At 37.8% G+C, this 142,919-nt stretch overlaps 8 protein-coding genes across 8 annotated transcripts; 5 read left to right on the top strand and 3 right to left on the bottom strand.

Moving 5' to 3' along the window:
- The first annotated feature begins 11,666 nt into the window (after positions 1-11,666).
- LOC139709685 (ileal sodium/bile acid cotransporter-like) lies at positions 11,667-13,313 on the top strand. Its single transcript, XM_071621641.1, has one exon. It carries the CDS (start codon positions 11,667-11,669, stop codon positions 13,311-13,313), a length of 1,647 nt encoding a protein of 548 aa, XP_071477742.1.
- A 6,118-nt stretch (positions 13,314-19,431) lies between these two features.
- On the top strand, positions 19,432-23,051 carry LOC139709684 (sodium-dependent organic anion transporter-like). Its single transcript, XM_071621640.1, has 5 exons — positions 19,432-20,014; positions 20,281-20,572; positions 21,289-21,403; positions 22,007-22,266; positions 22,862-23,051. Exons 1-5 carry the CDS (start codon positions 19,432-19,434, stop codon positions 23,049-23,051), a joined length of 1,440 nt encoding a protein of 479 aa, XP_071477741.1.
- A 4,718-nt stretch (positions 23,052-27,769) lies between these two features.
- LOC139709683 (ileal sodium/bile acid cotransporter-like) lies at positions 27,770-29,086 on the top strand. Its single transcript, XM_071621639.1, has one exon. The coding sequence runs from the start codon at positions 27,770-27,772 to the stop codon at positions 29,084-29,086; it is 1,317 nt and encodes a 438-aa protein (XP_071477740.1).
- Positions 29,087-39,473: 10,387 nt separating this feature from the next.
- LOC139709681 (ileal sodium/bile acid cotransporter-like) lies at positions 39,474-44,963 on the bottom strand. The gene is made up of 5 exons (XM_071621638.1): positions 44,363-44,963; positions 43,269-43,563; positions 41,736-41,850; positions 40,421-40,680; positions 39,474-39,621 (listed from the first exon to the last, which is right to left on the bottom strand). The coding sequence occupies exons 1-5, from the start codon at positions 44,961-44,963 to the stop codon at positions 39,474-39,476; spliced, it is 1,419 nt and encodes a 472-aa protein (XP_071477739.1).
- Positions 44,964-50,902: 5,939 nt separating this feature from the next.
- On the top strand, positions 50,903-57,312 carry LOC139709680 (ileal sodium/bile acid cotransporter-like). Its single transcript, XM_071621637.1, has 4 exons — positions 50,903-51,509; positions 52,228-52,522; positions 55,417-55,531; positions 56,836-57,312. Exons 1-4 carry the CDS (start codon positions 50,903-50,905, stop codon positions 57,310-57,312), a joined length of 1,494 nt encoding a protein of 497 aa, XP_071477738.1.
- A 5,352-nt stretch (positions 57,313-62,664) lies between these two features.
- On the bottom strand, positions 62,665-73,286 carry LOC139709679 (2,4-dienoyl-CoA reductase [(3E)-enoyl-CoA-producing], mitochondrial-like). The gene is made up of 7 exons (XM_071621636.1): positions 73,176-73,286; positions 71,818-72,026; positions 70,687-70,982; positions 69,945-70,044; positions 68,610-68,682; positions 65,649-65,858; positions 62,665-62,767 (listed from the first exon to the last, which is right to left on the bottom strand). Exons 1-7 carry the CDS (start codon positions 73,284-73,286, stop codon positions 62,708-62,710), a joined length of 1,059 nt encoding a protein of 352 aa, XP_071477737.1. The 3' UTR covers positions 62,665-62,707.
- A 547-nt stretch (positions 73,287-73,833) lies between these two features.
- LOC139709704 (dolichol-phosphate mannosyltransferase subunit 1-like) lies at positions 73,834-86,705 on the top strand. Its single transcript, XM_071621660.1, has 8 exons — positions 73,834-73,940; positions 78,212-78,311; positions 79,051-79,084; positions 80,394-80,470; positions 81,481-81,506; positions 83,120-83,215; positions 85,736-85,919; positions 86,599-86,705. Exons 1-8 carry the CDS (start codon positions 73,834-73,836, stop codon positions 86,701-86,703), a joined length of 729 nt encoding a protein of 242 aa, XP_071477761.1. The 3' UTR covers positions 86,704-86,705.
- An 11,889-nt stretch (positions 86,706-98,594) lies between these two features.
- Positions 98,595-129,364, bottom strand: LOC139709678 (uncharacterized). Its single transcript, XM_071621635.1, has 5 exons — positions 127,656-129,364; positions 114,214-114,425; positions 102,694-102,792; positions 99,761-99,858; positions 98,595-98,918 (listed from the first exon to the last, which is right to left on the bottom strand). The coding sequence occupies exons 1-5, from the start codon at positions 129,104-129,106 to the stop codon at positions 98,595-98,597; spliced, it is 2,184 nt and encodes a 727-aa protein (XP_071477736.1). The 5' UTR covers positions 129,107-129,364.
- Positions 129,365-142,919: the final 13,555 nt, after the last annotated feature.

The raw sequence follows: 142,919 nt of genomic DNA, 5'->3' as shown, positions 1-142,919 counted from the left end.
GAAAGTGCACAAGGGCAGATAGGCTGGAATTTAGAATGATAGAATTGGTTTGGGTGTCTTTTATTTAGCCGCAGGGTCTGCAAAATTAATGTCAGTGTTGTGAATATATGGAATGCTGGCATGCACTGATGTGTATGAATGGGTTTAGTAGAAGTGCAGGAAGGAAAGAAAAATCATTGCAGCTACAAAGCAAAGCCCCTGGATGTTTTGGTTGGGCGCTCTGTAAGGCTCTATTGTGGTTGATCAAATCGCTCTTTCATTGCTGGCTTCATGTTTGCGCGTTTTGAATACCGTAAGCAGATGCTGCCATCACATGCATTGCATCATTCATCGCAACATTTGTTGTTGTTGTTTTGTTTGACAAAACTTATCAGTCAGGCAAGATACAACATACTTAAAGGACAAGTTCACCTTCATAAACATAAGGATTGAGAAAATGTAGCAATATTAGTAGAACACATCATTGAAAGTTTGAGGAAAATCGGACAATCCGTTCAAAAGTTATGAATTTTTGAAGTTTTTGTGCAGTAACCGCTGGATGAGAAGACTACTGCAGTGTACGATGTCACATGCGTACAACAATATAAGGAAAATATAAAGAGAATTTCACAAAATTTCATCTTTTGAAAAAAGTGCACATTCCCTTGACTCGTTACTGACATATATGTCATGGATAATATTATTCCCCCTACCTTTAGAAAGAGGCAAGTCAAATACTCTTTTATTATGCGAAAAAAATGAAAATATGTTGAATTTTCTTTACATTTTCTTTATACTGTTGTACGCATATGACTCACAAGCTGTAGTAGTCTCCTCATCCAGCGGTTCCAACACAAAAATTTTAAAAATTCATAACTTTTGCATCGATTGTCCAATTTTCCTCAAACTTTCACTGATGTGTTCTACTAATATTGTTGCATTCTCTCAATCCTTATGTTTATGAAGGTGAACTTGTCCTTTAAATGACTGAAATTGGTCACAGTCAGATATGCGAATGTGATGAGATAACATATTGCATTCAAATCTTGCAAATCTGAATTTCCTTCTTAATAAATAATATTGTAAACTGAATCAATAAATGATCACATGTAGTAATATTATTACCTGAAATGTTATGGACATATTATCACATGAATTTGTATGATACATGACCATGTATTATATAAAAATTTGGTGTCATCCAATACTCCAAAGCATTCTTATTTTGTGTTTGACTGTGATGTAACTTTCACTGATCTATTTGCTTGACCTAAACACAGCTCTTTAGCACTGGGCCGATGGCCCGGGTCCACTAAAGATTGAAGTCGAGCTACCAAATTTCCAAAAAGAGTATTTTTTGGTAGCCTGATCAGGCAGCTAAAATATTGAAATGAAGTTTTATGTTTCCTTCTGTTTTTTGCCACTCTTTATTCTTTCAGGTCACCAAACTTTCATATTCAGTGATGTGTTGTCAGCACCAGCACCAGAGTGAGAGAAAAAGAATTAACATACATTGGGAAAAGTGTTAGTGGCGAGCTCTGATATTTATTTTTCTTTGATGTGTGTGTGTGTGTGTGTGTGTGTGTGTGTGTGTGTGTGTGTGTGTGTGTGTGTGTGTGTGTGTGTGTGTGTGTGTGTGTGTGTTTGTGTGTGTTTGTTTGTTTGCTTGCTTGCTTGTTTAACGTATTCAGAAGCGGCGTTTGGTCAACCTTATGCGATAGCCCGCAGAGCCATTCCATCAAAGTCGGCACATTTTTTTTTTTTTTCTCCATGAGGGGACTGCATTCTACAAGCTCTGCTTTTTAGCAGTTCCCTTCATTTCCAGCAGTATTGTTTATGCATTTACCACAGTGACGTAACAGTTATTTGTATCTCTGTTGATAATTTACCTGTATCTCTTCTACAACGTTACCCTTTTCATCGCATTGTGGTACTGATTTCCTGACGTCTGTGTATACGAGCGTTTCATTGTATTTCTGTAATTATTTGTTTGTTGGAAGTGAAATAAATCAACTTGAACTTGAACATGCCGAGTTTTCTGAAGTGTCGTTGTGCATGATGTATTGAGTGGCAACAGAGACTGTGTATAGTATAGCCATGATGAAACGGTAAACAAGCATAACAATTTGTGGTGCAAGCGTGATAACATCGAAATGTTAAAGCTTTTCAAATTAACTGGCGTCCTGTTGGTTTCGAGGTATTGACCAATGATGTGCAGAGCGGTCTTTGGGAGGGCGGTGGAAAGTGTGATCCTCACTACACTCACGAGGCAATAACAGTACACTGGCGGGGGTAAAGTTCACCCAGGGATATTCCTAGCTATTAAACGTATGATGTCGTTAAGCCAAGAATCGGAAGGGTGTGAACCTATGGCACAAAGTCTAAAAAGCTAACGTTCGACCAATCCTCACCCCCAGTGGATTCTCAATAACTGGCACCGAGCCAAAACTGGCAAAACTTGTTTATTTGTGTGTTTTTTGTCCTTTGTTAGCGCACTGGTCGCTTGTGTGCCTCCGATAGCGATATGTTGAAAAGAATGAATGGTTTTCTGTAAATATTTAAGAGGGCCCTGATTCAGCAATTAAATTCTCCCGCATCTCTGCGCGAATTCATGGTATCTTATGCCCCTATACCAATCTTCGGGGTGAAGCGTTTTGTGTAAGATACCTCCCAAGAATGTCAACTCAGGGTCACGTCAGAAAGGAATTCAAGATTGAATGATCGCACAATGCATTCAGCCAACCTGTAAAAAGAGAATACATATAAGAAATATATATATATATATATATATATATATATATATATATATATATGGTAACTGTAATATTGTGAACCTCCAATGAATCGCCATTCACTCTCTTAGCTATATGCAGCACGACACTGAACACGGCAATAATCAATGTTAAATAATTTCTTCAAGCATAATCAGACCATTTACCTGTGGCTTGCTGTCGTGCTGATTTTGTGTTTGTGTGTGTTTGTGTGTGTGTGTGTGTGTGTGTGTGTGTGTGTGTGTGTGTGTAAAAAGGCAAAAAGGATTTTGGCTTGATAAGGTTAATCAAGATAGCTTTTTCTGAGAGATATGCAGAATTTCATGTCATTTTTCTTACATAAACATGGTATGATCTGTGAAAAAAATATATTGTACTGTATGCTGGAAAAATTATTTACTCATTTCATTTTATTTATTTTCATATTTCTCAATGAATTATAAAAAATACATCAAATGTAACAACATTGAATAATACATGATACCCAGCTAGGAGACACTGTAAACATATAACACATAATGGTCGATCCATAAAAGTTAGAATATGGGAATGAATACTAAAGAAATATAAGGAACCCACTAAAAAACAAGCTTGTGGAGCGTAGGTCCCAATTCTTAAATTCGCGCTACAGATTGAGATGAGGAGCACGGGTACAACAGATGACCGAAACATAGAGAAAGAAATGAAAAAAATACCAACAAATATACAGGGAAATTGCAAGTTCTTCTTTTTTAGCAGCACAAGAGAGAAGAATACAGCTGCTTGTTTTGTTTTTGTTCATATTAATTTTGTTGTTAACATGGACCTGATATTGAATGAAATTCAAATAAAGAATATCATTAGAAACGTGTGTGTGTGTGTGTGTGTGTGTGTGTGTGTTCAATAAAGATGGTGCAGACTTTCAATCCACAAGAGATGGCATGATAATCTACATACCTTATCATTTTGAGTAATTGCCTCAACTAAGAACTCCCGTCCAAATTTTCGTGGATTTTCTTGGAGTTTAACTCTCCCTCTCTTTTCATTAAGAAATTTCTTTACTCCAGACCTTAATTTTTTTTCGCATGCATGCTGCTGACAAAAACAATTTTGCTAGTAAAACATTCTCCTGGCAAAGGTCGTCTTCCCTGAATGAAATCACACACACACACACACACACACACACACACACATACACACAAATGAACGTAATATGATATGTCACATGTATTTAATCAATAAGGACTGTCTACTCAATTTTCTGGAAACGATTCTAAAATTCAAAAGGTAATTCATTTCTTTTTGTTTTACTTTCCAATGTGCTTATATACATGAACGATTGTCTTGTTGAAGGTCGTGTGAGGAGGAACCCAGCAGCGCACTGTTGGTAGCGTTAGCATGGAAAGACAAAGGTATACATGGTATATCAACCACGATAATGTATCAAATTTTTGTGTTTTATTCCTCACAAGAACGCTCGTTTGAATGCATACGTATAGACATATATACAAAGACAAGTCCTATGCTGGAAAATAAAGACGCAAATGTACTCACACAAAAAGAAAAAGAAAAAGAAATGTTCTGTCGCATTGTCACCATTGATAGTTGAAGAGCTCACAACGACTGAAATCCCTAGATCAATTCTTTGGGTTTCATTCCTCATAAGAGGGTTCGTTTGAATGTATACGTAGACAATTATACAAAGACATATTTATGTCGTCTGCTGGAAAATACACACGCAAATGTACTCACAAAAAAAGGAAAAAACATGTTCTATCGCATTTTTACCGTTGATGGTTGAAGAGTTCACAGACACTCAAATACTTCGGGATCAAATCTTTGGGTTTCATTCCTCAAAAGAGGGTTCGTTTGAATGTATAGGTAGACAATTATACTAAGACATGTTTATGTCGTCTGCTGGAAAATACAGACGCAAATGTACTCACAAAAACGAAAAAAAAAATGTTCTATCTCATTTTTCACCATTGATAGTTGAAGAGTTCACAAAGACACATGTTTACCTCCTTTCTTCACCCATTCTCTCCCTCTGCCCTTCTTTCTATCCATCCCTCCATTCCTCTCCATCTCTCATTCCCAGCCTGTGGCTCTCTGTGCCATCTCGTCACTTTCTTGACACTCTTAGCAAACATCGCGGGGCTTTCAAACGCAAACTGTGATCTTCCTTTCTCATCCTCCATTGTTGTGCCATGTTTATTCACAGAATACAGCGCACACCTCTAAATAGTATTACGTGTGCAGCCTTCGATTGCAAGTGCTATTTATTACAGGGACACCCACGGTGCGTGGTGTATAAGGTGTGTATAGAATGGGAAGTTCGTTTTATAGCTTTCAACCAGCCAATAACTTCTCATCTCATTAACTGGCCCGCTTTTTTCTTTCTGTTTCATATTATTTAAAGTGGTTGCGCGCTCGATGATTCAAGGCGGATGTTTCCACATGAGCACCTCCGTAAGTGGTGCGCAGACCAGTTTAAAGTTTAAAAAGCCCGATGCCACAGGGCTATCGAGAGACACATTCTATCCTCAGGTGTGCACAGGCGGGATCTGAGAGTTAGGACCTCGACCTCCAGGTTGGAAGAAATAGAGGAACAGAGGACAAACTAGTCAAAGTGGGTGAGTTTGTCGTGAATCAATATCTTCCCTTTTTTCCATTGTTATACACATGATGTATATATGCATTGATCAGCCGGTATGTTTGTCTTTCACAATCATACATTTCAACATTTCGAATATTCTCCTCCATATCTACTGGCATAATAGCTTTCTGCCTTTCAAACATGAGCCTCCCCCCCACCCTCCCCCCCCCCCCCTAACAAAAAGAGGAAAAAAAGGAACAACAAAAATGGAAGTCTTTAACTGATGCGTCAACTGTTGGTTTGTTTTGGTTTTGTTCACATAATAATCCTCACACATTTCCCTTATACTTTTCGTAATGTCTGACAACGACCCGTCGTAAAAAGAATCTCTCACAATTTGAAAACAAAGAATGCCGGGTAAAAATAATGTATTGCAGTACAAAATGTAATTGTTACCACGATGTTTATGATAACGATTTTAGTTCAAATTTATATAGCGTCTAAATGCGTACCAGATCTGAGATAGAAACATGGCCCTCGATCCTATTCATATCTCTTAAATTTGCGAGCAAAATTTGAACGGTGTGGACAATTATTAAGTGAACAAAGTCTTTCAATAATTGAGGTGAAAAATAACTTTGTTCACGGCTGACGAAATGAATTCACGTCTGTTTATCGTACAAGATATAGCTCTAAAGATCTTGATCTATCAAAGTTCCTTGCGCGGCAGCAGAAGAATTCAAGAAATATAATACTTTATGTAACTGCATTATGGGCGTTTTCAATAGCGTAATTAACGATTCTTGCCGATGAATTTCATCGAAATGGCCCTCGCCGTTGAGTCGTCACATTCAACATTAAATCTGATTTTTTTTTTTTTTTTGCACGCAGTGTCCTTCCGAATGTAATTTAAGCTGTACGATATTTTTGAAGGCAATGATTATAGACAGGTCATAGAACATAATAGTTGCTCTTGGTCATTTATCAAGGCCGACATCATTAACATCAGGAGTGTATAAAGAAAATATTTAACATCAAGTATGCCTTCATTTTTGTTGTTGGTTTAGGAGTTTATCTTGGTCTGATGTGACGCTTCTGTAGACATTTTTGGGAGCAAAAAACTGCGAGGTGAATAACACATGCCATGAATAGAAAGCCATTCTCTGTATACGTTTTCGGCTCCTGACAAAGGTTCCAAAGTTCATGAGAACTTCAAAAGACATGGCAGAAGTAGAGTCGCATAATATGGCATAGAGTGCATTCGCAGTCACCTCTTATAGTAATGTATTGTATATGAGCAATTTTACACATAATAACAAACAGCGCATCAAGCGAACATAATTGTCTTAAGGGAAAAACACTTAAGATCTCCAGTCTTCAGTCTTTGTTTATTTACGGCCCTTCTTTCTCTTATCTTATTTCAAAAGTCTAATTCATGACGAATCGATTTTATGCTCTGAACTGCTTGGTTTGAGAGTTTTGTTTGCGCGTTTACCAGAGTTTTGAAACCCTCTTTTCAACAACAACAACAATAATAATAATAACAATGAATACAACACTTGCAATGCACCATCAATCTAATGACCTATGCGGCGCAGAGGGATGAAAATTGAGAATATTGAGAATTGCATACCGTTAAGGGAGAGATATATCTATAGATATATCCAACAAAATATATTCAATCAAAACATGATGCAAACATCTTGCAGAAAGAATTCAAGATTCATTCATTCACTTATTTTTTCCCCGGTGAGCAGGTAAATAAGATAAACAGGTATGTCGGGCACAATGATATATTTACGTCCGAGTACCCTGCCAATTTATCTCAGAACGGCAACGACCAACATACATTCGTGTAAAACAGTGATACATGTCATCTGTGCAGTAATAAATATGAAGCACACCCAGTATCAATTATGTATTACTCTTTACGAAAGATACCCTATCTGACCCGTCTTGTTCTTGTTCCTCGACCGTCCGACGCCATTAGAAATACATGTACGAGACTCCATGTGTTATAGTCGCTAGTGTCATGCATTCTAGGAACAACAGTTCTTCAAAATATCATGTTATTGCGTACCTTAATCCTATTCAGTGGGTAACGACTGATAAGCTGAAAAAACTACGCACGCGCATATAGGCCTACATCCACACAAGCGCGCACACACGAAAAGGGTTCCACTCAAATCAATCGTCACATGGATTCACATTTGACTTCTTTACAAAATGCTTTAAATTGTATTACTGTAGGTGGTCCAGTGTAGAACTTTTAGCTGAAGTGCGCTCGCATGAAATGTCGTTCATTCTATTGGTGATTCATTAATTGCCTCTCATTCTATGCCATCTTCACGTAGTAGCTACCACACGCAAATTCCAGGATGGCGTAGGTAGCATCTGAACGCAGCTTTTAAGATCAATTGAAAACTTTAAATTGAGATTCCTACTGAAATCATTCGATTTGGTTGCTGCATTAGATAAAGATTTGTAAAATTAAAGGTTTCAGTCAACAGAATCAATACAAACAGCTAATGATCAGTGATACAAATTCATAAACATGAACTGTCAATTAAGGTTCCTCGGCAGAGACTTTGAGCTTGTCTATCATCAAGCTGTACCGTATACCTATCTTAAAAATGAAAGACTGAAAAATGTGGGGTTTTTTTCTGACGGCAACCAACACCCATGCATGATGAAAAAGAGTTAATGAAATATATCATCTTACATATCATTTTCGTCACTAAGGTTTGATATAAAAGTTTTGTTCTTGGCTCAACATGCTCATTGCACACAGCATGTATAACAGTGAAATTTGGAAAGTTCAGTAGGGCACTTTGATTTCCTCGTGTTTGTCCTCACAAAAACCTACTTATTTTGCGTCCAATTGGCAATCGTGAATCATTTCACCATTTCTTAACATAAAAGAGTAATAAAATCGCATAGAGAGAGGGGGCTGTATAACTATAACGACTTCGCGAGAAAGCGTCAAATTCAGTCTCGGCGAAGCCGCGAATAACTAAAAAGAAGAGCGAGCGCTTTCAAAGATGTAAACAATGGACAACCAAACTCGGTAAGTTGATAAAAACTAGTTGTGGTTATATACTTTAACGCCCTCTCAATCTTCTTTCTTTCTTTTCATCATCATTTGAATGAATTCTGAGCTTGTTTTATTCCAAGTGGTCCCTCATGGATTAGGGTAGAGCGCATCAACCCATATGACACATTTCAGTATTTCCAACGGATTTCAGACTAACCGCTTTTGTCCAACTCGTGTGGGTTGCCATTCATCAGTGACGATTGTTCACCTTCATTCTCTCCCCTGTACGCGTTCTAATAGGTCACAATGAAGGAAAAAGGCACAATAGAGCTGTACTGATGACGTAATAATACAGAAGCCATTGTGCCCTTGTGAATGCCTGAATTACCTTGCACAAGTAATACTTTCTTGTACTCAACTCTGTACGCCTCCTCAAGGTCTGCTGTAACGTAATGTCCCCTTGATTGACTGATTTTGCCAGTGCTATATTCATTTCTGCTTGTCTATACTTTCTCTTTTTACACTTTATTTCCATTCCACTACCAAATTGTAACATATCCTTTCCATCGGTGTATGCGTATAATTATAACAACAGTTCAAGAACTGTACTGGCTGCATAATTTCAGATACACCACTGTTCCAATCTCCTGTAGGCTTAGTCGACTGTTTTCATGGCATTTGCATTCTCTGTTGTTTGTTTTTTCGCCCACTGGGATCTATTTTCCTCTATGCCATATATACAATATTCATCAACACAAATACATAACTGTAATATTTCAACAAAGAAGCACTTTGTAACATTGAATCTTAATGAACTGTCATGTGCATTCAATGAACTGAGGTGTCAAGAAACAATCATAACAAAGTAACATTTCAAAAAACAAGTGTCTGAGCAAAACCCACTTTCTCTGATACACGCTTGCAGATTACAATTATTTCTTGCAATAAACTTTTCCATCGTTTTGATACTCCCTATAATAATATCCTCGAAGGAAAGACAGCGTGGAACTATCATCCTTCGTTTACAGTCATGAATTCCTTTCGAAGAATCATAGTATAGGAACAGATTTTAATGCCGAATCAAATGACACAAAAACGCTCGATATAGATTCTTGGTTTTCCGCCGTGAATACAATTCCTTATATCCACATATTGGCACTCGATCACTATTGATGCTAGTAATTACATCGTCGTTTAAATTATCTTTCTTTTCTTTCTATTAATCGATCTAATGCTATTCAACTTCTTTATTATATTTGAATATGAATTCAAAGAATTTCTATTCAATGATTTATCCTAAAACCACCTTGAATCGATTCTGATGTATACTCTTATGCTGGTCCACGGAAATGACCCCTTTCCTTTCCTCGAGTTGTATTAATTAAGATGCCTTTTAAGTAAACCTTCAAGTATAAATCTATTTTTTTCCGTGTATATTCAGGTGTGTATGTGTGTGCGTATGTGCATGGGAGGGGTCCGCTGAAAATGCTGAAAGGTTTATCATAAGGTTTGCCTCCTGTCCTGTGAAGGTTTGTTTTTATGTGTATATAACATGTGCGTCTGTGTGCGTGTGTTTGTTTATTTATGTGTAAGCATGTTTTTTAGTGTTTATTAATTTCTCTTTCAATTCCCTTAAAAAAGGAAAGAATATGTTTCACCACCTGCAACGTACCGCGTACTACTGGAACGAGCCAATCACGGTGTAACAGATCTCAACTAATTTTGCTACGAATGAGAAATTGGCGTATTTTGATACATTCAACACAATTGACGGTGGGCTGAACCTTTTATTTCTCTTTTTAATACACGATGAATACTCATGATATCCCTTCCCATTCATTGAATGTCATTGTGAAATTCTTTCTTTACTCTGTTCGTGTCGGAATTTGCGAATCATCAGGAATGTTTGTTCTTCCGCAATGAAACTTGGAAAACTGAAAAAATAGCCCCAATTGACACTTTTTGATTATATTGATGAATTTTAACAAAAAAGTGAATAAGATGCAAAATGCGACTTTCGTTCTTATGAGTGCCTTATATTTCCCAGAAGTTATGCATGGGTAATATAAATTCTGGGGGACGACGCTAACTCTATATCATATAGTTACTGACAATTTGTCCGTTTAAGAATGATATGCGGTCTGCGATATAGTGCCTTGGTAAGATGCCAGCCTTGATGCTACAATCTTCCCGGCGAGCCCAGAAAACAACAACAAACAAAAACAGTAAGAGTCCGAGACACGGTTCGAGGATTTCAGAGAAAAAAAAATCGTCAGCCCCTTTTGAACAAAACATCAAGAGGCATGTATTATTGCTTCTATTTCCTTCTCCCTTTCTACGGCAAGCACATTTTCACAATAGCATTCCGTGGGGCTAAGCCGCCAATGGAACAGCCCAAATACCTACATCCCACCGCACTATGAGCGTAGCATATCCTGCTTCTGAACGGTGGTTAAGAGTTCGTTTGGAGGGATTCACCCGATGAAAACTGCCTCTTTCACTGGCTCTAAAACCTACGAGTTTCAGCAGTTATCGATCCGAGATACTTCAGTGAGGATTTGCACCGTGTGTAACCATCCTCAGCCTTGCGTTTTGTGTGGTACATTTTCAGTCATCGTCGTATAGGACTAAAATATACACGTGCACGAAGCAGACACTGGATAAATACATGCTATACGACGAATATAATGACCTATAGGTGGCAAACAGGTGTGCAACGTACTCGACTGTGGGTTAGTTGTTATACTTTTTCTGATTACCAGAGTTTTTCGCACGCGTGGATATAGAATTTATTGTGACCTGGTAAATGTTATCCTGGATATCACGCAAAGGAACAGTTAACACTCTTTCATTCATTTCCAGTCCACAAGGATGTGTGTGAAATTTGTGTACGTTTCCCATTGGCACAGGAAGAGTTAATAAAACTGTAGACTATCTTCGCATCGTAGCTTCTCACAGGCGCTTAAATGAGTATTGCTCGACAGGATTCAGAGGACCTGCGCATGGTAGATGTTACTGATTGATGCATGGAGAAAGATTGAAGCACAATTTGATTCATCGAAAAAATAACAACTGTGTACTTATATTGTCTTCTACTTGGAGATTACTGGACCGAACGAAGGAGAGCTACAGCAGTGAAGCATGAATGACAGGACTTTGTCTGCGTCATAATCAATCATTCATTTGATAGGAAACGACTTTTTTAGTATTGTCGGACGAGACAAGTCTTTGATGTCGTCTGTTTCCTATTTTAATGACAATCTACCTAGCTGTTGATGGACGCAATCATCCAAACATCATGAATTCGATGCAGGTAAATCTTGGTACGATAATGCTTCTTGTGCTAGCGGGGGTCAGTTCTGCCGAATTTAACTACACAACTCTGCCAAAAGACTTCTTGTTGATTTCAAATGGAAAAGTCGACACATTGCAGGTGAATCTGACAGGAGTGACGCAGCCGCTAACTGTTGAAGTTTCCAGCAGTAATACACGTATATTTACCTTGGATCAGGATGTTTTCGAACTAGATGTGGTGGCTTTGCAGACTATAGCGATTCCCGTTCGGGGAATTTCCCTTGGTATCGATGCCATTCAATTTACAGTACGTGGGAGCACTGGCTTGATCGATCCAAGATTCGATATTCAGCCCTTCGTCGTGAAAGTGAAGCGAAATGCCGGCCCCATAAACACCATCTTTACATACGTGCTGTTGATCTGGCTTATGGTAAGCTATGTTACCATGGGCGTGAAGCTGGAATGGAACCTGATACGGGGAAAGCTAAAAAGACCATTTGGCGTCGCTATCGGAGCCCTTTGCCAGTTCATCATCATGCCCGGCTGTGCGGCTCTCTTGGCCAGGGCCTTAAGACTCGACGCCCCTACGGCTGTGGCATTGATTATCGTGGGTTCATGTCCCGGAGGATGGTTAAGTAATGTCTTCACGCTCCTTCTCGACTGCGATCTCATATTGAGTCTGACGATGACTTTTTGCTCCACCGTGATCGCCCTAGGACTCATGCCACTAAATCTTTTCATCTACGCCAGACCTTACACCAGCGGTAATAGCAGCATCCGTATACCTTTCCTCCAGATTTTCCTTCAGCTCATCACCCTGGTCGTTCCACTCTCAATCGGCACTTACGTCGCCCATCGTTACCCTAAGGCTGCAAAGTGGTTCCGTCGCCTGCTCAAACCCTTGGCTTTCATTCTCATCGTTCTTGGTTTTGCTGCAGGTTTGTGGGCAAACTACTACGCATTCGCATCTCCGGTCGAAGTCTATCTTTGCGCCATCCTTCTGCCAGTAATCGGAGCTGTCCTCGGTCTGCTTGTTTCAAAAATGACTTGTCTCTCAAACCACTCCGCCATCACAATCTGCATAGAAACAGGTGCTCAGAACGCCCTCCTGGCAACCTCTGTCATTGCTCTGTCGCTTCCGCAACCCGAAGCCGACCTTATGACTAGGGTCCCGGTATTATTCGTCGTTATGACATTTGTTTTTCTACTCACCATGACCGGCATCTACGTCATCATGAAGCGATATCCTGGTCGATACGAATTGCCCGAACACGAAGAAAACGGCAAAGACGTAGCCGTCAATGGAGTCGAGGCTACTACTAAATCTTCAGGAGGCGCCATCACCAGTTTGTCGGCCAGGATCCAGGGAATAGGTCCGGCGAAACTTCAGACTAAATCTCAGAGAAAAAAAGGAGCTCCGCCGAAGGGAATGTTTTCGAAGTCTACGCAGGTCGATTTCGAAGAGGTGCGACGGTCTAACCGGGATGTTTCGTTGGTCAATTACGGTTTCGTTGCCGACTCGGGTAGATCCAACATACGACGATCTGACATTGTAAGACAGATGCGATCAAGTCAGTCGTCTATTGGTACTTTTGACTCCTTGGGAAGACCAGACGGTGTCGATGTTAGAAACCCAGCTGCGAGGCAGGTTTATTTATGAGGACGTATACATGAGCATGACAGTGTGGAGCTTACGCCTTTACACTAATGACTCTTTGAACCAACATAATTGAGAAACTCCAATCTCATTTGCAGCTGATATCATCAATATAGCCGTGTTTCTGCAGATGATGCGCGTTTAGTGTGCATGTCTTTTTCATTGTCTCATCTCGTCATTCGTTTGTAGCAGGTTTAAAGCAAGATAAATCCATTTAAATGTGAGATCTATGCCATGCTTTCGGAAGATAAAACTTTTAGACAAAGAAATGAGTCTGATGTCATTTGGTTCATGTACATCTGATATTTAGTACAACCTGCGTGCTTTGTATACTCTCACCATTCGCTTGCTCACGAGTTTTGAAAAAGTAACATGTATAACTTAACCATTTTTTCTTTTTCCTTTCACCTAAGTACTGTGAATATATCTCTGATAATTTTTTATATGATTACTCATCAAGTAATTTTGTTTTGTCACGATATATTTCAAATCTATAACTGGATAATTAGGTGTGAAGTTCATATGGCTCTATTGATATTTTGTACATGCCCTCACGTGAAATGTGTAGATTACCGCGTACGTTTTACTAAAGAAGCAGTTCACTGTCACTGGTGTTGGTATTTATGCTGATACTTCTACTTCGCAAACAGTGACTTACATTATTTTTTTTTTTCAGGACGAATACTCAACAAATATTTCTTGTATACTGAGTCTACGAGACAGTAATAGGCAGTCTCAGTCAGAGAATACAGCTGTACTTCTTTATGGGTTATGATAACAAAGTCGTGATTGGTTGTCAAGTCACAGTGAGCTGTGTGACAATGAGTTGGACGGTCAGCATATCCGAATCAAAGAGAATTAAATATTTTACATAACGTTTGGTTTCGCTTAACTAAATAGAATAGCATATGGTATCTTTACGCAGCGTGAGGCTTCATCTAAACCAGACTTGCGATAAGAAAGGTATATGGAATTGTACAAGTTTACATGAATGCACATCTCATTCGAATGATATTATTTGTCTCAAGCACAACCATTCTTTTGGATTTTTGGCAAATGATGATAAAGCAGCTGTGTTTCATTTCATTTCATTTCACTTCATTTGTTTTCAATGCCAACAAAGAAACGTGTACAAAACATACCATGCCCCCCCCCACAAAAACAAAACAAAACATATCAAAACAAAACAAAACAAAACGAAGCAATGTACGGATTCTACATTGCTCGAAACAATGATATAAATGCATAACAATGCATGATATTTATTAAAAAACTGTTGAAAATGTTGAAAATGGAGGGGAAGCTAAAAAGTTCCATTTCTCCCTAACATGAAATTTTTGCGAGATCATCACCAGCCTACAATAATTCAATCCAAAAGCTGCAATTTATTCTTATTATTGTAAGTAAAAATAAAGGAAATTTTATCATCAAACTCTGTGTACAGGTTAACAGGTCAATGGTAGACAAGTGAGATGATGATTTTTATGTAATCTGTTAATTCTGACTATTCTTCATAAGACCATAAATAATTTGTCTATCAGAGGATGGAACTAAGTGAGCATACTATCACTGAAAGTAACTGATCTGTCAGACATCCTTTATTGTCAACCATAATTCTCATCTTTAACTCTCTAATTCAACGCAGCTTCGCCAACAGATACTGTACATATAAAACTTGGAAATATAGTACCTAGCAATGTATATATAAATCTTTCCTTTTGTGACCATTAAAGGTTTAACTTATGAATATAATTCTATTCTGTCGTACAAATTTTTGTGCACTACTACTTTATCAGAATGTTTAAGATTGTCGCTCATTCTCAAACATGATGACCGGCACATTACAAGCATATTCCAGCTACGCCGATGATTTAGAATACGAATTACTGATGCAATCTCAATAAATAATAGAACCATGTCAATAGATAACATAAAATCAAGAAAAGGTAATATTTTTATTACTTTTTCAATTTTATGAACTTTTTATGTTTTAATGAAACATTATCATTTGTCGCAATGGCATTTGTATGATTAATGATACAATGGTATAATCTATATATTTTCCCACACACAAACCATCATTAAATTAAATGTAATTATGAGCGATGAATTCAATCACTTTCCGTTAAATTACATAAGAGCAGTCCATTACTTATTGAGAAAAAGCACCGTTTTCAACACCACCTTCTCAAAGAAAAAAAATGAGATAGTTAAGAGGCGATGATGAAATCATCTCATTTATTTCACATTTGAGATTGCGATCAATCTCACTGCTCCATGACAACTTGGAGACCTTTAGAAAGTTTATAACTTTCATTCAGATTGACAGATTTTTATGACTCTGCAAAGATAGCATACTGTGTAGCTGATCTACTTTGGTTATTCATAGTCAAGTCAAACTTGGGGAGTTATTTTACTATAGTAAGTTCTAGGAAACACAATAAAAGTCACATCGACGTTGTATAGTCTGTGCACAAGTAGTACAATCATCAATCGTCAGCCAAAATTTACTTTATTTGACGATATGTATCTTAAGATAACATTATGTATACAGAAATAAAGCATTTTTGTGTGTAGCATGATTTCTAAGCCGATATATCTTTTCTTTGTATTATGGGACCACCATCCTTTAGTTAGAATCTGTTTTATGGTGGCGGTTATTTGAATAATTTTTCTCTCCCTTCGCTGTAATGTGGAAGCTCCCTTGTGATTTTGGACTGTGGTCACCATGGCAACCGATGTTACGAAAGTGGCAATTCCTGAATTGTTTTGTATCGTCTGCTTCACTTTGGTTATGGATTATTCTCTCTCTATTTGTTACGGAACGTGAAAGATAAAAATGAAATTATACCAAACTGACCCAAAACCAAACCAAAGCTATAACCAATCATTCCTGATCGGAGGGTCTTGCTCAGTGCATGACAGTGAGATTACAATGACAGAAAAGAGTTTGCGTACGTCATGAAAAATTCTAGATCAAAATGCTTCGAATGAAAATAGGGAACGTAATGATTATAAATAATATAAAACACGCTTAAAATTGACAACGGAGACAGTCTTGAACAAGACAATAGTATGCAAATTTGTGTGTGTGTTTGTGTTTGTCTGTGTCTGTGTGAAAAAAGAAAATCTTACGAGGTCATAGGCTAATTACTGATGAACACATCAGACACTAGAATATCTTTTGCTCATACAGCGCATGACTGTTTACAGAAACTGAGTAAGTAAATATTTGACGCAGACGCCGAAAATTATGTGATAATAATGATGCACTAATTCAGCGGGGGATGGGGTGGGGGGGGGGAAGGCGGGAGATGGGGTAGATACCGTCTTCCTAAATTACAAGCAAACCTAATGAATTGCTTGTTTTTGATTTGATAAGCAACACATTTTTAAGTAGGCCTATATTTCATCTGTTCTGCTGAAATCATCTATCCTTAAATCAACTGGGAAATAACATATTATGACGTTGACGTTATACTAAAAGCCGACTATTGAAAGGGCCGACTTTCATAACCCTACTGTCGATCACAATTGTTGACACAATATCCTGAAATAGCACATCGGCAAAACGTGTGATCATCGTTTTGATGCTGAAATTAATTTAGAACATGCAGTCCTTGCGACCAAAATTAGATATGACGCAAGACACCTTGAAAATAACGAATGTGCCAAACATGATTACGTAATGCTTGGAAAAAATCAAATAGGGCGTGTTTGACATGTTCACAGCGCCTTTGATTACATTTGAAATGAGAATCAACATTATGATCTCAGTCTAGACCGCATCAAACCGATGGCAGACGAAACTGTCCTCATGAATAAAGACAGAGTAAACAAATACATGTCTTTGTGCAAATTTACATAGTCCGTCATAAGCTGGCTAACACCTTTCGCCTATTTGCCGATACTTTCTCACAAAGATAATGAGTTGCCCTCAGTGGGAGCCATCGTAGCTCACAGGACAGACGTCATTTACACGGTCTTACCACGACGGCGTATCTTTCGTGCATTACAATGTATTTTGTACACGGACATCATGCAGATGGTACTCATGTATTACAATTTAATAGAGCCTACATAATACACCCACACACACACAGACACACACACACACACACACACACATATATATATATATATATATATATATATATATATATATATATTTTGTTTTAATCACGCCTTTATTCATAAACAAAACAAAGAACATGTTAACATGATATGCAAGGTCCATGGTCCTATTCTGGACACATGACAGGTAATGACAGACTTATCTAAAAATAGTGAGCAAGTTGTAATAAAGTTATATGTACAACAAATTTTGGTTAATTTTTTGACAAAACTACCAGATAATAATCTATTTGATCATATATATATGTACATATATATATATATATATATATAAATAAACATGTATATATATACATATATACTGTACATGTGTGTGTGTGTGTGTGTGTGTGTGTGTACGCGTTCATGTAAGCCTACAATGTATATGATGGATTGGGCAGTCGGAATGGCTTTTCATAAAAGGCACGTTTTTAAACTTTATTGAACTTTGAATTTTCCGTGGAGAGGTTTTACAGATTTATTTAACCATTAATACATCACAACGATGAAGGAATTCATTGCTACCTTGTCGACTGCCGAAACTGTCTCGTGTCGATAGCACTCATAAGGCGACGTATGAAAAATGAATATTGCAGGTCATTAAGACTTTCTTAAATGCTTAAAAATCATTCTTCGAACCTCAACTCTCATGCATTAGGCGTGAGGCCTCAGGGGTTCTTTGCCTTGCTTACACGGGTAAGGATGACGATTTTTTTTTCCTTCGGGTCTTACACACACACACACAAAAAACACCATGGATTTTCAGCCATCAAAAAGTCACATTTATGATCAATTTCTTAACTGTTTTAACTAGAATAAGTCAAATATTATCTTAAGCAAGCTCCAGATCGCACGATGTACAACTTAAAAATGCTACAGCTTCGTACTTAACATCGTTCCCATGGACACTCAAGAAGTAGGCGCAATGAGTGGGTCCCTGCGTCGTCCCTTCCCTCGGGCTGTTGGGCACGGACCGGACAGGTTCCGATGCGCCTAAAACAGAATGCAAAATTTGGCAGTCACAGCGCAATTTTTACATGTACATGCTCATCAGCCGAATAAAGCTTGCAATGTGTATGCGATAGTATTACCGTTGACCATGGAAGACAAAACTAAACGGCGGTATCATACATAGTACTTTTCTACACCTATACTGTTACTGATCAGAAGCCCATTAGTTTCTTACAAAGGCAATTGATTGCTTAAGGTTTGGACCTTTGTCAATGACTTATTAGAATCATCCCCCAACCCCCTAAAAAGTACACGCGAACTCATTATCTTCTTATCAATTCTAAATTCGCTGAAGCTTTGAATTATTTGTAATCACTGTGAAGAGTTCATGCAGAAAGACCTATACAATGTAGGCCGTGATAAATACTTGGCAGAGATTTTCGTTACCTATGGTCGGTCGGTCTATCACATATCCTCACTTTCTTCGTGGTAGGGGGAACGAAAGTTGCACCGAATGTCGGCAGAACGATCTGATTATTTCAATAACAATATCTCATAAGGCAGTTTGGCCTACACATAGACTGGTTCATCATAACCTGTCAGCAGCTATTAGTTCATATGACAGGAGAGTGTCAAACAAGAATGTGGGAAATCCCCGAATGCAATGACACCTTTCTGCCTATAACAAAAATGTCATGAGTTTGCAAGCATCCAGCATTCAGTTGGAAGCACGGAAATATAACAAGAACACATGTCTGTGCAATTGATCTTTAGTAGAATGTTAATAATCTTTTGCCGTCACTTATTCGGCTTGGCTCGAACGCACGACAAGCAGAGACTGTTTAAACATTCTCATCATTAATAATGTGTCTTACATGAAATGACAACATTTTTTAAATTTCAGTCTGGAAGGTCATAACATTTTAACATTCTTCGTAGTTTAGAAAGAACAGTACTTGATGCGTTATACAATTATATAACAATCATTTGTTAATGTTTGCTACCTGATGAAATATCTTTTTGTAACTTTTGCAGAAATATGGCTCCCCAAGGTGTGATGAGGACAGTCGTCATCCTGACATCGCTGATGGTCCTATTTTCGACCGTCCGCGGTCAATGCGGCACGTCAACCTCCGTCAACATCACCTACGCCGAGGATACCGTCTATGTGTACGAGGGCTCCGAAGCCAACGTGACCTTGTACGTCACAGAAGTCACGGAAAACGGAATTTTGACCATGCGTTCAGAAAAACCAAGGAACTTCGATCTGGTGGACACCGACTTCAGCGAAAACCTGACGACGGGGGACATCTATCCGCGCAACATTAGCGTGACCATCGCGGGGAAGTTTATTGACATCGGTGATCTGGAAATTCTGTTCACGCCCGAGGGGGGCCAGGACGCCCTGTCCGCCGGGTCTCAGACAGTTGGGGTCAGGCGTGTGCCTCGCCTCATTCAGGTGGTCTATATCTGGGTGATCCTCGCTTGGGTAGTTATCAGCTACATCTCTATGGGTGGCAGTATGGACCTCAAGGCGATTTGGGAGAAGGTCCGGCGTCCATGGGGTGTCCTCATCGGCATATTTTGTCAGTTCATTATTATGCCAGCTATGACCTACGCTATTGCCATCCTTGTCACAGGTAACACCTTCATCCTTTCTGTCTTTTAGTATGTCATTCCCAAAAATCTTTGGAAACAAGAATATACTGAAATATATTCTTTAATCAATGAATCCATTCTCATATGTCTGAGATTAGAAAACCTTTGACTTCTAGCCTTTTTTAACTTTAGAGAAACATAATGATTATCTTTACCTTCCGACATTACATGAACCTAACAATGGTCACTTCTATTATGAAAATAAGCTGTCAAGAGATTACAAGCAAATATTTTCCTGTCCCTACAGATGAGCCGACGGCGGCTATCGGTATCGTTCTCGTCGGCACCTGCCCAGGCGGCTGGCTCAGCAACATCTTCAGCGTCCTCCTCGACGTCGATTTCGTACTAAGTGTGACGATGACGTTCTTCTCCTCCATCATCGCCCTGGGAATGATGCCGCTGAACCTCTTTATCTACTCGACGCCGTTCACGCGGGGAGACTCTCGGCTGAGCACGCCATACGTCGAACTCGTCCAGCAGCTCGTTATCCTTGTGCTACCCGTGTTCATTGGCATCGCCTTATCCTACAAGTTTCCAAAGCAAGTCCAAACACCACTAATAAACTAAGCACTTAGCTTGCGAGAATGCATTTATATCTTCATTTCTGTATGCCTCCTAGATTTCGTAATAGACAAAGCGTAAAGTACATACATGCTATCTATGACATAGCACTTTTGAGGCAAAATAAAACAAACAGGTAAAACGTGCCATCGCATACTAGTATTGGACATTAATAACGTAGCGATGAAAGCCGTTAATTAAGATATAGTATGATGAATCTCAAGAGTTAGGTGATAATTTTTATAATCAATAGCACCGTCGAGATACACCACTAGATAGGTCTTCAAGACTTGAGATGTATGAGAGCAGTTATAATCTTCTACTCTCAGAAATATGCACGATGTTGATAGGCCCCCTTTTTGGATGAAGCCAGGTTCCCGCTATTGTAGATGGTATCTTGTAATTTTTACCTTATCCCATTTCATCGATGAGACGACACGACTTACATTCTTTTCCTCTGACACCAGAATGTAATTTCCTAGCTGCTACGCTTAAAACAATCCAAGTAAAAGCAAAACACCAAGTAGAACAACAACCCCACACAAATGAAAGAAATCACTTTAGTTACACATTTGGTTAAAGTTGTATACAGTGACGTCCTATCATTATGCATGGTAATTATAAAGTTTGCAACTTGATGTCCTCTATCTTTTAATCACTTCTAATGTCTACTCATCTCTATTTGTTCATAAAGGTTCAAGAAATTTTGCGCCAAGGTGATCAAACCGGTGTCAGCCCTCCTCATCATAGTCGGTCTCTCGCTCGGCATCCCAGCCGATCTCTACGCCTACACAACCTCGCCTCTCAGGGTGGGTCCAAACACTCAAGTCTTTATTCTGGACGGCTCACTACCAAATCTTTCATAGTTATTCAAGAAATTCCAATGATGTTAAAAACATACCAATGATATTATGTTCAGAAAGGAAGAAGCATTGTGTTGCCACCTTAACTGAAATGATGGAGATTGCGGGTATTTTCATTCTTTTGTCTACATAATCTGTCAATTTATATCTGTACATCTCTCTTTCTATGTTTCTGGTATTGGGTCATACTGTATATACATTATGAGAAGTCAAACCCAACTGCTTTCCTTTCTTACATGATGTATGTGACGTTAAACAAGGAAATGTAAATGCAACGGTAACTGTAAAGGTAAACCAATGCATGTGTTGTGACTTATGCTGCGACAAATTTAATGTCGACTGCTAACTTTCTGGAAAGCTTCGTCAGATATAGGCTCTCCCATCCCCACCTCACTTTAAAAAGACGGAACAGCAAACAGAGACACAATCGGGGAAACAATATACAATGTATATGAATATATACAAATAAGACAGATACTGAGTACCTGCAGAGTAAGACGAGTATAGAATACGGGGAGATCACCAAAACATTACTCTATCTCAATGCAGAACTGGATAGCGAGCATCATCACGCCTGCCTGTGGTGCCTTCTTCGGGCTTGCCTTCGCGCGGATCTTCGGCCGAAACGTGCGCACCTCAATCACCATCGCCCTGGAGACCGGTGTGCAAAACGCTCTCCTCGGCCGCACCATTGTGGCGCTATTCTACCCGCAACCCGAGGCCGACCTGATCGCACGAGTCCAGCTCACCGTTGTCCTGGTAACGCTCATCGAAGGCACTCTAGCATCCATCCTCTATTCATGTTTCAGGTATGACGTCAGGCGGTTTTCTTCATGAAAGAGATATCGAGACCCGTATACCATTATTTAAGTACAATGTATTTGTTGGGGTCATATCTTTTCAAAGTCATCATGAGCTAAAGCTCATTTATCTCTCTTATGATAATGTGCTCTGCTATCATTACCAATCTTTCTCTCTCCCTCCCTCTCTCCTTCTCTCTCTGGAACATCCTTTCAACATAAAATGTGTTATAATGCAAAATACGTACATTGTATGCCTAATTCAGTATACATTCGAGAAATCTAGCTTAGTCGTTAGTTTGTTTGTTTTTTTTTTAGCTTGTTTTGGGAATATCAACCTAGAATAAATTAAGAAAGATTGTCTATTGCAAACTATGTGTCATTGTATTCGCAATGGCATGAGTTATCGTAATGCTCGCCCGACTGATAATACTTTTTGTTCGCTTTGTTTGTTAATTATTTTCTCCATTTCACATTAAAAAAATACACAGAAATTATACATGAATAATCAAAGATTACGAAATAGATGGATTGCCCATTTCAGAATCATTATTCGAATGATTCTGTTCTTCCATGTATAAACAATCAGCAATCAATCTTTCAGGTACCTCGTGTGTCGTAGTTGTTGTGAGAAGATGATGGCGCCAGAGGAGGACGAGAAGCAGGAAGACGCCGCGGTGGCAGTCGATGATGTCGAACCAAAGATGAACTACGAGAGCAACGGGAATACCGGTCATCCGATGTCCGACACCCCTGGGACGGACAACCCGGGTTTCGAGCTCAAAGAAGCATGAGGAAATGTTGACAAATTGACTAGCTGGTCACCGCTCTCACGTTTGGCCATTCTGGTGTCCACTGACAAAACTCGCTAGTTTCTGAAGACTCTTAAAAAGTCCCGTACGCACTCATGTTGGCTAGTTGTGATGGAATGTAACTATTGCAGTATTGCAGTATTCAGTATATAATATGCAGATTCAGTATTGCAGCACCACAATCCTGGAACAGTCTCTCCCCAAATATCCAATCAGCAGTTAACAAAGATCAATGAAAAAATGTTGGAAACTTATTTGCTCCAAAATTTAGACCTCAATAATAGTTCGTACTGAATTAAACTGCTGGTGATCTAACAAGTTTAAGGTCACTGTTAATTTGTTTTGTTTTGTTTTGTCCTTTCTCTTTTTTGTTTTTCTTGTAAATATTGTCGATATCTTGCATTTTGTTAAAATTGTTTAAGCGCTTTGAGTCTGTATACAAAAGGCACTATGTAGATATTGGTTATTGTTATTATCATTATTATTATTATCATTATCATTATTATTATTATTATTATTATTATTGTTATCATTATTATTATTATTATCATTATTATTATTGTCATTACTATTATTATCATTATTATGGCAGCTGACATCCAACATTAGCAAGCCGTGAGTTTAAGCCCAGATTTTTAGAAAAACCAAAAAACAAAACATATTTCGCCAAATTGAACCATCAAAGCCAGTGAGAGTATCTTGAAAACTTGAACTGGTGTTTTCTTTATCACTGTTTTACGGATTCCACATTATTTTGTATGCGTGTGTCATACCAATCATAAGTTTGAATTGTTACCATGTGTGCTTGGGTTCAAGACTTTGTTTGAGTTGAATATAGTTTGTAAGACAGTCACTATTTGCTGAACGTTTCATCAGGTTAATTGTTGACCAATTTACCTTATTCAACGATAACTACGATATAATTCATAACCGGAAAATATGTAGATAGTGATGTGTGTGTATCTGTGTATTTGTGCTTGTTTCCTGATGTCTATGTACAATTTTTGTAGAAAAGAACGTCCAATGGCATTTTTTATACCATTAAGGTTTTTTATAACTGAGTAAACGCATCTATATCTCATTCTTGGTTTAAAAAAAAGTACCTTACTGTTACTCTACGTAGGACCTATGTTTAAAGTCGTCTTTATTACATACGTGTCAGCACCTTCATTTGTCAGAGAATAAATAAACAAGACTTTTTGTTGCACTTTATATAAAGGGCAACAGAGAAGTGTTGTTGTGTCTCATTACAGAGACCATCATTTTCAGGATACACAAAAAGCATTTCGATATGTTTTGCTCAGATTTGGGTTTTTGTATGTATTTGCTGCTTCACCCTCTAACACAAAGCGATCTGTTCGTTTGTTTGTTTGTTTTCAATCACATGACCTCCTTTGGGCTCTCATTGAATTGAATTGAATGCATCAATACCTTAAGAAGGAGGAGAACATTGATATGAATGGTCTTTCTTGTGTAGACTGATGGCATGATGCGTTCTAAATCGTACATGTGGTAACACCGGCCATTATTTTAAGAAATTATAGTTTATGAAATGATGGTTCACGAAATGCTGGGATTCGATTAAGTCCTCTTTACGTTATGACATCCTTGGACGATCCTTGGTTAATATTAGGACGCCAATTTACCTAGAGCTTCGAGTTGAATATTGTGAGATTTATTTGCTATGCCAACAGTTATGTCATAGTAGCATGTGTTAAGTAGAAACAAACGAAATCTTCCATTATCATCATGTTCATACGATTGTCAAATGCCTCTGTTGTAAAATATTACTGACGCATATATTGAAAATGTAGAGGTATGTAAAGTAAGTCGATTTTTTTTTACAATAATGACTTCATGAGGAAGAATTGTAATAAATTATATGATGAATGTTCATCTCAGTATATCCATCAGCTCATAAAGCTTGATTTTAATGCATCTTTTATCAGATTGCCTTATGAAAAGTACAAACTAATGACAATTTTTCTTTCATATTTTGTCATTGATTTGTGTCGTTTCTTGTATCAAGAATGCATCATCTTTCCTTCTATATAGATTAATCTATAATCAGCTCAGACATCAAATTACTCATTACGAATTAAGAATTATGCCATGATATTATTCGCATGTTCTCACATACTAGTATAGACAGCGGGGAAGGGAGTTTTATGATCTGAGAAACAATGAAAAAATAGGGGAAAAACACCAAATACATATAATGTACTGAATATTGCATTAATTAAACAATTCAAAATACTTTGAAATACGTTCCATACGCTAGAAGACTGATTGCTTGCTTACTATAATCCTACATAATACTGCACAAACCAACATTCGTAGTTACACACGTGATACCTACGGCTAAAGACAGGGATCACCCCCATTATCCCTTCCTGGTCCTTGTAGGGTCCGCAAGAGAGGGTATTAATGCGCCTCATTTTTAGTTATCAACAACAGATGGTTAGCGGAATGCCTTGGAATGAAAGTAGGTAGTTTCTTTTTTAATCCGTTTCTGATTTATGCAATATCGTGAAAGATTATTTATTCTATTTATCTATTCACTTTGTTTTCAGTAGGGTTTTGCTCTGTCAGTGGCTACAGACAAAATAATGTGCAAGTTATCCGTTTCTTCTAGTTTCTTTTTTTTGAACAAAAAAAAAAAACAAAGCACCAGTTTTCTGCAAACTGCCCATTTCCCTGTCAATTCCTTGTCAATTTATTATATATATATATATATATATATATATATATATATATGACATTTCGCTTTGCAGTAAGGCAGGGTATGTCAGTGTCACGTCTTTTTTTCCTTTGTATTTTACGGTTGCTTAAGATTTTCTTTTCATTACTCTGTTAAATGGTAAATCTTTCTTATTTCTATAATTTTAAAAGTGCTGTATAAATTGTATTTATCCTGTTCATGACCTTAAAAATACCCTAATGACTGAGAACCATTCGTTCGATGAACCAACATTCACACCCACAAGCACACACACTTTTTGCAGACAGTGCCTTTTTTTTACAATTAATCGAAATTTACATGATGATGGAAAATGTCGCTAAGCACGGAGAGAAATCCCAGGTTAAAAGATTAAGATATAATAGGCCTATCAAGATGCGATTCATTTGCTTTTTGAGCAGAACAATTAACACTTTCAATCACGATCGCAAATGTCGGCAGAACGAACTTGACTAATCTTCTGCTTAGAATTATAAACAGTGTTTCCACTAAACTATCATATGAATATTGTTTTATAACAGGTGAATAGTTTGCATTGATTTGATGAATAACTAGTATAAACTGTGAATATAAGCACGCTTTGGTGAGTTATGTAAACTTGGTGTTTCAAGCATGTTATCATAATTCTTTCTGCAACGTGACTAGAATGTCCAGAATGCTACAAATTACTCTCTAACAAACAATCGTGGTGATTCAACTGCAAATCTGCATTGAGGATATAAACCCAGTTTGTACTAACCCCTGAATATGCTTAATAACCATGTGGTTTAATGATAAATCTGTTGAGATGATTTAGGTGTTTGTTTTTCTAGTTCAAAAGAAAGAAGAATAAATGTGAAAGGGCAATGAGGATCGCTAGCATTGCTGTAACCGTCACCTCTTTTCTTCGTCATGCCCCCCCCCCCCCCTCTCGTTGCGTAAGGCCATGAGACCGAGGTTTTTATTATTTCCCTCCACGCTATGAATACTCAGGATAATTCTTTTAAATCAGTGAACGTTGGCAGCATTTAAATTCTATCATTAGTTGCAAATCTGCAGTGATCATCTTTCTCTACAAAAAGAAAATATGGTAGAGCCTTGAAAAGATTATGGATATTACGACAGGTAACTGTTATTCAGGACATTCAGACCAATACTCTCTAATATTTTTTGATTTGATTTGATTTGATTTATTGGTTTCTGTATCATCATTGTACATATACACATTCATGTACAAACATAAATATGATAATATATATACGTATTTTCTTGTTCATTGCCTGTGTACAATGTACAGCAAAAGTACAACAAAACATACTACAATGAATAATACAGAGGGGCTACAGCATAAGCGTAGCTTGATTTGCGTGCAGCCCCCGTAGCATAACATAATATTATAATGTGCATCGGAAGGAGAATAGGAGGGAGGGATGACTTGCATAGAGATAGGATAGTTGAAAGGAGAAAGGGAAGGGAGAGGCTTGTCTGCTTTCACTAAAGGTTTATACAAAGTAAAATCACCTGTATCACTGATTAGCAAGACATGACAAAATATTTCTTCAACGTATATCTTCGCATCGTATAAGCTTCTTCACAGGTGCTTAGATACCGTGGTAATTGGTTTCAAGAACTTGCATAGATTGATGGAGAGTGATTAAAGCCCTATAAGAGGAGGGTGATTGACTACGTAGTATTATTCATCGATAAAAGAATCAAAGTCTTCTGGTTGAAGATTACTGAGCTACGGGAAGGACAGTGTAATATGAATAACACGTCATTGTCGCCATCAGCACTCAGCCAGTCGGTCAGTCATCGGCAGTCTCTCGGGAGGGTGAGTTATAACTAACGTCGGACCAAGCAAATGAAGCATCGCACTTCGATATCCTCTATACATGCTTCTCATATCAATAATATTCTACCGAACTGGTGATCGACACATCCCAACGTCATGTCTTCCATGCAAATAATTCTTAAAACGATTATGCTTCTTGTGTTGGCAGTTGGTAGTTCGGCTGAATTGAACTATACAACCCTGCCGGAACACTTCTTGTTACTTTCACAAGGAGACATCGACATTTTGCAGGTGAATCTGGCAGGAGTGACAGAGCCGCTCACCGTCGAGGTTTCCAGCAGTAATTCACGTATATTTACCTTGGATCAAACTGTTTTCCAGCTGGATGCTGCAGATTTGCAGACTATAGTTATACCCGTTCGGGGGGTTTCTCTTGGTATTGATACCATTCAATTTACAGTACGTGGGAACACTGGCTTGATCGATCCAAGATTCGATATTCATCCCTTCATCGTGAAAGTGAAGCGAAAGACCAACCTCATACAGAAAATCTTCGCGTACGTGATGTTGGTCTGGCTAATAGTGAACTATGTTACCATGGGCGTGAAGCTGGAATGGAACCTGATACGGGGAAAGCTAAAAAGACCATTTGGCGTTGTTATCGGAGCTCTCTGCCAGTTCATCATCATGCCCGGCTGTGCGGCTCTTTTGGCCAGGGCCTTAAGACTCGACGCTACCACTGCTGTAGCATTGATCATCGTGGGCTCATGTCCCGGAGGATGGTTGAGTAATGTCTTCACTCTCCTTCTCGACTGCGATCTCATATTGAGTCTGACGATGACTTTTTGCTCCACCGTGATCGCCCTAGGACTCATGCCACTAAATCTTTTCATCTACGCCAGACCTTACACCAGCGGTAATAGCAGCATCCGCATACCCTTCCTCCAGATTTTCCTTCAGCTCATCACCTTGGTCGTTCCACTCACTATTGGCACTTACGTCGCCAATCGTTACCCCAAGGCTGCAAAGTGGTTCCGTCGCCTGCTCAAACCCCTGGCTGTCATCGTCGTTATTATTGGTTTCGCTACAAGTGTGTGGGTAAAATACTACGCATTTGTATCTCCGGTCGAAGTCTATCTTTGCGCCATCCTTCTGCCAGTTATTGGGGCGGTCCTTGGTCTTCTTGTTTCAAAAATGACTTGTCTCTCAAACCGCGCAGCCATCACAATCTGCATAGAAACAGGTTCTCAGAACGCTCTCTTGGCAACCTCCGTCATTGCTCTCTCGCTTCCGCAACCCGAAGCCGACCTTATGACTAGGGTCCCGGTCCTATTCGTCGCTATGACATTTAGTTTTCTATTTACCATGACCGGCATTTGCGTCATCATGAAGCGATATCCTGGTCGATACGAATTGCCCGAACGTGAGGACATAGGCAGAAACGTGGTGGCCAATGAAGACGAAGGTACCGCTGACTCTTCCGAACGTGCTGTCAGCATCCTGTAGGCTAGGATCAAGGGAAAATCCAAACTATATTCGAAACTCCAGACTAGATCTCGAGAGAAGAAAGCTCCTCAGAAGAGAAGTTTCCAAAGTCGTTTGAAAACATGACATTTGTTTTCGGACATGATTGTTACAGATGCGTACCACATAGCTCACAAATTTATATCAACTACTAACTACCGAGTATATTATCCTTTTTCAGTTCAATTTAAGAATACATTACACTATCGTATAAGTTTCTGTGTATTGCTACTTTATTCAAAATTTTAAAGACTGGCTCTCGTTCTTCATTCTATTGGGACCAAGACATTACAATTCAGTATACATCGTATTTCAGATACACTGGGTTTTGTTTGTTTTTTTAGAATTGGTGTTGATGGTTGTTTATGTCGAACACAACAGTTTGTTGTAAATAAAATTTCACTTCATGATCAAACTGATTTCAAGTAACATTAGATTGAAAATAAGATGGTATAAGTTTCATTAAATGTCGACATATAATAAGAAATCTACGGAATTCTAAAATATTCTGTGTTTTCCAAAAAAATTTCGTAGCGATCGCATTTGTATGTTTGATGATGTAATGATAATCATAATCGCTTTACGAGTCTTATTTATACACACATGAAATATCAGTAGACGCTCCCTTTGAAGATAAGATAATGTAGAATAGATTTGATTACCTTACCGTTAGATTGTCGAAGAGCAGTCATTAAATCATTGGCCAAAAGCATCACTGTAATACTGCTGTAATCAATAATTTGTTTGAACAAGTTTGGAGGCAATGCAAACATCTGTGGCCAATAATCAATACTATGATATGAATTGATAAATAATTATAATCAAGGTCTCCTGGATTTTCTTAGGCCCTATATTTAGAGTTGCTTTATTTTTTCTTTAACTGCAGGTGCATGTAATTCTAAAGCTTGCGTATACATAGAATAACACCTACTCGTCTTCACTTTGTATTGACATGGAATACTATCGTAGACTTCAGTTAATCACTTATCTGTTTCAACTGTTAGAATCAAACAATACTCCATAACTTTGTTCAATTGACTTTGTATTACATTCATGTGTGAAACGAAATACAGAAATAAATTCACTTAATCAATCATCAGTCAACACCTCTTCATCTAATTTGCATTTGAGATTGTGGTCGATCTCACTGCTCCATGGCAACTTATAAACCTTTGGGTAGTTTAAAGCTTTCATCCAGTTTAATCGATTTCATTTAAACTTTTAAGATGCCATGCTATTTAAATCTCCGTGTGTTGATTAACATACAGAGAATATTTCTGTGTATGTTGATTAACTCTCTGTATGTATTATAGTCAAACTGAGTGTTACTTCGCATCTGTTGTATATCTGTCTGTACTTTGCATAATCTGCCGCTCTTTGTCATGGTACTTGGAGAAAAATAAAACGACACGGAAATAACACCAAGCCAAACCAAAGAAAACAAAGGTAATTAATCTGCGCAGAAAAAAAAATCAGATTTTTGGTTCCAGGGCTCAGCTCAGAAAGACTGACATCAATTGCATTTCGTTTTCTGGTCACACTATTTAGCTGTCCTAGACTTGTCGCAACCTTTGCGTGATTTTTTAGTTTACAAATGACTACGTCTAAGTAAATTTCTATTAATGCAGGTCAGTTAGGTGTCAATTACACAATATTGGTTTCATATGGAAATATCTGTCCAAGTTTGGCACCGAGAAATTAGTTCACGCACTAATCTTTTGGAAAAGCTCTTTTGTACAATAATTTACCTCAGAATCTTTTGTCACAGCTTCAAAAACTTCAAAATTCACAAATTCGCAAAGTGATCACACTGTCAGCCACCAAACGATCCACATAATACTTGTCTTGAAGTGGCTTCAGTGGGTCCCTGCCAATATGATCGAATCGTTTTTTACAACTTTATTGCTTGCTTTTCATTGTGTTCATGGTTCCGGCCAATGTTACAATACCTCTCAATGCAAAGTGACATCCCCACAAGATTGTTGCGGTCTTCTGCTTCTGGTTCCCATGTTCTCCCTAAAGTCACTAAAATCATTCCGAGAAAGAATTTGTACTTACGCCTGCATGTCCCAAACTTTGGAATAGCCTTCCTGACAAAGCGTTTATGACGTGTGACTCCTTCAAAAAACATATAAAAGCTTTACTGTATTTGCTCTGTATTTATGCGACTTGAGCACTTTACAGAATGGATTTGGCGCAATATAAGTCATGTATATTCCTATTATCATAATTATCATGATTTAATATCATTATCATTATTATTATCATTATTATTATCATTACTATTTTTGTTATTACAAATATTATTAGCATTATTAGCATTATTTTTCCTGGTAGCCTTGCTCGTTGGCAGTGAGGCTTCTTGTGAGAAAGAAAAGTTTACTTAGGAAATGAGAAAGAACAAATGACTTCGAATGAAAAGACATGGCGCCAGAAACAGCAGCATATTAAAGAATGAACATTAAAAACGGAGTCAGTCCTGAACCTTAGTGTGTGCATCTGTGTGTGTGTGTGTGTGTGTGTGTGTGCGTGTGTGCGCGCGTTGGCTCGTTCGTGTGTAGACTTTGAGAAAGCGTCGGTTTCGCTTTCCTTTTTTATTAAGTGTATTAAAACTTTTTGGAGTTGGTCCTTCATTCAACTCTTGGATGCAGATAATTTATACTGAGAATTTATACTAAGAAGATGTGTAATGAATGGGGGTCCTTCACCGGATATTTCAAAATGGGGAGAGTGAATTGAGTTCGTCAAGATGACCCACTTTTACCGTATTTTTTTGTAGTTATCGAAACTTTTGCACATTCTTTAAGAATGGAGGAAATTTTAAAGGTAGTTAATTTTGGTGATTACAAAGCAAATGCTGTATGCTGATGATACATATATTTCTTATGAGATAAAGTCTAAATTATGATGTTGAAAAGTATATTTCAATTTTTTTCTGAAATTAATGTTTTAAAGATAATCATACATAAAAGAATGTTTTAATTGCTAAGAATATAGAGAATTCAAGAGTGTATTAATAGAAATTTAGATTTTAGGGTCGTTTTTTTATTATATAGGAAAAGAAGTGATGAATTTTATTATAAGGACAAATTGTGTAAAGTATAAAAAAAATTATGGGGTGATGGAAGCAAAATATCAGACCTTACAATTTTGGGTATATATATTTACTTTAAAAGGCTGCATTGCTAAACTGAAGTATGCATCTTCGTCATCACCTGTACTTCTGAAATGGCCTATTGCTGAAATTCCAAACATCAGATGTGCTTTTTATTTCAATGAAAAATGAAACGTGTCTTTGAGTCAATACCTTGGTAACCGTATGGTTTTCTTTTTCTTACGATGTAAAATAATACGAAATCGATTGTTGTTTCTTTTTAAAAATGTATATGTTTGAATAGAGGTTAAAGATATAGTACTGGGGGAAAAATACATGTGAACTTGGAAAATCTTGTGTGGTAATACAGGTTGGCATCACATTGTCCAGATGACGAAGTTTACACAAGATGGCAATACGAATATGGAATTTTCAATTCGTGGGACGTTGACCCCGCTAACAAGGTCAAATAACAATCAATAACTGAAGCAAGTACAGAAGGCCGAAACTTGGTCACTCGATGACACCAGCACCATAGAAGAAGACTACACGAAGATGTTAATCTTTATTAAGAAGTTTACTCCAAGGACGCAAGAAAGAAACACGATGAAGAGTTTTGCATCCGGTCACGAAATTGCTGCTGGAGTCTGAAAAATCCACCTGTGGTAGTATGGTAGCTTAAGATGCTCTCATGAATAACTCGATGTCTTTCTAATACGATTAGCTGAGGGATTAGAACTATTTCTTTTATTGTGCGTCCATCTTCATTCAATTTCGGGACAGCGTGACACCTGCTTAAAGGGACATTCCGAACGATTTACATAATCCTTTACATCACGTAGTACACAAATCAATTATATATAGTGCCACGGAGAGACTTGTAGAATGTATTGTGGTCCTTGAGCAGACAAACCATCGGTCTGTATCTGGTCGTCGGAAATATGTTCCGCGGAGATTGCGTCTGGCTTCACGGATCCCCTCCTAGAGGAGAGTGATAACGTCAATAAAAATAAAAGACTCCTCCGGACAGACGGATCTTGCATTCTAACAAACCATGTAACTGAAAGCCCCAAAAGATATCACACTTATGAACAAGGATAATGATGTCGGAGGTTATTATATTCCGGTAATGTAGCATACATATTCCATTGCATTACAAGTTCACCCTGCTTAACAAGTTCACCCTGAACCCTCCTGGAGCCATAATACAGGCCCCTGGATCTCTTCCTCACTGGGCCGGACAGTTCCCTTACACTTAATTGGGGATTTCATAATAGGACCTAGTCCCAGCGTTTTTATAATGTACATGTCAGGAAAAATAAAGCTTTTAACTTTAATTCGATAGTATTGTTGATCGCTCCTCAACGACAAAGCATAAGGCGAATTCACTCAAAACGTTTTTCTTCCATCTATATACTCATAAAGAGACTCTAGCCTGAGGTAGAGTCGCTTTGGGAGTAGCCATGACGCCCTCTATAGGTTACTGATTAAAATTAATGCATGCCTCGCCCACTGTTCTCTACAAGAGTTCAGGGGCCTCGCCTAGAGCTCATTCAGGAGAATCATATAGGTCTATATTCAATTCAATTCAATTCAATTCAATTCAATTCATTTGAATTGAATTGAATTGAATTGAATTGAATTGAATTGAATTGAATATCTGGGTGGTCCTAATTTAATGTAAACGGCCCTGGCGCAGTTATTGGAGTCGACATCGGTGCAAGCTCTTCCGTTAACCAGGGAGGTACACTACAGTTGCGGATGCAGGAATTCTGTAAAGGGGGAAGGGGGGGGGGGCATGTAATATTTCTGGTGCCACTTCCGGGTTTCATTTCATTTTTTCTTTTTATTTCTTTTGTTTTTAAAGAAAAATAAAGTGGGGGGGGGGGGGCGTGCGCCGGTTGCGCCCCCTCTGGATCCGCCACTGCACTACAACGGACTAGGAAAACGCCAGGGCAGGGAGCCTGGCTATAGAGGCTATCACTTGCATTCATGATCTGAGATATACGCCATTGTCAATCTTGTCACAGGATAATACATGCACATACATCCCTTCATCCCTTGATGATTATGGCCACCTTTCGTAATATGTCTTGTTTGTTTGTGTGTTGGGTGTTTGTTTGTGTTTGTGTTTGTGTGTGTGTGTGTGTGTGTGTATGTGTGTGTGTGTTTATGTGTGTGTGTTTAATATCACTTTCTCGTCAATCATAAAGGGATCCTATGGGATAGTGGGAAAGACTCCCAGTCGGAAAGACTCCCAGTCGGAGGACTCGAGTTCGATTCCCGCCCAGTGCTTACGTCCTTGGACAAGATGTTTTTACCACCCATGTTCCTCTTGACCCAGGTGTTTCAATGGGTAGGCCCTGCCTGGTAACGCTAGGGTAATAATAATGGCAGGGCCCTCTGATAGAGCGGTGGCAACACTGATGATGATATAACCTGTATAAAGAAAACATATGGTTATTATTATTTTTATTATCATTATTATCATTATTATTATCATTATTATTATCATTATTATTTTATCATTATCATTATAATAATAATAATAATTATCATTATCATTATTATTTTCATTGTTTTTATAGCAATTATAATCATAATTATTGAAATTATCATTGTTAATAATTATCATGACAATTATTAACATTGTCATTGTTATTACCATTAACATTGATATTATTTTATAATTATTATTATTTCAATTATTACTATTAGGTGTAAATGGTGATATGACATAATTCCTGCGACAATTGCTCCGGTCTTATTTCTCCAAGGACTTGGAGTCAGGGTAAGAGTTGTGATAGGGTTTTAGATTTAGTTTTGTGTGAGGATTAGGATCAGGGTTGGGGTTATATTTGAGGGTAGAATTTATGCTTGGCCCAGCATGCAGACATTTCATGGGAGCAATCGTTGCAGAAAACCACACACAATATTCATGAGTTGCGAAGATAATAGATTCCTTCCTCCCAACGAAATACATTAAAAACAAAGACACACACACACACACACACACAGACACACACAAACAAAACAAAATAAAACAAAATAAAAAAAACACTAAAAGACACATGATTTGAAAGGGATTGTGACTAAATCAAACCGGAGCCAGAGTTCAAGGTTTTGATACCTATGAGATGTGTCATAAAAGTTTATAGTGCATAACAGAGCCAAATGTTTGAACTTTTGTGGGGAAAGCGAGGGTTCAAAGAAATAGATTAATGACCAATATTTTTAGACCAATATAACAGCACAAAAAAAAATCTTGTGTGCCTACCTTTGAGATCATTAAAAAAAACCCAAGGATTATTTTTGTCTTTCTTCATCTTTCTATCTTTTCAGATACAACCGTATTATGATCACATCTATTCATAAATCAGATATCGGCCTGGCTTAGCTCTACCAGCACCACCAACAAATTACTATCATCTTCATACTAAGATGAAAGGGTGCCTGTACGTTTCGTTTGTTATCAATGTTATAATGGTACTACAACATCTTCTTTAATGATGAACGACAAATGCAACATCCAGTTCATCCTGCAGGCTGACAGAAAGTCACTATTTTCCTGTCGAGATTATACTTTCATACATACAAATATAAACTAAACAATTTATCACTCATCCAAATGTCTACTATGTCTAGGAATCACGATCATCTTATTATTTCAAATTTCTCAATTCAAAAACAACTTCTGGCAACAATGTGTATATATACATATATGTCTGTGAATGTTCTCAGTCATCCAGGTAAAGTATCACATGAACAATATCGGTAAATCTAGTCAACTGGACTTACTTGTAGTTTGGAGTAGCGACGTTTCGCGTCCGCTCCGGGACGCTTCATCAGGCCGACTGATCTTTGGCGGCAATTGGTTGTTGACCCGTAACAGGGTCGGGGAATTTCGGATACATATACATATATATGATATTATGATAATGAAAAAATCAATAACAATAATAAATGTGATAATAATTATGATCATGATAATCCCAATCAACCAATACTGCGATGTTTATATATGAAAAGGCATACGAGTATTCTTCTTTGTGGCAACCTGCAACCGAAAATTGAAACTCCTTGATAAAGTTTTGGTAAAACTTTGGAATCTGACTAACAAAATCGTATGGAACGTTGATGAGATGGCCCACTTTGGCATTTAATTTGCAAAGGCCAGCAGTCTTTCGTTACTCTTTATACACTGTCCTCTGCCTGTCTACACTACTGGCCGTAGTATAGTTCATGGCCTATGTTAATGGGCAAATCTCTCAACACTTTCACATTAACATGCACACACGTACAAACATAAGAATGATACATGTATGAATATGTTGAAAATGTAATCAAAATGCAACATGATTTGGCTTGATGCAAATCCTTGCGTCATGGTCTAAAGGAAATATGTTGTTTCACAATTCAAGAAAGACATTGTGATTACTGCTACCATCGCTTCAGAAACGTATCCAGATCACATGTGAAATGACTTATGGTGTGATATCGGACATTAGATTGAGCGCCTGAAAAAATAAATCTTTTTTTTTCTTTATCAAACAACTTGAATAACATTTCCAAATTTCTCAATTGCGTGTGCATGAATACACAATCTGTTGCCTCAACATTGTGATTATTTTGAGCACAAACTTTGATCTAACCAACTACTAACTTCGCGTCATGCTGTAAAATTGTCAACATGTGTACATGATGAGTTGTTATAACAAAGGCAACTGCTATTTGCATAACCCATCTGTGAACAAATATCATTTGACGAAATTAACCCCGCTCGATATCTGTGACGGTTTTGCTATGTAGGTGGTGCAAACTTGTCTGATCATAATATTTCAAAAGAGAATTTTATAGCCGCCGCCCAGATAAGAAACGTTTAGGGTAAGATCTAACCCAGTAACCCTTTGGTATATTTAAGTTTTCAGACTGCTCGCATGTGTGTACCTACAAATTGTACATAATATGTATCCACGTGTGCTTTGAAACGTATGTCGTCTGCTAGAAAATGAATAGAAAATGAATCTATAAAAAAATGAATAGATCATGAATATGTTTTCAGTGATTACATCCATACATCACCACGCACAATGCACCCACCAAAGAGGAAGGAGTAGGCACCTACAAGTAAAGATTTTCAATTGTTGTCATAACTGAGAAGCGAATACTATGGTAGCAACGGACTGATGTAGCTCACAGCTGATTGGTTGATGGTCATATCAGTTTCTAACATGATGATTTCATAGTTCAGCTATGCGATAGATATCACTACACAAGTATACTATTTTCTTCTTAATCACAAATTTCTTGGACTCTATCATGTTTACAGTCCTTTCTTTCTTTCTCTTTTTTTTAATATCTACAAATGGATTAATCTAGATCCTATCTCAGTCGCAACTAAAGTCACGTAAACTCTCTTCCAGTGTTGTATCTCAATGAACAGCATGTGGACAGATTGTAGGTACAAGTTTATTACTTTGGCAAGTGAGCCTGTCTAGTATTTATCAAGACCTCAATTGGTCTCTTGGGCTCGGAAGGATAAGAACTGGTGTACTAACGGTATGACGGTGTTAAACGAGATTTCAAAATGAATGTGTGTCATCATCAGAATCCTGAAAGGTATATATAAGACGCAAATGAAGTACGACATTTATGAATCCACAGGCACAGAAAAGTACCTGTAGTGAGCAAATTGTGAAGGCAGGAATTTAACTACGAAGATTTTCATAAAAGTTTAGAGGTTCAGAACTTCAAACTGTAAGCTCGAATCGCGGTGAAGAAATGCTCAACATGGTGATTTTGGTGCAGATCTTTCGCTTAATTGACAATAGTTTATTTATTTTACTACGGAATGACTTCGGCAGAATTGTATCTATGACGATGTGGGGATAATTGACCATAATAATTCTGATCAGAGACGGAACAGAAAGTTATGTAGTATATTTTAGCACGAGTATATAGCTTACGTAAAGTAAATTGAATATGTAGAGAGGGCATGTCTTGCCTGAAAGGTGCGAACTAAACCCCCCCCCCCCCAAAAAAAAAAAAAAAAAAATGAGTGTCCGCATTTTTATCTGGTTTTATTAGTTTTCAGTCATTCAGTATATCCTTGAAAACAGATAAAAAAGACTAAATAGAAGATGAACGGCATAGAAAACAGAAGAAAATGACAGAAATCAGCCACAAAAACATAAGTAAATACTTTTCCCCCACCTGTTGAGTGGAATTTGCCAGTCGACTATTACGTAACAACAACTGTTGTATATAATTATATAGGTCTAAATCTCTCCACGAACTTCGACAGAACTATCAAATTCAATCAGTATAATAGTGTAAGAACCCAACAACCATAGAAATTACATAAATACATATATACATACATACGGGTATATTATACATTTGAATTCTCAAGCACTCGTGCAAATGAACAACTTACAAAAATGTTATATCCGTACACAGGCTGATACAATTTAAATATTTTCTTTTTAAACAGGACCTGAATTTGACGAATCAAATTTAGAGAATCGGTCGATTGCAAAATGAACAAGCAAGTTTGTCATGGAGTTGTGCAAACATTCCAGGTGATTATTAAACCTACTTCCCCGAAGAGATAAAATCTCCGGTTAAAAATTTCTTCTACAAATATATCTATCAAGGATATCACACGCTATAATTACAACCGCGTTCTCATTCGAAACACTCTTTTTTCCATATGAAAGACGAAAGACAAACAGCAACGACTTTGCACCGATAAATTTCAAACAACAAAAGCATGCAATAGCAGTGGTAGTCCTGAAAAACTGAAACAAAAAGTGACATGAGAAAAATTCCCAAAGAAAATGATTAAGAAAATATATATAACAATTTTTTTCCGATAATACAGAAATAAAAACCATCTATCAACAAATGTGTGTATTCATGAATGAATACAATGCCCGGAATGGTCAAGTGCGAATAATATGATTAATTATGTCAATTTCTATAAGAAACAGTTTAAATGTCTTATCTTAAATCATGGTTAACTGATCTGATTTACAACTGAATGGTAGAGATATCAATACTTAGTCAGACAGTGTGAAATGTTTGAATGATAATCTTATTCTTTTGTCTACATTTGATAAAGGCATTTCCGTCTATATGTTTTCACCCCATAACTTATTGTACAGTTCATTGAAACACGAGTTGAAAATCCTTTCAGGATATTTTAACATCCCATTTCTGCTCCTCAAGAATCTTTCTAGAGCTTTCGCAAACTCTCGACGGTTTTCCCCGAGTCTAAGAAATTTCGAAAGCTACGTTTGTGGCGCCATTGCGAGGCAGGACATCGTCTTCCACCGCGGTGCTGCCGCCACACCCGTCCTTTCTCACGCCTTCTTCTCCTCCCGCAGAGATCTGCGCCAGCCTCTTACGGCACAGCCAGTACCTGTATAGGAGAGATGATATTCACATCTTCTGTTGATGTTGAGGATATAATGTGCGTGTTCCGTCTCTATGCTACCAAGAAACTCGCCTTATGAGTAAGTCTCTTACAGTGTTCCTTGTCAGTATATCAATACCATAATGAAAAAGACACGATATCTACTTGAGTGCAATATCTTGCCCCAAAGGGTTATCTAAATACAATGATATGAAAAAATAGATAGATTACCACAAAAGGAATCTAACCACATAAATTGTTTGATTTCTCATTGCATGTGAACACATTCTGCCACGTTACAGGTTCATTTTTGTTTCTTTTTCTCTATCTCAACATAATGAATAACATGGATACGCACAATGTATACATGGAAGTAAAGAAATATTAACATAAGTACTTAACATAAGTAATATGAACATATATATATATATATAATACATATATTTTTCTAATTTAAGAACTTTATTCGGAATCTTATGCATTGAACATAATTAAATTACAAATGATATACAGTCATGTCTTTTTCCAACACAATTACAAGGCATACAGTGTACATCCGAACATAACTGAAATTTACGCATTATACAGTGGGTTGTTAATAGACTGAAGAAAAGAAAAAGAAAAAAATGGGAGCTGCATAGGACAATGAAACAAATGATCTGACTGAATTATGGTACATGATATATTGGGAATGTGAATGCAGAAGACTGTCGTCAAATAAGCATATAGCTCGAAGATACGACAGCCTTGAAAGAAAAAAAAAAACGAATAAGGAAAAAGGAATAAATCGCTCACATGACTTTACCTGAAGATGGAGTAGATGAAGACTGCGGCAGACCCTTCGCAGATGGTGACCAGGGCGATGGTGAGGATGACGCGCGCCAGGAGGTCCGCCTCGGGCTGCGGATAGAAGAGCGCTACAATGGTGAGGCCGAGAAGTCCGTTTTGGATGCCGGTCTCGAGGGCGATGGTGACAGAGGTTCGCACGTCTCGGCCGAAGATGCGGGAGACTGACAGGCCAAGGAAGGCTCCAAATCCGGGGACAACGATACTCGCCATCCAGTTCTGTCACAAGATGGGAAAGCAATGCAAATAAACAAAACAAACTTAAATTTGTTTGGCGAGCCATCAAATTCAAATTCAATTTCAATTTCAATTTATTTTCATATTTTTCACAAATAGCACAGAAAAAAATATGATTGTACCATACGAAAATTTTACAGGGCATGAATCAGATGAAACTTCACTGGAATATGCAACAGTTTGTCTCAGTATAAACACAAATGTCTGTATACATTAGAGTTGAGCTATGGTCATATTGCGAGAAATATGATGGGGGCTGCGTAAAATCAAGCTTCTACAGCCGCAGGTCTCGTGTATAAGTCTCCGTAAGAACAATCATATTCAGGTAATTTTATGCCGGCAGGGCTCGACACCCAACTCCTTTACTGGTGGTCCGTTCGGGCCTATGAAAGTTTTAAATCTGAAATTTTGGTGGCCCGAAATAGATATGGTGTGGCCCGAAATAAAAGCAAAAGTAACGATCCATTTTAAATCTTAGTTGCCCAAACGAGCCACCAAAAAGATAAATTTGATTGCCTGACACAATTTTTAAGTGACCCCTGCTAAGATGTAGAGCCCAGATATACGCATGTTTGAATAATCATTGAGCAAGTTTTGCACACTACGATCGCATGAAATGAAATGGATGAAATTTTATACACAGCAGACAACTTGTTGAAGAATAATCCCATAAACTTACCTAGGCTATATGGATACGCGGCTTTAATGCATAGATTTGATGTAGGAAAAGTTGTTGTTTTGTTAATCTCCGAGCATGATGTGCAGATGTCTGCTTTGATATTAATCGTTAAAGAAAAGGATAACTTAACTTTATTTTTCTGATGACGCTTGATATCATATTCGGGTTTCCAGAACCAAACATCATCCTTGATTACGAACATTGCATGAGGTGTATTGCAAAGGAAGATCGAAATAGTTCATGTCAACTATTTTCTATTTCGCGATATCCCTTAATGGCAAATTAGCAGGAAAATAGAATTGTAAATAGAATACATATTTTGTTTTAACCATCCATTCGTCAAGAAACGTTTTCTTACATTGAACGGCGATCGGGCGAAAGCGTAGAAGTCGCTTGGCACCGCAAGACCAATCGCAATAATAATCAGCAGGATCGCAATTGGTTTGATAACCAGTCGAGATAACTTCTTGAATCTGCAAAACACATGAAAAACAAACAAACTTAAGTTATATTTCCAGATATGCTGTGGAGAAGATGCAGCTCTGGCGTACGAAATGATTAAAACGACGAATTCAAAGAGAGGACAAAATGAATTTGAACAGACAGTCAGTTTCTTACGATTCCCTGAAAACAAATCCTGATTTTTTAAGTATGTATTTTACTTCAAAGTACTACCTTGCTCCACATCAACGAGGATTTAATGGGTGAATCATGATACTTAACATTCCAAGTAAAGGCTTGTTACTCAAAAGGATATCACACCAAAATAATCTCATCAAGGCATCAGATATAGTATATCAATACAATTAAGCATAGGAATACCACAACCCCTCAAAAGCATACGACTTGCAATATGTCACTTTGGCTGCCTCTGTGTGTCAAAATACCATCGCATGCCATGCAAAGACTGCACTAAATGCTCGCTCGACGGATATCACACCTAAATTACCTGTTTGGACTGTTTAAACATTTTGATATCCCTTTTTCGTCTGAATAATATTTGTATCAAATTTTCTTCATTTGAAATCAGTGATGGAATTAAAATTTGAAAGGGGCATGAAACAGAATAAGATAATTCTACATTTTTGAAAGCATTGCTTAAAACTCCTATCTTGCACCCTTTATCATCTGTAAAAATTAGTTCATAAACATTTGGTGAAGAGAATAATGAACAATTACATGGCGTATCAATCTTTAAACTAATCTTTCAACTATATTTCTTCTTTCTACCACGTTTTTCTGCTTCTACTATGTTTCACGGAAAATTAAATTTAGTGTTTACACACAAGTGATAATTATGCACTGAAAATGGTTGACCTTGACACAGAATACCATTATCAGGAAAAGCAAATTGGTAGTTAGTCTCTGCATGCTTCTGAACACAGTATATTCGATGGCCAGTCTACACTTGTCATTATCAGTAAACATGGTTTATAATGAAATCAACGGTAAATTCAAGCACATATTTTCCTGGGTTCATTCAATGTTTGTTACTTATTCATATATTTCCCCCTTCATTTAGTTGAATTATTCATGTATTTCATCAAAGTACAATACATATTGACACAGGAGAAAAAACAGAGTATTAAACTCATCAAAGCATGGAAATGAATTACAAATGTAGGTGCAATGGCGCATGATAGGAACATAACAAAAGGCATATTCTCTTTTAAGGAATAACAGAACCAAGACATTCCCTCGATAACGAGGGAACAGTGTAATATGACGCAAAAAAACAAAATCACTTCATGTGAATACTAGTCGGTTTCAAGGTGAAGTGCGTCGTTGCTTTCTACGAAACAAGATTCTTTAAAACATACATAAACACTAAGTACTTAATGTCCATGGCAGTAACATGAATTACAGATGTTTAACAGTAATTCATATTTACTTTTGAAATTTGTGAGAGAGTGCCATGCCGACGAAACAGGGAACGACGAGGTATAGGATCTGCTGGGCGAGGTCCCTGAAAGGAGTTTGCAGGCGGGAGCTGCCGGCGATGAACGGAGTCGCGTAGATGTACAGGTTCAGCGGCATCATGGCCAGGGCGAGTACGGTGGAGCAAAAGGTCATTGTGATGCTGAGAACGAGATCGACGTCGAGGAGGACGCTGAATATGTTGCTAAGCCAGCCACCAGGGCTGGTTCCCACCAGCACAATACCAAGAGCTGTTGGAGCATCATCTCCTGGGTTTTTGTTGTTTAAATCGTCGGGAATTTTCCCAGCCAGGAATGAAGAGGATGAAGACAGCTTTGTATATAAGATTACTCCTAAGTAGGCCTATACCTTGTTTCATAAAAATTTCACTGTCTGATGACGCGTACTAGTAATAATTGTTAGATCGTACGACAGTCGATGACAAGTACATTCAATGATATAATTTTGTTTCATGTGATTTACTTTACAGATCTTTACAGGTCTTACAGGTCAGATCAACCAACTATTTGGGTACATTTCTAAAAAAAAAAATGAATTTCAATCCAATAGACAAACAATAGAGTTATCAGTACCATAAACAAACAGAATTCAATATGATTATCATTGATAAGAGATTGTGCTGATATTGCTGAATTGATTAAACTGGAAACTAAACAGGCTCCCCCCGTGCGGGAAAAAAAAATCTACATTGTCACGCAACGCATATCGTGGGTAGTACAACACACTTATTGTTAATCTATCAAAAGATCAAGTTATGTACACTATGAGCTCCATTATAAAATAGTTATATATATATATATATATATATATATATATATGATATATAGTTATATATATATATATATATATATATATATATATGATATATCATCGTGAAATTGGCAATGTGCAGTTTACCTATTGCTCGGGATATAATTCTGTATTTCAAATAATCTCAATTATCATCAAATAAAACTCTTTAATGATCATATTACCATGACAACGTAACATTTCTCATTGCTTTCGTAAAATTATGTGACTTCTTTTGCTGGTGTGCCTGATACGTACTTGCGAGAAGGAGAGCGATGACGAAAGTCGATGCCGGCATAATGACGAACTGGCAGACGAGCCCGATTAGTATTCCCCACGGACGACGAACTCGCCGCCAAATGTCGCCGACCTCCATGCCTCCTCCCATCGAGAGGTAGCTCAGAATGAGCCAGATCAGCAGCACGTAGACATAGATCTGTCGGATGAGCGTCGGCACACGCTTCACGCCGATCTTCTGCCAGCCTACCACCACGGCTCGCCCCTCGCCATCGACGTCGAACAGGACTTTGAGAGTCGACAGCGAAATGAACTTGCCCTCGATCGTAACCGTCACGTTCATGGGGAAATCATCGCTCCGTGACAAGGGAATGATGATGTTAGTTTCCTTCAGAATGAAATCACTGACGCTCGATGACCGGAAAGTTAGAACGCCGTCTTCTATGATGCCGTGAACGGTTACCGTCACGTTGGCTTCGTGCCCTTCGAAGACATAGACAGTGTCTTCAACGTAGGAGATGTTAACAGCACTTGCTGCACCGCTCTGTGCATGGACACCTCCCCCAAACACTAGCAAATGGATCAGTATAGCTTCAAGGATACTGTTTTCCAATGGCACCATTGTGTTAAGCTCTCATTAGCCTATAGTGACCTAGATAAAATTTCAGAGAATAAAGAACTCATAGTAAAGATTCCATCTTGTATTTATACGCTGCGTATACATAACTATGATATTAGTATACGCTATCATAGTCAAATATAAAACTTTGAAAGACATGTGCTTAACGAAAATTCCCAGTCAGCGCATACATTGTAGGACTTGATATTACATGATTGTTATGCAAAACATAACAAAAATAAAATAATTTTACAAATCAAGATAATTATAATACAATATGATTCAAAATAGGTAAAAGAGCTGAACACCTAATGAAGCAGCATATACTGTGACGAGATATTAAACAAGTGATAAACACTGAAGGACATAACATGTTAACATTACATAAAGAAACAATAGTGACTTTATAAAATACATACAGCAGTTTATCATTATTGTGACATTGAGCCCTTCAGCACGGGATGTAAAGATTTCCACATGTCATTATACTCCATTTCACGATATGACAATTTCATCAATAATACACACAAATTTCACAAGATCATAAACGTTTTTACAGTAAAACTTCATTTACGTAATTATATACGACTAAAAGTGCTTTTCTGTTTGAGATGAAATCACGAATAATAGAAAGTGACAAACGAATAATGAACTTACTGTGTGTTTGAAACTCTACCTTGTGGTGCGCAACCGGCCAAGGACTAATTTTCGAAACACATCAAGGGCTCAGATTAAGTAAAATGCACAGGTTTACTGGGAATCTGAGCTTTTAAAGCTATAAGCCAATTGTTCAGTAAAACGATGCAATCGACTGTTTTCTCTTTGATCAGATGTACCTGGAGTGTTACAAGTTTTCTTGACAACATCTAGGTGCCAATAATCTTTCTAACAAGTGTTACCATTATATTTGTTCTTCATGTCTAACAAAAGTCTTCCCTCAAATGCTCCTTTCGTGAAAACAAGAGCGGTCAAAGTAATCCAACAAAAAGAGACTTTTTCGAGATTCAAAGCAGAAATGATCATAAACGTAAATTATATACCGCACAATACTATTTTCACGTTTCTTGCACTGGCGCCGCTTGAGGAAATTTATTCAGAAAGCTGTGAAAATGAACGCCAGGAGTTTGGTGTAAGGCGTTGTAGCACATGTTTGTCCACAGAGGTACCTTTTCCAAAAAAAAAAAACTATCACAACATTTTGTTGTAAAAGCTGTGAAAACGAACGCCAGGAGTATGTTGTCATAAGGCGTTGTAGGACACGTTTGTCCTAAGAGGTATTTCTTTAATTTTTTCAAACCTATCATAACATTTTGATCTGAGGGAAAAATAGACATACTTGCTGTTGTGCAACTCCCGATTTTTGCTACAAAGTGTCAAAGGACTATGCCCCAGCGGTCACGACCGGAAAAGCATTCGTCACTTTGTATTAAAAAGCAGTATCCTTTGAGTATATTTTAACATAATCACGCAGGAAAAAAAACACTGCAGGTTGTTGTTGCTGCTGCCGTCGTTGTTGTTGTTGTTTTTAATTATTAGTTTGTAGGAGGTTGTGCAAGCTTATGGTAATGCGCTAAATCGTTTACTCACGCATAGATTGTTTGTTCGTGTTTTTTGCCATGATATGAACCATTCAGACATAATGTTTAAGCTGCGAGAAAGGTTCGTTACCCATTTCATTACACTGTAATATTACTGCGTTGATCTGAAATGATCAACAACATTTTGTTGGATTGAAGTCAACATTTGAACTCTTGCCTGTCCTGTAAATGCATTGGGAGCTTCATTCGAAAACAGCTGTGGTATAAATTTTTAGCTTCATATTTCTTAGTTATAAAATACCATGGAAATCATGGATGTGGTAAGATTTTAGTATTTCTCATTGCCACTTGAGTGGTCAATTGCGTATAAACTTTATGGATGTATCATGGCAGGTTTAGTCATCTCACATTCCACAAGGCTGACTACCGGACTTTGATCCACGATGAATATAGTTCGCCGAACCAGCCTTATTAAACTCCATTCCAGAGAGTCCTGTGTTGCATAGGCAACCAAATTAGGCGTGTCACGACTTTAAGGTGAGAGCTCTAAATCTCGTTTCTGCGCAGAAGGTACCAGTTTGGAGTAAAAACGCCCAGTTTTATGGCAACAGGCGCCAGCAGTCTTTCCATCAGGTGCTTGAAATAAAGACCAAAAATAGTCCCGCCATTCCCATTGTTCGATGGAAGCATGCGCTCTAATCGGCGCCTAATGGCTTTGTTGCAATGGCACAAGGAACATAGATTGTGCAATTGGGAGGAAATAATGTGTTTACATATTCAAGGTGTTTGGAATATGAATATCACGGATGCAAAAATAGGAGTATCGGGTCATCGACCTGCGCTAACAGGGGATCTGATAGAAGAGGAAAATCGTTATAACATGATACGATAGTCAAACAATAAGAGCCGACCTAAAACAGGTAGCTGATCCTTCGATATTACCGAACTAATGACCTATAGTGAAAAAAAAATAAGAGGTCATTCTTGACGGAACAATCATAAAATTGCGTCATCATTGAATGAAATGGTCTTGATGCGAATACTATAGCTATTCAGATTTCGGGTTTACATCGCTTTTCGATTTTAACTGTAATTCATCTATGATTCAAGTGTTCTAGAAGTCTATGACATAGTGCGGATGAACTTTCCATTGTTTCAAATCACCATGCCAAAAATATACGCTCGTGGTGTATCAATGTTTCATATATAGCTGTTGTCACAATGCGCAAGCACAATGGTTGTTGATTTCATTTATCCAATCATTTCTTGAAAGTGTGTTTACTTTGATGTTTGAGTGTTTACATAAATGCATCACAATATCTTTCAGGCATAAGCATTGGACACATGGCCTTTATCTTTATGTGTATTGAGATTCTGCTGTATTGTATTTTGCTCATTTGCTAATTTTGAAAGCTTTATTTTACAACTACAATTTGACAAAACATAATCGTGCAGTCCTCATTCACACAAAACAGCAGATATTCTTTCATTCGGGTTCAGTATTACGATGTTACTCTGTGAACATTGTATCCTAATTTCTTTGTATGGACACGCTCAAATTCTTCATAACGATAGCAGTCTGACATAAATTGATTGCATGTTGATCGTTTCTTATCGGAGGAGTAGCTCCTGGTTTATTAAATATCAAATAAACTTTTATCACTTTATGGCCCCTTCATCACGTCCGTACTTTGAACTCCAGGGCTGTGTTGGATTAGACCATTGGGCTTGAAGTCCTCCACCCTATTTTCTTCTCTTTTTCCTTAACTTTTGTTTTTCAATTTATTTAATTTCATTTCATTTTTCCTTAAAAAGATTTTATGGTGGAAATTGAGGGGGAATCAATGGTATATTGCAGTGGTTATCATGGTAATGACGTTCGAAATTTAGCATTCGTTTCTAATTTAGCTTATTGTGAAACAACATTTTACTCAAGTACCGTTATTTTGTCACTTAACACAAAAACCCTTCTTATTTCTTTCTTCCATGCATATGATACTTTTTCAATCAATTCTTATTGTGAGTGTTTTTTCATGTTAATTTTGTTTTGCTTGTTTTATATCCGTGTGAAAACCAATGCATATTTTACGTGATTATTAATAGGTTTGGAGTAATCATAACAACACTGTAAAAATCATGTGAAATGGATTTCGGTTCTGTTTAATCTGAACTTTAAAAAGCAGAGGATAAGGGGAAAGTTGTCGAAAATAATCAGATGTGTCATTATAAGCTGCTGCAGCTCTGTATGAGAATGATCTCTTACAATAATTTGTTTTAGACTGTGGTAGCTGTAAATCGTTTTGATTACGATGAGAGAAGGGCGATGTCTTGTTCTTGAACATTATCTTCTTACATTCCGGGACCACGTCATTCATAATCTTATTTATGAATGAAAGCAAATGAATCTTTTGTCTTTTGGTTACTGTTTAAAAAGAGTGAGTGAGAGAGACAGAATTACAAGATATCATATCACCCCGAGGCCGTCATCCCAGTCAAGCAGACTACCTGTTGATGATGGTCTCCTCCGCTTGTTCCTTAAGATACAATAGAAAATGAAGGGGACCTTGTAGACACGTAATGATATAAACTTCCGTTTAAGTATGTACTCTTTAAGGACTATACCTTTTTGATGAAAACGCATTTTCGATTTGGTATGATTATGATTTAATGTGCACAAATGGGGAAGTAAAACAGATGAAACAGTCAGATAATATGTAGTTTAGTCCCATCGTTTATAGCATTCCAGATTAAAAAAAAAAACAACAAAAGTTGTTCACCGAAAAACTTTCGTTCTTAAGCAAACAGTAGTAGAATAGTAATTGCTAAAAGACGATCAGTAATGTATACATTTTGACATGAAAACTGTTCTCCTCCAGGAAACAACACCCCCCCCCCCAAAAAAAAAGGCAACGTCTACAAACTTAAGGAAAATAATTCTTGTGTCCCATCTACATTGCAAGGCCAAAGGAAACGGATTAGGTAAATAACGGTGGCATATTGCTGAGTTTAATGAGATTTTGCAATGTTGCTAGGTGATCGAAATATGTTTTTTATGGGGTTTTTTTGCACTCGTGCGTGCGTGAGTGTGTGTGTGTGTGTGTGTGTGTGTGTGTGTGTGTGCCTGTGTCTCTGTCTCGCGCGCAAAATTTGTGCTCGTATGTTGGAGAGTAGGAATGCAATATTTAGTGAATTGACACTATAAAAGTAGATTTAATCTTGCCGCCTATTTACTTTTCTTGCCACAAGACAAAGCCATAGAAACTCAGCACTTTTAAGAGCCACCTAAAATATCTCTCGAGTAAACAAGAAAAAAAAATCAACTACACAGCTGACAAATCTTATTACCATGAATATCATATAAAGGAGCAAACTTCACCAAGGCGGTCATATTGTGTGAGATACGGCTTTCCCATTCGACATTAACTTTAACTGAGAAACTTATACTCTGGAGACAAATCATAGTTAGGAGTTGACATCCTCTCAAGTTCTTTGCATCGGAGAAATCGAGTGGCAAATAAAGGTCGCGTTTCCGTGGCGATATTTCTAGTAATGTTCAATTTCGGTGACGAAAAGTGGTTTCTGGTGCTCTAATTTCACCTGGAGTTCTCATCATTTATGAGAATATTTACTTGAAAGGTACAGTGATGTGACACCTTAAATGTGTATCATTTCTTTCATTCGTGTTGCTTTTAATGGTAAAATGTTCGTATCGAGGAATATTGTTTGATAGTGTGATGATGCATGTAACTATCAGTAACAGATTACAGTATTGGTGTCTGTTTAGTCAAGGGAATTCGTTTTTAGTGTTGAAGGTGTCAACAATTTTGCAACATTTGAACCGCTTCCAACGTATCCATGTCTTCATGATCATCCTAAGTTATTTGCCTTCCATAATATTTTGAGATACGATGCTTTCAGATAATTCATTCCCGACGTGAAGAAAATGAAGTCTAGATGGCTATTAGATATGTGATGGAAAGCTATATGTATGGCTGAGCATAATCATTCTGGTATGAGATTAAAATATCTCGTATCTGGGTATACCCCCTCCCCCCAGCATACAGATAGGTAGTGTTTTATTCAATCATGTTGAGAAAGAAGGTGTCTGTCATATTAATACAGTCAAACCTGTCCATAGCGTCATCCAAGGGAGACGAAAAAAGTGGCCCTTATTGACTGGCGGCCGCTGTAGACGGGGTTTCCAGCATGTCTTCCTCTCGGAAGGAATTGTTTTTAGGGGCCACATACGGCAGGTGGCCGCTAAAACAGGTTTGACTGTGCTCTAATTCGTGGCATTTATAATTGCTATATAGGTACAAGAGTTAGTGATGAATATGATCAAGATTTCTTTTTTTTTCTGTCATATTTCAATGCAGGGCAGTTCTGTTGCAAAATTTGGCAGACATGACGACTCGATTATCTTTTACCATCGTGACAATCTTCCTAGTCGTGATCGCCCTTTTACCAACTACGACCCGTGGGCAATGTGACAGTGATGGGTTGGTAAATATCACCTACTTCGAAGACACTGTGTACGTATTCGAGGGCGAGGAGATCAACGTCACGATTTTGGTTAACGATGTGAAAACGGACGGCAGACTCTCCTTTTCGGCACAAAACGATGGCTACTTTGAGGTGGTTGTCGACCGAGATTACCAGGTCGAGACCTCGGATGATTTTGAACCGTTCAACATAACGGTGCCCTTGCTGGGTAAGGCGATCTCCATCAGCGATCTCCTTATCGAGTTCCGGACGACTCCGGACGTCAGCACACCCTTACTAGTTGGTGCGCAGACGATTGGGGTCAAGCGAGTGCCCGTGATATTGCAGACGATCTACATCTACGTGCTGATGGCGTGGGTAGTCCTCAGCTACCTGTCCATGGGCGGGAGCATGGACGTCCCAGCGATCTGGCAGCGAGTGCGCAGACCATGGGGCGTCATCATTGGAATCTTTTCCCAGTTCATCGTGATGCCAGCAATGACTTACTTCATAGCAAGGCTGTTGCCAGGTATAGAGTGACAAGCAGCATCTATACAGTGTACTATGACAACTAAAGCGTATGTGTATGTGTGCGTGTGTGTGTGTTTATGGCGGGTGTGCTCGGATAATTGTTTTTGAATAGCATATTATAATAACAGTATTATAATTCTGCTGGCGAGAAAAAGAAAACACACTCAACATACCCACGACAATGAAAGTAGCAATGACACATACTTCCTGTCATCTCCAAGAAATAATAATTAAGAGTATTTATTCCGTTACTAATAATCATCGCAGCATCACCTACTTCCCACAGTCCCAGCTAGTTCTGACATTTGCCACCAATGAAGAAGGTACTAAAATTACTGGTCATGATTATCATGGCAATAGTAGAAATTGTTATGATGATAATGATGATGAATTACTTTGTCCATCAAAAATGTTCAGATGCACAACTAATATGTCCTGAGGACCATCGTGCCAGATCTTAAAAGCATTATCACATAACCATCACGATATGAAGCACGATATGAAGTTGTCCAAAGGCATACAACTTTCCTTCATTTAGGTATTCTTTAAAAATAATTATTGTCAGATACTTGTCTTCGAATACCAGGCACTTTTCACAAGTTAAACCCATCAGCAGTAAGAACTTGTCATCAGCTATCATTAGTTGCAGAAATATCACGCAAGCAACTCTTCAGACATCAGTGACGACGGATTTTGTGATTGTTTTACCCACCCAGGCGATGATGCCAGCATAGCCATCGGCATCGTGCTTGTCGGCACCTGTCCTGGAGGCTGGCTCAGCAACATCTTCAGCGTCCTCCTCGACGTCGATTTCATCCTGAGCGTGACGATGACGTTCTTCTCCTCCATCATCGCCCTGGGAATGATGCCGCTCAACCTCTTCATCTACTCCACGCCGTTCACGGACGAAAACTCTCGCCTGAGTACTCCGTACCAAGACTTGGCGATTCAGCTCATCCTCCTGATCATACCGTGCTTTCTCGGGATAGGAATATCGTATAAATATCCAAAGTAAGTGGATATTTCTTCTTTGTTTTTCAACCCCTTTCGTTGTTGTTATCTTATATTTCATTAGAATTCCCAGTTTCTATCATCTAGTACATTATTTTCGCTCAAATTAGAGTTAGACATTTTGGAGGGAATCGTTTCAATGAATGAAGGATCTTTACTGCGATCGTTATGATCGTGAGAACATTCAAGCGCAATTGCATTTCGAAATAGTTACGACGATTTAGTAAGGCAGTCGTAAGATAGGTGTTGCCGTCGTGCCCAACTGTAAATGATATTTCCAGTCAATTCATTTTCAATTCATTTTCCATAGAACAAAGTATAGGTCAATCACAAATAATCCTAAACTTTGGATGACAGTAAGATGAAAATGACACGTTAATAACGAATTGAAAGCATACATACGTATATACTTTCAGACCAAATTTGTTGCATTGTCAATGTTCTGAGAATAACAAACTGAAGGGTCTATTACAAAACAGCACTATAGTATCCTATGGACAACCCATGCAATCGTAGCAAAAACTTAGACTTTCTTAAATGCACAAATAAAGTATACGTAAGCCAGACAGGAGAAACATGACAGAACAGACAAAAAAAACCCATTAACAACATGACATGCTTCTTTGAATCACTCCGAGTTTTATGCGCAAGAAATGTTGTAAAAATAACGTTTCATTTTCTAGGGAAACAAAGACTCTATTCATGCATCAAGTATATTTTTCATACATATTTCTTCACATCCTAACAGGAAGGCTATTACATCCTTCCTATGGTATTCCTGGTAATCATTTCAGTCATTTACTACATCTCAATTTGACGTCATCTTATTTTAAGTGACGTCATGGCGACTTGGCCAAAGAGCTATTCTGAGGCCCGTTCAAATTAAATTAATCACTGAAATTACATGGAACGATCGTATATGATTATGTCATGTAATTCATGCAATTTGATTAAATGTTTACCGGTGTCAGTTGTCTAGTTTTATAGCATTATGTCAAAGTGTCTTTAATTGAATGAAAAAAAAAAAGAAGCTGATTGCGGTTTCACTCCGAGGACTTGCTCCCTATCTCTACTCTAGAAGTAACATTTTATCATTATCGTCATTCTTCTCATCACTATATTATTATCTTCCTCATCATCATGATAACCACTAAATTTCGAAAATATTATCGAACATGTATAAAAGACATAGACAAAGACAATAACAAGGATACACGTTTAATGGAAGTTCGACAGAAGTTTGATATTTCTTGGCTTGCAAATGTTTCTCTAATTAATTTTACCTTGAGTTTGGTTGTATTTGGATTTTTTTTTCTGTTGCGCATACCTTTCCACATAGCGCGTGGCCTCATGCTCTGATTGTGCTTTTATAGAGTAGAAACGTCTCGTCGTTAGCTCAAACTTCAACAGCTGTTCAAGCCATGATAATGTTGAGTATTTCACTATATGTCAGAGGTGTAAATAACAAAGGTCATGGTCATATTTGCTCTATTGTTACAACGTTTGAATGCACATTTACAATGCACAATGCACATTGTTTTTCAGCCATCAAACACACTACACCCCTAGCTCCTTTCCCTATTAGGTCTACCACTTACACAGATTTTATGGTCTAGGCCTTTACACTAGCAGTGCAACTGCAAATCAAATTGAACCATAAGAAATACGACAGAGCAGAGGACATAATTTACAGATTAAAAGATCCATGACAAGCATCGATGATACAGAAAAGAAGTCCAAAATCGGCCGCAAGATTGAACTGAATGACATAATATACTGAGTATTAGAATATTGATTCTGTGTGATTATGCGTCTAGTGTCTTTATACATTATGCAGAGTAAGATTATATAATATGACATGACACACAAAAGCATTCATAGTTTAAAGATTTAAAGATCCATGACAAGCATCGATGATACAGAAAAGAGGTCTCAAATCGGCCGCCAGATTGAATTGAATGACTTTATACTGAGTATTTTAGTATTGATTCTATATGCTTATGCGTAATCACAAAGCATTTATATATATTATGCAGAGTAAGATGAAATCATATTGTGACATAAACGCACAAAAGCATTCATCTTGAGTTCCTCTGTCAACATAATCCTTGTCACACAAGGAGTCGGGGATTCTACGTTGGCATAAATGACCTATACAATACAGTATTTCCGTAGATTATTGACTGAGCATGAAATGAAAGAAACATGTATCAAATTGTAATGCTTTTATGAGAAACAGAAACAACGAGAAAAAAAAAGGCAAGATCCGCTTGGTCCCGTGATCCGATGTGCTTTGTAACGGCCCCGTTTGGAGGGCTTCTTATTACTTCTTGGAGTGACACATATTTGATCAATAGGCCTGCTTATCATCTTCTTGTGTATCCTTTATCATTATGTCTGAAATACCTAAGAAATATCGAACCTCAAATAAGTCAACATCTGTTCTCTTAAAACTTAACACGAAACTATATAATCATAAACAGGGAATTATGACCTGCTTAATCATTTCAGAGGTGTGAACTAAATGGACATGTGCTCTCTGGTTGCGCCCGCTACTATACTAGACTTAGTTTGAGATACATGGCCAGACGTTCCCTATAACCGTCTTAAAAGAGGAACAACAAGAACACACAGACAATTAAAAGCTATGTAGTAATACCACATCATGACTCATCCATACAATTACGGTCGTATGAAAACCTAGACAGAAAAAAAGATACATGCAAATAGTTTCTTTCGTTATGCAACTCTTCACAATATGGCGTGCAAAAACAGCGTTATGGTGTGATGGCGCCTAAAAGATGACTTACACCCAAACACGGTCGACAGCGCAAGCAATGCGAAAGATCAAACGGAATAATGAAGCTAACTTCCGGTCTATTATCCCCGCCCAGGTTCAAGGATTACAGCGGGAAGGGGATGAAACCAATATCTGCTCTACTCATTATTGTCGCCATTTCACTCGCCGTACCAGCCGATCTCTACGCCTTTACGACATCTCCTGTAGAGGTAAAGGAGTGTATTTATTTTGCTCATATTACTTTGCTCATCACAATAATTTCTTTGACGGCTTTGATGTCATAATGTTATAGGTCCGCACCAGATTTATATCAAAATAAGATAATGAGGATATACAATCACATGCACAAACAGAACAAGGTAAATTGTAATATATTGATATATTTGAGAGCCATAGAAAATTTAATGTTTTACATGCTTTCTCAAAAATATAGTATTGTAAAAATACATGTAATATGTGATTTGATGATGTGATGATTTCACTGCCTTATCTGGCTATTGATATTGTTGTTGTATATACAAGACTTCAGGACGGAGAAATAAGATATTATGTCCTGCACATCAAAATTAACTGTATGATAACATTGGAATGTCACAACAAAGAAATAAGCGTTAACCTATCTTTATATTTGACTGGCTATAGCTTTTGTCTCCACTACATGTGGGCTGCCTCAAGCCGAATCATTCCTTTAAATCTTCGCTGTCTGATTAAAATTATGATGATTTGGGATTGATCACTGAGCAAGTCAAATATAAAGGTTGACTGAAGCTAAATTTTGTTGTGGTATTTGTATCTACCATTTTTCCCCAACCGATGGAAGTTTTCTCGTCAGAGACATTATTGTGATTAAGCGATGGTACATATTTACAGTGAAAGAATTGGTAGGGTTGGATTTGTGTGAATGGTTTCGTTGGTAACATGGACCCCTGTGAAAATCAGCTTTTAGCTGACCAGGGCAATCCATCCCATGAGTGGAGAATAAATACATAAAATAAAATAAATAAACAAGCCAATCGGGAGTGCTGTGGGGGATTACACCAATGCCCTATCTTATTTGCATACGTCATGATATTATACTCAAAATGGAAATGCCATAATCTTCTTATTTGTTGTTCGCGTAGAATTAAACTTTTTAAAACTCTTCCGTTTCTTCAACTTCAGTCTTCTTACTATTCTCAACTTGAACTTAAAGATTTCTTGCAAGGCAATACCTCACAGAAATGGGAGTGATCTATTCGAAGCGAAACGCTGAAGGACAAAATATGATATTATCACAATTAAGCGTGTGTAAAGGTCATACTTATCATTCAGAGGTTTTATGTAACCAAGTATGGTTGTGATTTAAAGAAAAAAGGGTTTTTTTCCGTTGTTGTAACATACAGCACAAGTAGTTAAAAAATCCTCCTTCTTTAGTGCGTCAACCTCAAAAGAATACAAAATAATTGTCACAGACTGAACATTCCGATATCTTCGATCACTTTCTTATTTCTCTGCCTGCCTTTCTTTCCAAAAGATATGGGTAATTGCCATAGTAACACCGACACTGGGGGCGTTTTTCGGCCTGTCCCTCGCCCGCATCTTCGGGCGTGACATTCGGACCTCCATCACCATCTCACTAGAGACGGGCATCCAGAACGCGCTCCTCGGACGCACCATCGTCGGTCTGTACTACCCGCAGCCCGAGGCGGACCTCATCTCCCGAGTCACGCTGGTCACGGTCCTCGTCACGCTAATAGAAGGCACGGTCGCCTCATTGGTATACTACGTGGTGCGGTACTTCCTCTGTCGATCACGCTGCGACAGCATTCTCGGCGTCGAGGCTCCGGAAGACGAAGAGAAGCTCTCCGTCGTCGAAATGGGACAGAAGTACCTCTCAACCGCGGACGTGAGCAATAACAACGGTCACATCGACAACGGCCTGGACAATCCCGCCTTAGAAATGACCTCTGAATCTACCGATGGCCGTGTAAATGTTGTGTCAGCAGAGTGATAGCGACTAGCAGAAAATCGTAGTGGCTAAGAATGTTTTATGCATAGGCAATGATAGTAGTAAAACTTCGAATACTGACATTTTTTTTAGAAACTAGACAATTCGTAATATGACAAAAAAGACCAAAAGCGAGGGCTGAGTTGAAAGTGAAGGGTTTTGGCAAAATTTCTTGAATGAATTATCATTCCATAAAATCAGTTTAATCGTGTACCGCATCTCGGATTGATTTTGCTTCTGAACATTATTTGCTGGACGTCAAATGAAAAAGGAGTACAACAGGAGAAAAGAGCATGCGAATAACCACTCTGAAAATGTCACTTGTTTGGATACATTGGCATGATATCAAATTTAAGGGAATTGTCAATCCATATTATTCTCATAGTCTACGAGTGTTCTACGAGGATGGTCTCCCTTTTTAAATGTCATAGCTTTCAAACATAACAGGGAACAACCAAATGTTATTCAAATCCATGAATTCGAATTAAAAAAAAAATACGCAGTACCCGCTGCATGCTATAAGGATTTAGAACCAACACTTGCTGTCGGGGGGAAGCTCTGTGGTCTAGTGGAGATGACGCCTGTCCCGAGATTAGGAGATCGTAGGTTCGAATCCTGCTCGAGTAGGTAAGCCCATCATTTTTTTTATCATGGCTACTACTAAAACAATTCAGTGCTTATTTACGTCGATGTAGGGCAATTTGTCAATCAGTTGCAAACCAAATGTTACTACACAACGCTGTTTATCTTTATGCTGCTTTTTACAGAGTTTAAATCCACTCTTGTCATCTATTATAAAGTGTATAAAAGAGTAGATGTTATCATCTTTATTCTGTAGCCTTCTACAATAGTTGGACTGATGTTTTATGCATACATGCATGCAATATACATGCCGGTTTACCAATATATTGAAATTTGTTATTTTTTCTTCGGATGTATAGCTAACAAAATAATTATTCCATTCACCTGTAGTTCATATTTGACTCATTTTCATGTTGTGAATCCATATTGTAAGCATTCGTTGTTGCCTAATCGTCGGCAATCCTCGGGCAAGATATCCGTGGTTGCCAATTGATATTTTATCATAAATCTCATCTGTATCATATAAGATGTGCATATAGATTTGAGCTAGTAAACCAGTTGACTAACATGTAACACAATAGGCGTTTTCACATCAGCCCGATGTTTCGAAATAGCGCGCTATTTACTGACTTGGGAAATAGGAAAATATCTCGAGGTTGGATTTTTATCGGGCTGATGTGAAAACGCCTAATGTAAGGGTGGGATTTCACGGAGTACGCGAACGATTTGCGAAGGACGCGAATGACAAAATCCAACATTCGGAAAAGTTTTTCTCCGAATGTTTTCCGACAATGAAGCCAAAAACTATTCTTGCGCAATTTGTGCGAAGTTTCCACGACGTATGTGCGAATGTCGTGTGTATCATTGCTAAAGTACAGCATGTTACGTACACGAAGAACACGCGATGGAAATGCGAACAACGAAAAATTTTCAATAATCATGGGAGAAAATGTACCCAAGGAGAGGTGGAAGCTGTCTTGAGTTGAATTTTTTTCTTTCCTCTATTTCTCCTTTCTTTTTCTCTCATTTTTCTATTGTGTGCTTGCCTAAATTTTTTCCTAGGACGTATCTCCCTAGTAAAGCATATCTTTTTTTTTTTTTTTTGCAGTTCCTCCAACACATAATCTCTACACTTCCAATAAAATTGTACATACTTTAGATTAATTTTAACTGTATTCTGCGATTTTTTTTGTTGTTGTGTATATCAAATATTTCTTTCTCTTTGCTAGTCTTTAATTTCTTTTGTTACTAAAGTTGTTAATAATTGTTTGATGTTTAGGTGTATGCTACGATTTTTATTTGCAGAAAACGTATAGGTCATACATCCCCCAAACGTGCGCTAAACGTTCGCGAGAATGTCTCAAAAGGTACGCGAACAGTTTGTGATTACGTCGTAAAATGATCGGAAAAACTTCGCAGATTTCGCGTAACATACGCGAGACATTCTCCAAAGTTTCGGAGTCTGTTTGGGGTTTCACGAACATTTTGCGAACATCGCGCGTGTCTTGCGAAGGTCTTGCGCATATGACGAGGCTTTAAAGACACTTTCGAGAACAATTCACGAGCAAATCACGACCAAGTGTACGGAAAAGGTTCGCAGAAAATTTCAAACTTTTTTGAAATTCTCGCCGAAGTAAAAACGACATTCGCGAACAATTGACGACGCTTCCGAACCCTCACGTTCGTTTGGCGATCTTTTGCAGACCAAAATGCGAATGCTGGATTTTGCCATTCGCGTCCTTCGCAGATCGTTCGCGTGCTCCGTGAAATCCCACCCTAACGTAAGCCTTTAAGTCCAAAACATGTATGTGATTTGATTTATGAATTTGCATGATCGGATGAGTAGGTGTGTTTGCATGGGTGCTGGTTGTGCAGTGTGTGTGTGTATTATGCGTGTGTGTGCGTTTCTTTTCTTTCCGCGTGTAGTGTGTGTGTGTGTGTCTATCGGATGTTTGTGTATAGAAAGCGAGGTGGGGTCGACAGGTGCAGGGGAGGGGAAGAGAGGGGATCATGCATGGCGACTAGGAAAAACACCCAATAGATTACGGAGTCGGGAGGAGCAGCTGCAGAGAGCTGCAGGGAAAGTGGATTTCTTTGGGCAATTTACAAGATACTATTAAGACATTCTATTTTGATGATCAGATGACATTCTGTTTCGCTGTACAAATGTGTTTGTGGGGTTTTTTCTTTCTCTCTCTCTTTTGCAATGATCATTTTTTGATGATTGGAACGCCAGGTGTTGAAATATTAAGTTTAATTTCAATTTCTAAGCATTATTTGAGCATAAAAGGTAGTACCTCCTGTGTACAACAATGTTATTATTTGCATTAAAAAAAGGTGTGATTTTTTTTTTTTTTTTTGTACAGCGACATCAGCTGATAATATTTGCATTGATTTGAATGTTAATAAATAAAGATTATTGAAAAAAAATGTGTGAGGTGCACGTGTGTGTGTAAGAAATCAAATTTGAGGCGGACGTTGCTCTCTACTTTTCCCTTACATCAATATATATATATATATACATATTTAAAAATATATATATATATACATGTATATATATATACATGTATTTATAAAATATACATATACTCATTGTATATATATATATACATATACTCATTGTATATATATATATATATATATACATTCACGCCCGTGTCCATCAAACACGTACACAAACACCATTCCTCATACACAAAACTCTTTCTGCGTTTGAATTGCACTGAAACAAAAATATGTACTGCATCAAAAAAGTTTTATAGGAGTACTGTACCTAATGACTAACAATTTATAGGTTCAAGGTTTAAGAATAAAAGTGCAAGTGTAGTGAAAGAATAAATTTCAAATTGGATCATGTATGGAAATGTTGCAATGAAAGCCTTGAGTAAAACATTTTCCTTGGGCAATTAGAATTTCTTTTAATTCATGAATAAAGATAAGATAGAAATCTTGCATATCCGCTGAGCTGAAAAATTTACTTAAACATCATTGCTTAACACAATGCATCATGTGACGTACATGCTGTCTACAGCATTCCACTGCCATGTCCCTGAAGTTCTTGTTCAGTGAAAAAATAAAATTTAACAGAAATCTGTGATACTGATCAAATCGAAATAATATGCTTCAGCTGGCACTTTATCGTCAAAAAGCAAACAGTTAAGAGAGATTTTTGAAAGAAAAAACAACAACAACTACCGGATTACTTGTCAGGAAAATAGAGCAAATATACAAATGGCTGAAAAAACCCCCCAGTTTTTTAAGCAAATATGACGCTCTTCATGGATTTTTTCTTCGTTGACTACAAATAATATAACATTACACTCCTGTTATAACGAACACAGTTATTACAAAATTTCATTAGAATGAAGTAATCATCTAGATATTGTACATTATTTATTCGTCCATAACAAAATTTTAATACAAAGAAAGAAAACTGCCAGTTCCATGGACTTTGTTATAACAGTAGTTGCCTGTTTTCTCCTTGTCAGACAGAAAAAAACTTCCTTTCTCCTCATATGGCAAATACCAAGTTTAAAAATTAAAACTCAAATCCCAGAGAGCAATGCTTGCCTTTTCCATTTCTAACGATGTTTGTGTAACAATTACTTGGAAGGGTCTAAATGAATACAATATTGAGAATACTGTTTCTCAGCAAACATACAGAGATCGGCCAGAGGGCAGGGAAAAGGAAAGCAATTTGTAAAGTGAAAGACAAATAAACAGAATAGAACAGAGCAAAACAACAAAACTCATCAATCAAATGGCTTAAACTGTACTTAACGCATTCACCACTGGCTTAACACGCACACTTCTGACTAAAAATGAACTGCATGTCAACAAGACAAAATTTTTTCTTACGATCACTGATAAAAATATGAACTCCATAGGAAAGGTCACTTTGGCTTGAAACTTGAGTCTACGTCACAGCATATCACATGCACTTTCGACAGACGTATTGATACTTTTCAAGATGTACTGTCACTGCCCCTAGTCTCCATAATCAAGAAAAAAAAATCATAAGCAATGTTTGCCTCAGCAGGGATGATCTCTAATTGACAAAATAAGAGCAATCTTTTCCTCTTCTGCATCTCTGACACCATCAACTTCAGCAAGTTTATCCATTATTAGTGATCACCACACTGCCCTATTGCAAGATGTACTGAATAAAAAAATAACCCAGAAATTTTGTGTATGAAATTTTTTTGTGAATTTTGCGAGAAGCCAAGATTTGTGCAAAGAAACTGCAGTCTACATTGAACACACTAGTACCAGACTGCTTGGCATGTCAATCATGACAACCGTATCAGATTTGATTAACACTGTTCAAGGGCAGAGAGAGAAGCTCAAAAAGTGATCAGTAACAGATGGAATGTGGGCGTACACAACGAAAATACAGATAGAGCAATCTGGGCCCTGTTGCATAAAAATCTGAAATCCAACGTAAGTCAGAGAATCAACTTTAAAAGTCTCTGAACACTTAATTCTGATTGGTTGAGACCCTTACCTGAGCTTCATTTTCTGACTTATGTTTGATTGTATCTCTTTATACAACGAGGTACTGATCAACCAAGAAATACTACATCTTTGTCACTGGGGCTCTTGAAAGTGACCAGACCAAAGCAAATTAAATAAACCATATTTCATCACTGTCCTTCATTTCCTCTCCACATCATTCTCCACTGCTGTCCTTTCAGTCATGACAGGAAAGGAGGAAAACAAGACTTGCTCCACGTGCAGTCTCCATGACATCAGAGGATGTAAGCAGTCATGTGACAGTCATGTGACAGTCATGTGACAGCCATGTGACTTCACCATTCTACGATCCTTTGGTCTTCCTGATGAGAGATTCAGCCAAGTCCCAGTGCTCTTTGCTCAGCTAGACACACGGAGAGAGAATGAAATTAAAAGTACATTTATAATCACTGATAACAAATCAATTTCACATAAAATAAGAATACAAATTTGCACAAATGAAATGTACCAGGAGACAATCAAATTGATGTTTCAAATTACTTCAGTAATGCTTTGTCTTTTTTTTTTTTGCCTGAGAAAAGACCAATACCTTTAGTAGTCTATCTGAGGATTGATTTTCCAAATCGTCATCAAAAGAAATGAGAGACTTATCTTAACCCTAACTAGGCCGGGGGGGCCTCCGAGGCCCCCCCCCCCCACGTTCCGCGCGATGTATAGCTAACGAGAAAAGCCATCGCCGCGACGTTTCATGACTTTTTCTTTCGAGTCTCCCGCATCGTTTGACACCAAATTTGTGATGCCCGGGCGCACGGTTGAGCAGTTGTGCATAAATATGTACATGCATGTCAGACCAAAAATTGCTCAAAAATGTGAATTCATGTACAATTTCAATGCAAACTGTGCTTACAGGCAAATGTCATAAAAGCATGATTATTTTGGGGTTTTATTGATTAAAATCAAATGATAACATATTTTCTTGTTCGGAACAATGTCGCGGACAAGTTTCGTTGAAAAAACAATGAAATACATAAAGTCAAAATAACAAAGAAATACATTAAAAATTCAAAAAACAATGAAATTCTTAAGAAATTTTTTTCTGATGGCACAATTTTTTTCTCTTATATTTGCTCAGGACACTACAAACAAAATATGGGCCCATTTTGAGCTTTATTTACTGATTTATACCAAATTGTCTGATTTCATGCATCATTATGCATAAATTAGAATAAATTAGCATAAATGATAATTTCTTTTTAAATTTATTTTTGCAGTACTTAAGCTGTTTACCTTTGAAAGCAGTGATAAAAAAGTATTCGAGTTATCAAATTTCATCCATATGTATAATTCGATTGTATCACAAAACATCATACAAGTAACATATACAACTTTTGAAATACAGACACAAATAAAAGGAGATATCATTAACTTTCTCATTAAACCATAAATGTATATATCAGTCAGAACGCAGCACGTATGCTAATGAGCCGATCCGGCAAGATTTATTCAGCACTCTCGTTGACGATCTTTGCGCTTGAAAGGTGTCTCGTACGTGTGAGATTTTGCGAGAGTTTGACAGGGCTATGGTTTTCACAGTGTAGCGACTTGTACAAACATTCATCATGGCTATAAGTCACGGTAAATTGTTTTCCAGACTTTGATCTTTATTTTGATACCAAATTTGCGTATGATATCGGTTCTTATCATGACGATATAATCAGTTGAATTTGTGTAAATTCTACCTCCTTTTCATGAAAGATTTTGTCGTCTAAAGTTCGTTTTTGGTTCCTGACCGGATTAAGAAACTATTGTTTCTGATTTTGGCTTTTTCGTAGAGAGGAAACTTAGATGCTCATCATATATTTGAGTCAAGGAGACGCAAGCATGATTTATACTAGTTTTTCCGTTTTGAAATGTCTGTAAAATTCACTCCTAAGCCGGAAGTATGCTCCACACAAAGTGTACAGTGGCGCGAAAGAGCTCTCTCATTGGACAGTGCTTTCATTCAGTGCTTGAACTTGGCTTGAACTACATGCGTGCCTGTATGCAAGCCTACGCTATGCACGCATGTGGCATGAAACCGTAGTAGCGTAATGACGTAATGCAAGAGTTGAATGCAAGCGCTGTCCAATGAGAGAGCTTACTCTTGAGATTGCACGGTGTTAAGCTGACCAGCACTGACATCGATGTATATTTTACTGGTTCCTGACCAGATTAAGCAACAAATTGTCAAGATATTTACATAGATGATTTATACAAAGATTAAGAGATGGACTACAAAATAATGCATTTTCATTGAGACACAAGGTGAATTTGGTACTCTTTTGACGTCTTGAACATGTACTACATGAATTACTTTTTTCATCATTTTTCAAGTTCAAATTACGCTATAATATTTTTCATTTACAATAATTTGAGTAACATGTGACGAAAGCTTACATATTTTCCTTGAATTTGATACTAAATTTGTAAATATAAGGTGCATTTTTGTTGCCGAAAGCCCAAGGACAAAATCCCCTTATGCAGCTCATTACGTATGCAAGCCTTAAGCGGGCTTGCATACGAGTTGAATAAATACGAGCGAATAATCGGGTGCTGCGGTCTGACTGATATGGTTTATAATAGAAATTATTTAAACGATACTATTGTTTACACTGTGCATATCTAACAACACTTCACAGTGATTATACTGATTAACATTTTTACAGTGGTTGTTTCTATCCCCTAAGTCACATTTTAGAACTATTTTGAAGCACTAAAGCTGGCTTTGGTTTTTGTTATTTTGTTGGGGTTTTTTTTCCATCTGCAAGTATGGATAAGAGGCTTTGATCATTTCCATGCCAACAGGCAGCAGATGAGAGATGATATCATAGGACCATCATCCTCACATTTATAAATCTTCACATGACAGCTGATCAAACATTCCCTCCATGACCTGGTGCTTACAGGTCTTTTCACTCCAAATGGGGATATTTTACACAATGATGATACTTTAAAAGGGAATTTTATGTCCTATAAGAGCTTTCATGAAAACAATAAAATACATAAGAACATAAATGATTTTTGGAGGTTTTTATGATGTACACTTGATGAATATATTTAAACAGATATACTAACCCCCCCCCCCCCCCCCCATAGACTCTAAAATTAGTGTTTAACAGGCTAAAATAACATACTTGGCCTAATTTTCATATTCAATTGACTAAAATTAGAAACTGATAATTTGCCAAATTTTGTCGCGATCGCGCCAGTACCACTGATGGCTCGGGGTGGGGGGGCACACGTACCTGGAGGTAACCACTGAACATGCCGGATGCCTGGAGCACCTGTCCCCCGTCAAAGTGCATGATCTCGCCGTTGAACCAGCTGCCGTAGTCACTGACAAGGTACGCGGCCAGATTGGCCAGCTCTTCAATCTCACCAAAGCGGCCGGTGGGTGTGCTGTCCAGCAGGTTCTTTGAAAACTCCCCTGTGGGGTCTAGCCGTTCGAAAGCACCCTGCAGGGACCACAAACAGACAAACATTCATCAGCGACTGGTTATTTTCACAAACTGGCAGCAGCCATGGCAATTATTCATTTCATCCTCAACTCAATCAATGAAAATGACAACAACAACTACAATAATAACGCTAAAAATAATATAATAATAATAATAATTTTTATATTTCACATACTAAATATCTTGCTACAGGATTGGTCAAGAGCTGATCATGTGATAAAGCATAGTTTTGCCCATCACATCACCAGAGAAGAAAAGTTCGTTCCACTCTATGATGAGAGTCATTTTGTTTCGCTGATCTCTTAGTCCACACAGTCGTAACGCCTGATATAACTTACAATTTTGAGTAGGCCTACGCGCGAAATAAAAGTGCGTTGCACTGCAGTCTATCATTTGACCTGGATCAAGTGATAGACCACAGTACGACGCACTTTTATTTCGGTGCCCCGCGCGGGCCGCGGAGTAAATTTGCTGTTTTGTCATCTGAGCGCATATGTCTAAAGTAAACTACGTAGCCTAAGCTCTGAGGATATCCTAAGACAGCTAAAATGGTTTCAGATGTGGAATAAAATTGGAATATGACCCTAAATGTGGAATATAAAGCAAATAATCAACTTTTAGTTTCAGGCAATGAGACAAACTATCACTTCCTCGGCGATCTTAATGTGTACGCTATCTTTCCACAGCTGCGCTTCGGAAAGATAGCTACATCCAGATCGCCTTGGAAGTGACAGTTTGTCCCATCATCTTCACCAACGTTGATTATTTGCTTAATATTGTGCCAAATCTACTATGTAGGAGTGCTCAAAGTACAAATTATATTCCACATACTAAGAATCTTGCTATAGGATTGGTCAAGAGCTGATCAAATGATAAAGCGTAGTTTTGCCCATCACATCACTTGAGAAGAAAAGTTTGTTACATTCTATGTTTATACAGTCAATCCTGTCTATAGCGGACACCCAAGGGAAAAAAAAAAAAGTGGCCGTTATAGACAGGTGGTCACTTATAGACAGGTTATCCAACTTTGTGTGCATTGCATACATGTTATATACTTCTGTAAGTATGTTTGCACACGTGTGATTCCTGCATTGAACAACAATGCTGGTGTTTATATAAATTGTTGCACAGTATAGCATGTGAATAGTCATGAAGAATTGGGACATTATTATGACTGAATGAGTGGTGAATGCAGCAGTGGCAATCACTGAACGTTGCCCATGAATGAACGGTACGGCTTCTAAGCAGAAAAACATCTATCTGGTCTATGGCCGCTATAGACTGGTTAAAATCTTCCACGGGACACAAAATTTGTGGCTGCTGGCCGCGTTAGACAGGTGGTGGCTATACACAGGTTCTTTAACGCGGCTTTTCTCTCTGGGGAATTTTTCAGTAGCCGCTATAGAGCTAATCAACTTTTAGTTTCAGGCAATGAGACAAACTATCACTAACTCAGCGATCTGTGTACACTATCTTTCCTCAGCTGCGCTTTGGACAGATAGCTACATCCAGATCGCCTCGGAAGTGATAGTTTGTCCCATCACCTGCACCAACGTTGATTACTTGTTTACTATTATTACCCTGGTATCTGGATACATTATTTCCTACCAGCACTGACAGTGTTCAATCTCCATTCCTTGGGGAGCATTCCAACTAGTCGCCATTTTACAGGTGTACAGATGCTGATCAACCAACATAGACATTCTCATCCTACCGAGGACCCATTTTACTCCTGGGTGGAGAGCAGCAATGTGGATAAAGTGCCTTGCTGAAGGGCAAACATGTCGGGCTTTGTGGGGCTCAAACCCACAAACCCAAACCACGCTGATGTGATTCAAAAACGTGTGCTCTTATCCACTTGGCCACGACACCTCCACAAAGTCAAAACATGAGAGCATGACTCTCCTCATGGACCCTTAGTATTAGTCTTTTCACAGAATTTAATCTCAGCTATTTGAGCGGCTGATCAACAATCATGAAAATGTTCCAGACTGCAGTCTCAGTTTTGGATCTAGTCCACTCCATTTATTGAACAAAAAAAGGGGTGAAAGTGAATGCTGTCATGATAGACCGACATATCTGTCATTTAATTTGTGAATTTCACATTTTTGTGTCACAAGGAAAATGTCATTATCCCTCAAGTCCTTTGATGAAGTCCATAATTCAGAAATTTGAAGTTCACGAATTGTAACACCCTAACTGTATTGATTCCAATGAAATCTGTGCGACATTCAGACAAGTCATGCCAAAGCTATGGATGAAGTGAATATAATGGCTATATACTGGTTCCATGTATAAAACTACTTTTGGAGTGACCATACACTAGTAACACATTCATTTGTGCATTCCAACTTGTCTTTCCAGTGACAAACAGTTTTTTCTTTATCCCAAAACAACATCTGACTAAAGCTACTCTACATCACACACACATTCAAGAGCTACCTGTATTACAGCAGCAAAACACCATGACCACGAATCTTACAATCACCATTACACTTACAGAGAAAAATACACACCTCTTCCAGCATACTGCACTACATGTGCATCCCTATAGTTAAGAATGCCACATCATCTCAAAATTATCACTTTTAATGACTAAAACCTTGTGAGTAACTTATGCTTGTCTGCTGCTTAGTTATGATCGCTGCAAACAAAAAGGCCACATAAATTGGATTCATAGCCCACAGACATACAAGAATATGACAAAACATGACCTTTCAAACCCACACTCAGTCCTTCCAAACATACCTTTGTGTAGATGCCGCCAGGAGCGATTGCATTGAATCGTAATCCATACCGTCCCCACTCCACTGCAAGACACCTGAGGGGAAGGTAAGATTGGAAGGAGATGCATTTGATGACCATGATAGAATAAATAAATGAATGGATGTGGTTTATAGGTACAGAGCTAGTTGCCTATGAGGAAAATTTCATCTGTGAGTTGGTATTACAGCAAAATAAGCTCAATTGAAGTAAACCAAAGCCCAAATATAAATGAGGATTAAGAGAAAGCAGCAATATCAGTAGAAAATACATGTATCAGTGAAAGTTTGATGTAAATTGTAAAAATGAAATTCTTAAAATTTAAAAACCATTAAGCATTACTGTGCCTTGTTTACCAATTGGCACACATGCTGGAATGCTGTCTCTACTGACTGCCACAAATGTCTGGAAACTAACTACCAATGAAAAGAGATTACCTAATTCCCCGACCCCTATTGTGTCACCGTGACCTTGCTGTTGGAGCAAGGCACATTGCTGCACCCGAGTATAATCACTTTCACTACCACCTTATTTCTACCATTCTGTAGCACAGTGCAGAAACATACAGTTTTCATTTTGAGCCTTTTTCTTTCTTTCTTTCTTTCTTTTTTAACACAAACACCTGAGTGGGCTTGCTGACTTTGCAACTAGTTCAGACTTGGATGTATTTTTGAATGCTGATGAAAAAGCTTGACAAATCAAGCCAAGTGCCTACAATATGTAGGCACATAAAGGGCTTACTGTAATCTGGTTCAACACAATGAAATTTCAGTGATGCTTAAATTTCTGGAGATCTTCATCTTTATCATCACTTACATTATGCCCTATATATAGCTAGTAGATTGTGAAAATCGTCAATACACTTGTATTGAAATAACCCTTGTATTGAAATAACCCTTTTCAACATTCTTTGTTTTGTTTTGTTTTTCTTTTCCAAAAATGGATTTGGCAGTTGATACTCCCATCAATGCCAAATGTAAAAAAAATCATCAACCACTACTACACTTCTTGTCAGTAATAGTAGAAACTTTGGCTCTCTTCACAATATAACACTGTTAAAATGCACAGGAATCAACACTTACGTGTACAGCCGTACACAAGTCGTGTTGTTGACTTGAACGTGAAAATGTGTTTACACAATCTGAAAGGGTCTCATTGAAGTATAGTTACAGAGATGCCAAAAATTCATATTTTTCAAGAGTCCCCTATGAATTGCTATTCATGGGTACATTAACAATACTGTAAGTGGAAAGAACAACATATCAAGTGTGCAGTAAATTTTCCTTTTCACATATATATCACACAATTGACTTTGCATACCTTGTCATCATTTCTATTGCACTCTTGGCGGTGGCACTTGGCAGGACGAATGGTGAGCCCAACTTGGCATATGTGGTGCTGATGGTTAAGAAATTTGCCCCTACAAAACAGGAGACACAATCATTAGTTGTTGTTGTTGTGTTGTTATTGTTGTTTTTTTCTGGTGGGGGGGATGCATTCCATGTGACGCTGCTTTTAATGCAGACATACGTATGAAATAATTTCTAATCAAATTGATTAATCTAATTTTCTTGTGGGCATGGCTGTTGACACCAAAACATTAATGTCCTCTGAGACCACTCAACCCCTGAATATATCCAACTTTCTGTGGGCAACCAGCAGAGAAAACACCTAGGCTCTTCTTGTTTCATAACCACAAGATTTTATGTACAGATGGAGAAACTGCACAGCTTGTATGAATCATTGCTATTTTGCATGTACATGGCAACATTCATCTCAATCATCATACATAAACAATCACTTCTGGTACGGTACATTGTTCTTGCTACCAAAACCAACTTTTCATATGATTATGGTGACAACTCACAGTGTCTTTGAACAATTAATGAAAGCTGGCACTCCCCTACTAAATGGGTCTATTACACCAGCTTGGTACAAAAGAAAATAATGTACTCAGCTAACTCTCCTTTGTGTCTAAAGTTCCCCTTTAAAAAAGAGCACTTTAAAAAGAATGACTGGTATGCTGGAGAAATAAAAGCACTTGTGACCAGTAATAATTTACCTTTGTTTTCTTTGATCAACCTTTTCCCAATTTCTATTGTCACATATGCCGTTCCGTTGAGCACCACATCCGTGATGGTTTTCCACGCATTCGGTGAGAGTCGCTCGGCGGGCGCGACAAAGTTGGCGGCTGCGTTGTTCACGACTACGTCGGGGAGCGTCCCGCAAAGCTCGACAAACTTGTCCACTGAGGCCTTGACAGCATCTGGGTCCTTGACGTTGGCCGGGATAGCATGCACAGGGTTGCCTGTCTCGCCACTGATCTCTTCGGCAGTCTTCTTCAAGACATCCTCTGACCTGTGCTCCACAAATCAGTCAGCAGTGAAAGATAGAAGGTGATGTACCAATCTTGTTTAAATAGAAATCATTTTATGCATCACTACATCCAAGACAATGATTTTATAGCCACTAGAAAATTGACAATACTTTGATACTTTGTCACTATAATTTTCATCAATATGTCTACAAATCAATAGTACAATTGAAGACCTGAATATATATAAGAACGACCCAAGTCCAATTTTTGGCCAAATTCAGTTTGACATGGGGAATTGTAGCTTATGCATGGACTCATCTTGTGTATAAATGGTAAATCTTAATTACCCCCGGAAGTGCAGAAATGAATAGAGTGAAATCTTACATGAATGTAAGAATGACCCAAGTCCAGGACTTGGGTCATTTTTACATTCAAATTATAGCGCCCTCTCTGGTGGCTTCTCTCATCTCATATAGCAGACTATATATGATTCAGTTAAATAGAATGTTATTGGACAAATAAAAAAGATATTAAGTTTTTTTAAGTTTACTCAAAATAGCCTTCCATGGACTTGGGTCGTTCTTATATTCAGATACTCAATTGTAAGATGTTACTGTATCATCACCATTATCATAGCTATTACTACAACCCGTAGGTACTAACTACTACAAAGTACTGCTACTGCTACTGTTGGGTGTATTTCAGATAATCTAGGTAGTGTGTTCATACAAATTCAAAATTCAGCAAAATTGAGCATCTTCTGAACAAATACCAATGACAAAATGAAAGGGCTGTGAAAGAGACATAGTGAAATGACAGAAAATAAAAACAAAGGAAAAATTAAACAAAAACTTTAAAAAAAAAATGTCATATCACCTGCTAACAATGGCAACTTCAGCTCCCAGTCGGGACAGCATGTGGGTCATCCCTTTCCCAAGCCCCGTCCCACCCCCGGTCATGTATACCGTCTTGCCCTTGAAGGTGTCCGGTGGCAGCATCATACTTTTCACTGGTTTCAAGTTCTCATACTTCTCACACGGGTATTCGTGGAGGCACTGGCTGGTTGAAAGAGCTCTGCTAGAATGCTAGAGAGACACAAAACAATAATATAAAATTAAAATTTTACAAGGTACATTCAATTAAATTCAATTATTTTCTGGATGTATTAATGTATCAATTAATGTTTAATATACAAATGATGCACAGGATAGAGTGCATTAGTGGAGATGTAGCGCACTCGAGGGTATTTACAATTGTGAAACATGCACGAGGCAAAGCCGAGTGCATGTTGCACTACATTGTAAATACCCGAGAGTGAGCTGCATCTCCACTAACGCCACGAAATAATCCTGTGCATAATTTGTTTTATAAAATGGGTCGAAAAATAACAGCATTTTTCACGTACCTTTGTGGGTCAATACCAGTCAGCTACATGTAGCACTCACTCAAGAATCGATCGCCGATGTCCGAAGATGTTCGTCCCAAACATTTACGCACGTCGCACTCGGAAATCCCGCACATATAAGTACTGTACGTATAAGAGTATACGTACGCCACACATGTTATGCACACAAGAAAGGCCGGTCGGCAGCCCAAACTAGAAGTTGTTTACAGGATTGACAGCGCGTATAGTAGCACGCAACGCACTTGTAACAACTGATTGAGTGCGCACTGCTAGTGTAAACATTGTGACGTCAGGCCGTGCATGTTAGTAAGAAATTAATGCACGCACACGTGACTCATTTCAGTGCTTCCAATTGGCTACATTCTTGAACCCATTTTATAATATAAAACATTATTTATTACATAGAAATCTTTGCTTCATGGAAGTTAACTTCATCATAATGAGACTAAAAATTCTGTTCATATGCATTAGAAAATACATTTTTGATCTTACCTAGAGATAGGTACTTTCTTAAAGATTGTGCAAACATGTAGGAATGCATTGCCATTATATTTGACAAGATATAGAGTCTAGGCTATAGTCTAAGCCAGGTTAGATTGATACTGTCTTGATCATAATTATCATTGATTATGCACACATTTCACTAACGTAATTAAAATTTACCCCATTTAACACAATGTCAGATCTTGTCATTTTTTACTTTTTAATTTCCAAATGACAAAATGGTTATCAATTCAAATTAAAAAATCCTCACTGGCTTGAGTGGTTCTTTGGTATTCTTAATAGAGCCCTAACATGTTACACATGTATTAGTTAAACCAAAACAAACCTTGAGCACCAAGTTGCCAACAAATCCTGTTGTTGTCTTCCTTGGAACAAAGGCACATCTCGATCTCGCAGAGCACCGTAGAAGAGCGCGGAAGTTAAACGTTGACGCCATTAATACTGTTTTCTTTATGATATAGATTTAGGAGGTGAATGTTCGTATCTTCAGATCTCTGATGTTGTTTTTTAGGCTGAGGAGTCTCACTTGCCCTACCTGTATAGAGCTCTATACCCACACCTTTCTCTCAAAGTCACCTAGTGCCGTACTCGTACTGGAGTAGTACGCGGCCGCCCCGGCCAGCCGGGGTACAAGGTTTGTTCATTCCCCATCGGTCCAGGGATACTACAACATTTACTGTAGTACGTTTAATCTATGGAATGCCATTGAAACTTTTTTCCCCTTAATGAAAAAAAAAAAAAAATCTTAATGAGTAAAAGTTTTACTCTGAGCACGAAAAAAAAAATTAATGGGCATGGTGAAATAATTCTCAGTTAATTGTTTTATTTGACTTTTTGTGGGTTTCTTTCTTGTCATTAACCTGTCGTGTATTTACACTCATCTATGTATATCGAAAGGCTTTCCATAAACATAACCTAAAGTTCATACGTGTCCGAAGTAGCATACTTTTCTGAACGAATACTTCTCTCCAAATTGTAAGAAAATGTCGCGATCTAAGAGTGATAAATACTCCATTCTACTTCCGACCTATAACGAAAAAGATAATCTACCTCTTATTATGTGGCTTATCGTCAAGTCGTTCGAAGAAAGGTAAGAAACTATGTGCCTTTCATATTGGACTGAGAACCAAGATCTAATCTGCTAATGGAGTAGAGCGGGCGGGCCGTGGACCAGGCACGGCCTAGCTCCGGCAGGGACTGGCTACGAAGCTTCGCTGTTACTGTGACTGCACACGTGCACTTATACCGGTAGTTGTACAGACTACAGAAAATTGCATCATTGTTTGTTAGATTGTGTTTGCGTGATGAAGAATTTGGATGAGAAAACTAGAAGGGTGTATTCATTTGGGCAAAATCGTGAAATAGGCCCCACCACAGTGCGCGTGCACCCGTGCGATGCTATGCTGTGGAAATCGGCCCCATGCCCCCACCGCCGTATGCATCTCGCGTAAACGCCGTTTGGTGGGGCCGTATTCACGATTATTACCTATACGAGGTAGTTTTGCGAGGCAATTACAGTTGGTATTTTGCAGGGTCGGGAGTTCAGCAGGCGACATTAGAGCATATCACGAGCATCCGGGGGTTTCACATATACAGTGGACTCCTGTTATAATGAAATCCTCGGGACCGGTAGTTTTCTTTCGTTAAATCGGAATGTTGTTATAACTGAACAAATAAATAATAGAAATACATATAGTGGATGACATTGCAGCTCAAATTTTTACTTCGTTATAACCAGAATTTTGTTATAACCGTGGTCGTTATAATAGGAGTGCACTGTTAAACAGGGAGGTGGGAAGAGAAAGAGTCTCTCTCCCCACCTCCCTTCTTAAACATTCCGATCGACCACAAGAAGAAAACATTCCAGGACGTCCAGGGTGTCAGTTACACGCACCGCAGAAGAACGCTGATAAATCAACTCATACAAGGTCGACCACGTACAGCAGCACTAGGCGTCAAACAATGACTAGTCCATTTGTGCTCAGTAATTGCACAGTGACCATTAGTTGTACAACTCTCCAACTTTAAACAGAGAAGTAAAAATGAAGTGTAAGAGCGTTCAGATGTTTGAAGTTTGCCTGTTACAACTACATATATGTATCTTTGAAGTTGGAGCTGAATGATTTTTTTTTTTAATAGATTTTATTTGACTCTTCCGACCCCATTCCGGGGTATGAGAGTACAACACATAAATACAAGATATGGTTATTACAATATCAAAGAATACATGTTTGTGATATATTACAATGATGTATATAAAATAGTCTATACCTACTAAACATATATACAGTGGTATATACAAATTGGCAAGCAAGGTTAACTAATCGTATGAACCATTTGACCAAACAATCGTGACATACAACTACAAAATATGTACTAGAGATCGAGTATCACTGGATGCTTAATGATATACATTGATGAACAATTTTGCAATTATTCAACATGTTGATGGTCTACTACAGGTAGTCAAATGTGGCTTGATCTGTATCATACTGTATAGCCGTATTCACATAATTCTTAATTTACCTAGGGGATAGGTAATAATTATGATATTGACTGGCCTTTCTTTCGGGAGGTATCAGATAAATATTGCCCGCACTGAAAACATATTGCCCTCGTCTTCGACTCGGGCAATATGCTTTCAGTTTGGGCAATATTTTCTGGTACCTCCCTCAGGGCCAGTCAATATTATATAAGTATTATACTGTGGAAGAAAGCCCCACCGCCGTGCTTATCTACCGATGAACGCCACACGGTGGGGCTGAAATCACGAGTATAAACAGGCGAGCCGCCGTAGTATTTGTACGGATACGCAGTGGTGGGGCCTATTTCACGAGTATGCCTTCATTTGCAACGGTGATCCAGATGGAAGAGTAACAAAATTCGGAGAATTCTTTAGACCCTACATGCAGAGAGTATCAGAGACTCCAACTCTCCCGTTTTCGACGGGAGATCTCCCGCCGAAAGCCCATTTTTGCAAAATCTCCCATTCTCCCGCTTGAGATTTGATTTCTCCCGCCCTGGTTCTGTGTCTCCCGTTGGAAAGGATTTCTTATTATTGCCATCGTATGTTGAAAAAATAAGCCTTAGATAGCACCAGAGTGAGAGTCAAGAGAACATCTAAACCCTAGGAACTTCGCGCTTCGCACACATCAACTTGGAGTCTCCCGTTTGCTAGGGGTTTCGGGCGGGAGAATCTCCAGATCAGAAGGTGCATGGGGTTGGAGTCTCTGGAGTATGTCTCACACGCCGCCTCTGGGGCCCCCCTCCGCCCCTCACACGCCGCCCCCAGTCCCCCGCCCCCCACTCATTATGATTATATGGATCAGCATCTCCTACCATTCAATTAACGTTAGTTGCTCTGCTTAGTGCTTATACCACTTGTCAAATGTGTGAGGGATTGTAAAGGTCTAGTGTGAGTGCATTGCCTTGATTCAAGTGTAAGCTAGTATAGTAAGTAGCAAGTAGCAAGTAGCAAAAAAAAAAAAAAAAAAAAAAAAGTGGGTAAGGTAGTGTACAATCAATGGTAGGCCCCTAGTCTAGACCTAATTGAAAAATTACCGGGGGGGGGGGGGGGGGGGGGGGGGGGAGGGGGGAGGGGGGACATGAATTCTAACCGTGCCTTGCTTGGCTTGGGCCACACCTCATTTCACAAGCAAAACACATGGTTTTTGTTAATGTTATTTTGTAACTGAATTTCTAGCAAAACTGTTCTTGGCATAATCTTGGCAAAGTCATCCAAATGTAGTATGCACGTAGGTCTCACATCGCCCATTGTGTTAGGGATATGATCCTCAAGAGAAGTGAGTGCTGTGTGAAAGAGAAATGAAAAGAATTACTTTTTTGGGGGGGGGTTCAGGAACTTATTACAGGTACTATTTTACTCTAGATCCACCTAAGTATAGGCCTACAGATTTCAGGAACGCTTTCGTAAATGAACGAGCACACAGATGGTTTGTAGGATATGCCCTGAAGAAGACTATATTTGTGACGGTGCACCTCAAAACGAACATAAAGGCGCACACACTGATTTTGCGTGAGGACTGAAAATCAGTGAAATCGGTCAACCTAGCCGAACTTGACTTTTTCATATTTTCTGAAAGAGCGGGTCTTCTTTTACATTATGCTAAAATTTGGTATCATAAAACGGACAGGAAAGTGTGGTTTTTTAGCAGTTTATCTCGAACATTTTTGGTAGAATAGTGCGATTAGTTGTGTCTTTAGAATCCCTTTTTCATTTCTGAAAAACCTTGGCCACACTCTTCACTTTCAACTCTAATAACTTTTGAAAAGATAGTGCTACTGCTTTGAAAGTTGGCATTGATTATGGACAGAATGTGTTAGTGAGGCATGCTTAATTTCAATTTAATCTGATAATCCCTTCATTGTTGTTACTCTGGTGGTTTACTTCCTGTTTTTTGTCCCATTCATTGCACAGCCAGCACGGTTTGGTAAAGATTAAGCGCTTGAATAGACACTGTACTTCAGAGCCTCTTTTCTCAGTTCACACTTTTCCTGAGTTTGTGCTTTCTTTCCAATATTTAGATAGGTTAGGAGAGTCAATTTGATTTGAGTTATACATCATTTTAAAGCTTAAAGTCTGCTCTTTCAGAATATGGCCTTAACTAAAAATTCATGTCTGGCGACTTTTTGTTTGTTTTGAGGTGCAGTGTCACATTTTATAATTGAACTTGAATTATTTGAAGTAACTAAAGCTACTCTTTCTTATCCTGTACAATTTTTTTCCTGTCTTGTTTTTGTTAATGTTTGATGATGTTCTGCTAACCTGCCTTGTCTTACTGATTTTGGACATATTTGCATTCTCATTGTCATTCACGGTTATCTATGTGCAGAATTTTTCGTCCTGCTAGGGAAGTTGCTGACACGTGATAGTTTCTTGCTTTGATGCCAACTATAGTCTATGGAGATATCTGATATGACTTGCTTATGGATTGATCTTGCTGCTATAAGAGGTTACCCTTGGTATCTGTAAAGCATTAAGGTTTGCCTGCTGCGTATTGCATGCAGTATTTATTCAGATTTTGACAATCTGTGCCTGCTCATCGATCAGTGGTTGGTATTGAAGTTATTTAGCTGTATTCTTGTTAACATGACTATAGTCTGTCATACTTCGGGTATGATTTACAAAACCCTACATTGTAGTAAAAACAACAATGGCTTAGAAAACATAGGAAATTTTACAGCCTCCCTTTAATTAAGTTGACCTTGTGATTAAAGTTAAATTTCTGGTTTTGTTTTGTGTCTACAACCGTACATGTGTGTAGATCTGTTTGTAAAATAATATGTATCTGAGGAAATGTCATACACTGTGCAAGTAATGAAATCATACATTTTCTGCAGTGGCCATGACTTCGAGGTGATTGTCATTGATGATGGGAGTCCAGATGGGACACTAGAAGTGGCCAAGCAGTTGCAGGACATCTATGGTGGTAATAAAATTGTAAGTTTTGAGTAAATTGCAGTACATGGAACATTGTTTATGTACATGTTTATGTACATGTATAGTAAAGTATTTTGTTTGTGTTTGTATTTCATTTGTTCTGATAAGTTACCGTATTTGATTAACGTATGGTTGTATTATGTACTGTTCATGTTGGTTATGTAAGAGCGCCATGAGCATAATTCTTGATGGACTTCAGCGCATTATAAGAGGCCACTATTATAATTATTATTATTACCGGTAATATGCAAAAGCTCGGGCAGCAAATTTTGCAACCACTTTGCCCAGGGCCGTTATGTTGCACTTTTGTTGTCATCTTGAATGAAATCATTTGTATTACCAATGCATTGAGAATTACAAATTATGTTGTACATCTCGCTTGGGGTGAATGGTCATTGAAATTATGTTTGCCAGAATGTTATGTATCTTGTGTTTTCAATGCACACATGGAAATGAATGAATGTAGACTGCTATTACAGTTACTACAAAAACTGAAGAACAGTTTTGTGGTACTGGTAAAATAATGCCGTTTGTAGTCTGAAAAAATTATTACATTTGATCACCATACACACCTTCACATTGTGATAAAGAATGGTGCTTACATGCAGTGTTCAATGCACAGCAGTAGCAGTAGCAGGTAAGTATAATTATGATCAAATATCATTCCATTTTGTTCTTTTGAAATAAGTAGAATCTTGATACTGTGAATGTAAAATGTTTAATCATCTTTTTCATGCAGGTGCTGAGACCAAGAGCTAAAAAGCTGGGACTCGGTATGTACTTTGTGTCTTACACAGGAATGTGCATTTTAACTTTTTTTCTTCTTTTTTTTTAAAAAGCATAACAACAGGACATGGAGAAATAATGACCTTCTTAACCCATTCCGTACTGGAACCAGTGGCCTGTGTATTAAGTCTATGGGAATTTTAGAGTACAGTATGGAACGTGTTAACAAGCTTGAAGGTACAATTAACGTTACAGAAATTAACTGTTAAAAAAAGTAAAGTTTATCAAAGATGTTGAAGTCAAACAGCAAAAAAATAGAAAGATAAAAAGGAAAAGAAAACAAAGATCTGTTATGTCAAATTCCTAAAATTTGATTTACATTGAGGCACTGTTTTGCTGTGTATATAATGACAGTTAGTCATTATCATGTTAAATGCTGTGACAGGATCAAGTTTCAAATTCGATATTGGTAGTAGGGATATACTGTATCTCTTGATAAAGGCAAAGGAAATACCTGCTTCAGTATAGAAGAAGTAATGAGGATTTTTTAAAAACATTTTTGAAACCCCTTTTTCTCTTTCTTTGTGCATAATTTGCCAATAATGGTAATAGTTGGAAGCTACCCCACCAACCAACATGATCCATTTTTAAAACCATAATTATGTACATATTAACCCTATGTGTGCTGTGTTTGCTGATTGGTGCAGAAATCCCACAGCCCTGTATGTTCTGTCAGGGTTCCCACAGTCATGGAAATCCTGGAAAATCCTGGAAAAATTTGTGGTCATGGAAAGTCAGGGAAAAGTCAGGGAATTTGGAAAATTTGTGAAAAGTCATGGAAAAGTCATGGAATTGCATTTACCTCTTGGCTATGGCAGCTTTCCAGTTTATCGTGTCTCGCAACTCTCATACTCTGTGATCATACTCTGCTATTATAATTGGTGTTCATGATTTCCATTTTTCCCAGTTTTGTGACATCCCAAATTCTACATTACTCCCGCGACATATACTATTGATAATAGATGTACATGTCATGAGTAAGATAGTGGGTGGAACGGATGGCTGTGAGGCTGGGGAGGTGGAGGCCATCATAACGTGTCTGATTTTGGAAACCGTGCCAGAAAGGAAGTCATGGAAAGCAGCAATTTAGTCATGGAAAAGTCATGGAAAAGTCATGGAATTCTGTTTTCAAATTTAGGTGGGAACCCTGTCTGTCCGCAGTCCCAGGCACAGAAAGGGTTCTAAAGCTAAAACTCCTTATTGGCAGACCAAGAGAAAACATCAGATTACAATCTCAAAATGCTGCATTTAATGATTTTGTTACAATGGGATTGTCTCAACTCCTCAATACTCTAGGCACTGCTTACATCCATGGCATCAAGCATGCAACAGGGAACTTCATTATCATCATGGATGCCGACCTCTCACACCATGTGAGTTCCTAAGATATATTATATTATCTATGATTTGATTGTTAAGTTTATGAGGCCTTCAATTCCTTCTGTTCTCTCTTAATGGAGAAGGTGAAGGGATGTCCTCTTTTAAAGATTTAGTTTTAGATTTTAAATTGATATAAATGAACCACACCATATCAGTCTACATATTCAAACATGTCAGGCAAAGATTTGTAGTTGAATAAGACACAATGTACACCTTGGTAAGTTTAAACAGGTTACTGGTATGACTACCATTTACATTTTGCAACTCTCACATCAGTTCACAGAAGTCTGTCAGTGACTACTGTACAAGTGGATATTTTCGCGCGACTAATTTTTTCGCGCTTGGCCGGGTAAGAAGAGTTTCGCGTGTTTTTAATTCTGTGGAATCAAGACATCAACTACTGGAACATATGGCATGCCAAAATATTCACACGCTTTTATTTTCACGCTGGCTTCTGGTTGTGCGAAATGTGTGAAAATTTCAACACCGCGAAAATTTCCACTTTTACAGTATATATTGTTTCTGAGTATGTTTCAAACAATTACACTGGAGTGGATAGTCATTTATCACTATACTGTAAATGCCTACAAATGTATGTTTTGCCGGGTCTTTATTGTTTTGGTTGTTTGTTTTTTTTTGCCAATTTCGCGAGTCAGTTGCCATTCACAAATTGTTAAACTTGCAATGATACTAACTCTGATCCCGACATGAATGTGATGTACACATGTCCATTTCTCTGTCCATTGTTGTATTCCCCTTCAGGAATTTTACCAATCACAAAATTGTTAGGGAGTCACAGTTTGAAAAAAAAAATAAGACTCACTAAAGATATGGCATATACACTTCACTTTTTCTTTGTTTTTAGTAGAATGTGTATGACAATAGGTTGATGGTACATTATATTTTCATGTCTTGTTTGAGAATGTATTTCCATCAGCATTACAAAATGTGATTGGCACAGTGTTTCCTTTTTTTTTCCTTTCATTCTTTCTTTCTTTTGCAGCCAAAGTTTATTCCAGAATTTATCAGGTAAGCTACGTTTATTTCAATTACATTGTTTGGTTTGGCTCATTGTGCATTTGCGCAAATGTTAAATGTTTTAATTTCGATATACATGTATTGTATATTTGTGACCGTGCACCTCAAAACGAACATAAAGTCGCACACACTGATTTTGCGTGAGGACTGAAAATAAGTGAAATGGGTCAACCTAGCCGAAATTGACTTTTTCATATTTTCTGAAAGAGTGGGTCTTCTTTTACATTATGCTAAAATTTGGTATCATAAAATGGGCAGGAAAGTGTGTTTTTTAGCAGTTTATCTTGAACATTTTTCATAGAATAGTGTGATTAGGTGTGTCTTTAGAATCCCTTTTTCATTTCTGAAAAACCTTGTCCACACTCTTCACTTTCAACTCTAATAACTTTTGAAAGGATAGTGCTACTGCTTTGAAAGTTGGCATTAATTGTGGACAGAATGTGTTAATGAGGCATGCTTCATTTCAGTTTAATTTGATAATCCCTTCATTGTTGTTACTCTGGTGGTTTACTTCCTGTTTTTTGTCCCATTAAGTCATCGCACAGCCAGCACGGTTTGGTAAAGATTAAGCGCTTGAATAGACATTGTACTTCAGAGCCTCTTTTCTCAGTTCACACTTTTCCTGAGTTTGTGCTTTCTTTCCAATATTTAGATAGGTTAGGAGAGTCCATTTGATTTGAGTTATACATCATTTTAAAGCTTAAAATCTGCTCTTTCAGAATATGGTCTTAACTAAAAATTCATGTCTGGCGACTTTTTGTTTGTTTTGAGGTGCAGGGTCACATTTAGTCATTTCTTTTCTGCGTCATCATTTCAACATGACAAGTTGGTACACTGGTTCTGCTTCACCCATTTGGTAAATTCTTCACTATACTCATATCAGAGCCAACCATGAGACTTTTTACTTTATGTACATTGGACCTTTCAACTGAAGGTTATTGAGGAAAATCAAGAAATTCTATGAAAACCCTGCCAAGCACCCTTTTTGCATAGGCCTTAAAGCTCTATGAGCAGCACTATGATAGCTTCTTTTGTATAATGCCTAGTAGGTACTTGTGAATATATAGTGTCTAAAATAACCACATGTAACCTCATCACCATGATGTACCAAGGTTGAAAAACCTTTGAAATGTCTGAAAAGTACACTAAAAGCCTTTCAAAGATATACACATTGTACTAAGTTAAGCAAAATTGTGAATTTTTCATGCTATTTGCAAATGAGGGTTGAAAGCTTTGAAATTCTGATCACTGCATACATGGACTACATGTATATTGCAGAATAGAGGAATATGTGTATACATGTATATGAGAAATGTAGAGCTTTGTATTAGAAATGCTCATATTAGCAGAATTATAAGCAGTTGCAGTTCTCAATGCAATACTACTACTACTACTACTACTTCTGATGATGATGGAGATGATAATAATAATGATATGATAATAATAATAATAATAATAATAAAAAAATAAAAAAAATAATAATAATGATAGTAATAAAAATTTGATAATAATAATAATAATAATAATAATAATAATGATAATAGTAATAATAATGATGCAAAAGTTTCCATGTTTAGTGTATTCTTGTACCGACACTCCCACAGAGTTCAGAAAGAGCAGCAGTGTGATGTAGTGTCTGGTACAAGATATGTCGGCAGCGGGGGAGTGTATGGCTGGGATTTCAAGAGGAAGCTAATCAGGTGAGCTTTTCATGGATATCGTCATTATGGTATTGTAGCATCATTACCTCCGCCAAAAGGAGGAGGTTATGTTTTCATCGGCGTGGGTTTGTTGGTTTGTCCATGTGCAAAGTAACTGAAAAGTTGTACAACTAATTTAGATGAAACTTACAGGAAAGGTTGAGAATGACACAAGGAACAGGTAATCAAGTTTTGGTAGTGATGTGGGGATTTTTGTGGATTTTATGAAGGATTTTCGATATTTTGGCAGGTAGGGTCAATGAACGAGGGAGTTCATGCTGTGCATTTTTGTCCCCGCCGAACGAGTTCGAGCAGGGGACTATGAAACGGGCACCGTACGTGTGTGTGTCCGTCCGTCCGTCCGTCCGTCCGTGTGTCCGTGTGTGCGTCCGTGTGTGATCAAAATCTTCAATTTGCTACTTCTCTGTCATTTATGAGCCAATTTTGATTCTGTTTGCTTTATATGATAGCACTACATGGGAGCTTTAAAAATTCTACACAGAATTTCAGTCGTGACCTTTGACCTTGACCTTTGACCTATATTGTACATTTTGCTACAAAATGCTACTCCTTCGCCATTTCTAACCCGATTTCGATTCCGTTTGCTTTATGTGATGGCACTAGGTGAGGGCTTCAAAACTTCTACACAGAATTTTGACCTTTGCCTTCTTTGACCTTTGACCTTGATTTTTGACCTATATTGTACATTTTGCTACAAAATGCTACTCCTTCGCCATTTCTAACCCGATTTCGATTCCGTTTGCTTTATGTGATGGCACTAGGTGAGGGCTTCAAAACTTCTACACAGAATTTTGACCTTTGCCTTCTTTGACCTTTGACCTTGATTTTTGACCTATATTGTACATTTTGCTACAAAATGCTACTCCTTCGCCATTTCTAACCCGATTTCGATTCCGTTTGCTTTATGTGATGGCACTAGGTGAGGGCTTCAAAACTTCTACACAGCATTTTGACCTTTGCCTTATTTGACCTTTGACCTTGATTTTTGACCTGTATTGTACATTGGCTACAAAATGCTACTCCTTCGCCATTTCTAACCCGATTTCGATTCCGTTTGCTTTATGTGATGGCACTAGGTGAGGGCTTCAAAACTTTACACAGAATTTTGACCTTTGCCTTCTTTGACCTTTGACCTTGATTTTTGACCTGTATTGTACATTGGCTATAAAATGCTACTCCTTCGCCATTTCTAACCCGATTTCGATTCCGTTTGCTTTATGTGATGGCACTAGGTGAGGGCTTCAAAACTTCTACACAGAATTTTGACCTTTGACTTCTTTGACCTTTGACCTTGATTTTTTACCTATATTGCACATTTTGCTACAAAATGCTACTTCCGGCGGGGACATATATTACGCACCGCGTAATTTCTACTTTTCCTTGTTTAGGTTTTCATAAGTGCACTAAAGTGGGTGCTCTAGGCTTAGTTTCTGCTAGGGCAAGGCGTGCCGCGCGACTGGATATTGATGACGTAACAAAAGTCTTCTATATTGGGAATTCTCGGAATCGCCAATACCTAGGTGCCATGCGCAGAGCAGCATTTTAGATGCATTATGGGATAGCTCACGGGACAAACTTGCCCAGGTTTTGGCTGCACATGCACTCAGATCACGCTCTGTCTGTATCCAGAGGTATTTTTTGTTGAAGATTTCTTCGCTTTCCATCATGTGACCAGCACATCTTGCAGTAGGAAACATGACTCTAGTGACCGCAAATCAGTAAAACTTAGAAACTTTAAACTCTTTTAAGCTGAATTATAGCCTAAGAAAAAAGGGGTAACAACAGAAAATCAGACAAATAACTCCATTGAATCGTGTGGGAACTGTGACTCGCGTGAGACAACCGGAAGCGAACAAGGGCATGGAGGAATCCCACAGTGCATTTGTGACAGAACTCTTCAGCGTGCGCAGAAGTTTTCTGCACATTGGCGATACCGAGAATTCGGGTGGAAATTACTGATCTCTATGAAAGAACAAGATCAGTGGTGGAAATGAGCTGCTTGGCAGAGGACTGCGCTCTCAGAGTGCTTCTCCAATTTCATGCTGTGTCCAAGTTGACTTTGATAGAATCGGATGAACAGCTTGTGGAAATTATTTCATTATGATCTCATCTTTGATGAGAAAGTTATGAAATGTATGAATTTTCACATGTTTTCACCAAATAATGATAAGGGTCACCACATGTGGAATTAGCTGAGGTTGTGGTGCCATGTGCTCACATACCTACGTTGTATTGTACCTATTGTCCTCTCTCTATTAAAAGCCATGATACTTTCAAATCTGAATTGAAGACTTTTTTTTTTTATCCAGCAACTTTGTGAATGATGTGTGGCATTGTGGAAGCTGGGGGCCATTGAATGTTCTACAGATAAATGGCGCTATATGATTGCTGTTCATCATCATCATCATCATCATCATCATTAAAAACAAACAAACAAAGAAATCCTCCAAATTTTGTGAAGAATTCTTTCTCATTTGCTTTTCTCCTGGTGTTCTACAGCCGTGGTGCCAACTTCTTAGCCCAGGTTCTGCTGCGGCCTGGTGCCTCAGACCTGACAGGGAGCTTCCGGCTCTACAAGAAGGATGTCCTCGAGCGCCTCATCGATGCGTGTGTCTCCAAGGGCTACGTCTTCCAGATGGAGATGATTGTCCGGGCAAGGCAGCTGGGATACAAGATAGGGGAGGTGAGGACAGGATGGGATTGTGGATGCATTCACTGGCTGTCAGAGGGTGCAATTATACTCATTTGTCGCCAAAGACAAGTTTGTATTCTATCACAACTGATTGTATTGATAACTTGTCCTTCATCAATATGAATAAGCACTGATTATTCAGTGTTTTAGTCATAACCAAGATAGAAAATCATAAGCATACATGCTCGGATTGGACTTGGATTGGACTACCAGACCACATAGCTACTGTCAACCCCTGTCATATGTAATATCATTCACATGTGTTTATTTGAAATTGTTTGTTCTCTGGGTGCAAACATATATTTACTCTAAATTTTGGGGCATTCCTTTTTGATGTAAAGATGATTGTGATAAGAAGAATGAATGACATTAGTAGCACATGTATTATCATTTTAAAGAAATAAGCCATGTGCCTCCCTATTTTTTCTTTCAACTGCTTTCTTTTGTGTGGCATCCACTGAAGTCATGTAAATCAATCATCAAAAAGTGTTGTAAAGAAGATCATAAGTGTAGAAAGCTGTAGAATATTACAGTTGGCAGTGCAGTGTGGTTTTGTGAATGAGAGAGACCAAAAAATGAAAAATAGATAAGTAGAATAAGAAAAAGATTACCCTTTGTACACTTATCCTTCCCCCAGGTATGTAATGGGTATTATGTGTTTGTCTTCTAGGTACCTATAACATTTGTGGACCGATTCTATGGCGAGTCCAAGCTGGGCGGATCGGAAATTGTCAGCTACGCCAAGGGACTGCTTTACTTGTTTGCAACAACGTAACACAGAATGGGCTGCACTGCTGCCACTCATCCGACTCACAGCTCACATCAAGGGTGCAATGTAATCTTGCCGTCTAATATCAAAAGACTGATAATTTCTGTGAAAAAGATGGCAGGCATCAGAAGATACAATATTCAGGAATCATGCTTGCAAACTCAAGAGTACGAGATATCAGTTAAGACAAAATAAACCAGTTTGATGTACAATGATGATGCAGAAGAAATTTTAGGGCCTTAAGCTCTCTCTTCATGTTTTATGCTAGAGCATCTTCTCTTTTTGGAATGGCATGATGTCTTTGATGCCATTTGCTGATTATTGCTAGTCACCAGGGGCAAAGCATGAGGGGTCGGCATCAGTGGCCTGTGTTTCATGTGTTAGTAGGTACAGTAGGTGGACCATTTTATGCGGCTAGCACCCTGCTCTTTGCGAATATGAATGAATGAAGTGGGAACTTTTACGTGCATGAGATGCATGTACCTCAGACATGGGAAGCATTTAAAAGCATTGTTTGCCATTGGGAGCAGTGATTTAAAAAATGTTAGAGTTATCACATTTGATGCATATTTGAAGGTAGGTGGTATCACAAAATATCCTACCATATAGAAATTTTGCAATAAAGCCTAAAATATAGGGAGATATAACTATTTTTCTCAATAAACCATAACTGCAGACGGTTTAGTCTAGAAACAGTTTTATTACAACTTGTTCACATTTTGTAAATTTAACATTACTTAACATAATTATACTGATTAAAATTTTTACAGTGGTTGTTTCTATCCCTAAGTCACATTTTAGAACTACACATGTATTTTGGAGCACCAAGGCCAGGTTTTTGTTTCATCTACAAAGTGAATGGTAAATAATACCTTGACGTCCTATCCGAGGGACAGAGTGTGTTTCCTCTTTAAACTAGAGGGGTTGGTATGATTACACACAACATTGCTCAGCTAGACTTTGGAATTGAACGCGGGCCCTTTGGTTCTGGAGGCACAAGGCAGAATGATGATACAAGATTTGATGACATATTTTAACAAGAATGTACCACATTTCCCTAATGTTTGGAGAGCTCCCAGATGAGGTTGTGTTGTGAAAGGTGTCACAGTTTAACTCCCAAGGTGACACGTGACTGACCAGTCCGTCAACAACATCTAACGGGCAAGAAATTAACATTTTCCACGGCAGAGGAGCTGATGAGAGGAACTCAACCAGGAGCTCATTTGCTGGTATGAAAGAGAATGATTCTTCCCAGATGTTCCCTTTGTGATTCCCTGGTGAATTTCACAAGTGAACTCCTGAGTGATTAGTGTAGAGTGGGTGTAAGATGGAATTAGAAATTATTTTTGATATCGTTAATTGCTTTAATTGTAAGCAAATAGTACAGTGTCACTCAGTGTCCATATTGACTCACTAGGCGTTTTCACATCAGCCTGATGTTTCAAAATAGCGTGCTATTTTCTGACTTTGGAAATTAACCTGATCATGAAATAGCGTGCTATTTGATAATGTGAATACAAATTAGCGCGCTCACTTTATCGCTCTGATCGAGAAAATTTCTCGAGTCCAACTCGGGAAATTTCCGAAATAACGGGATAATTTGCGAACTAGGCGCTATTTGATAATGTGAAATTGCCTCAAGAAATTAGCGTGATGCATCCCATCATGCGTAGCGTGTGTGACCCGAATGATTGAGGCCAAACTGCACACAAATCATGAGTAATTTTTGAAAGTGCACACTTTACTGATGCTGTTTGCACATGCTCAGCTGTCGAATTAGCCCAAATTAACCCTCTTCAGGCTGATGTGAATAGGAAATGAAATAGCGCGCTAATTTGCGATCAAGAAAAATATCTCAAGCTTGGATTTTTATCAGGCCGATGTGAAAATGCCTACTGTAAAGTACATGTAGTATCCAAAACAGTGGAACCAATGATTTGCACAGTAAATCTCGTCGTGTACACGATTGGTAATAATCTTCATCGGGTGATTCTCAGTCGTTTATTGTTGTGAAAGATTTTTGTTTAGGTTTTTAGTAAAAATTATGCTGAAAGGAACGCATTTACTGTCCCAAAGGTATTCATAATAAAATTACGTTAAACATTCCTGACTATTGATTATACAAAAGTACAAGTACATATCTTGTACTACTTGTTGCCTATTGATGTGTATTTTCACAACCAATAGAGCTTTAATTTAAAAAAAAAATGCTAAGTAGGCTACTTCTAGCAATTTATTTTGAATGAAGGAGTGTGAGATAGTACTGACTTAAGTTTTGTACTCTCCACAAGACCAGTGGTCACACTTTTTTTTTTCCAGAGTCAAAGTCTGTTTTTGTCTGTTTCGAAGTGTTTTTCATATTAGACATCTCCATATTTTATTGTACAGTGTACTCCTGTCATAATGAAGTACTTTGGACTGGCAGTTTGTTTGTTTGTTTGTTTGTTTGTTTTAATAAGATATTCTAGTATAACTAAAGAGTGTAGTATATATAAAAGATATGTAGATGATAATTTTAGGACCCAAATTCTGATTTTATTGAAACAGGAATTTCATTATGACAGGAGTATACTGTACTTTGGATTCAAGTACCCAGTTACTTATGCTTAGTGATAATTCAGGAATTTGTTCCATGTGTAAAGAATCCTAATGTGCAAAAAAAAATAATAAAAATAAGTACATATACCTATAGATGCACATTAGATAAGGTGATGTTTACCTTACTTTACCTTATATTAAAGGGATGGTATAGTATTGGTAGAAATGAGAATTGGGCTTTTAACTTTTTGCAAGATACCAAGAACCACTTACGAAATAGTACCGAGCATACCATTCTACGAGGAATTCAAAGTTTATTTGATGAAAATTGGTGTTGAAATGGCTGAGACATCCAAAATCAAACTAAAACAAGTGACTATAATAAAAGATGGGTTCCATTATTAGGATTGCTCTGCTTTCGATATCTCAGCCATTTCAAGACCAATTTTCATCAAATAAATGTTGGATTTCTGGAATATCATGGTCTTTCATATTTCATAACAGCTTTCCCATTATCTCACCAGAAAATGTTGGAAACCTGAAGTTTAGTCTCAACCAATACTAGATGATAAATTTAACCTTATGTTACACTACCCTGCAACAGAAAGATTCAAGTTCTGGAAAAGTATTTTTGTTGTGTAACAAATGCACAGTATATGCCCTCATTATGTATCGAGGTATTATATACTGTGCATGTAAGTTAGTGATAGACTTTTATCATCGTATTGTTTGCTGAAAACTTAAACAGTGTACAATGTATATGTGCAGTTGATATGCTATGATTTTAATCAAATGTGAACTAAAATAAATTCGAATAATTTGATGAACTGTGTTCAGAAGTCGGCTTCTCAGATTTCTGTATGTTTCTACCTTAGATCCTAGGAGGCTAGTACAAGTGTGTATAGAGACATTTTGGCTATGATTCTTATTGACTAGTGTGTTTGAGGATTATCTTATGAACATTGGTGTTCAAATTTGATTCAGTAAGTGTGAATGGATTTTGTAGTCTTTTGCTCATGCAGCCAACCACTAGGATCTTTCAGAATGCATGTCATGGCATCACTTCTTAAAGAGGAAATCCACCCCAAAAATAAATAAGCTTCAAAAGAAAGAGAAAAATATTTCCTACAGAACGATACAAAAATGACAAAAATCGGATAAGAATTAAGGAAGATATGACGTTTTGAAATTTCACATTTTTTTCGGAAAACATTTCTTGACCATTTGTCATTTTTGTATCATTCGATTGGGAATATTTTTCTCTTTCTTTTGAAGCTTATTTATTTTTTGGGTGGATTTCTTCTTTAAAGGTATAGCACAATACAGCACAAATTAGTGTTGTAGACAGACGCAACATGACTTTAGGCAACACGGCAGGGTCGGAACAACTTCAGAGAATTTGCAGTTAGAAAGATGGACATAAGGTAACCTGTGCCCACAATGTCTTGTCATCATCACTTGTGTGTGTGTGTGTGTGTGTTGTGTGTGTGTGTGTGTGTGTGTGTGTGTGTGTGTGTAAGTGTATGTGTGTGTGTGTGTGTGTGTGTTGTGTGTGTACATATACAGTGGACTCCCGTTATAAGGAAGTCCTGGAAACTGGCAATTTTCTTTCATTATAGTGAAATTTCATCATAACCGTTATATTGAAATTTCATTATAACTGAACAAAGAAACGGTAAAAATACATAGAGTGGATGATGTTGCTGCCTGAATATTTGCTTCGATGTAACCGGAATTTCGTTATAACCGTGTTCGTTATAACATGAGTGCACTGTATGCCAATTTGCATTGAGGAATACTCGTGTGTATTTCGAGACATTAACACAGAGCTTGTAATGTATGTAATATATATATATATATATATATATATATATATATATATATATACCTGTATATATATATACCTATATATATATATATATATATATATATATATACCTGTGTGTATATATATGTGTGTGTATATATGTGTGTGTGTGTGTATGTGTGTGTGTGTGTGTGTGTGTGTGTGTATGTGTGTGTGTGTGTGTGTGTGTGTGTGTGTTCTTGTTTGCGCCTTGGCTTAAGGTTGTGTGTCCAGCAAAAGCACGTAACATATTTCACCAGCTCATTTTAGAGCCATATCGTTCAGTGTTGAAAGTATGATTGTGTCTGCACCTGTTCCCAATGCTAAAAGGTTAGTGTGAGCAAAAAAATCCTTATAATGATTCCCTGGGTCTTTTTCAATGATCACTTTCCCAAAAAAGTAAAACAGAAATACAGTATTGATTTACCTGGCTGTTGAATTATTTTGTACAACATACAACAAAACCTATTTTGAACGTAAACCAACATGGCTTTTGATTCAGTAACTTACAGAAGGGATGTGGTCTTATGATGATTATTTAGTAAATTTCCTGTTCCTCATCATTATGATATGATAATTCATATTTGGGGTAAATTTGGCGTACGGTAATCATTCATGCAAAAAGTTATTGATAATCGTAATCAAGGCACCACAGGGAAAGCGGAGCTTCATTTTCTCATCCATTTTAAACCGTGCCAATAGTACTAGTATTTCAATCGATACGTGTCAACTTCACTGCCCAGTGGTTTATATTTTGTCACGGTAATGTAGACTATACCGCAACATTGCGTCCATCTGGTATGTATACGGTTTTGTGAAAGATGGTCCAGTGTATCGCGGAAGTTGCTAATGTTTCCTATTAAAATGATTGTGGAGGGACGTTTCCAGGTAAAAGTGAAAATGAATATGAAAGGAAATCATCTGGGAAGGAAACAAACGTGTAGTAAATAACTTTTCTTCACTAAATTATCACATCACACATCGCATCGTGTTTACAGTCTTATAAAAATCACAGGTCATGCTACTCCAAATGTTCGAAGTTCCATTTATTTCTCCGTGAGAAATACATTACTAACATTAAGTACAAGTTATACGAAAAATTGCATGTTTATCCACGCACGTGCATATGCCTGTGTAAATATAGCCTATCAACTTACGTAAAAATATACGGGACCTATACACAACCTTACACATAGTACATGTGCTATTGTATCACTTAAGTATGTACATGGCACATGATCGAGATGGTAATAATGTATGTAGATTGCACGTCTAGACTATCGATTTAATTCATAACATAAAACAGTTGTGCCTTGAATATGCGCATCATACTCAAATAGGCTAGCTCAGACATAAAAGTAATAAATATACATCAGTGATATACAGTGTGTATAGATGAGTGCAATTCTAACGATATCCTTTTGCATGAAAACATATCCTGTGAATTAACTAGCACCAGTGAGCATACAATCATGTCCGAACGCGTAGAGTATACATAGGGATGGTCTGCAAGACTTTGGGGAAAAAAAGTGGGCGTTGGCGTGACATGTCAATAGAAGGTTTATGAGATTATACGTCAGCACTTTGCTGCGTCTGATACCTCAAATGAAAACTTCGATATAGTCAGATAGGCACACACGGCATCTTTATCAAATTGCTGCGATATTATCTTGTGCTGGCGATCATCTGGGTCTGGTCAGGGTTTATAAAAAATGCAAATACACGGCATTACAGAAAGTAGGTTGTACAAGGTTGATGGTACACGTGTGTCAGCAGATAGATAGAAATCACGGGGTAGATTATACGGTATTTAAATCACTGATCATTTATTGGAATCAATAACGAAGGTGTCATGATATGAAAGAGAAAACGTATAATCGGATGGCGAGCAGCATGTGAATACATACGTGTACTAGTATATTATACATATCCACATTAGGCAGGTTTGAGGCAGGAGACAGGTTTAGGCACGTGATAAAAAGATTCAATGAGGTAATGATAGTGCTTTGTATTCACTTGACTCGTAACTCATTCATTCAATTTTTTTTGCGTTTAAATCGGATTTATTGCTCTATGATAATACAGTGATGACAGCTGGTGCGACTACCACACATGTGTATTATAAATACACGAAATACGTTTACAAACACGACGTACTTTATATAGATAATTATTTCGTGTTTCAGTTATTTCACTTACGGTAAGACAAAATGATTCCGGAGTATGGTTCACAGTAAGAACACATCCTTCAGTGTTGCCTTATCTCAATATTTTGATGCCAAATTGAAGAATGCAGAATCGTGTTACATTGTTGTGATAGTGCATATAGTGTGAGTTATTATTTATATTATACACTGCACGCTGCCATAACCAATACCAGTTAATGATATTGTAAAATTACTTTTTCAAACAAGATTTTAGAGTTTTCCGGTACCAGAAATGACGCCTACACCCTTGCGTTGATATCAGTGGTTCCACATAATAATATGAAAGAAATATCTATAACAAATATCAATTTTCATTATCACTCTAGTCCAAGATTCTCATGCTTTCAAATTTCTGAATAGAGCACAATGTTCCTATACTCATTATAATTATGTGCTTTGAAGACAATTATGATGCACACTTATTCACGAATTTCACACTTCATTGAGGGAATGTACGTTTGAATCAAAGATCAGGTGATTTTGTTCATAAGCTTCCACATTCAGAAATGTTGTTAATTTTTGTCGTACAATGATCTACAGTTGTTCATCAGACTTCAGACAAAACAATGTACAGTGTATAGTACATGTAATTGCCCAAAGAAAAGTGCAATGAGTCTCCATCTTACATGAAGAACAAAAACCACATATTGACAGGCCTAAAATCACCCAATACGTATATGTATGTAATATGTACAGATATGTCTCAAAAAATATAAGCACATTGTTATGTCAATGTACCACTTACACTCATGTCTTTAACGTGCATAAAACACAGGCACACACAGGCACATATTCATACAAACACTCGCACGCAAATAAGTACACACACGCAAACACACACATGCACACACACACACACAACCATACAAAAGCAGGGATCTTCAACTCAGCCTTGTTTAGCCGTGTTCTCTAAATCGCCGTAATATTGGCAATGGAACTCATGAATTAGGAATGAAAAGTGGATTATCAATTCCAATGAGAGATATCCACGCCTTATGCGTTTACCACGTCACACACAACGTTTGTCACAGGCAGTCATATCGCACGCATTGCTGGTTTCATCTTCTTGTACAATGCCTGCTTGTGCGATTTGACATATTTTCCTGTCGGCATACAGTATTAAACATACAAACGGAGGATCGGCTTCTAATTGGTCAGCGTTGCCGTCTACTTGCCAAAGCAACCCATCTGGTTGGCCTATACAAGTATGCAACGAGCAAGACCCATCTTAGCGATCAGTATGCGTGTTATATAGTTATATGCTGAGATAATGAACCTTATTCTATCTCGCTGTCTGTTAGGCACATAACGTTGCGCTTTTCATCTGAATAATTGAAGTGATTACACGTAAAATTTTAATTGCATCAGTACTTCATATTGTGCTGAGTATTCATACACTGCCAGCAAGACAGTTGCAAACTACAGCTTGATGTTCTGATTGTTGTAGGTCTACACATTGACCAGAAGCCCCCGGCACAGAAAGGGTTAATTCATGTAGGAGATTGCAAGAACAAAGTTCTTGTTTGTTTCCTCGTTTGCTTGCGTGGGAAAAAAAAAAAGTTCATCTGATTCGCGTCCACATATCGCAACTGCACACGTAACAAATTCAAGACATTACGTATTACTAACGACACTTGTAATGTCTTCATGTTTTGCACAAGAAATGTCTGGCCATTGTCAGCCGTCATACACACGGTCAAGATTTGATCCGCGCTTAAGCAGAGCTCTCTGCCCCGCGGGTCAAAATGGATTTGTTTAACGAATTTGTTCTTGATGGTTTCTATCTACGGTAGATATGAATGTATATGTGGTGCGTATAGCAGGCGCCATTAGACACTACTTGGACTTTGTGACACCATCTCCAAAAAAAAAAAAAAAAAAAAAAAAGAGAAAGAAATGTCGTTTGGAAATAAAGGATCACAAAAACTATCGCTAAAAAAAATCCCCAGTTAGGATGTCTTTTGAGTTTTTATTTTGACGGTAAGTTGACCGTTCTGGATTCGCGACCTTATCAACTGCTAATGGGGTATTGCACTTGTGGCGGAATCGATCGGTTTCATACAATTTTATTCCTTTTTATGAAGACTGTAGCACGCACATCGAGCCAAATGGGTTTCCCAGCTAATTAAAATTTTCTCAGGAAGTATCAGAGACATTGATCCCATCAATTCATCCAAAAAAAAAAAGCATTTTCAGAAATCATTTGAAATGCCAATAATAGTGGTCGATCAATTATTCTTTGGCCATGAAAGTATTGAAAGTGCTGATGCACGAGAACCCTGTACCGTTCGGTGAAGTGAAAGATCAACTGGAACTCATCAAGGATATATAACTGTAGAATACATTTTATGAGCATGATCACTTTGTTGTTGTTAATTTTCATCAGATATTATCGCCATCACCTGTGGTGTTGTTTATAGATTTTAATTGATAATGTAGTATTCACATTCTTATTAACATTTCCTACAGAAAGTAGAATTATACATATTCATAGGAGTCCTGTTACTTTTCAAGTCGTGTTTTCTTCACCTTCAAGAGGAGGTTGTAAAAAAAACAGAGACACGAGTATACCTGTTCTTGGTCGGAATTACAGACTTCCTCCATACAAGTAAGAGCTCATCTATTCATGCCTCCCAAAACGTCGTAGGAGAAACCGTTAGCTTCTCTCTTGTGTCTTTTTTGTTCCTTTGTCTCAGTTAAACCATCGTTTATCAAAGGTATGTATCCCATCCAGTATCCTTGTATTGCCTGTCTTTAGTGCGTCAACTGGCTTTTATTATTTTTAATTATTATCATCATCATAATCATTAATTTATGTCACGATAATCTCAATATCATTGTTGGCTTCTCATCACTTTGATTATTATCTTGATTACATTTTGAACCAGAATAATTAAAAAAAAATGGTCTGACACAAAAATATATTTGAATCAGTTCAATGCTGCCTTAATTTGCAAAGTCAAAATCCAAGGAGTTGGTTCTATTCTCCATTCAATGCCGCATGGTAACGCACAGTGACTATCAAAAATGTAGAATATACCAGCTCGTATAGGATGCCACTGATACAGCACTTCATAATAATATTGATCGTTCCAGAATTTCGGTAATCTTACTTTCGTCTTCACAGCGAACAGGCCCCTAAAGAACGTAAAAAAAAACTTATTCACCAGACGTCACAGATATGTATTTTTCAATCCAGTCCAATTTTCCCGTCCGTACACACTAATCATAACAAGAATTGTATCTATTGCATAAGGCGAAGTTACCTTCTTTTTTTTTTCTTCTAACTAATGATAATGTCATATTTGCCTTCTCAAGACAGTGTTAAGTGTTTACGTGAAACCACACGAAGTCGAAGCATATGCGTCATCGAGTACTAAATGTCATTGACTGGCGGAATTTGAAATCTGTGCGAATTGTTTTTGTTTCAAAGAGTACGAGAAGAGTAATAGAAAATACATTGATCTCGCCTTGATGAAGAAAACTTATGCTTCCATGGAGATGAAGCCTAATAAAAGAGACTCACAGTACAGGTAATAAAAGCTCTCTCCGGGAAAAATGAAGCATGTAACTCTTACAGCGATTCCGAGGACCTTTAAGGTTTTCATTGTTGTGCAGGATGATGAATGAATTGTTTTGAACTGTAAAGCGAAGTCTATGAACGGTAATGGAGTGTGACCTATCTCAACATCTACAAGAAAGAGTGCTCGTGATGTTGAGAATTGATCAAAAGGCCATATTTTTTTGTGAGTTGTGATCAGAAGTAAAATTTCTGCCACTTACTGACGGACACTGTCTATTCTTGATAAAATGACATTTTACTGATGAACAATACAATATACTTCGCAAAGGGTGCACATTCAACAAGGGTAGTCTACACGTGCGACCGTGCTCAAATATTCTCACGGCTTTTCTCTTGTTTCATATCTGTTATCGAAGGAAGCAAAATTTGACAAAGAAAAAAAAAACACAATTGATTGGTTTATTGATGACTGATAACTAAAAATTCTGAATAACATCTTTTCTCTCAGCTTTCACGTCCATTTTCATCTCATCCTATAGGCCTATACCAAATGGTACCACCAAAATTAATATCTCCCATTTGTAATGTCCCTCTATTATCCAGGCAATTGCGCGAGCTTCCTATAAGTTATAGAAGTTAATAAGCCTTTTGTTAGCAAATTATGACGCCAATTGCCAATCGCGTCAATAGAAATAATTCCTGCAGTATGTGTCATGTGCACTTATGTTTGTATGTAGGTACGATATAAAATATGCGTGTATTGGTGTATGTATGTATGTATGTATATAATGTATGTATATGTGTACGAATATAATTGATAATCAACTCAACACATGCCTCCCCAGCCCCCGGAAAAAAAAGCGCGATTTTGTGTTCAAGAAGCTGGCAACGACCCGTTGCCATGCTGAAAGATTTATTGAAGGTTGGATAAATACTAATGACTACAATATGCCTCTGTCATCTGTAGACAATGCGAGCTGCAATCGCAAGACGTCAACATGTAGTAACGATGCCCTGAGGTTTGGGAGACAAAGGTCAGATTGTAAGCACGCTGTACATGTACTAGTATTGCGACAAACGCTAGAAACACGCAATCATGACGTATACAGTATCAAGCAGGTTTAAGTCTTATAAGTTTACGCGTAAAACGCTTTCTTTTAGGCACAACGTGTGCGTCAATCAAAAGATTTAATATCATCCAATCACTTCCCGAGCATGTGTACTGAGCATGTGTACTGTAATGGTATATATTACGAAAGTGTAGGATTATACAAATATGACTCCGTCCTCGTTACATATCTCACTTGTGCTAGTGTTTGTTGACTCACTGTTAGAGCACAGGTATCAAGTTGATAGCGTACTTCGCAGGCGACTGAGGACGGTATCACATTTCCGGCTCTCACGGGAGGTATAGGCCCTACGATGTGCCGATGGCAGTCGATCAAAATGCCTCTGACGGTGACTCGCTCACCTAAAGAGATGCATGGAACTGGTGATCATTTTCCTGTGCCAGGTATCTGTTTGGCGCAATGATACACTTCACTGCATGTGGCTGCTGAAAGGCCAAATGTCTACCTTTGTCCAACCACTTCCAAAGTGATCTTGTTATAAAGGAAGGTTTGAAAAAATTATTAGAGTATACTTGACCTGCACCAACGCCTGGACAATAAAAGTTATCCTAGCTGTTTTCTTTCACCACCCTGCCCTGATTCCCCATCACAAGATGATTCCCCATCACAAGATGATTCCACGTCACAAGATAATGAGAGTCCTCCGCAAAGACTTAGTCATCGGAGGGGGACTCGGTTTGAATCATTGGCTTATACATGTCGGACGAATTCCGGAAAGCTATGGTGCGCACAGGGGATTTGGGCGTGGTTGGGCGAGGCGACGATATGTGGTAAACTGGATCTCTGGATACTGGGATGGCGCCACGGGGGATGGGCGTGGTTGAGCGGGATATGATGGATCTAGGCGAGGCGGAATGAGGAGATGGGGTACTGGGTTTTCCATTTCCCGTGTCGTTCCCCCAGCCCACGTGGTGCTTCCGAGGGGAAAGGGTGGCGATGCGATCGACGAGCCAAAACGTTTCCATTTCCCCTTTACCCTGAATAGATAAATATGATAATTATAAAAGTAATGATACGCGTTATCACACAATCGATATTCAGTTTTTTTCCAAATTAAAATTCAAAATGATACATATAATCGTATATAGTATGTACGCATTCATTGAGCAGAAATTCGCAAGAAAAAAAATATCATTGAACTTTCACATTTTAGAATGAGACATTACATCACCATGATTACCTGGATGTACCGTTATTGCACTATCAAACAGTGCTCAATATTTACTCTGATGAGATGTAGAAAAATTCAGACGAGAGTAATAGTATAGTTCTTTTTGATATCCAAATAACGGACATTACATGAAGGATAGACAAAGTTACGGAGTTGTAATGTTTCATACGATTCCAGCGTAATAATTCATTGATGTTAAATGAACAAAGAAAATAAAAAAACCCTCATAAACTCGGGTTAAACTATTGTTTAGTTGCAAATGATTGCAATAAGCAGCAGTGAAGACTTTAAGGGGGAGGAAATTTGAAGTTGTCGAATTATTGACCTCCAAAACATGATATTTATGGGAATTCCGTGTGAGCAAACCATTTGGAGAACATTCTTTTGCGGAAAAGGCATCATCAACAGTTACTAATCACTGATCTTGATATTTTGTTTATCATGACTGTACTACTTTTTGCGGCGATATTTGAAGATTAAATCTCTAAACATCTTTTATTCAACATCCGATTTCGATGAAACCACTATATTGTTTTGTTCAAATCCAACTTGAGCACGGATTGGAATTTCGGCTCAATCATGGGGCTACTATGGTTCAATTGACACATGATTATGTATTCCCTCCCCCCCCCCCCTCCTCCTTCTCACCTTTATTGTCACGGTGCCTCTCTTGGTGACTTCAAACATTCCAGGAGAGTGGCTTTCTAGTTCCAACTTCGTAGTCTTGCTAATATGAATCTTCAGCGCTGGAAAAGACGAGGGGAAAATGTGCGCTGGAAAGTGTTAATGAAATAAGTTGAGTGCATGGCAGTAATGTTAAAATCATTTAAAGCCGTAATAGTCCAGCGGCGTGGTCAAATATCTTAGACCTATTAATCGGTCTTGTCTAAAACTACCTAATTTGGCTCACATGAATAAACTGATATATTATAATAAAGATTTGATTTTGAGCCCTTTGGAATTCTGACCAGGAGTGCTATGGTAGCCATTTGCCAATGGCCACTGTTCAGTACAGATAACCTCTGCTCCACATGAAATGTTTTGGTCTACAGGTAGGCCAAATGTGTGTGTAATGTGTGCATACATTGACTCATCGTCACACAAAGGGATAAGCAATATGGTGAAAAGTACATATTTGCAGCAGTTTTTACATATTTATTTAACCAAAAACTACACGCCCAACACCATTAATTAGAGACAGAAAACTTTCATTTTTTTTTTCAGAAAATGAATGTGGCAGCAAACACTACGGGCAGATAACAGGCCCTACTTACTATCCTATATACTTCAGTGTTGAAATCTTGAACTCGATGCGTGATAACATCGGAAAACACGCCATTATAAATCAAATTGATATGATTTACGAATGATGCATGTATAGGCATTATTGTTTAAACAAATTACGTAATGCTGCAATTGTGATGCATTTTCTGATTTACTCACTATCTCTTCGATACAATGTGGCGGTCATGGCTTTCATTGACAAATTTCAAAGGTGTTCAATATCCAGATTTGTTTAGACGGTTTAATTCGAATGGGTACCAAATTTAGTGCTTTTAAACAAAACTTAGTATATTCATGACATGGTAATCATTTCACTTTGCCGTTTGACTAAAATCACGTACATTAGGCCTATATTAAACTGTACATATCTCTTTGTCGTCCTTTGATATTCTGTATGTTGCAGTGCCGATTGGCACCAAAATTCCCATAGCACTGATGTGCATTGTCCAAAGTCCTTCGTTTATTAAGGGTTATAAGGTGTCGTTGAGTACCTAAATTGGGTCACATAAACATAACTTGTAATACCCCTACCAAATGTTATTGCATTTGTCAACAGAAGACACCTTGAAATGAGGAGATGAAAGTGTTATAGTTAGCATTCCCCTCCATTTCGAACAATGCTATTTTGGGAGAGTAATAAAAAACACAGTTAATAGTGTTTTAAGATTGTATTTCTATTCACAGTAGTTTCCTTCATTGCATTGATTTTGTGTAACTATGTGCCTGTAAAATATTGTAATGTAATGTATCTTTTAGAGAAATACAATAAAAATTCACTGAATACTATCAGCTCCATTCGTCCGTTTACTTGTTTGTTTGCTTGTTTGCTTGCTCGCTTGCTCTTTTCTGGAAACAAGCAGGCCTGCTTGTGAGTCTGACCTTTTGTTGTTGTTGTTGCCACCCCAGTAAAAAAAAGGAAAAAAAAAGAGCGACATCTTGTGTATTACGAACAACCTTGAGCACGCAGGACGTAAGGAACAGCGGTCAACGCGCCTTAACCCTATCTATAATGGTTCAGTTTTCTGGACATGTTGAAATTGAATTGACAGTGCAGTGGAGGGCCTAGCAAAACATGCAGTATCGATTTTAGAGAGTTGTGCAAAATATGATTTGGCCTGCCTGTTACTCAATGTGATGAAAAAAATAATGAATTTTCGACTCTATGATTGTGACGAATTTTATTCATCCCATGGGGCGAAAGGTCGTATTAAGGAATGACATTCAAATGATATATAATTGATGAATACATTTTTTATATCTTATTGGATTGTAATGTTTTGAGAACGGTTTTACTATTAGAAAGAAAAGGCCACGATCAATAAAATTCGGCAATAAGGGTGTAGTTGACTTATTATGCTTACAATGATACAATCTCAGAAATTCGAACCGTTGGATAAATGTGTACATACATACATTATATATATATATATATATATATATATATATATATATATATATATATATATATATGTATAGTACTGTAGCCAATACGTTTGCTCATGCTAATAAATATGCTTTAAAATACATCGCTAGTAAAGTTAATGTCAATACTCCTTCGCATTCTTCTGTTGCTACCATACAATTATATTTTTGCGTGATGTGCACTTTTAGACTGGACAAGAGATTGAAACCAATAGGTTGTAGTCATATCTGCGCAAGCCAATGATACGTCGACTTTTGTTACGTCGCATTGTGGTGATTTGTGAAGGGTTTCCTTTCTCCCACTGTTTAAATATTTCCCAACGCTCTCCGCCAAATATGCCCACTTCCGTGCCATATGTAACATCACGCAAACTTGTTTACACTATACACCGAGTGCCTCCTTGGCGCCACTTAATTCGACGCCACTTAAAGAGAGTTACAAAATAGTATACTAAACATACATTAAATTTGGCATATCGGAATGTCAGCTTAGTTTGAAATTGAATGGCAATTACATAGAATTGTTCATCAAGTTCATTCATCTAATGCCTGTCAGTGTTTTTCATCTCTCCTCAGCCGTAATCCCGTATTACTTTCCCGACATTTCTTCAGAATAATTATCCAGTATACGTTGAAACATGAAAATTAAAGATACGTTATGTTATTCCTACAAGCAATGTTCCTGCCCACTTAGCCACAAATGTCTACGTGATAAAAATATATAGTTAACATGCATGCCAATTTCTCCAAAACAGAAAACGGGATACTTGCTATGCACATTACAATCATCCCCTTAAACACTATATATTTTGATGAAGTTAGTTTTAAATCAAATGAACTTATAGTGAAAACATTAGACGTGGGATTTTTCTAACCTTCTCCACTTGATTCCATGCGTGAAGCAGTGTTGACGGTGTCGCCAAACAAACAATATCGCGGCATTTTCAATCCCACGACGCCTGCCACACAGCTGCCTGAGAACGACAGAAATCAAATACATCGTAATGCAGTATCGAAGATGCTATCGTATTGGAGTTTTTAACTTGAGAGGAAATGACTTTCTATGCACGATATTTCAAAAGTGGTATGCATAGGGAAAAAAAGAGAATGTACGTTGTATACATTTTCGCATTCAGTTTCACCCTGACTTTATGAAGTCCTTTTCAAAATACTGTCAATCAAGCTCGTCTTTACTCCTTGACGTGAAGTACATCATTTTGACGAGTCACTATGCAAACAGTGTGAGAAAACAGCATTTTTTTTCCTTTTTTTGTGATGGTTTTGGGCTGTGCATTCGTGCACTGATGATAACTATGTATATATGGCCCCGACAAACGACAATTCTGCAATGACGTAACATGCTCAATAAATGATTGCAAAAGATTCTTGCATGCCATATTATAAACTCTCAATAATCGTTGCTTGGCAATGCAAGAGGACACCATAAGCCTTATACATATATTATGTATAATATATGTATATATATATATATATATATATATATATATATATATACATATATATATATATATATATATATATATATATATATATATATGACATGTAGGCATGTGGGTGTACGTGTGTGTGTGATAGAAAGGGAAAATTTCTGTACATTAAATTTGGAACACAAGTAATTTTCTACACTTCAACATCAAAGCAGTGGACGAAAGCATCAACTCAAATGATGAACCAGAGGCACTTAATTCATTGTCGAAACATGGACATGGGAAAACGGGTGCACGTCACGAGTTAGCCATCCACGAGTCAAATTCATCCCACGAGTCATATTGCTCGCGTGTAATACGGCCCACTAGTTTTGTGCAGCTCACTAGTCATACAACTCACGATATAGACACTAATTGAACAAGGCCCGTACACGAGCTCGACAACAAGTATAATAGGTTCAAGAGCTAAACGGTCCACGAGCTAAACACTAGACAAATAAGGCCAACGATCTCGTCACTAGGCAAAAGAAAAAGGCCCGCGACGTCGCCATTTCACGAAGGACATAACTTACATAGGGCTAGTCGTGCTCTTGGGCCTAGTTTACTTGGTGTCTAGCTCGTAGGTTATATGAGTTGTGGGTGTGGGTGTATGACTCATGAATCTTTTTTCAATGATTAACTCGTATGACTCGTGGGTGACCAGCTCGTGGGATGTCCCAGAAAAACAAACCCATCATCAGAAATGCATGGAAAGACAGTCATCACGAAAATGATGAACATAATCTGGTGAATTCTTGCCCTTGCTTTTTTGCCCGTCTGTTTCGCTTTCCACATCTTCACAGGTCCTACGCTGATCAAAGCAATTCAAATTTTGTGTGTGTCCTATATCTCTGAAAATAATTTATTAAGATAGCAGAAAGACACGTATCTGTTTTTTGTGAGATAGGGAAGGGACATCTGAGGTCTGAATTAGAGCCTATAGAAGCCGAAGTTTCTTTAAAAGAGGACGTTGAGATGGTACGAAATAATACACGACTTCACGAAATATGATACTACAACACGAATATCGAGCATGCTGCGGAAAATAGAGTCTACCTTCCGTAGCCTTGTTTGCCCCTTTGAGCGTGTAGCAAACACATGGTAAATATAAAAGTGGATGCAGAAAATTTAGTAAATTTTCTCTTCGATCGTCACATTGCCGTAACTTGTTAAAAAAAAAAGAAATCAAAAAATGAAGAAAAAAATATAAACCTTCATTTATATTATAGAATTTAGGTGCAAATATTTAGTTAATAATTTACATCAATCTATATCCAGGTTTCCTCTGCAGAAATGAGTATAGAGTAAGTAATCGAGACGAAATGACACCAGCAGATTTCAAGTCCATAATTTTTCATCACATTATACTGATCATTACTTTTTTTTCCAATTATTGGGCGACTTTTTTATGTTTACTTCATTAGATAAGTGTCTGTTGGGTCAAAATGTGTACAGTAAAGTGTTTCGGTATTGATGGTGTTTTCTACCAATTCCCAAAGCTGGACGCGGGTAGTACCAACAATGTTCTCTAGCTCAAGCTGAGTAGAATCACTGTCGCAACTGATTAACAAATTTAATTGCCCTTCATCGACGTAAATAAACGCCGATTACTCAGTGTTTTGAGTAATAGCCATGATAAAAAAAATCATGGGCGTACATAGGCCTACATACTTGGGCGGTTCTCTAACCCATGACTCCTATTTGGTATACGATACACTGAATAATTGGTGTTTGGGGATTTTTTTTTTTAAGGCAATGAAGTTCAATTCGTCAATCTGTTACAATAAAAACAACTCGGCACAAGAATCATTGATTTGAATAAACATGCAGTACCTACTGCCATAAGGCATCACCGTCTACGATGTATTTGGCGGACATCAGGAGGTCTCGGGTTCGAATCCCACCCGAGTAGGCATGCCTAGGATTTTTTTTTTTTTAATCATGGCTATGATACTCAAGATACTGGATAATCGGTAAGTGACGTCAATGAAGAACAATTCGTCAATTAGTCAGTTGAGGTTAAAAAAAAAGAAACTCAACCTATGAATCGTTATATATTGAGAACCGTTGTCATCAAAGAGATGTAGGGAAGGTGGAATTCCAGGCACATTAAAGGATGACGAAGAATACTTTACTGTGAAGTTCTGCCAAGCTGACAATTATTGATTCATTATAAATGCCAGAAATTGTATGAAAAATTGTTTGCACCCTAGACACAGTGACGGTGCTTTGACGTAAGCAATCTATTGACGAGATTTGTGTTGGTTTGTCTTTGAATAAATTCTGTCAAAAATACATTATGAAATCGAACTGAACTGACTTCATGTTGTTTTGTTTTTGTTTTCATTATCGAATTATCGTTTGTTTGGTGAAGGTTTTTTCTCCACTATCTCGGGCTACAAGCACCATATACCGACTCAGAGCCCTCTATGGGTATACTATGGAGAGGGGGGGGGGGGATATAATGTTCCAGACATTATTCAGCAATCGCAGAATGTAAAATACAAATAACAATGATATACTAGTATCTGAATGCGACTCAACTATCAGATGACTATAAAGAGCAGCAGACGATGGTGTTGTACTATCCATCTCTTGTACGTGCCCGATCAAGGGTGACTTTATATACTAAAGTCATCATATCATTCTCACGATGATCGGTTGAGAGATCTCGGCTTTTACCATAACATCACGTAATAAAAAACACAAAATTTGATTAATTGATATAATTTCACAGAGTCATGTTCCAAGGATTCTTCATCAAGCTAATAAAAGAAAGAGGTGACGGTTTACACTCCTGTGTACAAAATACTCAGCGCGTGTGTTTGTGCAACTATGGGTATTTGTGCCTCATTAACGTTTTAATTTATGATATGTTCATTATAACTCGGTTGACTGATGGCATCATTACCAAAAACTGTTCGCTAAGTAGGCCTAGATCTATTGATCAAGGAATGCTTGTGTTGTACTGCGTTCTAATACTGGTAAATTTGCGGTTACAGCTCGTTATTCCGAAGGTTCTTTAGTCCGAAGGTGCGTTATTCCGAAGGTTCGTTATTCCCAAGATCCGTTATTCCGAAGGTTCGTTAATCCGAAAATGAAATAAGGTTCGTTATTCCGAAGGTTCGTTAGTCCGAAAATGAAACAAAGCTTGTTATTCCGAAGGTTCGTTACGGACCCTATATCATTTCGGATCAACGAACCTTCGGAATAACGAACCCTATTTCATTTTCGGATTAACGAACCTTCGGAATAGCGAACCCTATTTCATTTTCGGATTAACGAACCTCTAGGTATAACGAACTCTTTTGTGTTTCGGATTGAACCTCTAGATAGGGAATTTGTGTGTTTCGGATTAACGAACCTTCGGAATAACGAATCTTCGGAAAAACGAACCTTCGGAATAACGAACAGCATCCGCGTATATGTTTTAAACACTAACTGACCTCGCTGGACTCCTGAACCCTTTCCGTGCCAATTAGTCAAATGTGCACAAATTTCACACACATATACCTATGGACATTTTTTTTTTTTTGTGGCACACAGAAAGTTAATCATGACGTAAAGCTCTTCGTCGTTACATTTTTTTTTTCCTGATTATAGCTTGTCCCCGTTATCGGCCGCTTTAGTCATTCTGCCATTGCCAAGTTGAAACTCTCAATTAAATTACCTGATGAATTGTCCGGTGCGAAGACACAAATCCATCAAAAGGATTACCGTTATCGACTTGATGGGTGCTCTTTTTATTACGGGGATGTGACGATTTCACTTTAATGATACTAATAAGGCAAGTCTCCGATGTGTATAAATAGCACATGAATGAAAGAGGTATACGTAGGAACTCAGGGATAAGCTATAGATCATAATGCCGTCCAAATATTTCGTATCTAACCAGTTTAGTGTATGATTATAGTGTTATATTTTCACGGTTGCTCCTTGGATAGCCCTACTGTTGAAGTAGGCGTTTATGAATAACATCAGTGTTTAAAAGGTCATCTCAACACATGCAAGCGATTTCATTATTTTCTTTAAATTCAATTCAATTCAATTGATTTCCATCAACAAGAAGTAATACATAATACATAATACACATTTGTCAATTCATTTTAAAGAAATACAAATCATAGAATATAGTATAAACTATACTAATAATTATAATAACGGCATATATTGACAATCATATAATGGTTTTCAAGGTTGCAGGTAATATTTCGATGAATGACACTGGAAATTACAGGGACCCTGTTTTGTTTCTTTTTTCGTAACTTGTTTCAATAGTGCCAAATTCTTGCTCAATAGACAGTTGCCTTGCTATTCAATGCTGATGTTATCGTTGTTTTCTCTACCCAAATCTACAGTAGGAACTCATTCGCGACTCGCACATTCCTTTTTTTTTTCTTAAATGTCGTTACATGAGTAGCAGTCAAAACAAATCGACAGCAACTGCCAGACTTCGATTGTTCAAGCGAAGGTTAACTCGTCGTCGTTGCCACGGGGAGAGACTCTTTTAAAAATACACGCCGAATTTCGACAAAACAGCTTTGGTTTTTTCCCCGTGTATCAAACGTTGTTCGTTTCGTTGACATCTTCTGATGGACATGAGGGGAAGTGTATACGTGACACTTAACTTCTCGTTTCTCTTTGAAATTTGACTTCTACCGTAGACGCGAATGATTCATATGAATAGCGAAAGACATTCCTGGATATTTCATATCATCACGATACAGCCGGGAGGTCGTTGATGACACATTAAGGGCCGATGCAATTAGCTCAATCGTCTATACTCTCCTTAAGTGCACTCAGTGAATGGGCAGAGGCAAAGTTTGAAAGAATGGCTTGCGTTAACAATTCAAGAGTGGTACTGCGTTGCACTTAGTGTGGGAGTACATGACTTTACAATGAAAGTAAACATAAATGTTTAATTCAACCCTTAAATCACGCAGCGACCTGCATTTAGATCGATTTTCAAAATGTACGATTTAGTACTTTTCCTATATGACGTAAAACGTTCAATGCATTCTAAGATTTTGAGGAGTTTTTTAATAAAGGATTTGAGCAGAGGGGACAAACTTGATATTATAATTACAATAACAAAATTGGTTATATAAACATTATATATATGTATATATATATATATATATATATATATATATATATATATATACATATATATACACTGATATACCTCCATATTATTCATTCCTTTGTAAGTTAAAAAACAACATTAACCATTTTCCTTTCGACTGACAATGAAAATATTTCCAATCTAATGGGTAATTAGAGGATTAAACTTCAACAACAACAACAACAATGAAGCATTCAAGCGAAATAACTTGTTTCATATGCGCGATATGTTTATCGAGCAATAGATGATGTGGCCAATAATGACACAACGAATTTGAAGAAAGCACTAATATTAAATTGCTTCGGTCGCTTTCTAGGGACTCTGATATCCACCACGTGATATGATCATCTAGCAGGGTCTGATAGAAAGTCTGAAGTTTTTCATTTGGTAAGACATGTAGACTACTATGCTCAAAACGAATTCATAAATACACAGTATGATTTTTGTGGATGATAATGATATTGCGCAATGCATGTTAGGCTGCCGTCATGGCATTATACCCCACACACACGCCGACGAGGGATTCGTGATATCGCTGAATTTGATTTGATTTGTTGGTGATAATTAATACCTCCAGGTAAGGAGAAGCAGAGCGGATATTGTCAAAGTTCAAAATGAATTAATGTCCTTGAGTAGTAGAGCAAAATACACTGGATTGAAGTGTGCTCTTTGAAATGAGAAAAATGCGGCCAATTATTACGAAAAACATTGACAAGCATGGTAGCCCGACACATCTTCTTGAATTTGCAATACACGCTGCTAACCCAGATATTTCTTTGGTCTCTTGTTAATGCAAACTCCCTGTCTCTTTGCCTAGAGAAAAACACTGTTTTGTCTTAAAATCCACTCATATTTCGGAAACAAACATCACGGAGAAAATATTGAGTCCACAATGTCTGACTCTGCATGCGAATGACGATGTCTTGCCAACAACTTCAGTTAGCAGATGTTTGTTGACAATCTGCCGTATGCACTAATGTAATACCACGCTCATTTTACATGTTGTGTTGCCGGCTAGCCACGCATTTTTAGGTTTGACTACTAAATCAGTTTATCTTCAGATCTAAATGTGTAAAAAAATGAAAATTACTACACAACTTACGACTTGGTTATAAATGTAAATCGGCTGCGTCGATTAGAAAAAAAAAAATGTCCAAACATTTTGATAAATTAAAAGGGATGCGTCTTTGAAGAGCTTTCAACCAAAAATGCGCTAAATCCATTGATAGATAATGGATATGGCGCAAGCTCTTTGAAGCAAGCTCTTCATATGTAAATTATGAGGAAATGTAGTCTAAATTCCAACCGTGACATAAGTAGATGCTATGCAACTATAGACTGCGAGGAAAAAGCAAAACAGAAAATGTTGACGAAATTTGCAAAATCGCGTCTGCTCAAACAGTGCGGATAAGGTGAAGATCACTGAAGAACAGATTTTTTATCATGATCATGCAAGTAAATGAATGAAAAAGTATAGAAATACAAAAACAATACTCGTCCATTTCCAGGTATTCATCTATTTATTTATTTATTTGTTTATTTATTTATTTATTTATTTATCTATTTATTTATCTATTTATTTATTTATTTATTTATATATTTTTATTCGAGCCATGATTTGACCAGTACACCGGCATTGACATAAAGAAAATACTGGAATGGATTGGCATACAGCATTAAAAAAAAAAAAAATCACAAAGCGATAGTTTCAGAGTGTGGGTTTACACCAGATGGTTTACTTTAAGACCAGCCGACCTGAAAGCAGATGATTTATCATTATAGACCATTCTGTCCTAAATTTGCCACTTTCGACGATACTTCTATCGGTAAAGTGTTAATATCCGCACTCATGTCTTTTTCCCCTTTGCAGTATTGAAGCGAGTTAAAGAATAAATATCAGCTGCTGTTAAAAATCAATATTTGAAAATTTTGATAAAGATGTGTGCCGAAAAAAGTCAAATTTGCCACAAAATGTAAGTGACTCGTGGCTTATTTCTGAAATTTCTCATCTGCTCATTTCCATCTCTTGTTGGATGTCAGTCATGTGCCAGTTGATGACATGTAATTTCTCGCTTGATAACTGTTTCTGATATCGCTTGCAGAATTCCCTAAATGATGAAAATAATTAGATTGAACCGGTTGAGAAGGTATATGAATAACGTAATCTTTTCTGAGTGCGTCTCGTCAATTAGTGATGAATTGAGCGGTTTACCACTCTCTACCGATGAACCGATGCCTGTAACCATGGTTCCGACGAATTGTTAAAAAATGATATTAATGAATACAATAAAAATTAATGAAGTCAAATAAAATCTTAGTTTTGAATACCGAGGGATAATGCCACTCAAAAAGAAGAAAATTGAAATGTTAAAATACCATTTGGCATAGTTATGAGACCTAATATAGTATGGACCTTCAGAATATCAATGCACTCATTGATCAGTTTCTGTTCTTACATTACACAGCGAGCCTGTATTATGGCGGTGGACACCGAAGCCACCTTTCATTTTCATAAATGCACACGGATACGGGATGCAATAAGCAGACAAAAACCAATGAGAACCTAATGGAGGAACAATACAATGAAACTAGATTCATATCGCTGCTTTTACCATGCAGGTGGCAGACATTAATTGTGAACGCTGAATTCAAAAGCTTCGGTTGATATTTCTCGTCGTCTAAGGTAAGTTTTTGGTGTACCAAGAAGAAGAAGAAAAGACATTCTATACCACTTTTGCATATTGCATAGACAGATATGACGTTGTCATGGCTCAATGCTAAGGATTGTCAAATTCTGTCGACTGAGCGATGTGAGGAAGACTTCATCGCAAGTGTGACAAATTTTCCCACGCTGATGAACCTTTTATTGAATGGTAATATTCTATACAAATAACTGCATAGTAATGTCATGACGGGAAATGTTTAGTTTGGTAAATCCACTCACCCATATCTTCTTTTGGAAGCATTTATAGCAGTTATGCTTCTCTGTATCTTATTTTCCCCATTGCTTCGTATCAGAAACTTTGGCAGGATGTGGGACGATGAAGTTGTGTGGTTCGTCAGCGGGAAATATTGTTAAGTAGTGCCTTTGAATAACATTGAGATTCCTATCTTTTTTTAATGCTAGGCAATCAATACTAATATGCGTGATGATCTGTTGGGGATTATTTTAAAGATATCTATGAATACAGTCACAGATACATGTATGGATTTTCTGTGTTTTTTTATTACATCCCCTAAATGAAATTTCGGTCTAGAAGTCAATCCTTTTTTTTCTTATAATTCAGATTTGTAAAACGAAAGCAAAGACTTACCTCTTTACAAAAGATATCCTTTGATTATGTAGGTCCCATCGAAAAGAGACAATGACCTTTCTATACATGTGTTATTACTATGTCTACCTTTATATACTGTCAACTCTCTAATGATTTCAGATATAGGTGGACTAACATTCAGTGCCTCAATAATTTTTACGTTTGTCTCTATACCTTTGATTTTCCACATAATCATTGTTACTGAATTTTGATATCTTATGCTAGAAGAATATTGAAAAGATGATAGTGCATTGACTGCTCCTCTAGGTTAGGCTACTTCATATAGTCAAACTATGTTCTGCATTCCTCCATTATATGATTATACACGGGTTTATTCATTTTTAGGGATTTATACGGGGTGTGTTACTTTCCATGCCTAATAACAGTCGGGTGCAAAGCGGAGAAGGTATAAGTTCAAACTTTCAATATTTGAAGGCAAGAGAAGAATAAATGAAGTATATATTCTGGAAGCGATGACTTGCTCAAGTAGGATGACACGCTGAAAAATCTAATCATATCACACTGTAGATATATTAACTTCCCTATATGAGAAAAACAAAGCATAAGCGGGGCATGCGCTCACAGACATCTATTAATAGGGCGCATGGTAATGAAGCCGATAAACAGCTAATGATTGTCTGCCCTTGTTTAAGTTTCGACTTCACATTACTGGGAACGTTTGTTTGTTTGTTTGTTTGTTTGGTTGGTTGGTTGGTTGGTTGGGGGTTTTTTTAAGGGGGGGGGGGGTTCACGAGTCATTGGTAATTCCCTTAGACGGAAGAACGTATAAGGACGGAACCGTCGGAAAATATGGTTGTGGATTTTTTTTTCACGAATTTCACCCTCTATTTTTCTTTTCGATTTTTTTAAGAGAAAAAAAAGAGGAAATGTGTATGCGTGTGTGTGTGTGTGTGTGGGGGGGGGGGGGGTTCTGCGGCCCCTGTGTTATGCTATTTACACTTTCTATGTTTGTGAGCGGGGGTACGGGGTCTTTCACAAACGCATCCATAGTACTGGTACTTGCAGACCCATTTGTATGGGAAGACCATTAACACGCATCACACACACGTTCGCAAGCGCGCACGCAAACACACACACAATCATGCCCTGACGTCTATGACTGTATACTATAACGGATATAATACTCGAAAAGGTACTATCTCTTTCTTTTCCTATTTGAAAGGATCTACTTTTGATCTCGTCATCGTTGAAAAGATTAAACTTCCATTAGTTGAAGGTGTTCCAACTTTCATGTCCATATACAATTTAAGATATCCGCCCTATTAGTGGTGTTAGAATAAAAGATAAATAATCATGAGCCGACCATGATTCTGGGCCATTGACGGTGATTGAGTCATCCATTAAAGTTGTGACATGGTCACGTGTTCTGACATTGAAAGTGTCTGATTAAGAATTGAATTCAGAGGATAATGACATCAGTACATTCACCACTTTTGATAAAATCATAATCATGGCTTTGATTATAATGATTATAAGTGTCTTCTTCACTGAGGTTCGATCTGTTTTCATTATTATCATTATCATTGTTATTATCATTATTATTATTATTACAATTATTATTATTATGGGGGTTATCCTATACACTGTATGGTGTAATCACTCTCCTGGGCCCCGTTTTATCAAAAGATATAATCTATTATAAGTTTCCTTTCCACACAGGCTGCCATAGACTTATATACCATATGAATCATCTATTATAATCAATTATAACTCTTCATAAAACCTTTTGTTGTTTGTTTTCCCATCATTATTTTATATCATGGCATAAGAGTAGAACTAGACTTTTAGCGACGAGAAGTGAAACAATCAGAAGAAAGCAATCCATTTGTTCAGTGACATATTTCTTAAGATAGAGTGATCTGCTTTATTATCTTATCAAAAAAGATTTTGCATTACTTGATAAAAGAACGTTCATAATTTTGGATCGAAAATATAGAAAGGCTGTGTCGCATCAATATATCTATATATTCATAATCATTACATACCCTAATGTGATGTTGATTTAATATGCAACCATTTCCATGGCTATCAAATTGATGAGATAACAATTTTTCTTCGATGCACTGATATAATAGATCATATTTCCAGCAAATTAGATTGTATTTCCATCAAATAGAAAGTGATACACAATAGAAACATGTACAATCGCCATTTTATATCTTTTAACAATTCTTAACAATCGTCAATTAATGTCTTTAACAATTTTTACAAATAGGTACATATTTTTACAAATGAGGTACAATTTCTAAAATAGATTATGTAAGAACAATCATTTAAAGAGAAAACAATGCATATTTTTTCATGGCCACCAAAAAAAAAGAAGATATATAATGATGGAAGACAGCGATATACTGAAAAGCGGAACTTTTGCATCCATTAATATAAAAATCTAAAATTTGAAATTTACTTTTTTGCTTTAAATTCGGCAAAACATGACTCATGGCTTACCCGAGTGAATTCCCACCCTGAGTTTGAGGCGTTCCGTAGTCCTGTGAGGTATCTTGTAGCTGAGAACGAGGCGTATAAGTTCCAGCGCCATGGTACAGACTTCCCACGCGTGTCGGTCGGTGGCTTCGGGCAGGCCCGACACCACCATGTAGGCGTCACCGATCGTCTCTACCTTGTACACGTCGTACTGGTCAATGCAGCCGTCGAACATGCTATGTGCATCAGATTGGAACATGAGAAAGGAGGAAGAGGAAATAAGAGTAATCTGTCTTTTCTACTGTCATAGCATATAGAAGAATATAAAAGAAGGCAATATCTCTTCAGATTCACAGGAAAACGAATCAAAGTTATCTCGAGGAAGAAATATCCTATTCATTCTTATTTGATGGAAAGCTCGAAGCACGCTTTTTTGCATGTTATATAGCTACACACATTACACATAACTGGATAAAGCACATAAATATATTTTTCATTGTTATTGTTTCATTCATTTTCATGTACACGTGTGTGTTATGATTTTTTTTTAATAATATACTTTTCCTACTGTGCCTTGAGCATGTTGAGCACATTAGTCATGTGGAATTGGCGCATTACAAGTACCCTGTATCATTATTACTACTACTACTACTACTACTACTACTACTACTACTATCATTATTATTATCATCATCATCATCACCTGTGTGTTTGTTTTAGTTAAATGAATTGATTGCTTTCATATACGTAATTCGCTTTATCTATACGAATGCATACTGTGTATGTACCATTGCCATTCCTAAGTCTCGACGTCTTGATGGGAAAACAGACAGGTGGATTAAAAAGATTGATTAAATCACTTACGTCTCTTTCCTCGACCTTCGTCGAGAGATACATTTCTTCTTCTGTATTCTATATGTCATGGCCCGAATGGTTATCAATTTGCACAAAATAAAAGATGGAAGAAAGCAACATACAATGGTATAATCGATCGGCTGCAGCATTAGCCTTGTATGTTACGTCTTCCGTTTTTTAAGGGGGTGTTATAATTAGCTCTTCACTCTCGTGACACTTTAATATATTTACATGAATATTTCATCTCACTGACATAGATAGGTACTGCATCACGATAATTAAGATGAGAATTCAGCGGGGTCCCCTCCCCATTTTTATGTTGCACGGATCATAAATGAAGGAAAAGCAATTTAGGCACCCAACGTATGGACGGTGAACTATCTCTTGAGGTCGACTGGTTTCCATTTGATGGATTGGCAATACTACAGAATAGATGAAGTTGATTAGAATGCTCGTGGTAATCACATGTACTTTCAATCAAAATCCTGTCCTAAAATAAAAGATCTTAATGCATTCGATCAACGGAATGTATACGCAATGACAAAAGCTTTCCTGAAGAATTTCGATTTCAAGAACAGGGATGGCATTCATTGTAGATCATACAAGGAAAAGTAGAAATTACGCGGTGCGTAATATGTCCCCGCCGGAAGTAGCATTTTGTAGAAAAATGTACAATATAGGTCAAAAATCAAGGTCAAAGGTCAAAATTCTGTGTAGAAGTTTTGAAGCCCTCACCTAGTGCCATCACATAAAGCAAACAGAATCGAAATCAGGTTAGAAATGGCGAAGGAGTAGCATTTTGTAGCCAATGTACAGTATGGGTAAAAAATCAAGGTCAAAGGTCAAAGAAATCAAAGGTCAAAAATTCTGTGTAGAAGTTTTGAAACCCTCGCCTAGTGCCTTCACATAAAGCAAACGGAATCGAAATCGGGTTAGAAATGGCGAAGGAGTAGCATTTTGTAGCAAAATGTACAATATAGGTCAAAAATCAAGGTCAAAGGTCAAAGAAGTCAAAGGTCAAAATTCTGTGTAGAAGTTTTCAAGCCCTCACCTAGTGCCATCACATAAAGCAAACGGAATCGAAATCGGGTTAAAAATGGCGAAGGAGTAGCATTTTGTAGCAATATGTACAATATAGGTTAAAGGTCAAGGTCAAAGGTCACAACTGAAATTCTGTATAGAAGTTTCAAAGCTCCCATGTAGTGCTATCATATAAAGCAAACAGAATCAAAATTGGCTCATAAATGACAGAGAAGTAGCAAATTGAAGATTTTGATCACACACGGACGGACGGACACACGGACACACGGACACACAAACACAAACACACAAACACACACACGTACGGAGCCCGTTTCATAGTTCCCTGCTCGAACTCGTTCGGCGGGGACAAAAATAGCTAATTGATACGTAGCTGATTATCGAGTAAATATTCCTTACGACATTTTTGCTCTCACGCGACCGAATCGCCAATTTGACGTTGAAACCTTCAGTCAAACATTTTTTAATTTCGTCGAGTCATGTTTCTATAAATTATGGACAATTTCAATGCATGTATTAAGAAATAATATCTTGAATTAGGAACATGACACTTCGTTTCTGAAGTCTCATGAAAAGATTTCTCGTAACTTTTCGTTTATGTAAATATATCACACAACGAATAATGGACTAATGCCCATAAATCACAATTACAGGCTTAAATCACGTACTAGTAAATATATTGTTCAACATGAAGAACATTGTTTTGTAACGACATCACCGCTTTGGTTGTACATGTAGTTTATTGCCGTATAACCTGGCAGTACACATTCAAATTCTCAACACCATTGAACAGGTTTTGGCCATATGAAAGAAAGAAAGAAAACATATATATATATATATATATATATATATATATATATATATGTATATATATGTATATATATATATGTATATATATATATGTATAATCATATATATATATATATACATATAGAGAGAGAGAGAGAAAGAGAAAGAGAGAGAGAGAGAGAGAGAGAGTAGGCCTTACTTAATTCTGCAACTCGCTTTTCTCTTTATAAACAGTGCCACAAGGCCAATAAAAATGAAATATGCCAAATAAAGCTTCCAAAACAAAATATCAAACTGATTTTGAATGATAGGTGATCAATACTATTTATTGATTAGAAGTACTTTGGATTTTGAGATGTTTTTCTTTTGATTGATTGAGGCCTATTGAAACCTATTCCGCAAAATAAAACACAAACGCATATCACACTGGCGTGTACAATCAGATCCACGCAGCTTTGAAAGCATCTCGCGCTTGCATTAGGATGCCTGTTCATGAAAATACTGCACTGACAATATATGACAATGACAAGATTTGAAAGGATTTTTGCTACATTTGCTGTTAATTTTTCACACCAACCCCTTCGTTCATTCTACAGGGAGCCCCACCCGCCCTCTCTCTTTCTTTCCGCGGGATGTCAAATCCGGTTTCTGATGCAAGCATCATCACAACAGTCACATGTCAACATTTTCATAATCACCTTAGTCACTCTACAGCATTACTATATGATTCATTACGGTATAAAAGCTTTAAGAGATGGTTTCTCCTGAGACTAACCCCTGCTCATATCATCATATCCATCACTTTAATGGAAGAGATTTTAGACATTGATCAACCATTCTTCCTCCGATAGATCTCCCAAGGGCACGGTGTTGACAGAAAACAACTAGGCTTTCATGGTGTTGGTGCTCGGGGTAACCATTGGTAACGCATCATACTTTTATGAATATAAGAGCTTAACCACTCAAAAGGGAAAGGGAAATTGGCGAGAGGCACGACAATACAAAGACTACCAACACTTTCATCGGCTGAGATTGAAAACAAAAGGGAAAGGAAACTGAAGAGAAGTTGGATATATTATAGACACATTTTGTGATAGAGTTTTTTATACCGTCAGTAAGGAAGGACAGTAATCGGTTCGCGACTAAAGAATTTAAAGTAACAGGTGTACACGTGGATTGAGTGAATGCAGCAAGCAGGTTTTTAGAAAGTTAGGACAATCCGTTCAAAAGTCGTGAATTCTTAATGTTTCGGTGCTGCCCATCAATTACAACAGTTCGTGACATCACGGCAGAAAAACGATAAAGAGAACATGGAAAGAATTTACCATATTTTCAGTTTTCCAGCACAATAAAAGAGCGATTGACTTACCGCACTCAGAAAGCAGAGGTTATGTTATCAGCCTTAAGATATTATGCCAGTAACAAGTCGAAGGAATGTGCCTTTTTTATTGAAAGAAAATGAATTTTTGCGAAATTCTTTTTACAATGTATGTTTTCTATATAAAATGTATTTCTCATTCACGAATTCGAGTAGTCTAATCCAGTGATAGTGGAACCAAGGTTTTAAAACTAAATAATTCTAGATCGGGATCTCCAATTTTCTTCCAACTTCACAGATGTTTTCCTTATACGCAACGTTGCCCTATTTGCCCAATGTATACCTGTGAAAATTTGTCCTTTAACATTTTTTGACATTTGAGATGAAAGAATTGAGATAAGGCGAGGAAATTGGCATTCACGTTCGGCGTCAATCTGAAGACACGTTCTTATCAACTATCTTGCATTTCAAGTCATGGCAAATTCCTTTGCTGTTATGGTCAATCGCACATGGTCTCAAATTAAGTAACTGAATGAGTCTTGTGCATGTTGAAATTTCTTTTGATTTGATAAATAAAACATATCATTATGAAAAAAAGTAATTGAATAAATTTTTTCATGAATTTCTCTGACGTTTCGTCAATATTCCCCCCCCCAAAAAAAAAGATTTACACTCTGTTTAAAAAAATGTCAGTAAATATTTTGCATAGTCAATGTGCCAATAAGACTCTCGTTTGTGAGTGTGTGTGTGAGTGTATGTGTGTAAAACGTTCAAATCAATTTGTAATGTCCATTGAGTTTCTTTGCTTCGTTTTGACAACATTTTCTATGCTCAATGACACGCGCCAGTTAGCACAGATATATAATTAAGTGTTTTTCGTTTGTTGTTTTTTGTGGAGGACGGTGATTTTACCACTGAAGAAAACACTTGATTATGTCCCTGATTAAAATTGATTAGTCATGAAAACACATGGAAAGACGGGCCGAGGCTCATACCTTGGAGTATGGGTAACAGCTATTGTTTACAGTCGCATAGAAATGGAATGCCGTGAAACTTGCATGACCCTGTAAGTGCAAAGAGCCACTACTGAAAGGTTTTCGTTTACACGTTTTTTTTACACGTCACTGCGCTGAAGGAGAGGCGCCACGAGATGTTATGTTGGGAGCAGGCTCGACCTCCCCCCCCCCCCCCCCCCCCCCGTAGTCTGCTGGAGGACAGCAATTGCAATATCGATGAACAGATCTTTCCAAGGACGACTGAAAAGCTCTTAATGATATGATTAATATCGATATCCACCATGGTGTCAAATATTGCCTTGGCACAGATTGCCTTCTGTGCCAAGGTGAACACGAGGAAAGACAATGTCCCAAAGAGAAAGAGAGGGAGAGAGAGAGAGAGAGATGGAGGGAGAGAGAGATGTAAGCATGTGATGAGCAGTATGGATGTTGATCACGTGAGCAATATTGATATATTACGTCATCGCCCACGGTCCAGATCTTTTCATCCAATTAGAAACGAAGAAGCTCATAAAGAAGGGGAAAACAATAACGAAATTGGAGAACGAAACTTTCACATGATAAACACATTTTTCATTAAGACGAGCCAATGTTTAAATCAGTATAATGGTCAAATTTAATAATCAATCATTCGGGTTTCGAACAGTTATTCAAGCTGCGCGTGTTATGATGTGTCCGATTCCATCAGATTTCTCATTCCAACGGCGTATTCCTTTAACATTTTATAAGTTTATTCATTGACGTATAATAGCATTGGATTCCACGAGTTGAACACGTAAATCATCAGCTCACTACACTGTCAATGACTGTGGGTGATGCTCGTTATTCCAATGGTTCGTGAATCCAAAAAATGAAATAGGGTCCATTATTCCGAAGGTTTGTTAATCCGACATTGAAATAGGGCTATTCCGAAAATAAATAGGGGTTCCTTCATCCAAATATTTTGTGGTGTTTATATTCCGAAGTTTCGCTTTTCCAAAAGTTCTGTTGTCCGAAAATGAAAAGGAGGTGCGTACTCATGAGCCTTCGGAATCATTATTCTCATCCTCAAGTTTTCGATAAGTCAGGTAACTTTTCTGACTTTGATTTATGAAATTTAACTGATTACACCAAGATTGCCAATTGCATCAAGTCGTGTGTTAATAAGTACGTCAGACCGGCGTGAGAGTTTGCTAGGACAACAGGGCGCCAAAAGTTTGAGTTCAAAATAGTTAATGATGGGTGTACGAAAAACTACTGGCTGCGACATCTTGTATGGTGTTTAACACTAACAAAACCAAAAGTACAGTGATTGCTGATACATAATCAATACTACTACTACTAAGGTTTTATTTACCCAGGGTAGCCTCTTCAGTGTTGCCACTGCACTGCCAGAGGGCCCTGCCATTATTATTACCCTAACGTTGCAAGGTATCTATTTTTACACCTGGATCGAGAGGGACGTGGTGGGTAGAAGCATCTTGTCTAGCCCAAAGACGTAAACATTGGGCGGGATTCGAACTCGGGTCCTCCGATCGGGAGTCGGGAGTCTTATCCACTAAGCCACAGCGCCCCCACAGCAATATAAGAATCGTTATTGTCATTGTCTCTATAAAGGTCAATCGAGTTCTATTTCCGTTTACAATGTGCGTCATGGTCGCTGTGCGGCATTCAAATAGACCTTGTTTACAGTGCGAGGCTCGGCCGCGGCTCGGCCGCGGCCGTGCCCAGCCCCGCTTCAGTGTAAACGCGCAAAAGGCCAAATGCGAGGCCAAAATTGGCCTCGCATTTGGCCTCGCTCTGGAGGTGGTCTCGGCCGCGGCCGAGCCGCGGCCGAGCCCGGCCTTTTCTTGGTGTAAACGTAAACTGGGCCAAATGCGCGGCCAATTGCGCGGCCAATTTTAGTCTGGCTTCCAAACCCTCTGCCTGTATCTTAGGCTATTCAGAATATTAACCTCCTCAACGTCGAAAACTAGTGTAGTTTAAGGTGGTTTTGTCCTGCAAAGGATTCTTTTCTTTGGCAAAGGCCTTTGCCCGAACGGCGACTTCGTCGCCACGGAATTCATTTGGCAAAGGGTCTGAAAACCAGACAATACCAAATTGCGTTTGTTTACAAGCAGAGCGCCAATACGACAAAATATTGAAAGGTTTGAATCAAAAGCGCGGCCGAGCCCGGCAGTGTAAACGGATAAAATTGCGGGGGCCTGGCCTCGCAATTGAGGCTGGGCTCGGCCGCGGTTCGGCCGCGGCTCGGCCCAGCCCCGCACTGTAAACGGGGTCATAGTGTACATGACATGGATAATGCGTGTATATCGAGGCAGGGCCCCTCCCCGCAAAAATTATCGTTATTCTCAAGGTCTAAGAGAACCGTTTCCTGACAGGTGATCACAAGCTATAATGATATAGAAAGCTTGATATTTGACGGTCTCAGGGTCAATAACATATTCAGTATAAAATCTAAATTTCTAGAAATGTAATGAATTAATAGTGCAAACAGTGCAACTATCTCCATTTTCAATTTACTTGAACATTTTGTCGAAGAAGTGCGGAAGAAAGTAAATTCTTATCAAAGAACTTTCTCTATTATTCTGTGGGTTAGATGAGAATGTTGAATTTGAATAAAAAGTCAATTTGACGACATGCTCGAACATGCTACGTCCTCTTTCATCTATTGTTAAGTGAAAATGGTTTACTCTTTGGTTAAGAAACATGCCTTCTCCGTCGGGAATGGTTCATCTCGTTTTACAGGAAAAACACTCAAAAAATAACAATCTGCACAGCTAATGTAGTCTAATATTATCCCCGATGGGGGATGCGACAAGCATAACGTGTGTTGCGCTTCCAATACGAAGGTCAAGATACAATGTGAGATCAGGTCCTTTGATAACAAAAACTGAACTCAAGGTGGAACATTGCCTCAGACGCTTTTAACACACCAACTTGCTGATCCTTAAACTATTTTTCCCCATCATAAAAGCATTTTGAATAAATTTTGTATTGCATTTTCAATGCCACTCTCCTTCTTCACTAAGCTGAAAAATTTTCTCCGCCATTAGGCGGCGGGGAAAGAGAATTTGAAACAGATGAGCAGCAAGAGATTCTTGATGCATTTTGTCCTTCGCCCAAAGTAGTAAATGGAATGGTTTGGCGGGAAAAAGCTTGAGTTATGGTTTAATTCCCACGCGTTTTCCTTTGTTGCACACCTTTTGATGTATATACGTTATTGTCTGCTCACATCTGTTTCCAAAGTTGTTGCTTTTTTATCTCCATGTGTGATTTGTTCATGAAAATTGTAACAATACCACACCGAGTTCCTTCCATCATGCTATCAAAGTATGCTTTTTTCAAACTGTGAGGCTTATTTTTGTTTAAGAGGACTGGGGCGCTGGTGTCCATTAACAATGACCTCTAAATTATATGGACTTTATGACATGTATACAATACTAAGAACTATAGTGCTCCTTGTGAACCTTTATCCAGTTTGTGTGCGTAAATCATTGACTGACGGAGGCTGTTTTTGTGTCATCTTATTTTCTGTTCTTTTAGAGAGAAGAACAGCTTAACACAAAATCTACTCTCCAAGCACATGCGTAATTGCCAAACCTTCCGCTGTTTGTTTTTCCTTTCCATTATAATTTGATAACTGGAAGCAATGGAGCGATCGAATAACTACAAACCCTCGAATTTCGGTTGAAATGACAGCGATTTGTGATATAACATTATACAAACTACACCAGGGAATGCCAATAAAGTCCAGTCCCTTAACCCCAATGGCGACGCCATTCGAGGCTCTATAGTTGAGCTTTCACAAACCAATTCCACGAGCACATACACAGTTCATATCTTAATTAGATCAAAATAACCTAACAATGGAAGCGCAATGCGTGCTTCTGCATCTAAAGGCAAATGGCTACACAGTAGTATCTTAAACTAAAGGTATGGACGTTTACGCTTTAGTGAAGTTTCCTTCAAAATGCTGCACGATGGACACGTATAGGTGACCACGCGCGCGCACACACACACACACACACACACGCACTCTATGACAAGAAAACAAACAAAATATGCGAAAAAAAAGGTCCGCGTGGACTTTAGTCATTATTATCGTTAACATTTTTTGACCACTTTTACCACTGTCGCTAATAACGTAATAAGCAAACATTGACTTGATTGGTGGCGCCCCCCCCCCCAAAAAAAAAAAAATACAAAAAACCAAAAAAAAAAAAAACAAAAAAAAAACCACAACAACAACAAACAAACAAACAAGCAAGACCAAAAACAAAACCAAAACAAAAACAAAACAAAACAAAACACGATAGGTATATTTCTCTTACGTAATCACTTTATACCGTAGGCTACATCTGTTCCAAAATGAAAGACGAAATCGTGCATTCCTGGTTGGCATTCTGAATATAAGCAGGATGTACGCAGTGTGTGAATATCCAAACGGCAGAGAGAGTCGCTGCAATGTTGCGCAATGTGATGTAGAATGTACCTTAAATGCTTCGTTCATATCAAATCTATCATCGATTTTGCAGTGTTGCTTTACATATTAATATACTAGTCTATACTAAAATGCCTTGCATTGCCAATAATAAGACTTGACCTGAGCTATTTCCTAACTTTTCCATGTGTATAAAACACACACACACACACACACACACACACACACTTATTAAGGCATGCTCTAAAGTGCAGATTTTGGACATCCTTCCCCCGCTTGGTCATTTCGACGCCCCCTCGCTGGTCATACCTTCCCCAATCATGAACATGAACCGACACCCTTGGCTGCCAGTGGCGCCCCCCCCCTTAATTTCCAAAGTGAAAAAAAAAGCTACAAACGGCAGTTTTTGGACTGTAAAATGCCAAAATTTTCAATCTCGCTCGCTCCGCTCGCTCGCATTTAATTGTTATGCAATTCTCCTGATGTTGCTGCCAGTAATTGTCGTTTCACACCGTCATTCCATAATCGATGTAAGGAAAACTTTTAACATGTAACAAACATTGCGCCGACAAGAAAGATAGGATTTTTATTTTTATTTTTTTTTTTGGGTACCTGGAACTTATATTTTTCGGGAAGATATTTATTGGGTAAAAATGATAACATATTATGTATTCAAGACACATGAAAAGAGCATGTTTCTTCAGGCGCTGGCTCGCTTTCGCTCGCTCGCACACACAAATAAGTGAACGAAATGATGATTCTGGAATGACTTTTCTAATAGAGGGTGTTGTTATAAGGTATTCGCCATAAATTATCAGCAATGCCAGCAGTTAGAGCGTGCAATAAGAGAATGGAGTTACACGTCCTGGGTTATCAGAAAGATAACTTTCTCTTACATGATAAATATGTCTATTCTAGAGCGCTCGCTACGCTCGCTCGCGCATGTGATCTAATTTCGTACGGAATTCCTGGATCCGCCCCTGACTATACGTACAGTAAAAGGAAGAGTCCTATTCGTGTGCCATGTTGCTCAATGACTGCGCTGCGCAAGCATACACACCTTCAAAATTACTTTTCCACGAGGTGCCTCCCCCCCCCCCCCCCCCCCCCCCATGTCTTGACCCACGGTACGCCACTGTGTGCAACAATAACTTTTTATTCGCATGTAAGTGCACGTGAGTGATTTAAGTTATTTGGCTTAATGTGAAACCCATTACAACGTAAACTTTTGCACTCCATGGCTATGATAATGATACATGTATTTCTTAATCTAAAACAATTAACGTTGCTGTCTTTGTTCATTATGATTTGTTTGACATTGTGTGTCTAAAATCTGCCACCGTATTCTGGAATAACACTTGTCTTTGGAGTACAATCAATTGTATTTCATTTACGCAATCAATGACTACTCTTCGTTTGCTCTAGCCCACACAAGATTAGATCAAACGATGGATGCACGAAATAGCCAAACAGATTTACCTCTAACGTCATATCCTGCTCAGTCACTTTTATTTGTATTGATTTGTTTTGGAGATATGCAGAATAAATCATGATCAACTTCTTCTACAATTCTGATTTTAGTAATGACACACTTTTTCAAAGAGGTAAATAAACAAGAGTCCGAGTTCCTAAGGACATGAAGGAGATGGCTGGCCGTGTGGCTCTTTAAAGGGAAATTCCATCTTGATATAACGTTGCTTTGTATGAACACTGAAACATCGGGGAAGTAGATCAGTGAATATTGGGAAAAAGAAACCAGACACACAAAAAAGTCATGACTTGTTGTAGTTTAGATAGTCAAAAAAAAAATCGTCAACTCTGTGCGACGTAGGTGTTGAGCAGCTCTCTCTCAAGTTTGTACACGAAATTTTACAAATTTCCATCCTTTTTTTTTACTCCCAAGGGAAAAAAAAAATCTTGATCTATATACTGCGTATATAACAAGAGTATTTCTCTCTTTTTTTGCGCGCGCTCGTCCTCCTCTGCGGATACGTCTCGTCTGTGTCCAAGTATTTGAGAAAAATTAGAATTGATATAATTTTGTGTACGAAACAAATAAAGAGCTGTTCAATGTCAAATCACACAGAATTGCCAATTTGTCTTACTCTCTAAACATTCAAAATGTATAACTTTTATTTTGTGTGTCCATTTTTCCCCCAATTTTCACTGAGACTTCTTTTTTAATTTTTTCTGTTGTCATACGAAGCAGCAAAAGAAATCCCTTTCAAATATCCTAAATGAGGTAAATATAACGAACACAGTTTTTGATTCCGTTATGGCTGGCTATGAAACGAAGTTTTGATAGAATAATTTCATGTATCCAACCGAGTGGATAGATTTAGAAAACAGTAGTGCTTTTGTTTGTTTGCATTTGAAGGGCAGGGAATTTACGACAGTCGTCTACACCATCTGCATGAACAGAGTTCCAGTTTTCCTGTCCGACGCCGACTTTAAGATTTTTGATTGGATATCACTAAAGTTGTTGTCTTATGTATCACTATGAATTATTCGCCCTCCTCTGTTTTCCCAATCTCTATTCGTAGTTAATATTTTGCCAAGATCGATCAAGTACTTAGCGATGATTCGATATAGCGATAGGTATGTTCCAAGCTGATAATGAAATAACAGAATACAAAAACAAGCGTGTATTTCCCGATGAATATAAACAACTCAAACAGTCAAAGCTGCATGAAACTTGATGATGATAAGAATAAACATCAAGCGGCCGGAGTCTAAACATGTAAATGTTTAGACAAAAAAAAAAAGAAAAAAAAAAAAGATGGAAATCTTACAGGAGACTTTCGGCTAATTTTTAGACATTTGCATTTAAAATGTATAAAAGGGTTTTTCCCGGATGCAAAGTTTCAGAACTGAATGTGATTGGCATAAAGAATAAATGTCTGCCAAATTCATTACATTTCTCAGTGAACAAGAAAGACGTGACAGAGCAGCATTATATAAGAATGCATGATAAGGTGCTCAAAGAAGCAGAACAAAAGAAGAAAGCATGCGTAAATTCTACACTGGTGAAGTTGTTCAGCAAATGGTATTGTCATGGAATTACACCCCAATATAGGAATATGTGAGTGTGATATGTCATCATCCTAGTTCTGTGCATTATTTTGTGGATTTTGCACAGTATTGGTTTCTCTGCTCCAGGATCACCACAAATTCCACAAATCTATACATGGCACTATCGATTTATGTACTATATGATACGATAGTGCCATGTATATACACCTGTGGAATTTAGTTGTAGCATAATTTGCATATTTCTGTGATATCAATGTGACTAACAAAAGACATGGCGAGGGGAACATGCAAGTTATGCTGAGTCGAGTGGAAGGTGCATTCCAATGATTTTTGTTAAACATTTCAGTACTTAAGCAATGATTGACAGATAAGGTCATCTGAGGAATATTGGTTGTGAAGGATTTTTGTGGGCGTTCCCAAGAAATCAGAAGAAAAATAGAAGAAAAAATCATTAAAAATATATGGAATGTTTCCAGATATTCGTTTTACCGCAAAAGTGATGTCGAGGGTATCATAACTCAACACAAATCAACATGCACTTAGATATCAGGGGCCCTTTAAGTAAAATATACACGTCTATGGGCACTATCCTCAATGGACACCTTTACACTTTTAAAGCAGCGTCTCACTTGTTAAAGGGATGTGTAGTATTGTTTGGGACAATGATTTAGCTTTTACTTTTTTCTGCGAGATACTTAAGAAACCACTTTATGAAAATGTTAAAGAGGAAACCATTCTATGAGGAATTCAAATTTTATTATTATTATTGTCATATTATAAATTATCAAAGAGCAACAACAACGAGGTCTGATTTACTTGGTGGCAGGAAGTAATGTCAATTCACTTTACGTTACTCATTTTCATTTTGTAAGTCTTTTTTGTTTGTTTTGTTTTTTGTTGTTTTTTGGGTATAATACCTGTGTTCCAATCGCAGTTTTTTTTTTTCAAATCATATACACATTATTTGCAACTGAACTCAAATGAGTCTTACCTGTACAGGCCGTTCAACATATCCACGATTTGAAGAGGCGAGCTAACAGCGGCCAATGTCGTGAAGCCAACGATATCGCTGAAGTAGATGGTGACGCCCTCGTGTTGCTCGGCTGCCACGGCGAGCCCGAGCTTGAGTTGTTCCGCCACCGTCTTTGGAAGCATCTGGTAGAGTAGTCGATCGGCGCGTTTCTTCTCTTCCGCCAGCTCCTTCGTCTTTTCCGAGAGTTTCTTGGCATGGGAACCAACCAAACTCAGAAGGTTGTTCGTCTGGAAAACGAACCACGTGCCGAGCGAGAAACACGTCAGCACGATGATGGACACGACAACGGCATAGATAATGACGGTGGTGAGGGCGTTTTGCTGCACTTTCTTATTAAGCGTCTGGATCATACTTGACGTGTCCGATAGCACGGACGCCAGCTCTTCGATGAATATCGTGATATTGCCGAACCACATCCGTGCCCTGACGGCAGACCCCTCGGTCCCGTATTTCTGGCAAGCGTCCCCGTTCTCTGCTATCTCATCTCGCATCTCTTGAAGGTAGGCCGGATTTGGAATCACGGTCAACTCATCCAAAAAGTAGGCGTTGCTATACTTGAGGAGAATTTCAGCCTGAGAATTGACAGCCCGGAACCAGGAACTATCCTCCTGTGAAAGTTTGCAGGACGCATAATACGTCGCCCCAAGGGCACGCTCGATGCCATAAAGATCAGAGGCAAAGAGAAGGCTGTCTTTGGCTACGAGTAAAGATATAAGTTTGCCATCTGTTGCTTCTACTGTATACGTGATACCACTCAAGATGAACTCGGTGTTCACGTCAGTATAGAAGGCGATGTTTTCTGATACAGTCAAGGGATCATTCATCGAATCAACTTGGCGACGATGGGCTTGGAGTGCGTTTAAAAATTGTTGCTTTGTCAGAAATAATTCTGAGGTGGTATTCAAACCTTTGAGTGGCCACACGGTTACTTCATGCAGGGCGTGATCAGTGAGATTCCTGGCAGAATTCACCTGTGCGCGCACTGCCGGGTCGCTCCGATTGCTGCTGAGAAAGGTCGACGACCACCCTCTCTCCACCTGCAGCCGCTTCACGGCGTCGCTTGTGAGCTGGATGTCGCCTACCGCCTTGCTGGTCTGCGCTGCCGTCTTCCAAGTGTTGATGTTACTTCCCAGAGTGATCCCAGAGAGAACGACCAGGACCACCAAAGGCACGATCAGGACACTCATAACCTTGATCATCTCCCTGACTTTATTTCGCGACGCCAGGCTCCGTATCACTTGCCTCATCCTACGCCTCTCGCTGTTGATAGACACGGAGGCCTGGGACAGCGTGGCTTCGCTGCCGCTACGATTCCCCTCCCATTTCGGGGATCCGACATCGTGGACCTTGTTGAGTGACGGCATTCTGGCAACTTCAGGAGGCGGCTGTCTGGAAAATTCAAAGACCATAGGTATGAGTGAGAGTATGTTTGGATAATTTTTAGTTTTGTTGTTACTTGTACAGCCTGCCGAAAAATAAGAAGAATGTTTGAATGTATTCTTACAGACAAATTTCAGAGAAATTTGATAACAGAATGAGCGATGTATTGTATTGTATATCGATCAATCAAGTGACCACCAACTAAAGATTGCTAAAACCGTTTGTAATAAATACTGGTATAACATGTTCCCTGGGCTATGCCTGGTCCATCGTGACCAGTAGTCAGCTAGCTGGAAATGCACTAGAAATAAGTTATTGGTAGCATGACGACATGAGAGCCACAAACAGAGTTACGTCGAAAATGTCCTCGGGACATTACAGAGTACAGTCTGTCAGATCCTGAAACAGTTGTGGAAAATGCGACAATAGAAACCTCCTAGATATCAAATGTTATATAACCACGAGACGAGATGATTGCCAACGGTCTCATCTCAAGATACGGGAAAATGCCGACGAATAATCTTCGTCAAATCTGGAATTCTCTCTAATTGTACTGCTTCGGGGTAGATTAAATGCTGACCTACGATCATCCAAGACTTAACGAGGCAAAGTCGCTTAGCAAAATGAAGGTGTGCATTATGATAGGAGAGCTTTGACCGTGCTGATGAATTCTGAAGTTGTGACAATGTACAAGCAAGCCATGTGGTTTTCTTTAACGCTTTAGTTTTGTTACTCACACGTGTAGAGAGGAAATGAGAAGGGGTGGGGTGAGAGAGAGAGAGAGAGAGGGAGAGGGGGGAGAGATCATTACATACACGTAGCAACAATAGCACACCAGCTTTTTGACACTTTCACTTCTTACATTATGATTATACTTAGTAGTCAGATGTGATATTACCGATAGTAGTGCATGTAGGGATAACAACTTGGGCGATGTATCACAATAGGCCTGGTCACAAGCATAAGTGGGATTACACTTCAGTATTAGTGAGTGCATGACAAGGTCAAGACCATTATTCATGGATCTTAAGATAATTGATGTAAAGCAACTGCATAATGAACTTGCTTCACTCACTTCCACAATTGTTCCTCAATTTGACGTGGATATAGTACAATGCAATAGAAAGATGAGAATGTTTAATGCATACCAAAGTTTAAGACGACACTGGGGAAAAGAGTGTTTATCTTCATAATTAGGTACAATTTTTTGAAAGGACCTACCAGTAAAGATTTAGGAAAAAAAGCACCAAGGTCAAGCTTTCGTAAAGCTGTCGTAGAGCTTTTATTAGAAAGTTAAAGTGCTCATAATGAGCTATTGTTAACCTATATTTATCTGATAGAAGGAAATACTTGTTGTTGTTTTTTTTTTGGTAAGATGAATGGACATAATAGTTTATGGCGTACATACATTACAATTATCAGGAGATTCATTACGTAAAATTGTTAATTGAATTATTTTCTAGCACTAGATGATATTTCATTGCTAACTACGTAACAGCATAAACACACAAGTTAAGAAACACACTTTGTAAATGCTTGAATTGCAAGGAGCCAGACTTGACTATATAGCGACATATTTAGAAGTATTCAATTAGAGAATACAGCGAGAAAAAAAAAACTTGGACACAAGCTATTTTTGGGTTTCTGTTATCCATATTTTTTCTAAGTAACAGAATATTTGTAAGTACGTATACGATTGTTATAACATTGGATAGTAAAGTCCATTTGTACATTCATTTAGTCATTAATTCATTCATTCATTCATTCATTCATTCATTCATTCATTCATACTGGATGCTATCGAAAATGTGTGTGACCGTCCACCATCGCTTTTGATCATCAGTGCTTCCGGCTTGCTACTTGCCAGTGAAGTGCATGACACTAAAGGAGACGAACAGGGGAAACTGACGCGAAGAACACGATTTACTTATCCAAACCCTGATTTACTTCCTCTATGGGAAAGCTGTTGACCTACAGGTGTGAGGGCCAGTAGAGTACCCTTCTAATGGTAGGTGTCTATTCATTTCAAAGCGTGTCATTTCGTCCATATATACCGCCTTAAGAATTATATCACTTTCCACTCCCGATTTTTGTTTGTTCGTTTGTTATTATCATAATTTTGATTTTTATTCATTCATGATTTTACTCGCAGCATGTTTTGATACTGTACGCATTGTCTTCAGCACTATGAATGATCATGGTATACCGGTAGTACCGTATTTGATAATGCATTGACATGATTTCATACGCATTTCATGTAGAAAAATAGAAGATCAATAGATATATATGTAGGCCTATATTGTTTTGCTATGTTTGAGGGAATGCACCTAACAAGCATTGCATTTTTAAGCATTCCTCCCCATCTTTAGCATTTTCAATGTTTCAGAATGTTTTCGTATTTTTTTCTTTTTACCTTATCAATGATATATCCACAAGTTTTACTTATATTCTTTTAATATCAATAATTACGTACTTATTTCTTATGTATAAACAAAATATTTATAAATGAATGAATATGCAAGGTTTCAATATCTAAAGGATATTGTTTCTGTGCTAGGTAGAACTGAATGAGTAATGAAATGAGCATGATTACATCAAAACCATGAATCGATCCACTATTCTTCATAATGCACGTGGATTTCACCAGGGTTGCCACGCATTTAATTACCTCTGCCTGTAAAATCTTTACGCATTTGGAGTTGGAAGTCCAGTCTCTTTTTGAGACCGACCGATTCAATATCTGTCATGCCATGGGCCTTGAATTCCCCTTCTCATTCTGTATGATTATAAATGATAGTAGAGACATGAAGGCAAAAGAAAGGGGGAGATAGAAACATCACAGCCTTTAAGATGACTGAGTGTATTTTCATGGACGTCCGATACACTGACCACACTTTGTATATCGGTTGAAGTTTAATAAACGTTTTGTGCAAGTGCTCTACATGAATTTCCTGCATGTGTTACGTATATTGTGGGCATTATGAAAACACTAATTTCGGTGAATTTACCAACGCGTAGATTTGTTTTTTCAGTGCTTCGAGTCATGGAAATTTTGAAGCCACTGAACCGGTGGGGAGGGGGGTCAACAAAAAAATTCCCTTTATTTATCATTCCGAAGGAGCTTCGTCTCCGTTGTGCTATCCTTGCACAATAGGAGTTTTATGCAATTTGGATTGTAACATGGTTAGCAACTTTAAAGGAGACATCCGGATGATCATCAAACTTTTATATCTGAACAACTATAAATTAGTTATACCGAGTGTAGAGTTTCAGAATTCATAGTGATTGGGTTGAGGATAAGAATGTTTTCAAAATTTACGACAAATTGCAATGAACAAGGATGATGACATGGCAGCCTCACTATAAGAATGCATGAGTTGGGGCTCAAGGAAGCAGAACAAAAGAAGATGACATGCATACATTCTACACAGGTGAACTTGTTAAGCAAGTGGTATTGTAATGGCTCTGATGTCATCAACACTGTTCAGTGTAATTTGTTTAAGGTTTTCAGTTTATTGGTTTCTCTACTCAAGGACCGCAATAAATTCCACAAATCTGTACATTGAGCTGTCGATTTATGTACAACATGATGTGAAATTATGAAAATCGTCTGGAATGCCCCTTTAAGGATCTATTCGACTTCTTCTCCTGATTTATCCTACCTTCACTATATCTGTTTTATGGTTTTCTTTTTCTCACGAGGCATGGATATCTCGTTAATTTGATAAAAGTATTAAGTTAAAGAAACAAACAAAAAATGTCTTATCAATAACTTGACCCGACATCGTATTATTAAGATTTATTCACTGATTTAGCTATCAATTGCGGTCGATTTTTCATTATTCATGCAATAATTTTCAATGCTTTGTAAAAAGAAAGTGTAATTTGATAAGGATGAGCACATTATACATAAAGTACTAAACGCACTGAAAAGGAAAATAACCACCAAAGATGAGTAGATATATCAAACAAGGCATGACTGTTGTATTTTTTTTTTCATTCTCGACATTACTTTCTCTTCTTTTTTGTTGCTTGTTCATAAATCAAGGTGCGTCCCTCGCATACAGCTCACTTATATCTTTTACAGCTGATATCGCCCAATGCCCCCTTCTCTTGAACGCGTTTATTTTATCCGCATGCACAACCCTTGATTTTTGCTCTTTGTTCTCAAACTCAGTCCTGTCAAAACTTGACCAATTCTCGCTGTTAGGATATCTACTGATTAAAGAGCTGTAATTTGAAAATTTTGCATACTATTGTTTCTTATTATTCTTGTCAGTTGCAATAAATTCCTTAATGTATTAACTGTGTATATTGGACTAAAACAAACAAAACAGTTTCTACGCGATTCTCAGTCTTGCGACTGACCTAATATGGCGTAGGTAAATTCAGTCTTTTTAAACAAAGTCATGCCTATGAAATAATATGAATTACAAGTATACATCTATAGACAAGGCTGGTGGAGGTGAGTGTTGTCTCCGAGGAAGCTAAACTTATCACGAATACTGATAAAACTAGTTACATGCTATTGTGGAACTTGGACCGTTGGATGCAGTTTCTCTCACAAAATATCTCAAAAGACGTTATATCATTCTTTTCTTTCAGGTTATGTTAATTATTGTAATGTCGTTGGGGTTTTACTTCAAGGAAAAATACAGAGCACATTAAGGAGTTACAAGAGTTTGCTATCACCATAACTTCACCAGCACGCATCTATTCTCGAAAACAGAAATATTGCCTATTGATAAATTGATCGATCCTTCGGAAATTGCCGAGTTCATGCAATGAAATACCTTTAAGAATTCTACCTTAATATTTCGTGATCAGTGCGTCTAGAATTATGCTTTTTATTCCTGCCCCAAGTATCCACCATCCATTCAATCGGACTTCAATTTCACAATCTTCCATATTCTATCATTGTTCAACCCTTTGGATTTGCTAATGCCTCCAAATTCTATTGCATGTAATAATACTTTAAAACAATTTTAGAGAATTTATAAAAGATTATCAAAGAGAAAGGTGAAGATCTATAGACTATAGAGATTAATAGTCTAAAAGACCTTATTCTATATAGACTTATTCCGTGTTCTTCAAATTTTCTATATATTACGTATTGAAACAAGACTTTGATATGAGATGCTACTTTGTAGATTTAATCGTTGTTACATGATTACATTAAAGAGATCACTATCAACAAGCCTCTCACAAAATCATATTATAATTTTGTGATTCTTCCAGTTAAATCTGTGCGTCATCTGCCGTTGTGGTCAATGTTGTTGTTTCAATGCCTCAAGTGGGAATGACTTCAATTCGATTCAATTCAATTTTGGCAGTGACGTCACTCGTAGAAATAACGAGCGGTGAAGTTGACCGCCTCCACCTCACGCCTACTCATCGGTTGATTGCCTCGGCACCTGAGCCCGAGGGTATTCCAGGCCAGATCAGAAATGAAACAAATGAAACGAGTTGATTGCGTGAACTCAGAAATCAAATCGCACGCTGAGATTTCTGATGTGAGAGGGAAGAAGTTTGTAACAAATGTAACAAATGGGCAGAGTAGGCTTCAATAAAAAAGGAAATTCAATGTCCACTCTTCTTTTTTTTAAGCTTTTCTTTGTCGGGAAAAAACACATTTTTGTATCCTGCAGTGTCTGCGCTATATGCCCGAAAGATGATTTTTGTTTTCAATCGTGAACCTCGGAAAATCTCAATCGGTAGAATGTAAAAAGTGAGAGAAAATGACGCCTGGAGAGAAAAACATGAAGGACAATGGCAATGTTTTAAATCATTAACATCAAAAAGACGGGATTAATTCGTAGGACCTCATCTTTAACGGGTGATATATAGCAGCAACAATATGATTTCTTCACCGTGCACTATGAATTTAAGAACAAAATTTCGCCCTGCAATTAAATCTTTTCCGCAACAATTTATTCTGATATGATTATTTGGGGACAGAACTTAAGGATAGGAGACTCGCAGATTTCCGCTTTTTTAAGCATTGAACAATCATATAGACTGTATGCTTTTAATTATTTCTTATAAATTTAAAGTCCTATATAAAAGTGTACTTCTCAATAACGTCTGTGTATCTATAGATGTACAATAATACATGTCACAGTGACTATCAGAACCTATTGTACACCTGGGATGGGCTCCAAGGACCGGTACCATTCACCCGAAGATATAAAAGACTACTTTACTAATTATTATCCACCCTTTGTGTGCTAGAATCAAAGTGGTATTTCATTGTTTGTCTTTAAATTTAACTAAATCGCCCATCCCCGTTCTCTCTCTCTCCGGTGACACGGCGGTACACCTACGACAATTCCTCCGGTGTTATTTTGTCCAGTGACGGTATAGGGTTAGCCAGGGTTACAGGTTGGCATAGGGTTTTAGGTTTAGTTGATGTGAGGATTAGGATTAGGGTCAGGGATGTGTCTGTGGGTAAAATCTACGTGTGGCTTTGCGTGTACATATTTCATGGTAGCAATATTGTCGCAGGAGCAAATATTATCATGGAACACTCTCTCTCTTTCTTACGGGGCTGTCAGAGAAACAGAGTCAATATTTTATTAAGATGCATCATGATTACATTCCAGAAGACAAGTGCGATATATACGTTATTTTGCAAAGGTATAGATTAGATGTTAATATATTATTCTAAATTAAGTTATTCTAGTAGGAAGACTCTTTGAACATAATATGTTGTTGTATAGAGGCCTATCGATTTTTTATGGCCAGTTTGACGGCCATTTTGTATATATCTGAAACCCAGAAGGACTTACAGGAGATCAACTAGATTCGGATTCAGCAGCCTTGAAATAGGATAAATGCATCACTTTATTTTTCAAATTATTTGCCATTTATAAGAAAAAAAGGACTTATATCAAAATTCAAAATTTTGGCGGCCATTTTGGATATCTCAAAAACTCTCAGAGATGGAAGAGTTGAATCATCGAGATTTGGGTGAGGTACCCTCGAAAATGAAAGGGCATTGTTTGCTTATTGTCGAACTCATGGGCTGTATGACTCATGGGCTGTATAACTGGTGGGCTGTATGACTCGTGGGCTGTATAACTGGTGGGCTGTATGACTCGTGGGCTGTATAACTCATGGGCTGTATGACTCATGGGCTGTATAACTGGTGGGATGTATGACTCATGGGCTGTATGACTCATGGGTGTCAGTGTCGTGACGTGCACCCCTTCAATCTCTGTAAATTTCACCTACAATTTTCATTAAAATTAACAGCACAATGTCAAAAAGAGTTTTCTACCTCTTTCATTGCTACTATAGAATGAAACTACAGATTTTAAGCAACTACAGCAAAAAGAAAAAAGAAAAGAAAAAGAAAGAGGCGTATCAGAAAGGGCTGGCTTATTATGTATGCGATGACTACAAAGACCATGCATAAAAGCAAATAAGATAAAGGGGCTTTTAAAGGTTTGGGGGACCTGGCAATAGGCTGCTACACCATATACACCCCTCCACCTATCATTTTGTAAGCCGGTCCGTGCCAAGCTTACGGCACCGTTTGAAGCCAGGCTTTATCCTTTCCTTTTACGGAGATGAATTCTCTCCCACCACAATTACACGGATTATACAGAGAATATAATCGATGTCAAAATTAACTTACACACCAAATTTTGTGTTTTCAATACAAATCAGTTAATGGGATGTATGATCTATATTTACGGAAAAGAATAAGATATTTTGTTTTTCAAAAACAGGCATTTCTCTTTTATAAAAACAACTATTGCACAGAGTAGATAGGATTTTTTTTTTGGACGTCGTTTGGAATTTCAAATTATGGGATAATCTATCATCAGATCTGATATCTCAGTATATATTTGAATGCATTAAAAAGAGATTAGATCAATATTTTGAAAGAAAACATTGTAGATGTATCTCGTAGAATACGATTGCTATTGAACATTATGATATCGATATGATATATTCATTCTGACCTCACTCATATTCATGTCATATGATTTTGTGATTTTGCTCTTTGGGTAACTATTTTTCATTTTCTTTTCCTTTTTTCCCTTCTCTACGCTTTTGTATATTCATTATGTAATGTTATGTAAAACTATATCTTTGTATTTTGTTTTACTTTTTATTTGTGTACAAACATCTTTGAGAGAACAGCCATGGCTGAAGCATGTGCCGTGCCGAAATGGAGAAACGAATGAATGATTGTTTGGCTCTTAAATAACCCATGTGCCATACGCAACACATACAATATCACCCTATTGCAGTCAAGACTTATTCTCCTGGAACAGAAGCGTTTCACGGCGTCCTTTTCCCGGTGGTGATCCATGCGTATGATAATCATCAAGCACTGAAAATGCCATACCCTTCATTTCGCAAGGACACACTGTCTTTCATTTGAGTATTTAATTGGTTTTTATTTTCTCTCATAACAGGCAAGTTCTCGACGCCAGGGAGCACGTGGACAAAATCACAGTGCGCCGTTTAGAAGCCTCTGCGGGCATTTCGAAAATACGTACATGTTGAAGATGCAGAAACAAGGTCTGACATTAACATAGTATGTTACACATTTGGAATAAGTCAAAGTCAAGTTTAGTGACGCAATATGTAACCTTGTCATAGATTCTGACATTACAAAAAGGTAGCATTATAATCGGGCAAAGTGGAATGCAATTTTTCATTGCGATAAACGCTTCTTTGTACAGATGTTGTATGCAACCCGACAATCTGAGTCTGAGGTATAAACAGATGTCTAATCAACATCCCCTTTTTAGCCCCTTAGGACGTGATCAATGCTAGATGCAAGTATGGGTGAAGCCAAGAAGTTTCAAGAGATGGAGTCACAATTGTCTTTGTCATTAACTTAACCCATGATTAAAGGGTGTGTACAGTTTTGGTTGAGGTGAGGATTTAGCTTTTAACGCTTTGCGAAATATTCAGAAACCATTCTATGAGATGTCAAAGAGCATGCAATCCTAAGGGGTATCAAAAGTTTATTTGATGAAAATGGGTTTTGAAATGGCTGAGATATCGAAAAACAAGGTGAAACAAAGAGGTCTTAATAAAAGGCGTTGCCTGTCGCCTTTTATTATTATCATTTTTTTGGATATCTCAGCTATTTGGAAACCAAGTTTCATCAAATAAACGTTGAAACTTCCCTAAAATTATATGCTCTTTCATAAAATAAACGTTGAAACTTCCCTAAAATTATATGCTCTTTCATATTTCATAAGAGGTTTCTCGTTATCTCACTTAGGAATGTTCGAAACATGAATCCCCACCTCAACCAGTACTGTACAGTCCCTTTAAAGCCGTCACTCAAAATATTTGAAATACGTGCCAAAGTAAATATGCTTCACAGCTAGGAAGACCAATGGACTCATGTCTCATTGCGTATAATGACCAGCCACTTTCTGAAAAAAAATATGTCTTTGCGATGATAAACACTTTTAGCTGTCCCTACCTTTAAAAGATGAGCGATACATAATGGTAAGGACACGGGGATGCGCAAACAGAAATTGAGCAAAAATTGATGAAATAAAAAAAAAAAAAATCTGCCAGACTGGGCATGTCCGGACTCTGATCTGACAAAGAACTTTACTTGAGTATATATTACAACACATCAGTAACTGTTGTACTTATCGGAATCAAGCGAAAAGTGAAAATCGGCTCTCCAGGAGGGTACAGACTAAAATAAAACACTTTGGCAGCATACAGCTCTGAGTTACGCTTTTGCACATAATATTTCTAGACAGGATTGATCTTTGTTTTCCATATTTTATCATGGGGGAAATATCATTTCATTAAAGGAATAAACAAGCAAAATGTATCCGGTATTATGTCAAAGTTTAAAATGATTCTTGAGGTTGCTCAAGGAGACGTCGCTCGGTTCATCAAAGACACAAATGCATGTAAGAAATTCCTCTATCTATCCATAGAAAAGTGGCAACCGTTTGAATAATCATGCATAGTTGTAACTCCAGCTCTCCAACAGCCCTGGTGAAACCTTGGTAAAACCCTTAATACGGGAACCAGCACAAAAAGCTGCCTGTGTAAACATTACCCAGTAAACTATGAGATTGTGCATCTGTTGGCAGGAAAGCATATACAGCAGATAAAATGCAAGCCATGAGAACTACCTTTGCCATTCATTAATCCACCGGGGCTCTATAGATAGACCACAAGGGAATCTACCTTATCGAACCTTTCAGGATTATATCTTATTTCAGTGTCAAAGCTGGGACTCGCTTACACTAGCTAGCCATGCAGTTGTTTCCAACGCTGCTCTTTGCCACAGAAAAAAAAACTATAAGGCTTGATTTAACGTTGTCATGGTAAAGTGATCCATATGTATTGTAACCAAACCTTCATCGACGTTAATGGGTGCGTCTACCAAGCTATTCGCAACGGTCGACTGATCAGGGACCTTGACGAGACGGAGATAGCTTGCTCAACGCCATGAAGATTTGCGGGTTATGACATTTTCGAATATCATCCCGAGTCACTGTCATTGTTTTATGCATGTATCAGCGTGTAGACATACGGCTTTATAGATTCGAGCAGAAGAGAATTTAAGGTATCAAATTAATGAAACTCTTTCATAGAGTTGTTTTCATAGCAACTCATTGGCAAATTGACCTACATCGAGGTAAAGGAGCATCAAAATAGATCGGTGTTTTAGTAATATAGCCATGATGAGATGGCTGGTTCGAACTCAGCCTGAGTATGTATGCCAGTTATTCATTTTATTTTTTTCTACCATGGCTAATAATAAAATACCGATTAATTCGGTGCGTATTTACGTTGATGTAAGGCAATTTTCAGTCAGTTGCAATGGATTTCAGGAATGTCTGTAATGTCAAAGCTGATGAACGTTTTATATTACTGCTCATTTATCAATGACTGTGGTTGCAGTTATACGAACTGACCTGTTTAACGTATGAGTCTGATTTGTGTAGCTTTTCCGCTTTAAGAATATACACGTGTCTTTAAGTAACTGTGTTTACTTCCGCAATAGATGCAGGTTTTAATTGTGTTTCCGTGCGTGTTATCACGGATAATACATATACAAATCATTTTGTGCCATCATGGACAACACGTACACAAATTATACTATGTCATCATGGACAATACGCATACACATTATTGTAACACACAGTGGTAAACACTCGCTCGGCAATTAAAAGGAAACAAAATAATGATACTCACTGAGCCAATTAAAATGGTGCATGTTGCATTAAGGAATACTGGCGCAGAACAACACCCATATTTCTATTAAATGTAATTTGATGTCAATATCAGTCTGTGCAAACACAACATACAACATGCACGTGTATTACAGTATAGTAAACTACATCTTCAGGTTTTTTTTTTTTCCTTCCGACGGAAAAAGGAGCATGCTTAATAGCAAAGTTAATGATCATTAATTTCAAACCAGTGCTGTTTGTTGGCAAGTTATAACAGTTCACATTCTAAATTTGGGATGTCTTTGCCGATGTTGAAAGCTGCGGTGCTAAATGATAAAGCACTTGGCTGGGTATATTGACCCCAGGTTAGTACATTGCTGAGAGTGTCTATATACATTGCGATCCTGTACCAAATCGTTACTTGAATGCACAGCCACCATTTGAACTTGGCCTACTATACACGTGGACCATGAACGGAGGTCTTTTTGTGTGTGTGTGTGTGATCCCGTCATTGCCACGGCCATAATATTATAATGTGTGAATCTTAACGAGCACATTCAGTTTATGTAATCGTGCCTGGTCACTGACAAAAGAACCCTTTCTCTTATCTTTGTCTGATTAAGTTAGTTCGGAGTTAGCTCATTGGCACAATGGAACGAAGGACCATTCTTTTATTCTCTAAGTCGGTTAAGGGCCGGTATATACTTCCCTCGTTTTGAGAGTGACATAATGCAAAAGCTTAACGGAACAATTTAGGGGAGTTATCAGTCCTGTTCAAACAAAGAATGAAGTTTCATGCGTAGACCAGATAACCAGAATGATCCGTCAATCAACACTTTGGAAAGCCTCCATTTCATTATTTCACTTTGAATGTATTAACAATATCGCCAAATACCACTTTTGCTGTCAGGTGGATGGGCCGGAAAGCAGCATTTTTAAGGATTACAAGAATAATCATTGCATCACAGATGCCCATCCCAGTGAACTTAGAAACCAAGACCAGTGACAGGGAGCAGCTAACCTCAAAACAATTACACATAGTTACATCATGATATTTGTTAAGGGATCATTTTCAATAAGCCTACTTTGTGCTTCTCATGATTCCGCCACTGTCATATTTGACACCATGCATTCTTGTTTGTTTGCTTGTTTTTAAAGCAAATTTTGTAAACCTTTTATGAAAGTGGAAACAAATGAAATGAAAATGAAATGAAAACATGCCAAATTTTGTATCACAAAATTGGTAATTACAAAAGTGGACACTGTCCATGTTTACTCTGAAACAATGTGTGGAATGGGGAAAAGGAAACTACAAATCACAATCAACCTGCAAAAAATAATTAGCTTTCTCTTGTAAAGTACGACCATTTCGTAAATGAAATTGCCAGAGCGATGCTTTCCCAATAAACACTACAATGTCAAATGCATTTTTTTTTTAAGTTTGTTCGTTCATTCATTTGTATTTAGTAAGTTCGCTCAATCCGCGCATACAGTTTTTTAAGATTTTCTCAAAGTGCGCTATTGTTATTATCCAGACTGGCCGTCGGTGGTGATATGAGATCAGAGCTCAAAGGAAGATCGAAGGAAAGCATGTTTAAAATGTTATTGTGGCGCTCTTGGCAGAAACAGGGGCATGAATTCATTAACGAGCAATTAACGCCCATGTGTAGTATCGGTCCATGGGTCGATGAAGAGATGTCATTACAGTATTATATATGTACAATCATTTAAGATGAGAGAGATCGTGTATGAATCTGTACGTACCTTGCATGACGGCAAGAGAATCCGCTTCTGCCGCCAAGTCTAGCCCGCATTCACGGAGACATCGCCACCGAGCTCGACGCACTATTAAACGAGGAAAGCAGTTTTCTGATTTCTTGGTGATTTTCTTTTTCAACTGCAGAACGGCCACACCACCATCATTTCTTTGCAATCCACGCAACGATGCATTTCGAAAACCCCGCACAACTCTAGCGATCAAATCAGCAGAGACTGAGCTATATTTGTTCCCCTTTCTTAAAAACAGACATGATACACCGTAAACCGCTAACCTCAAATGCAATTTGCTGCTTTTATCGTCAGCTATTAGCAAATTAGAAATTGCTGCGCGTTTTCCCCCCGTCAGTCAAAAGGCCTGACAAAAAAAAGGAAACAAAGCGAAGGAATATAAATGACTGAACTGATCACGTGAGATGCATCGACAGAGTAACCCCGAGAATCTTTTGCTCGTCCTTGTAACCCGGAGCGATCTTTACCAGATATGAACGTCGAAAGAGACAATTAGATGCTCTCGTGAAAACTCTCGGGTCTGTTGTGCACAATACACATTGTCATTTGACTATATACGACTCCGTGACCCCATGAGTGTACGCTCCGTGTTGGAAGACAGCTTCCAATTTCCGCGCTGTGATGTTTTCGCGCCACTATGAGAGCGGCAAGTAATAATGTATTTATGCCGTCCTAACAAATCACGTTCTTTATCGCACCACACCAGCAAATTTGGTGGAAAGTGGTAGAGACTTCAAGAGCAGAATATGATCAAGGCAACAAAGTTGAGGCGAGACATGGGGGGGGGGGGAGGGAGCGAGCGAGCGAGCGAGCAAGGGAGAGAGATAGAGAGAAAGGGGGAGCAACGGACAAGGAGAGAAAGAGATAAATGTGG

The sequence above is a fragment of the Diadema antillarum genome, unplaced genomic scaffold (assembly GCF_040938485.1).
Source record: "Diadema antillarum isolate AM-2024a unplaced genomic scaffold, OU_Dant_1.0 seq00001459_RagTag, whole genome shotgun sequence".
NCBI lineage: Eukaryota > Metazoa > Echinodermata > Echinoidea > Diadematoida > Diadematidae > Diadema > Diadema antillarum.
Note: the sequence above shows the minus strand (reverse complement) of the source record. Positions and strands in the feature narration are given on the sequence as shown.

Bases quoted from the DNA above. Each gene is read 5' to 3' on its own strand.
- LOC139709680 (XM_071621637.1), top strand. From the start codon at position 50,903: ATGACGACTCGATTATCTTTTACCATCGTGACAATCTTCCTAGTCGTG. The intron at 52,523-55,416 runs GTAAGTGGATAT...ATCCCCGCCCAG, and splicing joins ATATCGTATAAATATCCAAA to GTTCAAGGATTACAGCGGGA. The intron at 55,532-56,835 runs GTAAAGGAGTGT...TCTTTCCAAAAG, and splicing joins TTACGACATCTCCTGTAGAG to ATATGGGTAATTGCCATAGT.
- LOC139709679 (XM_071621636.1), bottom strand. From the start codon at position 73,286: ATGGCGTCAACGTTTAACTTCCGCGCTCTTCTACGGTGCTCTGCGAGA. The intron at 70,045-70,686 runs GTAAATTATTAC...CCTGTTTTGTAG, and splicing joins GTTGATCAAAGAAAACAAAG to GGGCAAATTTCTTAACCATC. The intron at 62,768-65,648 runs GTACGTGTGCCC...CCGTGTGTCTAG, and splicing joins TGTTCAGTGGTTACCTCCAG to CTGAGCAAAGAGCACTGGGA.
- LOC139709684 (XM_071621640.1), top strand. From the start codon at position 19,432: ATGAGGACAGTCGTCATCCTGACATCGCTGATGGTCCTATTTTCGACC. The intron at 20,573-21,288 runs GCAAGTCCAAAC...TTGTTCATAAAG, and splicing joins TTATCCTACAAGTTTCCAAA to GTTCAAGAAATTTTGCGCCA. The intron at 21,404-22,006 runs GTGGGTCCAAAC...ATCTCAATGCAG, and splicing joins ACACAACCTCGCCTCTCAGG to AACTGGATAGCGAGCATCAT.
- LOC139709685 (XM_071621641.1), top strand. From the start codon at position 11,667: ATGCAGGTAAATCTTGGTACGATAATGCTTCTTGTGCTAGCGGGGGTC.
- LOC139709683 (XM_071621639.1), top strand. From the start codon at position 27,770: ATGCTTCTTGTGTTGGCAGTTGGTAGTTCGGCTGAATTGAACTATACA.
- LOC139709681 (XM_071621638.1), bottom strand. From the start codon at position 44,963: ATGGTGCCATTGGAAAACAGTATCCTTGAAGCTATACTGATCCATTTG. The intron at 43,564-44,362 runs GTACGTATCAGG...ACAAAAACCCAG, and splicing joins CATCGCTCTCCTTCTCGCAA to GAGATGATGCTCCAACAGCT. The intron at 40,681-41,735 runs GTAAGAAAACGT...ATCTTGTGACAG, and splicing joins TCGCCCGATCGCCGTTCAAT to AACTGGATGGCGAGTATCGT.
- LOC139709704 (XM_071621660.1), top strand. From the start codon at position 73,834: ATGTCGCGATCTAAGAGTGATAAATACTCCATTCTACTTCCGACCTAT. The intron at 73,941-78,211 runs GTAAGAAACTAT...CATTTTCTGCAG, and splicing joins GTCAAGTCGTTCGAAGAAAG to TGGCCATGACTTCGAGGTGA. The intron at 83,216-85,735 runs GTGAGCTTTTCA...GGTGTTCTACAG, and splicing joins TTCAAGAGGAAGCTAATCAG to CCGTGGTGCCAACTTCTTAG.
- LOC139709678 (XM_071621635.1), bottom strand. From the start codon at position 129,106: ATGGTCTTTGAATTTTCCAGACAGCCGCCTCCTGAAGTTGCCAGAATG. The intron at 99,859-102,693 runs GTTAGAAAAATC...CGTCTTTTCCAG, and splicing joins CATGGAATCAAGTGGAGAAG to CGCTGAAGATTCATATTAGC. The intron at 98,919-99,760 runs GTGAGAAGGAGG...TTATCTATTCAG, and splicing joins GAGGCACCGTGACAATAAAG to GGTAAAGGGGAAATGGAAAC.